Genomic DNA, 144,179 nt, shown 5'->3' on the forward strand with positions numbered 1-144,179 from the left:
GGAATGTATGAATTAACGTGTGAAAAGCTCTTTCCCTTTACTGTCTCCTCACAGAATACTTCCCTTCTGCACTTGCAGTCACCAATGTTCTCCCCCCCACACCAGGCAATCCTGCTCAACCAGCTGGGTGTCCTACGGCTTAATTCTGACACTGCCCAGAGACGGCTCAGATCCCACAGGCTAATGGCTCCTTCCCACGAGAGGGTAGAGGCTGATTCCCCACCCTCTACCTAAGAGGCCAACTGCAAGTCCAACTTGTCACCTGTGCTTCTGACTGACCTGCTATAGATCAGAGGTTCCCCAAATCCCCTCATCGGGTTCACTTCATTTGCTAAAGTGGCTCACAGAACTCAGGGATACATTTCCCTCACTAAATTACAAGGTTATTATAAAAGGATATAACTCAGAATGGCCAGCTGGAAGGGATGTGTAGGGCAAGGAAGGGGCGTGAGGCATCCATGTCCCCTCGAGGTGCACCACTCTCCCCGAATCACCACGTGTTCACCAACCTGAAGCCCTCTGAACCCCATCTTTTTGTTTCCTAATGGAGGTTTCATTACATAGGCCTGGCTGATTAAATCACTGGCCATTAGTGATTAATTCAATCTCCAGCCGCTCTGCCTTCCCCAGAGGGTGGGTGATGTGGCTAAAACTTCCAACCCTCCAATCCAGCGATTTTCAACCGGTGTACTGCGAGAATTTTAAAACATGCAATATCTGACCTCTTTTCCCTTAGATTGTCAAATAAAAAAATGACAACAGCCAACACAGTAGCCGCCTAGTGTAAATGAATCAAAATTATACTTTTTTTTGTCAGATCAGCAAAAAATGTATTTTTTTGGTGTGCTGCAGAATTTTCTTAATTAGTTTATGTGTGCAATGAGATGAAAAGGGTTGAAAATCTGCTGCTCTAATCACATAATTGGTTCCCCTAGCAACCAGCCCCGGCCCTTAGGGACTTTGCAAAAGTCACCTCATTAACATAAACCCAGGTGAGGCAGAAAAGGACTTGTTACGAATAACAAAAAGCACCTTCATATCTCTTATCCCTTAGGAAATTCCAAGGGTTTTAGAGACTGCCAGGGACAGAGAAGAAGGCCAAATAAATATTCCTTAATGCGAATCACAGTGATACAGTTAGGGTTGTACCAAAGTCTCACCCACACTTGGAATTGTCAGCCTTTTCCATTGTGGCCATTCCACTGAGTGACAGATGGTGTCTCACTGTGCTTCTTCCACGCTGGCTGTGATGCTGAGCATTTTTCATGTGCTTACTGGCCCACGTCCTCCAGCTAACGCTGGGTTCTCGCCCAGGAAAGGTGGTCAAAGGTGCCCAATACCGTAGTGTTGCTGTGGGCCGAGCTGGTACAAACTCACACCCATTAAAGACACCTTCCAGGAAAGAGGGGGCAGTGTTGAGGGGCACGGGCTCAACAGTCCCACTGCTTGCATCTCGCTCCTTCCCCTGCAAGAGCTGCCCGGCCTTGGCGAGCGGCACCGCCTCTCCGAACCACAGCATTTGGCACGTAACACCCAGAAGCCGCAGCACTCATGATCACTGTTTTCTTGTTTTTCACGGTATAAGGCACTTGTGTAATATCTTTTAAAAAACAAAAAAGAAAATAAGTGAATGCATTAGTACTTACCCATCGTCAGAATGATACACACTTATTTACAAAAGCATTTCTGAACTTCTCACCACTGGGAATACTGCTGTTTGGTTACTTTAAAAATAGCGAGAATTTCACAGGATTCCCTGTTCTTAGCATATTCTTGCTGTGTTTTGAATCAATTCTTTGACTTATTAGGTTTTTGGGAAGGAGGCTTAGTAAATTTAATTTCCATTGCTTTTCCATATCCTCCCTCGAAACTCAAGTGACACAGCCCAGGGCGTTTGGACATGTGACACCACGAAGGTGGCTCTGTCCGTCCGTCCACTGTGACTAAACTCTTCCCCTTCCTCCCCGTGAGCCCCCGTCTGCCTTTACGATCCGGGTACACGATTGTGGCAGCTAATGCTCAGCGTTACCCCTCCCATGCCTCACACGTGTGGCCATCATGTCGCTTACTGAATCTCCTCTTTCTGAGCTCAGATCCACGCCGGTTATGAAGAAACATGAGCACAAAGCAAGCACGCGGCAAAATCCTAAAACAAGGGCATCCTAATTTTGAAACTTTTTAATTTTCCAGTGCCACGTAACAATGAGCTATGGCGTGCCACCGATCCGTAGCATAATTAACTTTTTGTCTTTTGTTCCTTATGAATTTACATATCCAATTATCTTTCTATTTAATTTCTCATGGTTTTGCTGCGTTGACTAAAACTTTTTAACAAGAAAGTCTTAATGGGTTTTGCAGTTCATTTGTAAGCTGTCGGCTGTTCAAGGCATTTTAGGATGACTGAGTGCTGCTGCGGGATGCTGTGGGGTGTTCCTGCAGGACTGGGGGTGCCTGGTTCCCTGTGCATCGGGACATCGTGGAACAGGCCGCCCGGTGAAACGGCACAGCGGCCCGGAGCTGCGGAGAAGTCCCCGCAAGGCCGACTGCGCGGAAGCAACGCCGATCGCCCCATCCTGGCGCCGCCGGGCTGGTGCAGTTAACCAAAGTCAGCGCCAATTCCCGGAAAGCGGCTGAAAGCAGTTTTTGCCCCACCGAAATTCCTGCTTTGATTCTTTTAATCTTGCATTAATTCCCACTTTTTCCGTCAAAGTTGACACAGTGAAGAGTCTCAGGAACGGAGGGTCATTCCGATTGCAGGAGGCAGCAAACTGTGGAGCTCCCGCAGCGTCTGGTGTGAGGGGAACCCACTCAGAGTGTGCTCCGGGCGCTGCAGGGGGTGCACTTTAGGGCTCTGGTGCTGGTCTCTTGGACGAGGTTTTCACAGATTTTTATAATATGTGTGCAAAGGTGACTTCCGTAGTCCCCGAGAAGGCCAACTTAAGCTCTGACCTGTACCAATGACATCAGCATAGAGGTCTGGACATTTTACATCAAATGCCGGCTACTCTGCTCCTTGTTAAAATGAGGAGACAGTTGTTTTGTTAGGAGGGAAAGGAATGACCTTCGTGTTGCAAGCACCAGAGTCATGACTACAATTTAACATGATCGGATGGGGTTTGTTCAAGGAATTACCAAAGATCGCTCTTGGATATCCAGTTGGGATGGAGGTCCACAGGTAGACATTCACCATAAGAGACAGAAAACAATGTGATTCAAAAGCAGAGAACTTGAGATGGTTGAGAAACACACGATTAGGAGAGTTTATTCAAACACTCATGTAGAGATATTCTAGTATCATTTATTCTTTTATCCCCAGGCTCCAACCCCCACCCCCCTCTCTTTCTTAAAGGGAGGGCAGTTCTATTTCTAATATAATTCAGGATAGGACCCAGCTCTGATTTATGCAAAAGGACATACATTCACAGATCTGCCTGGTATACTTTTATATTCAATAAGTGGTTGTGTGCAGCTGCTGCTTCTGACAAAATTAAAAAATAGTGGGAGTGAAAAGTGAATGGATCATAAACGGCAATCATTTCTTCTTCATCAAATCCATCAGGTCATCTTCTATTCCTTTTTCACTCAGCTCATCCAAACTGTAGTACCGATGAACAATTTTCTCAGCGGTGACCACCACGACTCGGAGCCCATGGGTGTCTTTGCCCAGCTGGCACCCGATGGCAGACGATACCACCACATCAAGGCTCTGGTAGGTGCCCCCTGCATTCCGGTGGTAGTGGCCCGAGAACACAGCTTTGACACCTGCAGGGAAGGGAAAAAACATTAGGGGGCCAAGGATTTCCACTTAGGGAACTTGGGGGCTCCAATGTTTTCTTGTCTGAACAGTGATGTATTATTATATTACACACATAATATTATTCAGTATGTAATAAGTAAGAAGGCAGCACAGTGACACCCGGAACCTTTCCAAGGATCACACAGGTACAGCATGTTACCACGTGTGTCGTAACTGGTACAGGGAAGGGTTAGGGAAGACGAGCAGAAAAGGAACACGGGGTGACTCTGGGGGAGACGAAGGAGGCTGAAGGAAATATTTTGAGAGCAATATGAGCATCCATATGATTGAAGTTATATGTCTATGAAAAATAATGTAGATAGAGTTCTAGCCAAGATAGCACAGCATGTTCAATATTTAATGTACATCCTCCACTCTAAAGTGATGACGCATAAAACATAAAAAAGAAAACCAAAGGATGGAGGCAACCTTAACATCAAAAAAAAATAAAAATAAAAAAATAAATAAGTAAATAAATAAATAAGTAAATAAGTAAATAAACAGTGCCATGGGCCACAAACAAAACAGGAAAGCAGCATAATGAGTGGGGTTGCAATGCTTTGGGGAGTAAAGTTCTGACTGTGAGATATTGAGGCTGAAAGCACTTTCTGTGAGACGACGAAATCGAGCCTGAGCCCCGTTTAAACAGAGGTGGTGTCAGTGGCTCTCTTTATGGAAGGAGGCGGAAGAAAACTGCTGTTACCTGATGCCTGGGCCAGGGCAATGTCGTGCTGGTATGTTAAACAAGTATTCTAGGAAGAAGAAAAGACCTGATTGTAATGTTTCCTAATCTCCATGGTTTCAACTCTTATCATGGCTGATGGCAAATGACGAACACGATGTCACTGAACCAGAGTGGGAAGAGATGCCTGGTAGCTCCCATTACACAGTGTTTCTACCACACAGATACAAATGCTGCAGACCTTGCGCGTGGGTAATAGTAATATGTAGCAAGATAATTAGAAAATGCTAAGTTTTGAGTAATCATTGCCTTGACTGTTAAATATAATTTACATAATGGTGAGTTTGTATAATTTAAATAATGGCTGTTTAACAACCAGCTCACAGAATTCCGTAAAATTTAATAACTGGTTTTTGTGAGCTTGTAGGAGCTGTCTCCAGAACACCGCTGGACTAGGGCTTATGGCAGCCTATGGGTCTAGGAAGGAAGGAAGACACAGGCTCGAGTCTAGAAACCGAAACATGTTTTCCCAATAATGCTGTGGGGCAAGGGCACTGAATCACTATAAAACCTGGTCCTGGATGGTGGCTGGGTGGAAGTAATCAAAACCATAGACAGGGAGAAGTTAGTCAAGAGAGAAAGTAAGAAAATAACAAAAACAAAAAATATTCTAAATAAATGATTTCACGATATCAAAAAGTCCTTAGTAAAGGACTAATACCCATAAAAAAACAAACAAACAGCATGTTTTGGAGCAAAACAGGTGTAACTGAATGAGACTAGTTGATAATGATAATTTGGAAATGGTGGACATAAAAGACATTACCATTAAAATTTAAAACAAAAACAACTCTCAACGAGTGGCATAAATTCTAGACTAGGCACTAATCCAAGAGCTCATGTGGCATTTGTGAATTGAAAGGCAGAATTGAGGAAGTGAACCAGAAGACAACACTGAGACCCAGATGCAAGTGATATGATCAAGCAGTTCAAAGAACCCAAAGGATAAAGGTATCAATGGGTGCTCAAGAGAAACTGGAATAGGAGAAAGGAGGAAATAGTAGTAAGACTAATCTGAAGGAATAATAGCTGAGAATTTTCCATATCATAGTAAAACTGTGGAGCATCAAAGAGAAAAAACCTGAGATAACATGGTAAAGTATTACACAGGAATGACAATTAGATAACAGGCATCCCAGCAATAACAGAATCAAGGAGTTATACCTTCAAAATGCTGAGGGCAAGTAACTATACACCTCAAATTTTATACCTAGCTAAACCATCATTCAAGTTTAAGGGTAAAATAAATACATGTTTGGACGTATAAAGACTGAAAGTTTACTACTTCCAAACTTTCACTAAAAGAAGACACAAATAAATGGAATGCTATACCTGCTTGTGGACTGAAAGAATTAATATTGTCAAAATGTCCTTCCTACCTAAAGCAATATATAGATTCAACGCAATCCTATTAAAATACCAATGGTATTCTTCTCAGAATTAGAATAACTAATCCTAAAATTCATATGAAACCACAAAAGACCCCGAATAGCCAAAGACATTTTGAGAAAGAACAAAGTAGGAGGTATGATGCTCCCCGATATCAAATTATACTATGAAGCTATAATAATCAAAGCAGCATGGTACTAGCATAAAAACAGATATACAGATCAATGGAAAAGAATAGAGAACTTAGAGATTAATCCTCACTTATATGGACAATTAATCTATGACAAAGGAGGCAAGAATATTAAATGGGGTAAAGGCAGTCTATTCAATAAGCAATTTTGGGAAAATTAGACAGATACATACCAAAAAAAAAAAAATGAAACTAGATCACCTTCTTACACCATATAAAAAAATAAACACAAAATGAATTAAGGACTTAAATGTAAGACCTGAAACCCTAAAACTCCTAGAAGAAAACAGGCAATAAACTCTTTGACATCACTCTTAGCAATATTATTTTGGATATGTCTCAACAAGCAAGGGACACAAAAGAAAAAATAAACAAATGGGACATCATCAAGCTAAAAAGTTTTGCACAGTGAAGGAAACCATCAACAAAATGAAAAGACAACCCTACTGAATAGAAGAAGATATTTGCCAATGATACATCAGATAAGGGGTTAATATCCAAAATATATAAGGTACTCATACAACTTAACACACAAACACACAAATATCCAATCCAATTAAAAAATGGAAAGTATGCCTGAATAGACATTTCTCCCAAGAGGACATACAGATGGCCAACAAACAAATGAAAAGATGCTCAACATCACTAATCATCAGAGAGATGAAAATTAAAACCACAAGATATCGCCTCACACTGGTTAGAATGGCTATCATCAATTAATCAACAAGCAAGTGTTGGTGAGGATGTGGAGCACACTGTTGGTGGGATTGTAAATTGGTGCAGACACTGTGGAAAACAGTATGGAGATTCCTCAAAAAATTAAAAATAGAGCTGCCATATGATCCAGCAATTCCACTTCTGGGTATTTATCCAAAGAAACAAAAACACCTATTCAAAAAGATATATGCATCCCTATGTTCACTGCTGTATTACTAGTAATAGCCAAGATATGAAAGCAGCTAGATGTCCATCAGTAGGTGAATGGATAAAGAAGATGTGGATATACAATAAAAAGAAATAATCACAAAGGCTTGTGGCCACCATTTAGGGGACAGAAAGCACAGGCTTCCAGAGTGGGATTAAATCTCATCAGAAAGTATCCAGAAATCAGCTAAGATAGGTCTCAAAATGGGCGATTCCCTGCTCCTACCCCCTTTCGTATTAAGTACAGGCTTTAATAATTTCTTCAAAAATTTTTTGTATTTACAGGAAAATATAATATAGATTATTTATAAAAGAAACATACACTTTTTTTTGTATTTACAGGAAAAATTAAAGATTATTCATAAGAGATTACAACTCTTTTAGGAATTATTTGGTTTTGCACATTAAGAGGCCCATACATTCATCGGCTCTTTACAACCTTTATTTCATCACAGTCTGTAACAGTGCATAACAAAACATGCAACTACGGTAAAAATAAAACAGTCTTAAACCCAGTAGGGAAGCAAATGGGATTTATTACTCTGGTTTACCTTGAGGTGTTTTAACTGTGATGTCAGAAGCTTTCATTAGATCAACTAAAATGAAGAGTGAAAGAGAGAATGGGAAGAATTGACCTTGGAGCTTGGAATCTGCTGTGGCCACATCTTTAATTACCTTCTGGTGGCTGGTGGGTAATGTTGGAATGAAAGGCTCTGAAACCTCTGGCCATATTTTGCCCTGCTTTCCCCAGAATTAAGGATTTTGGGAGAACATTAAGAATAAGATTGCAATAGAAAATTGTCACTTTGAATCCTACTGATTATTCAGAAATTCAAGCTGACTTGTGTTTTATCATAAGTAGGATTCTATTTCATGATATAAATCTGTTTCATTCTTCCATTTAATAGTTTCTTTAGGCCTGTGAAATTTCTTCACTACATTTAACAGCTGTCCTATCCCTCCACCCAAATTATTTTTCTTTTGTCACTGGGGCTGAGGAAATAAACATTTTCACACACACACACACACACACACACACACACACACACGCGCGCGCGAAATAACCAAATCAACAAAATGGGCAAAGAATTTGAACAAACATTTCTCCTAAGAAGATATACAAATAACCAATAAGCACATAAAAAGATGTTCAACATCATCAACCATTGGGGAAATGCAAATCATAACCACAATGAGATATCACCTCATCCACTAAAATGGCTAAAATAAAAATGATGGAGAATAACAAGTATTCACAAGGATTTGGAGAAATTGAAATCCTCACACAGTGCTGGTGGGAATATAAAACAGTGCAGCAGTTCTGGAAAAACACTTTGGCAGTTCCTCAAAATGCTAGACATATAGTTACCACGTGACCTAGCAATTTCACTCCTAGGTATATAGTCAAGAGAAACGAAAACATCCATTAATGCAAAAATTGTACACAGGTGTTCATAACAGCATTATTCATAATAGCCTAAAAGGATAAACAATCTAAATGTCCATTAACTGATGAATGGGTAAACAAAATGTGGCACATCCATATAATGGAATACTATTCAGCCATAAAAAGGAACAAAGTACTGACACATGCTACAACAAGGGTTGACCTCAAAAACATCATGCTGAGGGAAAGTCAGATACAATAGGCTACATACTATATGATTCCACTTATATAAAATGTTCAGAAAAGGGAAATCCACAGAGAAAGAAGATTATTGTTTGTTAGGGGCTGGGAGTTGGGGAAAGGTGAATGGAGAGTGACCGCTAATGGGTACAGCATTTCCTTACGGAATGGTAAAATGGTTTGCAATTAGACAGTGAGGATGGGTGCACGACCTTGTGAACATATTAAAACCACTGAATTTTATACTTTAAAAGGGTGAATTTTATGGTGTGTGAATTATATAGCTCAATTTTTTAAAAATGCAAAAAAAAAAAAAAGGTAGGGGAAAGGGAGGAGGCTAGAATGATCCATGTGGTCACAGATTATAGCTGGACACATCAGCATGAACTCATGGTTACATACAGAAATATTTATAGATGTGCAAATACACAGGTTAGTATTCAGAGACACCTTTCCTTGCTCTGTTAGCTGACAGTGTCTGAGAAGCAAGGAAACAGATTAGTAATGAGTATTCCTAGTATCTAGATCTTGGTTTCTCATACCGTTCTCCAACAAGACAAGTTATGGATCCGTGCAGAAACGGCTGACTGAAGGACTGGGCAGGAAATATACTGGAGGAGCTTGGAGCATCTGGCAGAGCCAGGAAGTAAGCAAGTGCTCAAAAACTCACACTGATGGGGACATGGCTAAGGGACACAATAGGTAACTGAAAGAGCTCCCAATAGCCAAAGTGAATTTAAGGAAACAAAACTAGTATTAAATTATAGCTCAAAGTATAAAAAAATCCACGAGTCCAACTAATATAAATGATTAAATAAATACATGGGGGAGAAGACAGAAGTCTCCCATACTGAAGAATAACAAATAATTTCCATAGATATTCCTTCCTCAAGGGCGTGAAGCGTAATTCCCCACCCCCGAGGTGTGTGTGGACTGTGCATGGTGACTGCCTCCCAAGAGTATACATTACAGTGGGAAACTGAACCATCAGCAGTGATGACAAGTCATGTTGATAGATGTGCCCTTGATGTGACTGTGATGAAAACGGCACTTCACCTGTGTGGCCTTCCCCAAATCCATAACCCCAGCATGAGGAAAACACCAGGCAAACCCAAACAGAGACACATTCTACAAATGCTGACTGGTACTTCTCAAAACAATCAAGGTCACAAAAAACAAGGGAAGCCTGAGAAACTGCCACAGCCAAGAGGGGACTAAGGAAGTAGGATAACTAGTTCTAATGCGGTATGTTGGCTGGGATCCTGAGCAGGAAAGGGGTGTTAGGTGAAAAGTACGGGAATCTGGTCATGGACTTCACATACCACACTAGCATGAGATATTAACAGCGTGGGAAAGTGGGTATGGGGTATATAAGAATTCTCTGCATTATATTTGTAATTTTTATGTAAGACTAAAATTGTTCCAAAGTTTTAAAGTTTATTTTTTAAAAAATATATGTATAATTTCCAAAAGAACAGAAATGGGATATATAGCTTTTAATCAGCAAAGAGGGGGCAAAATCACAATAACTACACCAACCAACCAACCAAAAAAATTTAAAAGTGTTACTAACATAAATGCTGGCTCCGGTGCAGAGAAACTGGATTATTCTTGCAGGGCGGAGGGGAATGTAAAGCTGTACAGTCATTTTGGAAAATCATCTAGCAGTTTCTTATAAAACTGAAAGGGCAATTACCATGTGACCTAGCAGCGGGACTCCTGGACACCTGTGCCAGAGCAATGGAAACTTACGTTCACTCAAAAATCTGTACCTAGATATTCATAGCAGCTTGTGTGTACCAGCCAGAAACTGGAAACCACCTAGAGTGGCTGAGTGGTTGAACCACCATACCCACACCATGGAGTACTACTCAGCAACACAAAAGGAAGGAACTACTAATACACACAACAACTGGAATGGATATCAAAGAAGTATCCTGATTAAAGAAAGCCAAAAAGGTTTCATGCTGTGTGATTCCATTTATATCACATTCTTGAAATGGTAAAATTATAGGTACTGTTGCTAGGAGTCAGGAACAGAGATGGAAGGAGTCAAGAGTGGGTGTGGCTACAGGAGGGTGGCAGGAGGGGTCCCTGCGGTGACGGAGCTGTTCTGCATTTGACAATGACTCAAAAAGGCATGAAGGACATATGTTCAAAATGTTTACGGCAGCTTCTGCTGGTTAGTAAGATTCTGGGAGACGTTCGGCAGAGCTCGAGACCACAGCCACAGCACGTGGCAGGAACTGAGACCCACCTGTGGGCAGGTGCGGCTGTGGGCCAGCTGAGGCCCACAACTAGGGATGGAGAGGGAGGTGGCCCAGGTTTCCCCACAGCCAAGGGTGGGGAGAAACATTTCCATTTACTATTATTAGGATGTAAACAGATACACCTCATTTCAGAAGGTAATTAGATGCTATCTTCTCACGTTTTATTGTGCCCTTGATCTGACACTACCACTTCCGTAGAAATTTACCCTTCAGAAATACCCAGTGAAGAGCCCACAGATGCAGGTGTTGCATCTGTGGGCAGAAATTACAGTGCAGTGGTCACTGAGGCACTGTTTATAATGCTCACTGACGGGAGACTGGATAAATTATAGTACGTATGTTAAAAACAAGAGGTAGATTAACATACTGACAGTGAAAGGCACCAAATGGGAAGACGTAAAAAAGTGTTGTGATCCTGTTTTTGTTAAAAAGAATAATGTATGTGTAAGAGGGTGTGTGTGAATGTGTTTGTACCCCCCACTGAATGGGGGAGCAATATACACGCAACCCCTCACGCTGGTGATCTCATGGTGAGGTTGGTTGGGTGGGATTAGCTGGGGGGGCATCACTTCCTACTTTGTTACTACTTCATGTTTGCAGCGATCATGAATTGATCTGGTGATCACGAACAAATCATCAAGGTGAAGTGAACAGTGTAGAGGTGGTGTGACAAATGGACTGGGAAAAAGATGACAGAAGAGATGGAGATGCCACCATCCCAGGGCCTGAGCCGTGTGGTTCAAGAGCTGCAGCTGGAACCACTGGGCTGGGTGCCCACTGGGTCCTCGCTGCAGATGGAGCCATGAGCAGCTCCTGATCACTCAGGTGAGGGACCATGGAAATAACTGCTTCCTCTGCGGCCTTCCCGGGCTTTCCAAGCCTGCGGCCATCAGGGACCCGAATGGGAGCGCGTGCTATTAGTCCCGCCTCGAGGAGCTCCTAATGGCTGGTCGGAAAGCACTTAGCACTACTATTCTGTTGTATGCTAAATCATGTTTATGAAATTTGGCTCTTTATGCCTAATTCATAGTTGCAAACTACACTATTCTGGAAGGAATGTTTGGCAATTTTGAAAGTTGCTCCCATTAGCTGTAATTAGCTGTAAAAACTCATTTACGTTTAAATTTCACACCATATCAACCGGCATTCGCATTCGCAGAGACAGGAGCGCTAATGGGGACTGTTCAAGTGACTGGGAACTTTCGGAGCAGGTCTCCACGGGCAGTGGACAGCTGGGCTTCTTTGCAGTGTGCAGCCCCACCCATCTTCCCACTCCAGGCCCCTAGGGCACATCCATTATTGTTAATGTCCCAAGTCACAGAAAATGTGACCGAACGCGAATTCTTACAGGAGCAAAGATGCCTAAGGAGAGTTAGGAAAGAGGCATCAGTGAGCAGAGGCACTGTGTCCCGAGCCTTCTCCCCTCTGGTGAAAGAGCTCCCCCCCACCCCACTACAATGAGGAACTCGGCATTTTAGAGTCCTGAAGGAGAAGCCACACAACGATCCTGTAATGAATTTACAGAGCGACCGTCAGGCAGGAGGCTCCGTGGGTGCTCTGAGGTCAGAGCCCAAGGTCTCACCTGGTCCTGCAGACTCAGGTTCTGTCTGTTGGGGCCTCTGGCAGGTTATGGAAATTTGTGAACCTTGATTTCCTCATTTGTAAGATGAATAATGACACCTGTCTCATGGGTGGCAGGTTTGGAGGAGAGTTTGGGTGCTGGTAACAGGCACCCAGTAAACAGTAGGTGCTCGTCACCCCCCAAGACCCCTACAGTGCAGGGCAGCTGCTCATCTCTGGAGTAGGGCAGACTCGAAGTGCTGGCTCTTGTCCCAGTTACGGTCCTGCCCCTTTTACACCATCAGGCCACGGGGACTTGTAAGAAGTTTTACCCAGCTCTGCTTTCTATTAGCTTTTGATGGGAAAGCATTGATTCACGACTCAATGGAGGCAGGGAATGTATTAATAAGTCATGGTTTCCCTGACGGGGGATTGATTTTAGCTGTGTTTTCAAGAGTTGTGCAGAATTTCCATTCGGGCTGTTCATCAGTCATCTGGCCAACATGCCTCTGTGGTTCCTTAATTGAGTATTATGTATAGATTGTTTTTGAATTATGAACTGCTGTACGGAGATGACAAGCATCTTCTTAAGTTACCACGAGAAGAATTCCCAGCAAAGAGAGCCCCTGAATCAATAAAGGACGACTTCAGTGGTGTTAGCTTCCTCTTTATTTCTTCACGATATTAAGTCATTAAAGACACTATAAAAGCTATTTTTAAGCTGCCTTGATTCAAATTCATTTCAAATCAATCACAGGATTGGGATGCAATCTCTGTATAATTTAATATTGTAATATCGGAAACCTGCCTTGAATCAATCAGAAAACCGAGATCTACCTTGGGACAATTTTGATAATAAAAATTGGCTTCCTTGCCTGGCCCGTGTGGCTCAGTGGTGAGCATCCTCCTATGCACCGGTAGATTGCCGGTTCAATTCCTGGTCAGGGCACATGCCCGGGTATCAGGCTTGATCCCCAGTAGAGGACATGCAGAACCAGTAGATCAATGACTGTTTCTCTCATTGGTGTTTCCATCTCTCTCCCTCTCTCTGAAATCAATAAAAACATATTTTAAAAAACCAATGTTTAAAATCTGGCTTCCTTACGGCCTTGGTGTGATTTAGTCGTGGACAGCTTCTACGGTCGTCCTGCCTGAGTACACATTTATGAAAACCCCAAGCACCTTCACACTGCCAGCTGAAGATGTGAAAACTCTGTCATAAATCGTTAGTCACACAGAATTTATTCTGTTCCAGTGGTGAGGAATAAAAAGTGACTCATAAAAAAAGAAAGAAAAGTAAAAAAGAAAGGCTGGTGTGAACATATAGAAAGCACATATAAATAACCCTTTCTGCGGGGAAAGAACTGCTCAGCAGGCAGCCAAGAGGCTTCCGCCAGAGGCCTGGGTGCCCAAGCAAAGGGGAGGGCCAGGTGTTCCCTAAGCTGGGAAGGTGCAGCTGCTGCTACGAAGGGGTCAAGGCTCACTCGGCGCGGGGTTCTTCATTATTAAGTTCCTCTCTGAGCCGCCAGTTTGGGAATTCTACATTCCAGCACAGCTACTGTTTCACTGCATGTATCTTTCCAAATGCCCGGAGCCAGGGCTGCAGGGAACGCGGGGAAGAAAAGGCCGTTTCATGTGCTCTGGGGGAGGCAGGATGCTGCTTCTTCGGCCAATTTCAGGCAACAAACATTTGCACCAAACTCTCTCTTGGTGCCAGTGTTGTTGGAGCACAATGGGGCACCCAGATTGACCATTCCTAGCTAGAGCTAAGGCCTGCCTACAGCTGGGCAGTAAAGAGCTATTCACAGTAAAATGCAGGTGACAATGCCTCGGTTTAGCATGTTTTACCTACTGAACACCCCCGCTGCACTGAGCACTTGGGATATGTATCATCTCAGTTAAGCCTCATGAGGACCCCTATGAGGATATTACCCCTCCCCCTACCCCCTTTACAGGTGAGGGAATGAGGCACAGAGAAGTTAAGTAACTTGTCTGGGGTCACACAGCTAGGATGTGTACCTGGATCAGGCTGACTCGAAAGCAGTTGCTCTGTCTACTCCCTAGAGGTACAAAGTGCCAAGGATCATGGCACTGCAGACCCACTAAGAAGGCTTCCTGGAGGGGGTGGATCTGACCTAAACATATCCTTAACTTATTCTAGTTTTTTGCTTGTGTCAGACCTGGGACTTGAAGTAGAATCATGACTATGGTGATAATATTGAGTGATCAAAAGTAACAGTTATGGAGTACTCACTACCTGTCGGACATTGTTCTCAGCACTTTGCATGTTTTTAAGTCACTTAATCCCCACAATTCCCCTCTGAAGAAGGCATGGTTATGATCCCAGTTTTGCAGATGAGAAACAGATGCAGAGACCATAGTTTGCCTACCTCAGCCTGGACGTGGCAGGCTGGGACCTGAACCCAGCGTCAGTGCTCTTAACCAAAGCACCTGCCAAGTGGAGGCAAAATACAAGCACATCACGAATGGGACCTATGAGCAAAAATCGGGAGTCAGGTGTGTTTAGGAAGCAGCAGGAGCTAAACAACAACAACGGGCTCCAACGGCTCCTGCTGACTGGCACCTACAGGCAGCTATTTCCCCTCTAGCCTTTCGAATCCTCACCAGACATCCAACGTGGGAGAAATTCTTGTGTGCATTTTCCAGGGACAAGTGGATGACAGCATCAGGGTTCCCGGTCAGATTCGGGCTCAGGTGGAGGGCAGGGGCGGGCGGCAAGGCCAGAGGGCTTAACCACACTGGCTGAAAGGGAAGTGGACCCACGTTCCAAGCGCAGGTTTGTGCCCTCCTCTCAGCCTCATGGTAGCATCAGAGCATCCCCTCACTTCCACTGGCAGCCTCTCACTGGCTCAGACCCTCCCGTCCCCACTCCCGCTAACGTGAACGGGAACTTAGGGACATTCCCACGGAACTCCTTTGAGGATCACTTTAACCTAATTGACCTGGGGTCTGCAAACCGTTTTCATAAAGGGCCTGGCTGTAAATATTTTAGGGCATGGGAGTCTCTGCTGCACCTCTGCAGCATGGAAGCAGCCACAGAAAGTCTGCAAACACATGGGCGTGACTGTGAGCCAATAAAACTTCATTTACAAAAAAAGGGCGGAGGGCAACCCCTAGTAACTGCAGGAAAACCATAGCATCTAAAAAAACATTTGGGAGAAAATTCAGTCATGATTTCTTGATTCTTCAAAAATTAGAAGCTACTGTGCTTCTCAAAAATAAAGAAAACAACAAAGAAAACATAACTTACAGTTTAGTTTATAAAACTGCCATTCCGGCCAGAAAACACACGAAGCATGCAACTGACCCTCAGATCAGGAAAAAATATGTATTTGCAATATCTCTCACAAGTAATAATAATTTTAAAAAAGCAATTGGGGTAAAATGGGAGGTAAACCTGAGTAAAGGGCATATAGATAGGTGTTCTTTTTACTTGTAGCTTTTCTGTGAGCTTAATAATATTCCTGAATAAAAGGTTAAAAGATAAATGCAATGCCTGCTTGCTTAAAAATAAAATCCAATGTAAAAATATAGATCATAAAGGAAGAGAGAAATCTCTTGAAATCGCTTCCCATTTTAGGAGTTCAGTGTGTATTACCCAGATAACTTAAATGTCTGTATGAATAACAGATATTAGATATACCTATAGAAATACACATATGTTCAAATACATATAATCTCACAAAAATGAGATATGCTATCTATGGATTTGCAATTTGCTTGGATCATTTAACTGTTCCACTCAGGACATACAGCTCTATCTCAGAGCCACCTTATAAAAGTCCTGAAAACTATTACTGATATGTAAACTCAAAGCTATCAGATGGTCATTTTATAGCTTAAACTGGGAGGTCAGATGGGTTCGGGGAATTTCAGCCCTTCAGGGACTGCTCAGGTAGACGGGGACACTTAGAGTTAGTGTAGCATCTGAGAAAGCCCTGGGACCTGGGGCAGAGACACTCTCAGGCGAGGAGCCACCAGTTCCTGTTTGCTGCAGGATCCTCAGCACAAGAAGAGACTCAGGTAATGGAGCACCTGAGTCAAGGAGCCCTGCCTCTCTGTGTCGTGACCTGGGGTGGGGGTGGGGATGGTGGTGGTGGGGTGTTATCCCATACGGGAGCTGAGTCCCTGTCTTCTGAAGGGCATGAGCGGCCACAGAAGGCAGGTGAGGGCTTCACTGCCACGGGACCAGGTGGCCCTGGGCTGCGTCCCTGCCTCTCCTCCTGTGGGTGCAAATACACCAGCATCTGGTCACCTCAGGCATTTGTTCAGATGCCTGGTCCGTGTGAGGTGAAACATCTGGCTTGTGTTAAGGATTCACAGCCACCTCTTGAGACTCCTTCTCTTCCTCTGTATTTTTCTTTCCTTTTTTAAATGCTTTGCCTGGGTAGGAAGTAATGGCTCACTTGTTGAAATGACTGACCTAGACCCAAGGCCAGATGATATTCTATACCCAGAAGAGATTTTTTTCTTTTTAAAAAATGATTCCCCCAATTTTATCCCTTAAAAAAAAAAAAAAAAAAAAAGCCATGTAAGTTACACCTTTCTTGCCTCACCTAAATAATAAGCAATAAAAATTATATTCTTCCCTTTCAAGGCTCCTGTTCACGGAAACTACAGGAAGGTGGGAGAGGGAATGAGGCTGTAACTCACGATGGCAGAGAAGTGGACGGAAGAGGTTCTGTGGCTAAAGCCCCACAGGAGAGGTGGGGAGAGACTCACTGGTCAGCGTCATCACACCGACACCCAGAGGCAGCCAGAGAGGCCCAGTTTCTGCTTGCCAGGCGCCGTTTCCACTTCACCACTGCACCCTCCAACTGCACGGGGCCCCAGCCTGCCCCACTCTGGAGTCGGAAGCTCCCTCCAGGGCCTGCAGGGCCCGTGACTGCGGCCCAGCGTAGCTTCCCGCCAGGCACTCAGGACTAATTATGCCCCGCAACCTTCTCTCGCTCCCCCTTATTCTTCTCTACGTGGGAGGCTATGCTCAACTTTCACATTTAATTCTCCCCCTTCATGATGACTTGGAAATTCAAAACCTGTGTGTGTGTGCCGGAGGAGGGCTGCATTTTATTAGGTCAGTATTTGGCTGCCAGAAAAGCAGTGGCAGGTTAGGCTGGGGTCAGGTGACATGAGCTCGGAACTCAGTCTGCCCCTGCCAAGCTGTGTGAGTGTGGCACGTCCATCAGCCTCTCTGAGACTCCCTTTCCTCTTTTGGAAGAAGGGAGAACATCAGCCACCCCGAGAGGTCACTGAGACGTCCCCAAGGTCACACAGCAGAGAGCTGCATGTGCCGGCTCGGGCAGCACTCAGTAATTATACCTTCCTTTCACCCTTTTCTAAGTATCTAAGAGATCTTTTCTTCATTTGCACAAGTTATATCTTTTTTGCTATTCATAATATCCTCTTTAGGGATAGAATGTGAAGCACATATTAAGGTTTCCATCCAGAATGGACAATTTTCTAGATTTCCATTACCCGTTTCCCATGGCCTATGTTAAACACAGCTGTCAGGACAAGAGGCTCATTAAAAAGATTGTTTTGACTGATGGCATGTTCATGTATCAAATTGGAAATCCGTCCAAAAATACTTGAGGGAGGTGGACAGGGGTGGCGGCAAGTCACGGAAGGGAGAGTTTTGCAGTGCTAAAGATGAAATTTACTAGGGAAAAAGGGATCTAGGTGGGACTTGAGCCAGGGAGGTCTCAGGAGGGAGTGCTGCAGACCAAGAAATGGGAAAGTCAGTTGCATTCTAATAACTGGGGAAAGAAAGACTCTAAGCAGGCAGAGGTTCCTTAAAGAGCATGGTGTTCGCCAAATGGACCTGCTTTTCCACGGCCCTTAGAAGGTGGCCTTCCCTGCTCACTGGGTGACCACAGCCTCCCTTTGTCATAACCGCAGCCACCCCACCTGCCCACGATTCCGAACGCTTTCCCAGCCAGGCTTAGTTCTCGGACGGCTTCGAGGACCCGACATCCCTCAAACATTGATTGCTCACCCACTCCTTTCGCCCCAGTGCCTGCTCTCCTCTTGCAGGCTCCCTGGGCCAGCAGGCAGCCACCAGGGATGCAGGAGTCACTCTGGACTCCCTTCCTCCTCCTGGGCTGCGCGTCCTGTTGGTTTTTCTGCCTGAGGCACTCAGCCCGCTCCGCTCTCCATCCTCGGGGCAGTCTTTGTTGCTGCCTGGTCTCTTCATCTCCTGCCTTCTAGTCTGCCCTCCTTCCTTTCCCCAGACGTGTCAGGACATTCACCCGACTGGCTTAAAGCAGTAAAGGGTGTGCTTGTGTTCGTGATTGCTGCTCCATCCCACAGAAAGAGAGGGGGCGAGCAGCCAAGGTGGATGCAGCTGTGTGAGGATTTCACTAAGAATACAGCCGCCTTCTGGTCTCTGCTCCGCCATCCTCAGCTTGCGGTGCTGTCCTCAAGACTGCAAGATGGCTGCAAGGCTTCCAGACATTGTGTCCAAGTTCCAAGCAGAAAGAAGAGGAAAGGGTCAATAAAGAGCTTTCCCAGTAGCCCTGCTTGCTTAATCCCAGGCCTGGGTCACGTAGCCGCATGTAGCTGTAACTGTGTCTGCAGAGAAGGGCTTTCGGCCTGTCATGCTGGTGCCCTAAACAAAACCAGGGAGGAAGGGAGAGAAAATGCATCCTGGACAGACTGAGCAAGGTTGTCTTTCTAAAACGCAAAACCTGATCCTGCCACTTACCCAAGAGAAACTTTTTGATGCTTCCCCTTAACCTTAGGCTCCTGTTCTTTGTCATCAAGAGCCCCACTTTTAGTCACTGAGTAGCTTCAGTGCCAGCTCAGGACACGCTGGGCTGCTCTGTGGGTCTCAGCCCACACTCTGCCCTGTGTCTCGAATGCCCTCTTCCTGCCCACATCTACGTGATGAACTCTTATTTATCCTTCAAGACCCTGCATGTTCCTCTCCTCAGGGAAAACATCCCTGGCCAACCTGGGCCAAACTGATTGTCCTTCCTCCAGATCCTTGAGCATCTCTCTACTTTTGTCCTACGATTTCTTGTTCCCCCTTGGTGCCTCCTCCTGGTCTGTGATGGCAGACACCAGTTCCATTTAACTGAATATCCATCTCCAGAATCAACAGAATAGAGCTGCTACTCTAAGAGTGACTGTGGGAAAAATGCAGGGACATACGAAACTTGTGGCAACTCATAAGGTACATTTTTAGTAGGTGTCCTCGAGGACAAACTCAATCTCTCTTCTTTGCCAATGTGACTGAAGGAACAGGAAAATTCCAGTATTTTCTGATATGGCGAAAGAATTACCGTGTTCCTTAGGTGTTACCCTCTCGTGAGCAACATCAGGCCTCCTGGCGGGAAGTCAGAGCAGAATGAGCACTGACTTTGAATCCTGTCTGTTTCTCAGATGCTCCATGACAACTACTTCACCACCTTGAACACCCCCTTCCTCGGTTTTAGAAAGGGTCTGGCAACAGATCCCTCTTGGCGCTGCTGTGAGTCTCAGAGACGTTGTGCTAACCCCCAGCACAGGCTCACCGTTGCCATGGGGGCACAATGCTTTCCAGCACTGGTTTTGACATAAGGTGTGAACATGGGGTCCTTTCTTCCCTGTCATGGGAGACATGCAGGTTGCCTCCTGGTATCACACCTTTTTTCTCTTTGCTAAAAGAATCCTGATTTTGTTCTGGGAAAGGTCCTGCTCCAGGTCTTGGGCTTCATCCCCAGAACCAGGACTGAAGCAGCTGTGGCCATTCTCTTCCTGTGGCCACGCAAGGGCCTGCAAAGGGGCTGTGGCCCAGGTCTGAACAGGGATCTGTGGGAGGGCGCCTGCTGGGGGTCCTGAGACAGGTTCTGTTTCTGCCTCTGGGGGTGATAAGTCTGACGTGAAGTCCAGAGCTGTGGCGGTCACCTGAGAAGGGCAACCTAAGGAAACGGCCATAAGGGGAGGGGAAGCAAAAACAAGGCGAGATCCTGATCCCTGAGTTAAGCCCATCTGAGAGCATGAACCAGCCCAGCCTTCTATTTATGTGAGCTGATAAACTTGCTTATTCTCTGAGCTGGGTGAGCTGGAGCACAGCCGAAAGGAAGTAATACTACCCTGTACATTTTAGAACAGTAGCTCCTTATGGGTGGCCATTAATCTGTTTTTGAAAACTCTGTAAGCCGGCCTTTGGAAGCTCTTTCAAATAACAGAGTTGCCTGCTTTCCGAAAGGTCCCAAGACATCTCCTTGACAGGGTGGGATTCAGCAGGGCTCTGTGGAAGTGCTGTTTGGTCAATGATCTTCTGAACAATCTTTCTGCTGCTTGTGAACATCATGTGTTCAAGAGGACCAAGGCACGGGTCCGAGGCAGTGCTGAGGCACAGAGAGGGAAGGTGGCTCAGGACCTCAGGCCACGTCCATATGACAACTCGGAGGCAATTTGGAAGTGAGAAACAACACACTTCGGAGGCAAAGTGTGAGTTATTAAAACACCTAAAACACGGTCACCAGAAAGAAAAGAAAATATTTTTCTCCCTCTGGTTCTAGCCTTTCACTTGTGGCTGGATGAAATTAAGTGTGGAAAGTGCTAAATGACATACATTTTTGAAAACTGATGGCTCTTTAACTGTAACCCTTAAACATGAGTGTAAACAATGACTGATCTTAAGTGCCTAGACCAGGGCTCAGCATACCACAGCCCATTGTCTGTTTGTTTTTAAGGAATGTGAGCTAAGAATGTTTCTTATATTATTAAATCGCTAAATTTAGTTTCACACAAGTACCAATGTAATATCCTCAATTCTCTGGCCCACAAAGTCTTAAATACTTACTATGTGGCCCTTTGCAGAAGCAATCTGCTAACCCCTGACCTAGACCTCAATAAAGGGATTCTTTTCACCATTCTTTTTTCATTTTTTGAGAAACTTAGAAGATTCAGATGAGTCCAAAAAGTAATAGAACATTTATATTCCCACCACCCACAGATAACAAATATTAACATCTTGTAAGATCTGCTTTCACAGTTTTTAAGAAAAAATTATACTTATATATAATTTTCATATAATTACAAAGTCCCTTTGACCACCTCCTGCTGTCCCAGAGGCAGTCGGCTTTACCTTTATAAGCAATGGGCACTTCTGGCCAGAGGCAGTGACCTTGACAAGGCTGAGAATGGCTATTCCATAACTCTGATCTGAAAACAGGAAACGAGGGCACTAATCACAATGCTTCCATGTTCTGATGAATCAATCACTTAAAAGAGATTTCTTTCCTTGAAAGTGGCCTTGCCTTGATACATGGGCTTGGCACAGAATAGGCAACTCCAAATCTACTGAATGAATTGAATGGGTGCCCCCAAAGCACACATTTGACGTTGTGACTTCATGCAGACACAATCATGAAGTAAAGATTGTTATGGATTAAAGTAAAGGAAGGAAGAAAAGAAATAGTGGAGGAAGCAGAAATAATGGAGGGATGAAATGTCCTGGATGTATGTGGGGGCCATCTGTGGCAACAGGTCGGACAGTATTCACACATTCTTGAGGGAAACCACACCCCTATCCAAAAGGTAGCTAGCCAAGTAATTGCACATCTTCAAATGTGATTTATAGAGAGGAATTTAAATATTTAAAACACTCTCTAAAGTGTCCTGAAGTCTCATGCTAAGACTTCTACATTGATAGGAAGTCTCTGGTTCCTTTCCCGACATTTCCCCCTAGACACTGAGCTTCTTGAGGGCAGGACCGATGACCGCTTGTTGTTGTTCCCCAGTTCCAAGTGCAGAGAGCAGCCCAGTTAAGTGTTCAGGAGTGCATGCGTGAATGGGACAATAAGCACAGTACCCCATCCCTGCAGCAAGAGCACCAATAACTTCCAATGAAAATACAGAAACTCTTCCACAAAACATGATTCTCGTCACATTGGGCCTTACCAAGACCATTTCAGGCATTCATTTTATACAGTTAAGATGTACAAGCACGTTTATTTTAAGATTTGGGCTTGTTTGTGCATGAAGAAGTTCATGACAGTAGTCTTTATCACAGAAAAAAAGTAGGAACAGCTGAAATGTCCAATAATGTAGAGTTCAATGAACATGGTATGTCTCCGTAGTACAAAGTACGTGTGGTTGGTTTGTGGTTAAAATGACAAGAGATAATACTATATAGGATATAATCTTATGCCTCTACAATGCTTGTATGATACGATTTCAGCTGTATGAAAAGGAACTTCTTAATAACAAGAAAACGTTCATGAATGGATTGCTTATAAACCAAGCTGCCTGCTCAGAACACCCCAACCTGTGCAACCAGGCAGATGACATCATTGTGTTGAATCACAAATCTTACTGAAGACGCAGGATTTCATAATGCCAAAAAGTGATGCTGGGGAGCTGTGGAATTATGGGGAGTCCCTGACAAATAAAGCTCTGGCAGGGTAAACACACGTGCTAGTTAGGAGCTGGGCAGTAATCAGATTACTGATGGAGTCAGAAAGAGGCCCTCAGGAAAACTGATGAACCTGCAAATAGTCTTTTCTCTTACAAAAATGATCCTCAATGCTGTTGCCAGTGCCACATGTAAAGTACAGGATGCTGTCAATCATTTTAGACAACATCAACCAAGGAAACCAAGCCAATATGTGGCTTATTCTTTGTTCATTCTAAGAGTTGGTGCATTTGCAGTGACAACCAATGCTTTATCAAGTGGACGTAGAGTGGGTGCCATAATTCCTCTCTTTTATCAAGATGTCTTGTATCAACCTTTATTTTCATTTTACCACTATTTTCAATAAGCTACGGCCCCCCCTTTTTAAGTGAGCTTTTGCAGGGGCCCATAATCCTCAGATAAGAGCCAAACTGAATTTGTCCCCCTGAGGAGCCCTTCAGAGAGTCTGTAGGTAAACAACAAAAACAGCATCTTTGTCCATAGAAGGTACAATTCACACACTCTAGGTGAAAGAATGAGCTCAGAGGCTGACTCTGAAAGGAAAACTGCTGCTTGCCGAGGCCAGAGGGGAATTCCATACCCAGTGGACTCCCTGAACCCTCACTCTACAGACCCCGCCAGACTCTCCCATTTTGAGCCTCTGTGTCTGGCTGGGCCAGCTCCTTCTGAGACAGCCCCTTAAGAAGGGCAGGTGGAAAGTGGATGTTGTGGGTGAGCAGACAGGACCTGACCTACACCAGCTGGTATGGCTCCTCTTATCTTGCTGTCAACACCCAAACCCAGGACACACTCTGCTCATTACCCCGTGGTTAAGAGGCCAGGCCCCAGGGTCAGAGCCCTCAATCTGAGCCCAGCTCTGGCTCTCCCCAGCTGTGTGAATCTGGGTAAGCTGATTGGTCTCTCTGTGCCTCAGTTTCCTTGTGTATAAAATCACGATACTCCCTGTAGTATAGTATTTAATAAGTGGTAATTCTTATTATATTAATAGAATGTTGTGTTTTAAGTGGTGGTTACCCTGTGGTTTTTAGCACCCACTGGTGGTACACATAGGGCTGTCTCTGGGACATGGCACCAAGTGTGGTAGGCAGAAGAGTGTAGAAAACACAGTCACCAAGACTTGGATCCCAATTCTGGCAACACTCCAGCAACCCAGCAGTGGGTTAGAGGAAAACTCATGGAAAAAGAAAAAGTATGTTTCTTACACATCAATTTATCTAATGTTGTCATTTAAATATTTCTATAATGATAACAGTAAGATGGAAATATTAACAGCACTACCAACACTGTGTTGAGGTGTTGGATTATCTCATTGGATCCCCATAAAAACCCAAGTTACTGCTACCCCTGCTTCACAGCTGTGTGACCTGAACAGGTGATTCCACCTCTAGGACCTGCGTTTCTGGTCATAAAAGTGCAGAGAATGCCAACCTCCTGTGGGGTTGCTGTGCAGGCTGTGGTGAATGGGGACAGCCAATGACAATAATGTAATAATAAGACTGAACATTAGCCAGGGCTCACAGAAGCTTATTAATTGTTCGCCTTTTTTCAGGAGAAAAACTGCTCTGTTAGTTATCTGCCTTCAGGGGTACCACAGGGGAAGTGAGGTTACGGTCCCCTGAGGGAGACAGGAATAAAGACCCCCACCCAGGCAGGTGGCCCACACATGGCTAAGGCTGCACCACATTTGCTACAGACAAGGCCCCTCCTACCTGGGAGTGTTATTGCCGAGAACTCACCTGGACTCCCGATGGTGCCTACGTAAAGGAGACGTTTAAGAAAAATTCTTTTCCTTCCTCTGTGTGTCTATAATTTCAACTGAAGATGGGCTCAGGAGCCAGGGAGCCTCTGTTCCTTCCTACTGCGTGCTCTGTGTCCTCACTTATACTGCAGACACGGTCAAAATATCCTCAGGGCTGTGATGAGGGGGCATGAAGAGCCACGTTTGTACCAGGAGGCTTGACCCAAAAACGGAGGATATACTATTTTGACTTGATAAACAGACACAGCTATTTCCCATGCATGTTTGGTTCCTTTTTGAAGTGTTACAATGGGATTTTTCAACAAGGTTTTTAATCTTTAGTGTAAGAGTGACCTACAATACAGGAGAAGGACCACTGTCTGTTTTGTTCATTCCTGTCCTCATTGCCTAGCACTGGGCCCCAGCTATCTGTTGAATGAATGAATGAATGTTGACTTAACTTTGGGAACCAGCAGCAGCACACATTTACACATGCCAGATTCTCAATTTATAAATATTTACCATCAGGACTTGATTTTAGCTTTAATTAGCCCAACTGTTAAGGGTACCTCCAAAGTGAGAAATGTAATCCATCACTTCACACCAGATGTAGCTTCGGCAGTTGGTCCTTTATCTAGTTTTATATGAAACACAGACTTCAAATGACTAAAGCATGATGTTTTATGGTGAATTGGCTGGGAAAATAAACTTAAGACCAAATCATAAAAAATAAAGAGGATAAATTCCTGAAGCTGATATGCTCCCAGAAACCCCTGATTCTACACGTGCTTTAAAAAAGAACTGTTGTCCAGCCTGTGTAGCTCAGTGGTTGAGCACCAACCCATGAACGAAGAGGTCAAAGTTTGATTCCTGATCAGGGTACATGCCCAGGTTGTGGGCTCGATCCCTAGTAGGAAGCGTGCAAGAGGCAGCCAATCAATGACTCTCTCTCATCATCGATGTTTCTCTCTCTCTCCCTCTCTCTTCCTCTCTGAAATCAATAAAAAAAAAATCCCTTTTTTAAAAAAGAACTGTTTGTGAGTTCTCACTTGAAAGTTGGTTAAAAATGCATTTAAAATACAGCACATAAGATGATTGCCATTTCCTTGTGAACACACTTGCTAGACTCAGAAAAATGACTATGAAGTTATACATGGAAAGGCGTGTTTACTAACACATTAATTGGCGAGGCATGTGCTTTAAAAAAGTAAACAAAGAGTCCAATTCTATCATTAAATTCCATAGGGGCTTTCCACCTAGGTCAGTGCTTTCCAACCTTTTAAATTAACACACCCTTTAGATAAAACTAAAGATAGCATGCATTCCTCATCTATCCTGAAAAACCTCAGATTTCCAGTGACTCTTTCCTCCTAGGAGCCAAGAGGTTTTTGTCTAGTTTCACTTACTGTGGTTTGTATTACGAAGAGTTGCTAATTCCTTCCTTTCTCAATTTATAAAGTTATGCTAGCACACTGCTCCCCAAACATGCCTGTTTTTGCCTGGAGATTCTCATGTGCACCCATAAGAAGATCCTGCCCCTCCTGCCTGCCCCAGAGGGGTGAGGAGCCCTGCTCTAACTGAAGAACAAAGCCAGACCCCACCAAAGCAAAGTGCCTGCTAAGGGCTCACAACAAGTTACGTATAACAACAGACAACCCTTTATCAAGCAGGTACTGTGTTCCAGGTGCGGTGCCAGTGCTTTGACATAGGCCACGCTCCATTTGATTGTCACATCAAACCCTACAAGGTTGGGATGATACCCCCATTTAGCAAGTGAGAAATCAAGGTAGGAAGACGTTCAGCAGCTCATGTGGAGCCACTTACCTGGGGAGCAGCACTGAAGGATCTGAATCTAGGGCTGTCCAAAGTCAAAGCCCATCTGCTCACCCTGGTGTTATATGGCGTCACCCATCCCACCGACGTGGACATGTCACCCTGCACCACCTTCACAATCTCTGCCTTACCTGCATACTACCCATAATATTATTACCTAGTATTTTTCTTTAAATTGATGAGCTAGTTCTGCTTTTCTAACACGTTAAAATAAACACTCAAGTGTTAGATTTTAAGTGTCCCACGTACCCTCCCCACCTCCACCCCTACCTCCAATTACATCACAGGCCTCCATGAAACCTGCCTCACTCGGGTGCACCCCCCGCCCAGAGGAACACCAGGGCCTAGTTCTGGGCAGTGAGTCAGGCAGCTATCTCAGTGAAGTCACCTGAAGCATCCTGGAATTGGACACATGCACAGTGCACACAAGGTCCCAGGGAGAGAAGGAGCGACACACTGTAATGGGAATGTTTCTCTAAGCCCGGGGTGGGAAAATCATGGCCTATAAGCCCACCCATTTGCTTAGGGTGAAAGCACCCTCTGTGGATGCTTTCATGCTACAAAGGCAGAGCTGAGTAGTCACTACAGAGATTGTAGTCCAAAATTTCTGACCCTCTGCAGAAAATGTCTGCAAGTCCGCCAGCCCCTGCTCTAGGTAACGCATTTCCCATCAAAAAGTCAGCTGGTAAACACCAATCCACGGGTAACATGGACATTACCTATGAGTCTGCTAATATATAGGTTTGAATCAAGTTTAAATCAATTCCATTTAACCAATATTTATTCATTGAGGAGCTACTATGGGACAGCCTTGGCCAGGGGCTGGGCAGACAAAGGGGAACAAGGCTGGGATCCTACTTCCTGAAAAAATCAGGGCGTAAAAAGATTTCAGCACAGTGCAGTGAGATGCTAGAATATGATTTGGTGTTTTATTTTTCCTATAAAGTGAACCCTGGAAACCTAACCTTTTGTTCTTCAAAACTCTGAAATTCTAAGACCATAACCTTAGGCTGAGAGCTCTCTTTCTCTAGTTTGTCTGTTTGTTTTTTAAGCATAAATACTAGAGATGAAACTACAATTCATGAAATTACTCATTAACTTTTGCAGGAAAGATCAACTTACCCGGTTTTTTCATAATTGCCAAATTTACTCTTACATAGTCCTAATCTCTCTGCTGAGCGTGGGGAAAAAAGGTATCGAGACATCAAAGCAAAGAGTTAAAGAGTTAGGATTTCATTTTTTAAGATCGCGTTTTTAAGTTGAAATCCATATTAGCTGGGTCACACATTAACCCTCTGCTGGAAAAGGCACAGGGATGGAGAGACAATGGCCAGGTTCTGCCAAGATTTCATTATCGACTACCTATCTCTGCAACTCCAACTAGGTTTCCGGTGAATTAAGGAGAAAACTAATCTCGCTAGCTCATGGATGTGATGAAACTGATTATCCTCAGGCAGAGCAAGAAGACGACAGAAACTAACGGGAGCCGCTGCACATCTGTGCATCTGTCCTGCCCTGATAACTGTTTATTTGTACTGGCTATTGACAACGTTTTTTATCATACAAAGAAGGTTTTTTATTGAGCTTCAAAAAGAAAAACAGAATGCACCTGTTTCTAGGGAAACCTGAGCTGGGAAGCTCGTGGGCTTGGATTCAGAGATCGCATCCCTACACACGGTGGCCCACTGTATAGTAACACCCTCCTCCTCCTCTACCTGGTCCCATTTAGAGATTACTGCAACAATGTGAGATGATTGCTGATGCTCGTTATTAAATCATTTATTCATCCCACACAATGATTCAGAATTATTCATTAAGCCTCCTGGAAGGAAGCTGGGTTTTACCTCCAGGGTGGTTGGAGGAGGGATGTGCTCTTTAAAGGATATTTTATAACAACACAATTATCATAATTAAAAGCTACCCTGGATATTCTGATGAGCTTTTGACATATTTTTGAGTAGTGGCATTTTAATGCAGGAGATTTTAATGAGACTGAAATAGGATTAGGGATAATATTGCTGTGGGGGGAAGCTGAGGCAGTATTAAATACCATCTGCCATCACCACCCCCAATTTCATCATGGTCCTTTAGTTAACTGATTTTCCAAAATGTCACTTGAACTTCTGGCTTTCCAAAATGAGTTCAAATTACATTGCTGTGACCGAGCCATCTCCTGCATTACTGAGTCACAGTGCAGACACTGCCAGGGGAGCCCACCTACCTGAGCTTCCCCACCAGGCAGGTCACTCAGCCTGCTAGAGCTGTGTCCACACCTGATCTGATCTCTTCCTGACGTTGCCTGTGGTTTGTTCTGTGTTTGAAAGGCCATTAAGCAAAGGGCCTGGTTTGGTTAAGCCACGAAAACTGACGGGACTGCTGCAAGGGCATCCATCTCTCTGGTTTTCACCACAAGCAGGTCTAGGCGAAGATCCTGAGGCCAGTAGCCATGAGGACTCCTTCTCACACATGAAGGTGGTGCCTGGTGGGAAGACTGAGGGGCCACTTGTGAAGAGAGAAACTGACTGCTTAGTGAACTGGAGAGCCAGCATGTGAGTCAGAGAAGAAAATGCACACGACCAAAGGACTTGGAGGCCCTGTGATGGGTACTGACACTTGGAACACCCCACGGGAAGACTGTGCCCGGAGCTCTGTGCCCAGCATACAGTGGTGCTAAACAAAGACACAGGCTCTTGTCAGTTGGTCACGGAGGGAAGGGGTGTGAGTCGGTTATAGTCCTTCATTCATCCCCCAATACTGATGAGGCATTTATTATGAGCTGAGACCTGAGCCAGGCCTCCTGAGTGCAGAGGTGACTATAACAGTGGCTCTGTGTTCAAGGAGCTGAGCCCAGTAGGGGATTCAGACAAGTCAACACATGCAAATCTGCTGGGACCAAGGAAAGCTGAGGAGTGGGATGGGGCCGGGGGCACCTCACACTGAAGGTGTCACAGTAAAGTAGGCGTTGGCCAGCTGAAATGGATGAGGAGGACATGAGGGGGAAGGGTGAGGAGCTGGCCTTACCCTGGGGGTGAGGGGGCCTCAGATGGGTGGAGGCTGTGGAGCCACCTGCCCTTCTGGCTGCTAGGTGGAGATGGACTGGAGTAAGGAAGAGCGGGGCAGGGGCACCAGGTCAGGGCTGTTGCTATGACCCAGATGAGAGACAATGGTGGCCTAAAGAAGTGGACGGGTTGGAGGGGTATCAAGGAGGCAGACTTCAAGGCATATGATATATGAGTCTTCCTGGGCCAGGAGGCTCTGCTGGAGATGGTCCATCAGGGTGCCAGAGCCCGATGCCACTCAGAGAGGAATAAGAAACTAGCTCCCTGCTCTGTCCCCAGTTTAGCAAACAATCTCCTGACTATAACTTAGAGCCCCATGTCGCTCTACCTTTGGGAAGAGACTGTGCTGTTGGGGGTTTCAGTCTTGCCCTAAATTACTTAACTGGCATTCTGGTGGTAGTTTCTGTGAGCCGGGGCATGGGGAGCCCACCTCTGAGACACAGGCCAGCTCTGGTGTGCCAACAAATCCTTCCTGTGCTTGCAGGGCTGCAGGCCTGACAGGGGAGGTGGCCGGGGCAGCCCAGATACAATGCCACCCTCTGGGGTTCCCGGTGGGTGGGCAGCAGGCTCCCCCAAGGATGCCCTGTTAGAGCTGTAGGCTCTCGCTTTATAAATATGTACAGATCTCAATATCTGGGGGTGCTGGTGATCACATCTGCTCCATCCTACGATGGGAAAGCCCTAGCCACATGCCACTCAAGACTGTGGTTGACAACAACAGAGAACAAAGAGCAGCCAGGGGGACGGCATTTGCATCATTTAACATTTGATATGAAAGGAATCATTTGAGTGGCATTAAATGTTCTCTCTGACATTATTCTGTTACAAAACAGTCTCCATGGTGGTGCCGATGCCATCTTGACACTTATTTCCTTGTCATCGAAACGGTTTTCTACACCAACTCAAGCATGGCACAAATTTCAAAGACCTTAATAGAAGTTTTCTTACTTCATCTCCATGAAACAGTTGGAAAATGTCTTCAATTATGCAAGCTTTTTATAAAATGCCTCAAAAATACAGCAGGGCCTATTGTACTTTTCACAAGTGAATGTGAACTCATTTAATACTCCAAGATGAAAAGAAGAGTGTTGGGATTTTTTTTTTATCCTAATGAATGATTGCTACTTGGTTAGGCCACCTCCCTCTCCTTATACCCTAACCAATAAATTTAAATTTTAGGAAAGTCTGACAAAGTATACTCTGGAAAGATCTAAACAGAGGCATTAGGAACAAACAAGAGACGCAACAGCTGTCAAAACCGTTTTTATGAGCGGAAGACTGCAGGTGGCACCAGGAGGAGAAGTGAGTTGCGTGAGTCAGTGCCACACAGAGGGCCACAGAAACCAAGATCTCTACAAAGGGAGCATCTTCATGTGTGTGTGTGTCAAATGCACGATCAGTTAAAAATGTACAGCAGACTAAACACGTTTAATGTGAGATCACACCATGTATGCTTCTCCCCTGGTCTGGAGGAGAAGTTGGTCCTCTCCAAAGGAAAACCAGTGAGGCCCAGGGCCTGCCTGTCCATTGCAGTCCCCACCCCCAGGGTCTCCCAGGATACACCTGAAGGGGGGTGAAACTTGGTTCTTAAAGATCACCTGCCCTTGGGCAAGTTCCCGCTCCTCAGAGAAATGAGAAAAGTTGCCCCTGGTATCTTCCCTTTTCAGGGGCACATACAGTCACACTCAGACCCTGCCCCCAGTGACCTCCTACCTGTAGGCCCCCCGTCTCAGCATCCTCAGCTGTGAGTAGCTCCCACAACTTTAGTTCTCATAGCTAGGGGCTACTCTAATGCTTTACAGCCTCTTTTCATTTAACCCCTCACAGCTGGCCTATGAGAGCTACTTCTGCTATTCCTATTTTACAGGTGAGGAAACTGAGGCTTGGAAGGGCTAGGTAGCTCGTCCAAGGCCTCACGGCCAGTGAGTGACAGAGCTGAGATTCAAAGCTGGTTCTGCCTGAAGCCCCATCCTCTCTCCCCAGGCTGCAGAGGGGCAGAAGGATATGGAAACCACGTCTTCAGACCACCCTTCCATCCAGACATCAGGTGCTGCTGTTACCTGCTCTGGCGAACTTGTCTGCCATCTCCTTCCGCACGGTCCTGGTGAGGCTGAAGTAGTCATCGTCCTCGTCAATGCTCTGCAGGAACAGCGGGATGTGCTGGAAGACGATGGCGTGCTGGCACTTCTGCTGCCCCGCGACACTCAGCTGCTGGTCCAGCCACTGGTCCTGCGCCTGCTTCAAGGCAGGGCACCTGGAGGCATCGTACAGGAGCTGGGAGTTGAGAACGAGGAACAGGACGCCCCCGACCCAGAAGCTGAAGTAGTCGTCTCCCCATGTGTGCTGGAACTCGGCGATGGTCTCAGCGGTGGGGACATTGCCCACATCGTGGTTGCCGCTGACCAGGACCAGCGGGATCTCGCTGTCCACGGTCCTGAGCACCCGCTGCAGGTCCTCCGTCTGCTCCTTCCGCCACGGCATGCCTGGAAGAGCGAGGGTCACATTCTGAAATGGCCCGGGTTGAGTTTGCAGTAACTAACACAAAATAAGAGGGAGTAACCTAGAAATCCATTCAACTGGGCACACAGAAACTGCAAAAGTAATCCTATGCTAAAAGCAAATCAACAAGTGAGCTGGAAATCGTTACCCCCTGGGTTGAACTGTCCTTCCCTCAGGATGCCTTGCAATTCCATGACTAAGTGTCCACCTGACCCCTGTTGCTGACTGAATGGTGGTGGTCATTGTAATAGTAAATGTTAGTGAAGCTTGATTTCTATCTTTTATCTAGATGAAAAATAAATAGAAATAGTTGTAACTGTCTTGCCCCATCTCAGTGGGTTGTGATGTGCACCCCTGTGGTGTATAGTCCCAAACCGAATTTTTCACACTGTACACATGGCCTTGCAGACTCTGTGAGCACCTTTATGGGAAAATTCTTAGAACCTGAGTGGCTTCATCAACAGGCACATGCTTCTTGCCAAATGCTCCCCATACAGAGAAAGAGACATTTTATATTCCATTAGAGGTGTGTAAAAGCGCAAGGGCTCAACATCTTAATGTTAAGCGTATCCCCACTGGCACAGGACTCAGTATGGAGATGATTATTTAGCTAGAGAGCTGGAAAGTGTGTGGGGACCTGCCTCCCTCAGGTTCCTGGCTTCCACACTTGCTATAATAATGCATTATTAAAACTTTAGTAAATGGGTTTTTAAATGACCAATTCAAATCCACACCTGTTTTTTGAGCCACTATGTGCTCATTTATTCAACAAATATTTACTGAGTGTAGACTATAAATCAGGCACTGATTTAGTTCCTGGGAGCGAGCTATGAGCCAAAGACACACAAATTCTTCCCTTCAAACTGGGGAGTCAGGTAACTTGTCAGGTACATGATAGATGTGCACCCATCTGTTTCAAATGCTATGAAGCATCACTGAGAAAGCAAAGTGGGGAGAGGACCTCCTTCCTGCACCACGTTAGTCCTGACGAATGTGCTCGCCATCGTGTGAAGACAGCACAGGAAAAATGATGAAAAGAGCAGCCCAGCTCCCAAGGGACGAGGCACACTCACCTGGAAAAGGCTGCCACGGCCGGTGAAAATGACACCCAACAGTTCATTTCCATCATGAATTAAAAAGAAAGCAAAAAGTCTTTATGAAGCAATTACAGCTCAGAAAGACCATAAAGCAGAAATGAAGGAATTCATCTAGACGATCATAAAACAGGCAGAGGTGAAACAGGAACTGGGAGAAACAACCCAGGAAGGAAACAGAGGGAAGCAAAGCCGTCTCAGAAATTATCGCCACGGAGAGAAGCGGCAGTGAGATTTCCTTTACAGCCAAGTATACGCTGGTTTCTCTAACTATCCCGTGTAAGCTCATGAAGAAGGTGCATTCTCTATTGTTGAGTGTGAAGTTCCTCGTATTTCCACTCAACCACCTGTCGATGGTGTGATGCAGATCCCATGTCATTAGTCTCTGCTTTCGGCCTGTTGATCTGCATCAGTTTCTGAAAGACTTGGTTAAGTCACCACTGTAATTGGATTGATCCATTTCTCCTCAAAATTCTGCCAACTTCCGTGTTCATTTACTCTTAGCTACATTGCCAGATGCCTAAGAGTTGAAAATTTCCATCTCACCAAAATGCCTTTATATTTAACCCTAATAAAATAAATTAGTAAAAAGAAAAGACATAGAGCCACTCTCTTGCATGTGGCTATCCAGTTGTCCCAGCACCATCTGTTATAAAGACTGTCCTTTCCCCACTGAATTGTCTTGGCAACCTGGTCAGAAATCAACTGACCCTAAATATGAGGGTTTATTTCTGGGCTCTCATTTCTAGTCCATTGATCTATATGTCTATCCTTATGCCAGTACCATAGTGTTTTGATTACTGTAGCTTTCTAGTGAGTTTAAAATCAGGAATTGTGAGTCCTCCAACATTCTTCTTCTTTTTGCAACGGTCCCTGAAGTTCCATGCGAATTTCAGGATCAGCTTTTGGTCACTGGAATCCAGGAGAGCTAAGCTCAAGGTCTACCACACCAGAAGCGTGTAGTTTTCCAGGAAGACATGTTTGGTTTCTGCTACTGCAGACACACTGACGGCCTAGCTGTTCTGGGACTAGCCCGTGACCCAGCAGGGTGGGCCCATGCCCAGATTAAAGGTGATTTGTACTTCGGAAAGTAATGTCTCAACCACCTGTGCGCCTGCACTACACAAGAGGGAGGCGGCGAGGGTGTGGGAGCCCTGATGTGTTCTGAGAGAGGGGTCACGTTAGGAGGACTCTGTCTTCATAAAGATTCATTGGCCAAAGGCAGACAGGATGGCTTGGGAAGTGAATGGAGAGGGACTGGCAGAGCAGTGATTTTATGGTTTTCATGCAGGAGGTAATAAAAACTAGAACAGGGCTGTGATACCAGAAATGGAAAATAAAAAGACCATGTAAATATGTGTAAGCTTTGTCCTGTTTGCGTAAGAAAACAGAGAAAATGTGTAAATGTCCGTCATTATCTGAACTTGTCACTGTTGGCCAAGGTCATCCACAAATCATGTCTCCCTCCCCCAAAGTGATCATCTCTTTAGTGTTTATGATCTTCAGAGCCAACCCTGGTGCTACTATAAAATGTGTACATGAATCATGATGGAATGCTCAATTTAACAGAGTACTGCCAGGCACTTGGTACATGGAAGACATTACTCATGGCTGAGGCTGGCAAGAGACATGCAATGTCCAGGGACAAAGCTCCAGGACAGTTATAAGCAGACTCACCTTTGGATCTGGCATGTCCCTTCAGGAAAAGGAAAGACCACAGTTCACTTCTGTTTAGAGCTGCTGGGGGTCAGATATGTGGAAAGGTTTTATATAGAATGACTGCCTCTTTTTACTTTAAGATTCCACTTTATAATCTGAACTCTGACACCAGTGGCTATGCCCCTAAATCTTCAGTCTCATTTGGCATTTTAAATATACAACATAATGAAAAATTAATACAAGGTCCATAGTTAAACTCCAAATACAGTCACTGCTCTTTCCAAGCCAGAGGCAAAATCTACAATACCCGAGTTATCATAGGGCTAGAAGAACAGAAATTATTTGTCTTCAGCTAGGCATTTATTCAACACACCTGCTGTCCTACTGTGTGCTAGGTCATGGCCACACCAGCATAAGGAAGTGAATTATCTTTGTTCCCATGAAGCTCAAAGTCTAGAAGGGGAACCAGACATGGAAAAAGGTGATGACCATGTGGCATCACACGAGCTGTGAAAGTTACATGACAGGAGCATTGGGCCCTGGAAGCACAGAGTGGGGGTGATCTACACAGCTGCGAGGTACGAAGAGCCTTCCCAGAGAAAGCCACATTCCAACCAACAACGAAAGGCTTAGGAGGAATTAGGGCCTGCTGAAAAAAGAAGGAAGCCTTCTGGGGCAAAAAAAGAGCAGGATGAAGCACAGAGGTCAGAAAGAGGACCTGGCAGCCTTGGGAAGTGGGCAGTGCACAGTGTACAGCCAGAGTAATAAAAAGAGCTCACATTGTGGTGTACCTATTGTGCTCCCAGCACTGAGCTAAGTGCTTCACACAGATGGTCTCATTGGCTCCTACAAGAACTGATGCAGAATAACACAAATGGGGAAACTGAGGCACAGGTGAGGCCCTCATTCAAGATCACAAAGTTTATAAGATGCTTGCTGGATTTTAACCCAGATAGGGCTGCTAGATAAAATACAAGATGTCCAGTTACATGGAATTTCAAAGGGGTAATATTTTAACATTAATATGCAATATTTGTATTCCTGTATTTTAATTTGTGAAATCTGGCAGCCCTAAATTCAGGCCCTATCTGGGTTAACCTAGCCTGACTCCAAAGCTGGTGTTCTAAGCTATGAATGGAAATGGGTACACACACCCCATCTCCTGGTCAGAGCCAAGAGCAGATGCAGGGTGAACACTATGGGGAAGAGAGGGCACTGCAGGCAACCTCATGAGTTTCTACATTGAGATGCAAGACTATGCTTTCAGTCCCAATCTTTTAAATAGTTATCTTGGCCACATGTTTCTTGATGTGTTACCTATCCAACTGGCAATAGTCAAAAAGTGTTGCTAATACAATTTGTTGATCAGGGTATGGGGAAAGAAGGTAGTCTCTTATAAAGTGTTGGTTGGAGTGTAAAAGTTTCCTTCACTCAAATTAAAAAACCCACATACACTTTGACCCCAATATTTTAACATCTGGAAAATTTCCCAATATGCGTGAGAAAAAATGTACAAGCAATAATTATCATTGCAGCCTGTTTGTAAGAGCAGAGCGGGGCTAGGAGTAGGATAAGGGGAGAAGGTGGAAGATTTAAGAGGCCCCCACTCTCAGGTTTGTGCTAGTGCCTCCTTAAATTCTTCTCCTTAGATGCCTCACTTGCTTCCTCCTACCCTAGTCCTGTAGCATATCATAATGGACAACCTAAGAGAACACGGATCACAGGATGGGTAAATAAGTTATGGTCTAGTCAACCAGTGAAATAGCACGTAGCCACAAAAAGGAATGAGGAAGACCGTCTGTACTCAGGGAAAAAAGCAAGATCGCTACAGGCATACTTCAGAGATGCTGCAGGTCTGGTTCCAGCCGCTGCAATACAGCAAGTATTGCACTTAGGTGAGTGGCAATCTTTTTGCTGGTGGAGGGTCTTCCCTTCAATTTGTTAAAAAAACGTGTAAGTGCTATAAAAACTAGGTCTGCCTGTACACTGTGCATAATTTGCTGCCTTTCATGTGAAGAAAAAAAAAGGAGAATGGCACATAATATGTGCACGACTATTATGGGAGGATGCCTTAAACACTGGGTCTATGTGCCACCTTGAGGGAGAGAAACTGGGTTAGGAGGAAACAGTTTATACACTCTTTATACTCTTTCTTAACTTTGGAAAGTTGGGCCATGTAAATAGATTCTCCATTAAAAATGTAAATAAACAAAATTATGAAAATAAAATATAAGGAAAAAATATGCAACTATGCTTAGAAATATATCTAGGAGAGAGACACAAGAACCTGGTAGTTTTCTCTGGCAGAAAACTGGCATCTGGGGTGGGGGGAGGGGACTGATTTACCAACTGCTTACCCATATACAGAATTTGATTTTACCTTAAAAATTAAAGACATATAACTAACTACATGAATATTAATTACACACACACACATCACACTGTATGCACACGCGCGCACGCGCACACACACACGTTATCAGACCACTTAGAACTGAACAAAACTGGACGACGGTATATAATCCCGGACAAGCCCAGCCCAGAGCTCGGATGCCTTTGCACAGCCCATCAGCTTCAGGGGATCTGATCTTGGTTTGGCATGTGGAATCACTTCCCCCCCAGGGGTGGCACCCCAGGGAGACTCATCAGAGCCACGCGGGGCCAGGCCTTTCTCACTTGCGGCTTTGTCCCCTGTGCTGAAGGAGTCCTTTGCCCTAACACATGGGAATGTCAGCTTCTCCGAGTGTTCTGAGCTGTGCCTGAAATCAGACACCCATCTGTGGCTTGGCTTCAGTCCTAGCAAGCGTTTCTCAGGGAGGTGTTCTGTTTCCCAGTGCTCGGCGCTCTCTCCCAGGGATTTGTGTTAGGAACCTCCTTCTTTTACACACCTTTGACAGTAACAAGGGTTTCGATTTCATACAGGATGCAGCTCAACACGATTGAACAAAATCACATGTTGTTATTAGAATAAAATCCCTCTGCCTGGTTCATTTATTCCACAATTAAACTCTTTGGGGCATATTCAAAGAAAATATCAGAGCAAACCTGGGACGGCTGTTCATGGAATATTGCCACAGTATTTCAGAAGCAGGGGTATAAGGCCCTCGGAAGGATGAGGTGAGTCTTGGCCTTGCAGCCTTTCTTAGGATTTTAATGCACTACGATTTATTGTTTATTGAACACCCAGGCAGGTTACTTCATTTCTAAGAACACGGGTGTCCAGGTTATCACCATTTCCCTCCCAGCTTAGGGCTCCATCTTCTGAAGGGAAAATAGCCACTAAGCCTCCCTTAAAGTACATCCCAACCAGAAGTGCAGGCAGACACCAGAGAAATTTAGTGCTCCCCTGCCATGCACAAAACACTGTGATAATACACATTTTGTTTTCCCTTTTGGGGGTAAAGGAGGAAGGAAGCTATTGCAAAGTACTGGAGAATGCAACCTGGTCACAGAACACATGGAACAGGGAATGAACAGCGCACCCATGGGTTTCCTCTCCTCTTAACCATCCCCACGCTGGCCAGCAATACGCAGTGACGGCAAAATCCCACCAGCACACCACTGTTACAAACCACCCACCTGCACAACTTCAAAATATTTTCTCTTTCCTATGGAGGTTGTCTAAACAACAGGTACTGCAAATAGATTTCAAGTGTTTTGAATCTATTTACTGTTTTAGTAAGAAGTTTTCCTTCTTTTTTCAACAAGATCAATGTTCTCTGTAGCAACAGGACATGAAAGAATGTTGCTTAAAGAAAATAAGACGTCTCTGTTCCCTAGTCCCTGTAGGCACAAGAACGCTAACGAGAATTGATGCTGATACATTCAACCCCTGTCAGGAATATTTAAATTAAATAGCAGGACAATCTCAGTAAGAGAGATGCAGTCAGGGGATGCAACAAGCTGCCCATTTGAGGGGATATAGAGTGGACTTCCAAGTTCAATACATTTAGCAGCTTAAAGAACAGCAAAATCAATATGGCCCTCGAGTAAGCACACTCTGAGCAGTTACTTGCAAGCCCGATGATTTCTCCAGCTGAGGCCGGTGAAGGGGAGGCAGATAACTCAGCCCAGGATGGGTTAGAATTTCCTGTCCTAAAAACTGCTGCTGTACTTTGTCAGATCCCTTCACACCGATAGTCTTCTGGGCCTGCCAAGCTCTCAGGGCTTTCTTCTGCCAGGATTTCACAGGGACACTGGCTTCACGAACGCCCCCCACCCCAAAGCCAGGCTTGGCAGCGATGAGCAGGCTCCAGCAGGATCTTCTTTGCACAATGAAGATGCTTGGTAGATGTGTGTGGATTTGGTATAATTTGGGATCAGCTAAGTGCAGAAATTAACAGGAAGACATTAGGATACACACTGAAATACCCACCTCTAGTTCCTCCTTCCCTGATTTCATAGTGGGCTATCCGCTAGGCCGTGCAGGACCTCTCCTCCTCACTCCAGACTTTCTGATAAAAACAAAAGGTTCAGCAGCTTCTCCACCAGCTCCAATCCAGCTTCTACACACACGCACATACACATACACACACCACCACCACCACCACCACCACCACCACCACCCCTCCTGTTTCTAAAGTCTCTTCCCCTAAGTTAGCTGTGGCCAGTCTTTAGGCAGTTAAAGGTACCACTTGTGGCTTATTTCGGTCTGTGAAACAATAGGCAGTAGCATCTGCCTGTTAGGAACTGAATCCCCTCCCTCTAATCATATACTGAAATTCTAACCCCCAGTAACTGTATACAGTATTTAAGCCTTTCCCCAAGAGAGCTGATCCTCTGTCCTTCCCTTCAATTCCTCTCTACCCCCCTCTCTGCATCGCGGAACTTCAGGACCACGTGCCCTCCCCCTGGTTATAGCTTACTGCCTGCAGGACTGCAATAACCTCTTACCGGCCCCTCAGCTGGTCTCCACACAGCCACCGGCACGAGCTTTCTCAGTGTCACCAGCCTGTCACACCACTCACCTCTCAACCACAATTCAAAGTTACACATCCTTAATCTCATCTTCTTAGATTTTCTCCCATCATCTTCATATTATCGCTCTGACGGCGCCAAGGATGGCCTTTGGCATCTTACGGAAAAGGTACCACCTGAAAACCCTGCCCACTTCAAAACTTGCATGTTTCACGACTCCTCCTGACACAGAATGGTTTGCGATGAGCTGAAGTGTCCCTGCCATTTTGCAAGAGCACAAAGAGGATTCTGCATTTACTCAACATCAGCTTCGCCAGCTCTAAGATGACATGACTCTTGACAAAGGTTTAATTTTAAAAAATCTGTACCACTGCAAAGCTAAAGTATAAACAAAGGCTTTTCGGGGGAGGGGGATCATGCTATTTTGGGTTCACATAGCATCAACCCCTATTCTATCACCACCCTTTACAGATGAGCAAACCAAGGCTTCACTGCAGTCACAGCGGGAGGGAAGAGGGCATGAAGACTCAGAGCCATGCTACACAGGGCCCAGGGCTCAGCCATGGAGGGCAGCCTGGCAACTGGCTCATCACTGGGTCACAGGTGGGGACCGGGGGAGTGGGGAGACCCGGCATTTTAAGTCTCACTGTGTGACCCACTAGCTGTGCTCTCTTTGGCACCAATCAATTATAAACATGCCCTTCACTGTCATTAGTAAGTGCTTCTCTCTGCCAGGGCATCGAGGTAAGCATTTCATACATTATTTCATTGTGATGACAGTCCATCACCATGACATCTCCTACCTGTGTGTTGCCTTAATTTCTCCAGATATAAAGCAGTCATAGTAAACTTGCTATATCTATTTTCAACTAACAGGGAAAAAACAAAAACAAAACAATGATCTTGAGGCAGGATAGTAAGAAGCTAGGAAAATTCCTGGGCAAGTGGAATAGGACACTGAGACAGATAATTAAACAAGGCCAAACAGTTTGACCAATTTACTAGCCAGCTAGTGAATCGCAAGACCTTATCTTCCCTAACCAAGGACAGTGAGAGCGAATGGTTTATACCTCTCCTCCCTAACCAGAGAATGAAGAGCTTAAATCACCCTGGTCTGGGAGATAGATAACAGAGACCCAATTAGTGCCATCTGTGCCAGCCAAACCCAAGAACAGATGAAGTCAGGGGAACAAATAACAAAAAATCTGACTAGAGCCAGACAGACCCAAGATAAAAATAAAGCAGTAAAGTGAACCAGAGAATAATCCCAAACTCCCCTACACACTCATTTTGATGCATCAGCATATTTAAAAAAAAAACGCACCTAGAAAGCTGATGACAAATGATGCCCATGCGGGCTCGCTCTTGAACACACCCATGCCTGTTCTCAGGCATAAACTTCTGACTTTCCTTCTTCTAAACTTTAAATGTCCCCACAAGACATGCAACCAGGGGAGCAGCTGGCAGTGGCAGCTTGTCCTGGGCTTACCCCTTGAACTTGTCTCCAATGCCCCCCTTTTCTCTGACTTCCCAGAGAGCTGACAGCAGCCCCGCCTTGGCTCACTTCTTTCCTGTACCGTTCTGGGGAGCCAAAGCAGAGCCCCGCCTAGGCTCTCTCCTGCTGCTTCTTCCTTTGTTTAAGCCCTTTTTTGTTTCACTGTCTCCAGCTCTAATAAACGCACTCTCAAAATCACCTGTGCTCGTGCTGTGAAATCTTTCCTGCAGGAATACTGGCTGGCTCTAGGCCCGGGCCCTGTCTGGTGACAACGTAGTGTATGGACTAGGTGCCCGGGAGAGTGTGATGACTGAGGACATTCCTTTCCCAACGAAGCTTAGAATGTGAACACAAGGCTATGTCGGAGATGTAGGGAGGAAGGACACTTCCACTCGAGGTTAAGGACCGTCCTCAAAGCACCGGTCAGTGAACCACTGACTAAGTGACCATAAAGAACAAATCACCCTCACAGGCTGTCAACAATGAACAACTTGACCCTGGGTTTACAAGGTACAGTTAGTACAACCAAATGTGTGTCGAATATAGTGGAGTTCTAGACTTGCTGAAATGTAGCCAATTTAATCACTGAGCCGGGCATTCTAGCTAGTGGTAGCAGGGAACACACAGCAACAAAACCCTTTGACCAAACTGTCAAATCTGCCAAAGTGTCAGGGAGGTCACTGGAAATGCAGGGGAAATTCTGGATATCAAAGCCATTTTTATAGCACTCCATTCTGACAGAGTAACTTCAAGTAAAGAACCTCAGAGTAACCTTAAATGAAGACAAGGCTTTAGAATTTCTGAATTCATTATAATTCTGCACTTAACAATACTGTAATACGGGTTTACTAACTTGAAAAGGTTTGTTGCTTTGTAAATAATCCCCTTGTAGCATCCAGAAATATTAAAAGAAAGGGGAAAGACACTGCAATTATAAAATTTTCTTAACCTCTTAGAGTGGTGTTTATTTTATAAATGTATTATGTGCAAAAGTTTGTTCATGAATGGGCTGCTGGGAATGCATCAGGGCTCGTCAGAGAAACAACATTTTTACGGGTGAATAGATCTCAGGCTAACCCACAAGCACCTAGCTACTCCACCACACAGACGAATGCACTGATTCAACCACCAAAGAGGCAAAATCAGGCTTCTTTCCCGCTGCAGTGTTTACTTGCCCAGCAAAACATTTGAGATCTATTGCTGTTGCCATATTTGGTGTCTTTTTATCCTTTCAAAAATGCTCTTACCAGCCAGCATAGGAACCTAACCACTATTTACACCCATAGGTAACAACGACCATAAAGGAATTTAATATACTGGAGATCAATGTTATTAAATAAAGTAATACATATATTAAATACATCTGATTAGAGGGGCAGTAAAGGTATAATTTTGTGGTTATCTATACTTAGATATATTATTTGTTACATCAATAGAAGTAAAATGTACTTTATTAGTGGTTTTAGGATAATACATCTCTAATACGTAAAGAAGCAGGGGAGATAAAATTAAAGGGTTTGCAGGTTGATTATATTCTTGAGGCCCCAAAGAAAGAGTAAGGTGACCCAAGGTCACCGTTGGAGTTTGACCAAATGAAGCAAATGACTCTCCTGGGTTACTCAGAAGCTCCCTGTGTAAGAAGAAGAAATATGATGGCAGCTGTGCTTCATGAAACCCTTACCATGTGCTGAGCACCTGAACTACTGCATCCTGACAAGCCTGTACTATCCTACAACATGCTACATGCTTGGCTGATCAGGTGACGGGGGTGTCTCCTCATGGCAATATTATTCAAAGGAGTAAAAACCACATGGAATGAAGTGGACTGTAACCATGGAAGAAGACACATGCAACACAGGAAGGATGGGCAAAGAGGAATGTAAGTAAAGGACAAAGTCAGCTCTCCTGGGAAAGGGCCCAAGAGGTAAATGGGTGGCATGTGCGGAGTCTGGGAGCTCCAGAGCATCTCGGGCACTGAGTGTGCCTGTCTCATCTGCGGACATAGTCGCCACCACTGTAAGCGGAGAAGGTGTCTGGGACTCCTCCTTGCCATCCCTGCCCTGCCTGTCGCCTTCTCTGCAAAGGAAGGAGGCCCCAGAGGGAGCCCAGGTGGGGGGTAGAGGTCAACACACACCATTGGTTCTTTGGGGAAACATGACCTGACTTCCAGTTCAGGGCTCTAGAAGTCCCAGCCTGCCCCCTAGCCCCAAACCAAAGGGGTGGAGAGGTTCCAGGGGTGAGGGGAACACCTGGGACACACACATGGGATATAACAAGGTTAAGTGCTGGGATTTTACAAGGTTAAATGTTAGCGTATTCACATTGGCCTAGACTTGAATATCATTTGATCAGCTTGAATATCCTAAATATAATAGTATACTCAGGGTTTTGCAAACTCAGGGGGAAAATTTAAGGGAAGGAATTCTACAAACTATAACTTCAGTCTGTGTTCTGTATTAATCTTTATCTGATAAAGACCTGGGTCAGAATTATCTTGTCATTTTGTTGACAATACATAACATAGAAAACAATGTTTGGATAGCTGTGAAAGGCTGAGAGCAATAAAATCTTGTTTTTATAAAACCATTAGGCAGAAGTGCCCGGCCGGGCGTGGCTCAGTGGTTGAACATCGACCTGGGATCCAGGTGATCGGGGTTCGATTCCTGGTCAGGGCACATGCCTGGGTTGCAAGCTCGATCAATGACTCTCTCCTCATTGATGTTTCCATCTCTCTCTCTCCCTCTCCTTTCCTCTCTCTGAAATCAATAAAGATATATTTAAACAAACAAACAAACAAAAAAACCATTAGGCAGAAGTGATTCAGAGAAAACACAGGGTAAGTATGTTCTGTGAGACAGAGCTAAAAGCCACCTTAAAATCATAATAGAAGCTTCCAGTTAAAGATGGTGTGTAAAAGGGACACAGCCCATTGAGGAACTGAAAAGCAGGGGCATGGTTAGAGGCCAGAGAGGCCCGGGGAGAGTGACAGGAGCCGCAGCAGGCAGGCCGGATCTGGCAGAGCCTGTGGCCCGCCATGGGAACATGTCTGGATTCTAAGAGCAATGGCAGCCCCTGGAGGGTTTTAAGTAGGGATGGGCATGTTCAGGACTGAGGTTTCAAATCATCTCTGGCTGCAATGTTTTTATTGCCCACACTATTTTTAAAGAATGAAAAGTTAACAGAGGGTTTAAGGGCTTACCTTTGCTTACTAAAGAATTCTATTATTCATGTGAGGCTATAGAGGCCAGAGGGGCCGGCTAAGCCATGAGAAGAAAAGACACTGGAGCAAGCAACAAAGGGGTGTGAGATCAGCAGGGCGGTGGCCAGCTGGAGGGAACATGTGAGTAATTTTCTGTCTTCTTGATGTTCACCCTCTTAGTGTCAGGGGACATGACACACACCTACAAGACTAAAGGATCTGGTTATTTTCTAAAATAAAAAATCATAGCATTTTGTTCTATCAAGGAAAAGTCACCAGGACAGTAGAGCGATGCTTGTTGATAGTAATTTGTTTGCTGCAGGTAGAGGGCCTGCTGGCAGATGTATCAGAATTTGGGTTATCCTCCCCTAGAAAATGTGGGAAATTCAAGGCCCACATCATAACATCCACAAGGTATTCTAAATGCCCAGCAATAACAGGTGGCGTGATCTTTTGGGGGGGTTGTTCTTTAAGCCATGGACATGGAATGGCACCCTTCCATTATAAGTAATTTTCCATGGAGAGCCAAGTATGGAGCTAAAGGCAGGAATAAAGGAATGTGCAACTCAAAGTTGTGCTCCCGCTCAGTAAAGACAGCCACGGGCTCTTCCACGCTCGCCATCAAACCACCCTCTGCAGCACCCGCAGCCCTACCTCCACAACCTCCTCCACAGGACAGGAGAGGAATGCAAGGCTGGTTGGTAGTCACAGCATTCTCTTGTCCAGACCAGCCTCTTGAAGAGCCTGGGCATCCCCACACAGCAGAGGAAACAGGAAAGCATCCTGAAGTTCCTGCCAAGGCTTTGTTAGTACTGGGCTTGAGGACAGGACTCCCATGCACAAAGCCAGGATAAGACTGGCAGGCTTTCTGTTAATGGACATGTGAGTTGTCTGCAGAGAAATCCTTAGACTGAAGTCTCTATAATGCAGCAACTATTTCTGTGCTGGGAACGGCCATCTGCAAACTCCACATGCACTTTAGGCTGTTGGACAGTAGTGATGCTATCATGTGCAGGTTAGCATAGGTAGAGAAAGAAAATGAAAGGTCAAAGGCAAGGGCTTGGCGCTGGAAGGAGAACACAGGTGCCAGTTCTTAACTCTTTTTCGTAACACAGAGTTGGAATACACTCTGCAGGTTGCTAATAAGTCACTCTTTAAATTACACATTTGACATAGAAGGGTGTGATGTCTTTTGAAGGAAACATCTTTATCTAAAATTTTCTTTTTAAATCTCTCCTCTAATAAATTCTCGTATTTGTAGTATGTATCACACCACAGAGTAGAATACATTATTTTCCAGGTCTTGAACCACAAAGATAAAAGAAACACAACAAAAACATATTTTCTCCATGTTAGCTTTAGGATCAGCCTCAGCCACAGAAGAAATTTCATAAGTCTCTTCCCCAAAATGTGCTGCAGTTACTCAGAGCTCCAGTGGAGCTCTGCAGCTTCCGAGGGCCCGGGTCCAGAGGCTTGTGAGCCACTCTACTTGGAGGCCATCTGAGCATCAGGGCTGGGAACAGGAAAGGAGGAATGAGGATGGCTGAGTGGGAGACGTGCCTTCGCCTTGCTGTCTTGATAAACCTGGACTTGACGTCAGCACCCTAGTGCTTGCTGGGCAGGAGGAAATCGAGACTTAGAAGACGAGCCAGGGAAAGAGGAACCAATCACGGTGAACCATAAAATGAGGAAGACGCTGCCCACTTAGAAAGGGAACAAGCATTGCTGAAGTAAAGGAGAGAGTGGTAGAGAGGGGAGTGTACCTTGGTATGTAGCCCTATAAAACACATTTACAGTCTTCTTAATAGTAAGAGGCAGATGCTGAAGCATACCTACCAAGGAAATGTTTCCAAGAAAAAAAGAAAAGAAAATGTTTCTATCTTAAAGTCTGTAAAATAACACTGAAAATATTTTTAGGTGAGGTGCTGTGTCACTGTTTTGTTTCAGTGAGCATTTCAGAATTGTGAAGGATGCTGAGCTCCTAATGAAGGGACAACAGTGGCCATCACAGCGATGCTGTAACAACAGGAGGCTTGTTTATGTAACATAAAGAATCACAGCACACAAAGCTGCAAATGATTTATTAACTCGGCTATGCAAAAAATGTGGTGTTTTTAAAGATTAGGAAGGAAATGTGCCAAAAGTGTTACTAGTTATTACCTTTGGGTGGTATAGAATTACGAGTGATTTTTCTCATTTTTCCATAATTTTTTTCAATTAAACATCTATTACTTTTATAATCACAAAAACCCCCCACACACATTAAAAAAACAAAAACATGGTGCAGAAATAAAGGATCTCCGAAGGTTTTAGTTCACAAATACCTAACTGTAAGCTGTGGACATGAATGCAGATGATTGCTGTTTCATTTACTCTGAAGCAAGAACGAATGCTGGGATTTTCTGGAAAATAAAGGGCAAAAGCTCCTGGCAAAGTGCTTTACCTACTTAAACAGGAAAAGATTATGCAAATTATTTAGAGTGCTAAGAGTATGGACTAACCACTGGGTAAATACTTATTAAGTAGCCTACCATACAGGGCCCTGGACTAAAAATTATAACCCTGTTCATAAAACAAATGCCACCTTATTAGAGCCCAAATACAAAACTACCCCAAATTACAGTTGCAGGTATTATTAGCAAACTGTTCTTGCCAACATGTCTAAGGGAGAAGCTAAATTCTGGCAGGCTAATAATTACTGCCCCCTGGCAGAGAAACGTCAAACGCAGGAGCTTCCCGGGGATCAGATATAATCGTTCCAGGAGGCAGAGAAGCATTGTGGAGGGCAGGAGGGCTGCAGAGGGAGGGGGGTTTGGGTCTGAGTAATGGCTCTGTCCCTCCCATAGCTGTGTAACCTTAGGCAAGCTGTTTATTGTCCCCAACAGTCCATTTCTTATCCCAAATAAGCATAACATCTAACTTGCCAGGATTGTCATGAGAATAGGTAAGGGTGTGTATGTGTAGCGAGCCTGGTTCAAACCAGACAACGAATGAGTGAATGAACAAATAATCAAAGCAGGGAGCTAGCTTTTCGTCCTTTACGGTACCGTCTGATTCCAAAGCACTTGTTCAGTAAGTGCTGGAGCAACAAGGGTGAGGTGGGGCAGACCACTCCTGGTGGGCTAGCCCAGCTCCCATTTCCTCCCTTTCCCCGCCCAGCTCACCTCCAGTGTAGAGGCTGGAAAAGCTACACACATGGTTTCCAGACTTCTTTCTAGCTAAAGCTGACACAAGCAGGAACTAGCTGGGGGAATTCTGGGGAAACTCCTGCTACTTTGAAAAAGGAGTCAGATGTCACTGGTATTTTCTCCCAACCTTCCTTTTTCTTCTCTTAAAGGTAGAGGAGATGGCTAGGCTACAGCAGCCATCCTGCAACCAGGAGTTAATTAAAAAAATAAAAAAGAAAGAAAGAAAAACATGGCAGAGACACTGATTATGACAGCGCTAAGCAACTTACTCAATGCTATGAGCTGCCTACATTTAGACTTGTTACCATGAAAGAAAAATAAGCCCCTCTTTATTTAAGCTACTTTTTGTTTAAAACTGGAGCCAAAACATTCTGAAAGAATACAAATCGTGACAATAATTAGGTCTCACGGAACTTATTGTCGCCTGAGGATAAGAACAATAAAATGGGCTCACGAATAAATGTAAGATTATAATGTGCTGTTAGTGTTCTGAGGAAGGGGTACCTGAAATCCTCCCCTTCACATGTCAGGGGTCTCGAGCCAGCTGCGGGGGCCAGGGAAAGCTCCCTGAGGGGTCACAGTGATTCTGGGGAAGGCGGAGGTGAAGGGGGATTCTCAGCAGAGTGGACAGCAGGTGCAAGGCCCTGCTGCAGAAGAGAGGAGCATGAAGTGTGAGATCTTAAGACTGACAGCAGCTGCTTCACAGAGCAGGACGAAGAATAACACAAGATCAGACCATGGGAGGTGGGCAGGGGCAGACCTCTTTCCACCTTGTATTTATTTTAAGTATTTAGTTGTTATACCCCTGGTCCCCCAGAACAAGGGAAAGCAATAAAAGTGAGTTTAGCAAAGAGGTGATGTTTTCATTTTGGATTCTGGTGGTTATTTATCTCTGTGGGTGTGGTGTGGTGTATAAGAGAGAGAGAGACTGAGAATATGTATCTGTGGCCAACACTGCCAATCATGTCCCCAATATCCATTCTCCCTTCTTCCTTGCCACTGGAAACCAAATTTTGTTTGGGGCAGCAATGTGCCACGCCCAGCTAAAGGATTATGATTGGCCCAAGCCAATAAGCACATTCCTCTTCCATTTTTTTCAAGAATCCCTGGAATCCAGGAATGGTCATGTGACCTGGATCTGATAGATGGGACCTTGGAAGAAGTCCAGCTGGTGGAGGGGGTAGGGGCAAAGGTGCTTACAGAGGGCACAATCTTAGGGAAGTGTTTGTTTTCCTGATAAAAGGGGACCCATATGTGGTCAATACAGCCACCCTGAGACCACAAGGCCACAGGCAGGAAGATGAACGCAAGCATGCTAAGAATGACAGTGCTTTGAGTCAGGAAGACCCTGGGTCCCTGCAGGCAATGCTGGGCTGATGAACTGAGGACCCCTATTTGTTTGAGCTACCAATACTTGGGTGGCCAGTCAATTGCAGCCAAACACTTTCGTAAGTGATGTGCAGTGTTTTCTCACCTGATCAAAGGAGAAGAGGTTAAGGGTCCACAAGTATTCAACATGCCTGGTGAGGAATGTGCTCGACAGCTCGAAGGAGCCGGCAGTGCACTAGGTAACATTCCCATTTTGGAACCAGGAGAATTGCCTGACACAGCAATAGAATGGGAACCAATTATGAAAAAATATGACTGTAACTTCAGGCCAACTGGCTGGATGGTACTTATAATGGAATGGGCAGGACACCAGACAAGGTAAATCATCAGAAAGAGCAGTTCTACCTCGAAGATGGCGCCAGAGACACTCAGAATGGTTTTTTATCAGACTTTTTAAAAAACGGGCAGAAAAAAATCAGTGCTCCTTCGGAAGCTTTTCTGTAGAATAAGAGAACTGAGATGAGCCTGTGTATGGAAAGCTCCGGAGAACCACATGTGAGCAGGAGAGAGGGCAGTTGCTAAGAGTGATAAAGGGGCTCCATTCCCCACGGCTGCGCGTCAAGGTATTTTGGGTGTGAGTTAAGGTATTTTAAGTTCAGTTCAGAGCAGTTTTGAAATGGGCGTGATTACCTGCATCCCTTCATCAGGGGAGGAAATTAGTTGGACACTACTGATCTGTTCACAAAGCCACCAGAAAAAAATCACTATCGAAGAGCAGGTCGGGCATGTGAATTTCTACAGCACAAGAGACACTAAATGGCCAAATAAGATGCCTTGTTGGAATTCTTTGACAGGGTTCACAGTTAATAGTGCTAGGACTTAAAATTTCTAGTATATAATGCCAACCACTGTAGGTGTGCTAACCTCCTACCTCTGGTCAAAGTCAACAGTATTTAAAACAAGACAAAATAGAGACATTCTTATAAACACATAAATAAAGAAATATGTAAAAATGACCATAATACTTTAGGAAATATATTTTAAATAACTGCAGACATGCCTTTCAAAATATTTTAATAAAACCTTAGTTTAAGTAATGATGAACTACTGCCTAAAGAAACATTGTGTGAATAAAAGCAACTGGCTGAAGAGCTGGCTTGCTACGTTGGAAACCATAGAGTGACATGCTTCGGTCAGCTCACACTGCTCCAACTCAGTGCCGCAGGCTGGGTGGCTTTAAACAACAGACATGGATCTCACAGGAGGCTGGAAGTCTGAGATCAGGGTGCTGGCGTGCGGGTCTGCTGAGGATCTCTTTCAAGTGGCAGAGGGTTGACTTCTCGCTGTGTCCTCCCATGATGGGAAGAGGGGTGAGAGAGCTTTCTGGAGTCCCTTTTATAAGGGCACTAATCCCAATCATGAGGGCTCTACCCCCACGATCTAATCACCTCCCAAAGACCCCACCTCCTGATGCCATCACATGGGAGTTACAATTTCAACACAGGAATTTGGGGGGAATACAAATGTTCAGTCCATAGCATGACACAAAGGGAGGAACGTGGAGCATATTAAATAACCTCAGGATTTTAAATTCTCAGACAAGATTAGGAAGACCAAAAAATTCCTAACTAAGGATACTAAACGAACTATAAATGACGATTAAAAAAAAAAGTCATGATTACCAACCTCAAATAGATATGGGTAAATTTATTTCATTGCAGTGCATTTACAAAAACATAAAATACACCTGCCTGAAATATTTACTGCTAAATATTTAACTTTCCTCCAAATGACCACAGGACTTTACCTAGTCCTTTCTTGTGGTTATTCATTATCATTCATTGAGTGATAAAGAGTATGTGACAGGCAGCAGATGAAACACCGAAAGGGAAGGGAGCTTAGACGTTTCAATGAAGAAACTCAGTTAAGAGTAGTTAGGAACTCTGTCCAGTATCTGTATCTCAGGATTACTTTGATATCAGCAGGGAAAGAATAGTGTGTTGAGGTCCCCAAGACCACCCCCAGGTTTGATGACTCATTAGGAGGACTCATAGGACTCAGCACATGTTACTCATGGTTTGATTTATCCCAGCAAAGGGCACAGACCAAGATCAGCAAACAGACCAAGATTAGCAAAGGGGTCGGGTGCATGAGGCAAAGTACACAGAAAACCAGGTGCCAGCTTCTGAGGGTCCTCTCCGAGTGGAGGCACACAGGATGTGCTCAACTGCTCCAGCAAGGAGCTGTGACAACACAGGGGACATGTTGTCTGCCAGGGGAGCTCACCAGAGACCCCCCTCTCAGGCTTTTTATTGGGGGCTTGTCACAGAGGCAGCCTCTGCCTGGCACACAGCACCTTTCCAGACTTGCAGAAGGAAAGAGGCGCTCAGCAAAAACCATCTGTGTGTGCAGTTCAGGTACAGTGAGCCCTTCTTACCAGCCCCGGGAATGGTAGCTCCCAGGGGCCAGCCAAGGGCTGACCCTGTGCCCAGGCCTCTCAGGGGGGACTCTCGGGCCCGCCATGCTGACTCCTTACTGCACAGGCTATTCATTAAATGGTGCTAGGAAACTGGCTAACCCAACAGGAACATAAAACAGAATAAAACTGGGTTTCTATTGCTACCACACACAAAAGTCAGTTCCAAACAAGTTATAGATCTAAGTATAAAAAGCCTTTTAAGCTTTTAGAAGAAAATAGAGTATCTTAATAACCTCAGGGTAAAGAATGATTTCTTAAATAGAACAAAACAAATAATGCACTGAGCACAAAGGAAATTGGACTACATTAAAACTTCTGTTCATCAAAGATAAAATATTTTTAAAAAGAAGAATTAGTTAAATCTAAGAAAAGTTGGCAACAACCAATATAAGCTGACAAGAGAGTAATCTGTAAAATACATAAAGAACTACTCTAAGTTACTAGGAAAAGGCATCTATATCCCAATGGAAAAAACAGGGCAAGATGAACAGATAATTTGGAGAGGAGGTCATCCACGAGGTCAGATGACTCCACATGTGAAAAGCTGCTAAACCTCTGGTGGTTACAAAAGGGGAAATTGAAACCACAGTGAGGACTTACTCCTGCTTCCAGCTGAGGAGGAGCATACATTGGACTTACCTTTCTACCTGGAATGATTAAAAAACTGGACAAACTATATAAACAGAAAGCACCCAAGACACTGCCCAGGAGGCCATGGTAGTTAGAGACCAGCAGAGACAGGAAACCAGTGAGGTGAGCCCTACACTGCCCAGATACTGTGTGGGGGAGTTTCGAGGCCCAGGCAGAGCCTAGAGGTTCTCCCCGAGATAAGAACACGAAGCTGGGAGTCCAGGCATCAAGGAGTAGAGAGTCTGGGGACAGGGAATGAGAGAAGAGAGAGCTGCACTGATGGAGAACTCCAGATACCTGCTGAGTGTCCCCCTCCAGTCTAGAGTAGGCACTGACCAACACGGGAGAGGAAACTACCCCAGCCAAGGAAAGAAACACTTGAAAAAACTAGTGGGAACCGTCCCCAGTGCTCACACAGGGCCAGGAACAATCCCCGCACCCACCTGTCAGAGAGGAATACTACCGGGTAGGATACCCAGGGGGTGCTGCAGGAGTGGGGCAAAATTAGCCCGAAGCCAAACTCTGCTCTGGTCCTGCCCAACGAACTTAAAAGCAAGGCTGAAAGGATTAGCTGTTTCCACGTAACTTAACTGTGTCCCAGAATAGCTAAAAAGTATTTAGAGGAAAAGAAAAAAAAACTAGCATGCAACCAGGTGTAATTCAGTACGTTTGGAATCCAACCAAAAATAAGAGAGCAACACCCACAAGGAGAAAAATCAATCAATTGATCAATGGAACAGAAGAGGGTGGATATAGTAGCAGAAACCTGAAGACATCCTACAAGTCCAACACCCCCACAATGGGTAAGCAATTGTAGTAGTGTAATATACTGGAACACTCTCCCCGCTGAAAAGAAATGAGCTAGAAGGCGCCAGGTGAATGCAGACCCTAATGCACAGCAGAGTGAAGGAAAAAGCAGGTTGTGGGAAAAACGTATCTAGGGTATGATATCATTTACATGAAGTTTAAGCACATGTGAAATATGCTTCTATATTTCTAAGGGATACATACACATATCGAAAAATACAAAGATGCAATTTTTTAAAAACAATCAATTCTTAATTTAGGTCAGTGTTTAGCTGTCAAGGAGAAGCTGCTAGCTGCCTACCTCATTACCCGTCTCCTCTTCCTTACTAACAGGACCTACCTTTGGATGGCAGCAAAAATGGTCTCTGCTCATAACTACATTATCCAGTACAATTCTGGTCTCTGGAATGGAAGTTACTAAATGAGCCTTTCCTTCTTCATGGAACTCGGATGTGATGGCTGCAGCTCCAGCAGCCATTTTGTAACCATGAGAACAAGGGCCACACACTAACAATGAAGGAGCACAAAGCCTGGGTCCCAGGAATACTTATCTCCACACCCTCTATTGCCTGAGAGGAGTAAAATATATATGCCACTGTTATTTGGATTTTCTGTCACATGCCCTTAATGCCTGACTGAAACCGGCACACAGGAGGCTTCAACAGTATTGTTAATGTTTTATTTTGTAAGCTGGCTGTGTACTCATTTTATTAATCTTTAGACTATTTTTGGCGTTCTTTACATTTTTCAGTTTTTTAAAATGCTGAAACATTTAAAACTTTTAAAATATGTAGCTTAATACCTAATCTTCAGTAAGATTTTGAAGACTCAATGGTAAAATGTATGAGAAATGCCTATGGTAAGCAACTCAATAAATAAGCTGAATTGGAAATAATAAGAAAACTTCCTAGAGTCTCTAAGCTAATAGAAAGTAGTGCCAGAATTTAAACCCAGCTTTGTCCGACCTCCAGGTCCAAGCGTTTCCCAATACACCCAAAATTAACAAGTAGATAAACAGGTTTGCATTGGAAGATAAAGGTTTCTCATAATAAACTAGTTCTACTTTATCAAATCAAACACACAGGAATAGAGCAGAGGTTAAAGTATTATTTTAAAATAAAAGGGCTCATTTCCTCTTTAAGGAAATCTATTAAAAGAACATCACAGATTGTAACTGAAGTTTGATGAAAAATATCCTTTGGATCTTAAAAGGCCTATCTGATGTTAGTTTATAACGAAAACGTGTACCTGAATCACTGTTCGGGTGTTACCGAGTTGCCACGCTGGATAAGAAATGCTCATGTTACCTATTACTCTTCCATACAAACAGGGGAGCTTTGTCTCATCTTGACAGCTCCCACTTAATTCTCCCTAACTGCCTTCTGTTCAACCACAGTTGTCTTCAGATTGGTGGGGAGAAATCGATTTGTGTCAGTTTTGAGTAGAACAAATTTATTAAAGTCTGAAAATCAGTTACTTGAGGGCTATCCTGACAGGCAAATAAATGAATAAAGAGAGAAATTGTAATAACAGTATGAAAGGAATATGTGTGTGTGTGTGTGTGTGTATCTTTTATTCTGCATGTATGTCAATACAAACTCCAAACTCTATTGCCTTTTAGATTTACAAGCTAAAGACAAATAGCAAAATGAAGTTAAAGCAAATTCAGCTAGCCTGCACCATCATAAATTCAGTACAGTGTGAGTTTATGTTAAAATTTTTTCTTGCTATCCTATTACTATATCAACCACCAAAAATATTTCTTTGAAAAATTATTGAATTTTTTAACACGCTATGGACTAATGTTTATGTCCCTTTCCCCAATTCATATATTCAAATCCTAACCCCCCAATTTGGTGTTATTAAGAAGTTCTGGTCCTTGGGGGTGATTAGATCGTAAGGGTGGGCCCCTCATCAATGGGATTAGTTAGTGCCCATATGAGAACAGACCCAAGAGAGCTTGTTTCCTCTCTCAGCTTTCCACCATGTGGGGATACAAGAAGGCAGCTGTCTGCAAACCAGGATGAGAGCTCTCACCAGATACTGGATCTGCTGGCACCTTTATCTTGGACTTCCAGCCTTCAGAATTGTGAGGAATAAATTTTTGTTGTTTAAGCCACCCAGTCTATGGTAATCTGTTGTAGCAGCATAAACAGACTAATACACATATTAGAAATGAAATGCATTCAAAAATGATACCAGACACCTGGCTGTCCTCAGGGCTTTCCTGCCTCTATCTTGTTTCACATGGCTCTCTGTGTGGCAGGATCTGTCGATCCATTCTGCATTCATTTCTCCCTCACCGGGGTTCTCTCACAGCCTTCCTCTATGGCTGCCAGTACTTTTAGGCTCCGATTCTTTATCTCTCTGTGTGGCACAGCTTTGTATGGTAGAAGAAAACAGATATTTGGTCCTCAAATTGCACCTCAGTAATGAAGCACTGCACTCAGGAACACTGTGGCCTTTGAACCCACCCATTCGAGGTTTCAGTCTCTGTCTGATGACAAATGAAAAAATAAATATTGGTTTTAAAACCGTCATTGTCTCTAGATCACCTGACAGGATGTTTTCGAGTGAAACCAAAACCAGATGAAGCCCTCAGAGCTCAAGGCAACTATGAGAAGCACCTAACTACCTGTTGGTTTTGGATCTGCTGTGGTGTGTATGTTGCACCCACAAACACGGGCCACGCCCCCTCCTATGAGAGGGACCCCCACACTGACAGCAGTCATAGTCAATATACTGGGGGGAGGGGGGTGCACAATGTCTAAACCTGAACTACACAAATCTAATTAAATTGCGATGAGTGCACAGTACAAGTTCATTCTTCGCCTTACAAAAGGATGAGCTGCAGACCCTCTAACATCCTCTGCCACATTCTATTTATAAAAATTCAATTTTCACAGGAACTTCTCTACTGCTTAGACAAAGAGGCCAAGGGAGAAAACACCACTTTTTTTTTTTTTTTACCTTACAGTGAACCAACATCAAGAAAATTTTAAAGTGCAGCAGGAAAAGGTGGGGTCAGACTACTGCAAACTTCTACACACAAGAAGTTGCAGGGCAGGTGGCATATTCAAGACTCAGAAGAACAGTGCTCTCTCTCTAGGGTGTGAGATGGCAGAAGTTGCATCAAACCGTCTCTGATGAGTGTCTACTGGCACTGGAATTGCATCATTTCAATGATTACTATCATAGTGACCCCCAGGGACTAACCACCGAAATTCTCTCAGGGTGGCCTTCTTACAAGCATTTCAATATATATCTTTATATATTTACTAGCTACGATGTCAGATCATTTTGCAACAGATACTTTTGAGAAGGCTTATATCCATGTAATAAAATTAATTTACTGTCTGTTGCTTCATCCTATGAAAACAGCTAGACACATCCAATAAATTTGGAAGGCATGTTTGGACAGAATGATGTAAAATCAAGTTAAGTGGCATGTTTAAAATTTGTACTGGGGAGCTCAGTAAGGCACCTCGAAGCAGAAGTCAGTTCAGCCACACAGCTCCTGGGACAGGTACAGTGCGATGTCCATGGGGTGGGCGAATGGGAAAGCATGCTGTCCACAGTACCTGAGGCTGGGAACATAGCCATGGTGTTAAATAAGAGTCCACCCAGAAAGTCAAGAGGGCAAATGCTGCAAATTAGAGGAGTGATTTGCGAGAGAGCTGCCTCTCACACGGGCAGTTCCGTGCAAATTGCTCCAGGGGAAGTAGCAGCAGAGGCACATTTACTTAACAGTTAGTGATTCTCTTGAGAAATGCCAGGAAAAATGATAAATCAGACAAAAGTAAGCAACTGAAGGGTGTTAGGAAGTTTAAGGAATAACTTTAACCCCTGAGGTCAAAATTATACACCTCAACTATGGTGTTCCCCAAATATATCCCCAATGGATTATTTCCTCAAGTGGTGAACATTTATATTAAATGCATGTATCAACCACTTTCCATGTCTCACTTGTAAAATTTTTAGTTACAATGCCCGGAAAAATGTTTATCTTCACAAACTACAATCTGAGTGTTGGAGAAGCCCATTATAGCATAGTGAGTGACCAACCATCCAGTTGCCCACTACTAAGGGGTTTCCAAGGATGTGAGAATTTTTGGTGCTGAAACTGGGACAGTCCTCAGCAAACCAGACTGGCTGGCTGCCCTCATCCTGAGTAATACAGAGCTCCAAAGTATAACTACAAACATTACCCCCGATGCTAAGAGCTCCATATAATGCCATCTGCCCACAGGGTTGCCCAACCTAAACGGTACAGAAGGTCCTTAACACACTTGAAAATAAAAACCCATAAATAAGTCCTGGAAATGTAATATACAGCATGGTGACCATAGCTAATAATACTGTATTGCATATTTGGAAGTACTAAGAGAACAGACCTTAAAAGTTCTCATCACAAGAAAAAAAAAATCTGTAACCATGTATGGCGACAGATGTTAACTAGACTTTCTGTGCTGATCATTTCACAATATATACAAGTACTGAATCATTATTGTACAGTTGAAACCAACATACTATTATGTCAATTATACCTCAAAAAAAAAAAAAGATTCAAAAATAAAAAACTTAAAAAAAAATGAAAACCCCACATGATCGAAATGCCTTGACTGGTCTCCCTTCGAGCACCTGAGGCTCTGTCTATTTTTTAGACAGAGCCTCTGACCCAGGCATTGACATCCTCCACGGGGGTCCAGGCAGCGGAGGTGTCGTGAGTAACAGTTTGTATCCACGGCAGGCTTCACTCCTCTAGGATGACCTAGCAAACCAGCTCTAACGCAACCTTTTCAAAGAGGTAACAGGTCCTCCCGGCATGCTGTGAGAGGATGCCAGAATCCAACACTGCGTTTTATTTACAGGAGATGATGGTATGTCAGAGCATTTGGCTGAAAAAATCATGTTTCCAAATAAATTTGGTAGATAGCTAGGACTGCTCTAAAACAGAGCAAAATATATGGCAATGAAAGGCAGAAGAGGAACTAGTCATTTAGGCAAATCATGTAATCAAACATCCACTTCTCTTCATAGAGCTCTTGGCTGCTGCTGATTTTCTGTGCAAGCTTTTGGAATATTTTGAATAAGAGCTGGAAAGTCAAAGAAAGAAAGAAAACAAGGCCCCTCTCTGGTTCCTTACATTCCTGCTTCCTACAAGAAGGGAGACCTTACTACTACATGGTCCAGCATGGTGTTGCATGATGAACGGAACAAGCCAGGCCATCACTCCACTACACCACCACCGAAGTCTGTCACAGGCGCTGTAATTTATGATCCTGTTTAATTCTCCAAATATCCCAGGAACATGGATATCACTCCCTCCATGGCTTCCAGATAAGGTACTCAGTGAGGTTGAGGACCTTGCCCAGGGTCAACAGCCCCTAAATGACACTTAGTTTTGGAGAGGTCTGCCTCTCTCCAAAAGCTTATATGAGGACCTATGCTTTGAGCACCTACTATGTGTCAGATGCTGTGGTAGGTTCTGGGATACTAATGGGTAAGTGGCAGAGAACATGTCTCAAGAGGTTCATAAATTGAGAGAAAATACAAGAAGTAACACCAGTAATAATTATTATAATTACAAAGTGCTTATCAGGTGGCAGATACCACGCAAAATGTTTCCCAGTCCGTATTTCAGTGAATCCTCCACTACCTATTGATACAGCTGTTATTCCCCATGTTTTATAGGCCCTTAAGCTTGGAGAAGTCAAGCAACTAGACCAAAGTCACAAGGTTAAGTAGTCACACATTCTGACTCTAAAACCCAGAGTCTTTAACTAGACTTACACCAGGAAAATGCGGCAGATGACAGCCTGAGTTCAGCATCACGTTAATGAAGTAGATGGGCTGCTGAGTTTACAAGTAGAAGGAATCACTAAAAACTGGTACTTTTGGAGAAGTTTTCAAGCAGATAGGAAATGGTGCTGAACTGCAAAGGAAGGTGTGGCGATGATGATGATACAATGAAAACAGCAACAACAGACAGTGACGGAGGGGAGGACGGCTCAGCCACCATTTATTCAACGCTTATTTTGTGCCAGCCCTTTTACGTTCATCACCTTGTCCCATCCCACAACAAGCCTGCGACAGGGACCATTATTAGCCTCACTACATAGAGGAGGGGCTGAAAGCCACACGGCCGTGAGAGGGTGGAGCTGGGACTCGAACCCCCGCAGACAACACAGATGCTATGGCCCATGCTTTTAATGACCACCGCATACTGCCCCTTTGCTCAGGCAGTGGAAGAAGCACAAGGAAAATGGGTAGAGCTGCAAAGTCGTGCTGCAGGGTGGGAACACAGGGAGGGGTATATGACCACGGCCATTTTGTAAGAAGACCACCACAGGGGCGAGGAGCCAAGCACGTGACACGGTGAAGATGCAGCACGTGGACAAGGGAAGGGACAATGTGATGAGGAGCCGCCCTGTACGCAGAAAGCTCAATAAGGGGGCAGCTGCAAAAGTCCTGGCCTGAGTGTCTAGGGCTAACAAGGCAGAAGGGAGTCAGGGCTCAGGGAGGGGGGGCAGAACTGGGCAGGAAGTGGTTGGGAAGGAAAGATGGCTCAAGAATGAATCCAAAAAGTTCATATCCTTATGACCGAAGGAAAAATAACATACCACCAAACGAAAAGGAAGCTCCACAAAGAGAGTGAATTTAGTTTTCACAAAATGAAATCGCAAAGTAAGTTGAACAACCAGGCAGATGTATCCAGGGAGAAGCACAGAGCAAAATCTGGTAATTTCGGAAGCAACTAGACGAAGTAGTTGTGGAGGCTTCCATCAGTCAGGTTCTTTGTTTCAAAAGAACTCTGGTAGTTTAAGAAGGAAAGCAATTTATTAAAGGGTATCAGGTAGCTGTGAGTTTTAAAGAAAGTTGGAAAATCAGGATTTGATAATGAGATGGCAGAAGCCACACCTCAAATCACATGCAAAAATGCTTCTAGGGAGAAACACTGGCGTAAGCACAGACTACCCCACCCCCAGCCTGCCCACTGACACTGCTGATGGTGATGCTGGATGCTCATGATGCTGGGACCCTGACCACTGCTGCCCTGAAGGGTGGATGTAGCTGCCAACTCCCTCACCAGGACGAATCCTGCCTCCTCTCTGTCAAAAGCTGAAGACTCAAAATCTGCTTCAAGTGAGTCTGTGTGGTTAAGATCAGGTCACATGCCTGAGTCCTAGCTGCAAGGGAAGCTCAAAAGAACATCAGGGTATCTAGCTTCAATCACAGCAGGTAGTTTCTGCCCCCCTCCAAGATACATATGGAAGGGAAAGTGGAGTTCAAAGGTACTGGGAGGTCAAGAAGGATAAATGTCCACTGCAAGTATCCAGTTTCATCTTTTCTAAATATTAGATTGTTAAATTTTACATGTCTCAGAATGAACAAATAGTTTAAGATAGCAATGCTAAGATTTTAGGCAAGGTGGTCACATTCATCCTTAGTGGAGTCCAGAAGCTACTATAATGATAAAGTCTATTTTTCATGCTGTGGGGGACCCAGTGGTCCCAGGGTAGGCTGTCAGCAGGCCTGCTCACTGAGAAAAACAAAACTGTCTTTTATTCAGAAGTGCTTTGAATCTCCTACACCAAGTGCCAAGTGTGGAACTCTGGGGACCATTTTTAATTTACAGAGAAGTGAAATTTTAAAATGTGACATCTTTGAGTACTGCTGCCCAGATCTATTAAACAAAGAGAAGCCATTCCCATGACAATATTATCCAATTAACTTAACCTGATAATGCTGATGGGGCCCAGGGCTGGCAGGATGGCCTAGATTGCACCTAAACAGCACCTGTTTCCACTTACAGAAACGTGGCTTCACCCTTACACTGATACAGAGACAGATCATTTTGTATTTTGTAGGTTCAGATCCAAAAGCACACCTAGGACAGGCTGTCATCAAATTCCAGTAGGGAACCTTGTGCTCCCCTTCAGCACCCTCTCTCCTTAGTTTCTATGCAGCCTCGGCCCCTCAGAGGGCAGCAGATAAATGGATTCACCCTAGGAAGGCTGTCCTCTCCTACGGTGAGTCAAAGGAGTCCTTGCTCTGAGTTACTGAGCCAGGCTCAGCTATAGCATCACCTCACCAGTGGGGGGGGTTGGGCAAGTTGTCAGACCTGACAGTTTGCTCATCCAGAAAAGGGGATTAAAAACACTATAATTTCATCATAATACAGCTACCTTGGTCGCTCCACAGTACCATGAGTGCTACTTTTTATAGTAATGAATTCTGCCCAATTTCTGGTGGCCACTTACATTACCTAATGATAAGGAATCCAGGAAGACTGTTTTTTAGAGTGATTACTTAAAAGAAACCAAAGAAGGCTGTGGATACCAGCTATTCAACTAAACTTAGTAAACTTGCTGTTTATTTTCCAAAAGTTTGGGTTTCAATTCAGATAAAATATCTTTAATAAAAACAGTGAAAAATGAAGAGTCAGAGTCATACAAAAAAAAGGCATGCAGCTGTTTGAGACGGCAAACTGGGGTTTGCCTGAAGGCAGGGAGATGAGCCACTTTGCAACCCTTCCCTCTACCAGGTGCCTTGGGACTTAATTTCTATGTTAAAAACACCCTCACTTTTCTTTTTACCTTTTTTTTTTACTATCTTCTTTTTTACAAAGAAGATAGTAATCTGATTTGGGGGCCCCTGGGGATATTATTTAGTAATGGAGTAAAATGATTAAAAAATACTAGTTGTACCATATGTTAGGACAAAAGCCTAATTTTCACTTTCCTTAAAATTACCACTTGATTGAATCTAACAATTTATCTCACTGAATAACAAAAAATAAAATGGAAAATTATTCAGATATAAAGGAAATGAAGTACTGATACACGCTACAATACGGATGCACCCCAACAACATGATGCTCAGTGAAAGACGCCAGTCACAAAGGACCACGCAGCGTACAGCTCCATTTATATGACACATCCAGAAAAGGTGAATCCATAAAGACAAAAAGCAAATTAGTGGTTGCCTAGGGCTGGGGATATGGAGGAGGTTGGGGGGAATTGGAGAGTGACTGGTAATGGGTATGAGGCTTCTTTTTGGGTTGAAAATGTTCTAAAATTGGTGGCGATTACACAACTCTAATTATACTAAAATCACTGAATTGTACACTTTAAATGGGTGAATTATACAGGGTGGGGCAAAAGTAGGTTTACAGTAGTTTGTATGGAAAATAATAATTAATAAATAATAATACAAGAATAAACTCTGTTTTGTGTACTCACAACTATAAACCTACTTTTGCCTAACCCTGTATGATATGGGAATTATCTCTCAATAAAGCTTTTATTGAAAAACAACTAGTAGAAATAATTGTATTTATTGGATGGTATTAAATATGAGCCAGTGTTCTAAGCATTTTTTTAAAGTTTTATGAGGAGCCTACAAAGTAGGTACCATTACTGCCTGCATTTTACAGATAAGAACACTCAGCTAGGAAGAGATGAGATAACCTGCCCAAGGTGACAGGGTCCAGGATTTGAATGTCAGCTGCCTGACTTCACAGCCATGTTCTTAACAGCTACACATGTACACAGAGGTGCTGGCTCAGTCAGGGCCCCGCGGCACTTGTCAGAACAGAACATGGGACACACATAAATGTCCACCAGTTGGGAACCGTGCAAACACATTCCTGTCCACTGAACAGAGTGAGGATATGTATATGTGCTGCTGTGGAGAGACGCCAGAAACAACGGAAACAGATGATGTGTCATTCCTGCTCCCATTTGTGCTTTTACAAAACACTATCTGTACAAGTGCACGAGAGAAGGACAATTTTGTTATCTCTCATGGAAAACTACTAATTGCTTTTCTCTGAGCAGTAGGTCGGTGGTGACAGAAAGCCTGACGTTTTCCACATACCTTTTGGTACCGTTTGACCTGACTCGTTTTTCCAAACCCTGAGCACAGCAATTCTACTCCAACTTCAAGGAAGCCTTCTCTAACCCCCCAGACCACAATCAGGGCTGCACACTGCCCCTCCTCAAGCACCCCTCGCCACACTGGTGTCACTCGGTCCCGGTATCACTCACCAAGGCTACCATTCTATTTCATTAGCATGGCTCTGCCCTCCTCTCTCTCTCACCAGCCTATATGCTGCCTGAAGACAGGCACTGGGCTGCTTTCTTGCCAAGCAGTGCCCGGCACATAAGCAGACCCTCCATAACTACTTGCTGTTCTCCATCAGACAAACGAGCAAATGGATTAAGGTAAAAGTACCTGACTTCAACTGCCAAAAGTCCAGGGCACAAGCAGTGATTGGTGGGATACGAGGGCACTAGGGCTGGGGACAGCAGCACAAGCAGCCCTGAGTGGAACTTAAGAAAATGCTTTATTACTTCAATTAGAAACATCTGCTTTCACCTTGGCCAGTGTGGCTCAGCTGGTTGGGAGTCATCCCGAGCACCAAAACAAAAGGTTGCGGGTTCAATTTCCTGCCAGGGCACACGCAGGGGTTTTGGGTTCAATGCCCCGTACAGGGCATGCAGGAGGCAGTCAATCGATGTTTCTCTCTCTCTTTCTCTCTCCCCCTTCCTCTCGCTCTAAAAAATCAATTTTAAAAAAATAGCCTCAGGTGAGGATTGAAAAACAAAAACAAAAAACTTCTACTTAAAAAAAATTTTATTTTCATCTAGTTCCAGAGAATTTATGGAGCCATAATCCTTTCCATCTCAAACCCTTTCCATTATCTTTTCCTAATTAATTGAGGTATGTAAATTCATCGATCTGAAACTTTGCAAACATAAACATTTACTCATGTAGTGATCCAGCCCCACATGGCTAGCAGGTCAAGCTTAATCAGGTTCTACCAGTTTTTAAATTACACATGTTATTAGATAAGATTCATTTAATTTTGCACCTACCAGCTACAGCTTACTACATTGGCTGCTCCCAGATATATATAGCAATTTGCTGTTGAATCTGTACTATGAACGAACTTAGTCAGGATGCAAGTAATAAAATAAACTTTTTGACACAATAGGGGGCCTTGGTATACTTGAATGTGTCTTGGGAAAAAATATTAAGGAAAGTATATTATCCAAGTGAAATTTCTAAAGATCCTACCTTACATATCAATATAAAATTTCTTCATAAGAATATTTATGGATTCTAACAGCAGTATTTCACACAAATAATGTATCAAAATAAGAAAGTAGTGAATTTTTTACACAACCCAAATAATATATATTGAAAAGAACCTACCACGGTTTTCCAATAAACTATTTAGGAACTGGAGGGAAAAATAAAGAATTCCAAACATGTGGTGAGTTTCTAAATTCTGGGAATTGCACAATGGGTGTCCTCAGCAGTCTGGGTATTTAAATGTGCTCCGTTTTCCAACCTCTCATTGCTTTTTTCATTTCACATTCTGATCACTTGACCAATTACTTGATAATTAAACTCCTTTGGGATCATGCTCCTTTTTAGCATTTTGTTAGTTGCAGAAAATAGGCCGATCAAAGAGGTGAAATGTTCCAATTCTAGAAAATGAATGTTCAAAGAAAAAACAATGAAAGGAAAGATGTAAATATTCCAGTCAGCTAAGCAGAAGCTGGAAAGACACTAGTTTTGTCCACACCATATCTGTTTGCCAGGGGATCTACAAGCTTCCACAGCATCCACCCCCCATCTCCAGAAAACCCCTAAGGAAGGGTGGACGGTGGGAGCGGGCTCTAGGGCTGTTGCTCAGAGGGCTGGCCCAGCATCCCTAAGCAGACTGTCACAGGTTCTCTGCCAATGGCGTTGCAGTCCCGGTCTGCTCCGAGGGAAAGCATCCTCAGATGGGAGCTGAAAACAAGAGCGCTGAGATCATAAATGATTTTTGTTCTTGGCTCCTCATCCTTCTTCTGAGTCCAGAGCCCGTAAAGGACCTGGTGGAAGCTACAGGCTTCATCCCACTCCACTTCCCAAAGCGTCTCTGCAAATACACTGAACTGTGGCCAGCTTTATGGCTCTCACTGGCCAGATGAAGCCTATTCACAGACCTGGAACCCAGGTTATGAAACCTGCATCTAGAATTCCCCACTGGATACTATATTACCTAGTGCACCCAGAAGGGAACCCTCATAAAAAGTTTCTTTTATTTCTAAGGTTTTCTATGAAAATCTGTCTCTCTTAGATGTGGACAGGATTTTGTTTCTTTGACAACTCTCCCCTCTCTGGATAAACTTCCATCTTAGCCACAATGGCCGTTTGAGTATGCTTCCCTCCCTGTGGTCTTGGCTTCCTACACGAGCTTACATTTTATTTAGTGCCGATTGGGCAATTCTTATACTTTTCCATTGTGTGTTTCTGTTCATTTTAAGCCTTCTCAAATGCTTCATGGAACAAAAAAAATAATACAAGGATCTCTCAATTTTCAGTTTTTGATCCAAACACTAGAAACCAAAGAGAAAGAATATGGAAGGTGTTGTTTTTCTTAATCAAAAGGCAATTTAATTAACGAGCTACTGTTAAGCATCTCCAGTCATTTATCTTCATTGATAACCAAACACCCACGTTTTCCTAACTACAATCAAGAAGCCTTTAGCCTTTAACTAAAGGTAGACTTTCTGACATTGAGTTTATACTTGGTCAGTTATAATATCCACATACTGACGATGAAGAGACAGCTCCAACTAGTCAAATAAGAGTGTGTCCATATGTGCACATGGAGAAGGGCTCCTAACCTGGGATCATGGGGATCTGTGAACCTGGGTGGGGAAAAAAATCTCATGTTCACTAACCTTTAGCTGATACTTAGCATTTTCTTCTACTCTAAAGTCGGGCATAAAATCATAGAGGTATTAATGTTCCTGTGACTTTGTGACCAACAGAAAGCACAAGGATTTTTCCTATCCTGTTACAGGCTGTTGTAAATATCTCGCAATATCATTTAAGCTCAGCACCACTATGGAATTATCACAGTTATGAGCCCTGCTGTTAGACTGTGTTATATAACAGATCAACAAAGAAGCATCTATATCACTGTATCAAATAATTTTTAAAATAATTTGATAACTCTATTTCAATATAATTGGTTTCCTTTGAAATCCCATGCATTTTATTTTAAGCATTTAAAAACATTATTCTCAGAGGTAGTCCAGAAGTGTCACCAGTCTGCCAAGGGGATCCAAGATGCCCCACTGGGAATAAAGAGTTGACACAGCCAGCAGTGAGCGCAGCCCCTTGGCAGTGATGCCATGTGACAAATGCTGGCAGGGAGGGACGATGATCGCTGCTGCCAACAATGCTGCTTCTGATAGCCCACCTAATCACAAACAAGTTTTCAAGTAATGCTCCAAGCTCCCTAATTAGCAATATTAGGTAAATTAGCTCAAACCACTTTCAATCAGCCTCAGCAGAAGGGAGGCAGTGTCGCTGATTGCCTGGCTGCTTTAACTGCGCTTATAATGGATGTGAAGGAGCCAGGGAGCCACAGGGCTGGCTGATTGCTCCGGTAACACTGCTCAGCATTTGCCCGCACAACCTGCTGGAGGAGTCAAGGTGGACAGCCTCCTCCCATTCCAGTGCCTGGTGGTGTTGCAACCCAGGCGAGTCACTTTCTGGCACTCATGTAATCTGCGCCCCCTTTTATGTTTCTGTATATTAAACTGTACAGCAAATTGTCTTTAATCTTGGTATTTCTTGGAGCCTAGAATAGGCACTTGAAAATAAAAACTCAAGGCTAATTGTACAGCTGAGGAAATGAACCTGAGTTAACTAAGCTTTTAAAAATAACAAATCCTGCTAGAGACAAAGGTTTCTGTTCAATGGAAACTCTCTGAGCACCTACAGTGTGGAAGGCAGTGCAGGCACTTATCACTTGTATGATAGGGGCTGAGACCCCGGCTGCACAAAAGACGTAACATGGGAGGAAAGTGCCGGTCAGTCCCGAGAGATGTCCTTCAGGGAACTATGTAGCAAACTAGCTAGTGTTCACTCAAGGCAAGTGCTAGACAGAGCAGATCCCAAGCCTAGCCAATCCATTTGACTTCAAGCCTGAAGAAGAACCTGGAGACACTAGAAGAATGTCTGATAGCAGCATGGTTTCGATCAGCTCCCACACGGGGAGATTATCGTGCCCAGTTCTGCCTAGAAGAGAGGATTAGCCAATTCTGAGATTCCAATCCATGGAATGCAATTCCATTATTAAAAGCCTGAGATAAACCTCTATGTATCAACACAAAAGGATTTTCCGGGCAGATGGAAAGGGAAAAGTAAGTCACAGAACAATGTGTACAGAATGACGACACACATGAAACAAGTTGCTTATTTACATACTTTTAACCATAGTGGCCCTAAGGGAAGGACTTGGGGGGAGAGGGTACACAGTTTATTCTAGATATAGATTTTAAATCTTTACAAAGAGAATGTATTCACATATTACTTGTATAATTTTTAAAATCTAATAAAATCACAATAAAACATGTATCCAACCGAGTTTAAATCCTACCAAAGATTAGAATGAACAGAATCTCACATTTTCATGTGTCCACATTCCTTATCTCTACGTCAAACACAGATTTTCTCTGTTTTATTTACCGATGTAGCAGAAACATCTAGAACAGTGCCTGGCACAAAGTGAGTGCTCAATAAAGACTTGTTAAAGAAGTGAATTATGCCCGGCTGGGCGTAGCTCAGTGGTTGAGCATCGACCTAGGATCAGGAGATCGGGGTTCGATTTCTGGTCAGGGCACATGCCTGGGTTGCAGGCTAGGCAGCCAATCAGTGACTCTCTCATCATTGATGTTTCTATCTCTCTCTCTCTCCCCCTCCTTTCCTCTCTCTGAAATCAATAAAGACATGTGTGTGTTTTTTAAAAAAGAAGTGAATTAATCATTCATTTAATCCAGAAACTGTGCTGAGCGCCTACCATGTGCTAGCTCCTTGCTAAGGATTATGGGAAACATGTAATGACTTCTTTGACCTGCATTCACTGAATGCCTTTTACATGCCCACAGTGTTGGGTACTAGATGAACATACACACTGATACAGACGCGCACCCCCACAGACTGCCCTTTAGGATTTAGAGTTAAGCTGGGGGGAGGTGATCTTGTAGAGGGTTGGAGGAATGAGATAAGGCCTTTTCCTAGTCAGAGCCTTAATCCTGGCTTTGGTTTTCAAAATTATGACTCTGAGGTTTTGCTTATCTTGGTCTGTCTTGTACCAGAATTACGTTCATGCATCTGTGCCTGCCTCACCAGGGGAAGATGAATACCAACCCTTCTGGACTGCGAACAAGCAAAGGACAATGGCTTATTCTCTGCCAGAAGCCCAGGGCACCGAAGCGTTCCATCTTCGCTCCATGGCTTTATTCCCCAATTCTATCCACTCACCACAGAATTAGAAACCTCCAAGTGGGGAAGGGATCCTGATGTTCCTTTGGCCATGGCTACTCTTCTCTGGACCTTGACCCAGCCATTCACATCTAATTTAAGTTGAGGGGCTGCCAAACTAGATGAACTAGAACTTTCCAGGTCTCATTTGAGTCTTCTCTGAAAACCACACTTGCATTTATCAGTAATTCCACTTGACAATCCCATAGCGTCTCCCATTCCTAACCACCACTCAGTTGATTCCTTTTACTCTCCAGCCCTTGCAACCATATTTGCAAAAGCGCAGTCCTCCTCTACCTGGGAGTTAAGACTTTCCACCTAAGTGGATTATTCTGCTTTTATCTATAGCAATCACCTCCGTGCCAATGTTTCAGGATCATTTCTGCATTGAAGTCCATTTTCACATTCAGTCCCTTTGGTCCCATCAGAAATGGCCCCCAAGATCCAAATAGAAGACGCCCTAGATCATTTTTCTTCAAAACTAAAATGGATTACTGGGCCAAGGATGGAGAGAGGTAACTTGGGGAGCAACACTAAATGAGATTGAGGGTAAAGCGCTCCGCTTCCAGTGATGAGAGGCTTCTTCATCGATAAACCCAAGTTACCAATACTGAAGATTCATGTTCTTACACAGAACCCTCTCTGGGCCAGATAGCATTTGAAATCTGGACTTTTTCAAACTTTAAAAGACCAATACTGGGCATAAGGCAAATATTAAATAACCTGGGTCTTGAGTATTATTTCGCTAGCAAAATAAGTGAACGTATGAATATTCTAAGTAGGATAAATAGACTATAAATAGCCTCATGTGAGTTCTGGTCAGTTTTGCTGCTAACTGAATTAGTTTCAAAGTGAAGAAAAACCTCTTAGTTTTCAGAGCTTTCTGAATTTTGGAATGGGAGGTAAGGGATTATGCATAAATATATAACCCAAATCAAAGAACCAGGTCTAGGTCTCCCAACCATTTCTCATAAAGATCCTTTTATTTATTTATTCATTTATTCATTTATTTATTTATTTTAATTTATCTTTATTGTTGTGAGTATTACAGATATCCCCTTCACCCCCCACCCCGTTGATCCCCTCCACCCTACTCCCACCCCTTCCCCAGGCTTTTAAAACATATGTGTGTGGCTGTCTTCCTGGATATTTTGGTCAAGTTCTGTTTTGGAAGCCTTGAATGGCAGAGGTAATAGAAGAAATAAGCTCAGGAAACAAGTTACAGAAACAAAAGAAGGGCCCCTGGAGCTTAGGAGAAAGAGAGAGTCAAGGAAATGGCACCTGGGGGAGCTAGGTGGGGAATGGCGCTGGAGTGCTCCATAGAAAGAGCCTGGCTGGATCCGCCGTCTTGAGGGTATTCATCTGGAGCTCTCAGGGGAAGATCCCAATAGAACATTCATCAGTTTTCCAGGTGTGTCATTTCAGGGTTGTGGTCTACAGTGATTGGTCGGCACCAGGACAGGGGGTCATTAGTCATTGCTGCTGGTCCTGAGGCAGCCAGTGTCACTTGTCTGGTTTTGCTGCTTTTCTGGGCCTGGAGCTGAAACACAACTGAGGCCTAGATGTATTTGATGCAGGTCAGAACCTCCTTGTCCTGGGGCTTAATGCCTAAGGGCTATTCTCTGACCCCCTTGTTTGTCCTCTAAGGGGCTCTAACCCACATGACCAGCAACATGCCAGGGGAGGAAAGGTCAGGAGAGGGTCTAAACCCCAGGATCAGCAATATGAAAGGTCAGGGGGTCTAAACCACATGACCAGCAATATGCTAGGGGAGGAAAGGTTACCCTGGGGGTGAGGCACTGGTTTTCCCAATTTTGCCTACTGCTAGGCCCCTGGGGCTTTCAGCCCTGGTGATCTTCTGTACCTGGCCCACTGTTCTTGCTCTGCTCATGTCTGTCCAACTGCCTACCACACATTAAAAAGCAAAAAAACGCAGGGCCCTGTGCATGTTAGTTTAGTAAGTGCTTCTCAACCTTGACTGTCCATAAGGTTTACCTGGGATCTTGTACTACTGACTGTCCCACTGGGTTGGGGGGGAGGCAGAGATTCTACATTTCATTCCCGGCTGCTCTCTGGGTACCACTCTTCTTGTAGAAAGGCTGCTGTGGAAGTGCATGAAGTTTGGAAATATGTGGACCTGAGTTAAATCTTAACTCCATCACTGACAAGATGAGTGACCCTGGGATAAGTACTTAACTGCTCTGATCCAATTTCCACCATCAGGAAAAATGGAAACAACAATGATACCTCCTTTTGCTGACTATAATGAGTAAGTGAGCCAGCAACAGTTTCTGGCAGATTAACAGACCCTGAATTCCATCTCGTGCCATCAGTGGCCAGCTACATAATGGCCCCCCAAAGATGTCCACATCTCAATCCCCAGAATTTGTGACTACGTTACCTTGCATGACAAAAGGGGAATATGCACAGGAGATAAATTAAACATCTTGAGATGGAGAGATTATCCTGGGTTATCTGAATGGGCCAATGTAATCACAAGGGTTTTTATAAAAGTAGAGCAGGAGGGTAGGAGTAACAGGGAGAGTATGAAAGAATCAGAGGTCAGAGAGAAGATGCTGTTTCTGGCTTTGGAGATGGAGGAAGGGGCCTAGCTCCAAGAAGTGTGGGCAGTCTCCAGAAGTAGAAACCTTTAGAAGGAAGGCTTCTCTGAAGGTCCATGTTAGACTCCTGACCTCCGGAATGTTAAGAGGATAAATGTGGGTTGTGTTAACCCACTAAGTTTGTATTAATTTGTTACAGCAGCCCTCGGAAATGAACATACCATTAGCAGGAATAATGCTAATGCAGGCTTGCCTTACATTACATACGAGAGGATTTCCCGAGGCTGAATCATCATCAACTGAAAGGAAATCAGGTAAGAGTTGCCCAGGGAAGGTCAATACATGAAGAATTCTTCAAGGAGAATTTATATCAAGGGAAGAATTCCTCCCGCATTTTCTGCTGTGATTGGTTATGGCAATTTTTAATAAGCAGGGCTGGACATGTGTGTTAATAACAAACTATGCTAAAGGCAGAAAGGAATCTCGTGCACTCTTAATTGTATCATCACGTTCCCAGTTGTCAACTTCTCACGTAATTGCTGAAATCTGACAAGGCTCCTGGGGACAGTACCAGTGGGTCAATGCCTCAATGTCAGGAGGACCCAAGAAAGTAACACTGGGCTTAAGAGTGAAGGACTGAAAATCAATGGTCGCCACATTTGTACAAATCTTCATTTGCTATTTATAATGTGGCTTCTCCCACACAGAAGCTTTATGAAAATAAAAAAAATACCAAGATAACAAAAAAGATGCCTGCAGAATGAAATATGTTTCAAAACTAAATGGGTTTTGTCCTGCATCCTTCAGCTCCAACAGCTCCTCTTACCATCTCTCATTTTGTATTTCCCTTACCAGGCTCTGAGCTTCATGGAAGGATTCGGGTATCTTATTTCCAACTATCACATCCACAGCATCTAGCACTGCTACTGGCACTTAGTTTACACACAATAAATATTTGTTCATGAACAATTATTATGATAGATATTTACAATGGAAAAGCATATTATGACTTTCATTAGGAAAAGAATTACCCATAAAGTTCTTTTTCTCCAGCTTGAACTTAAAACTACTTGGCCTAAGATATTACTTACAGTAGAATTAAAAGTAGGCTTTCTGATTTTATTTGCCTATTAATATATGCATTTGATAATTAACAATGTGCTAAGTAGTCAAAGCAAATAATTACTTTTCTAGTGTCTGCCCCTGAATAAAAACTAAATGAGGAGGAAGCCACTAATTGCATATTAAAAATGATAACTAGGGATTCCAAGATGGTAGCAGAGTAACTGGAAGCTACAGTGACACTCTCCCAGGACCAAACTGGGATTACAACTAAAATATAGAAAAACCATCCTGAACAATCAACTGAAGACTAGCTGAAGAAAACCCTTATAACCAAGGATGTACATAAAGTGGAGACTGCATAGAAACTGGTAGAAGTGCGGAGGCGTGAGAGGGCTGGTTGGGCTCCCACAGGCAGCAGCTGAAGGTCCGGGGGGATACCTCAGCTATGGGGGGTTCCCACTGAGAAATTGGGTCTAAACCCCAAGCTGGACTCCCTAGCCCAGAGCACAAATCTGAGAAAGGTGCCCACATAACAACTGGCAGTGAAATGCAGCAGAGTTTCTGTCTGCTAGGGAGAGACAGCTGGGAATGCAGGTAGCCTCGTAAAGGGCTGATGCACAAAATTTCATGTGTAGCCACTCACCTTGGGCTCTGGCAGAGGGAGGGCAGAGTGGACTACAACTATGTGAGGAAAATCTAAGGGTGTTGGCTCTGGGGATAGAGCTCAGAGGGTGGTCATTTGGATTCCTGTGCTGAGTCATTCCCCCATACTGCAAGGGACATATTTCTTAGGTAGACCTTTACCACCCAGGCAGCTTTTGCCTGGGGGGAAGCAATTGCCTCACAGGTTGGAAAACCTCTTGCCCCACCCTGTGGAATTTGTGCCTTGCTGTGATCTACAGCCTGAGGCTCATTAAGAGACTGAGAATAACAAGCAGCCTGCAGGCAGAGGTGGAACTCTAGGTGCTTTGAGCCTTTGCCTGATCTGCTTGTAGACCCAGGGCTTGGAAAAGGAGACCTTGGTGTGCATTTTGGTCCTTTCCAAATGCACCCAGCCCCAGTAGAGGTAGCCACAAGCTGTGGATCACTGATAGCTCCAAATAGGGTACCCAAGGCCAGTCACAAACAGAGTCTGACATTGGCCCGCATTAGAGACCCTCCAAAAAGATTGGAAATCCTAGCAGATCTACCTAATACATAGAAACAAACCCAAACAGGCAGCCAAAATGGGGAGACAAAAAAAGTCCCAAATGAAAGAACAAGAGAATTCTCCAGAAAAAGAGCTAAATGAAATGGAGATAAGCAATCTATCAGAAATACAGTTCAGAATACTGATTGTCAGGATGCTCAACAGCATAAGAAAAGGCATGGAAACTATGAAAAATGACCAGTCAGAAATGAAAAATGACATAGCAATAACAAAGAACACATTGGAAGAGATAAACAGCAGATTAGTGGAAGGTGAGGATCAGATCAGTGAATTATAAAACAAAGTAGAAAAAAGCACTCAATTAGAGATCCAAAAAGAAAAAACAATTAAAAAACAGGACAGTCTAAGGGAGCTTTGGGACAACATGAAACACAAAAATATTCACATCATAGGAATGCCAGAAGGCAAAGAAAGTGACCAAGTGATAGAGAACCTGTTTGAAGAAATAATGGCAGAAACCTTCCCTAACCTGGTCAAGGAAAAAGTTACACGAGTTCAGGAGGCACAGAGAGTCCCAAGCAAGAAGAACCCAAAGAGGCCCATGCCCAGACACATCACAATTAAAATGCCAAAAATTTAAGACAAAAAGAGACTCTTAAAGGCAGCAAGAGAAAAGCAATTTGTTACCTACAAAGGAACTCTCATAAGGCTGTCAGCTGATTTCTTATCAGAAACTCTACAGGCCAGAAGGGAATGGCATGAAGTAAGTATTCAAGGTAATGAAAAGCAAGGATCTGAAACCAAGATTACTCTATCCAGTAAGACTAGCATTCAAAACAGATGGTGAAATAAAGAGCTTCCCAGACAAAAAAGGGCTAAAGGAATTTATCACCACCAAACCAGCACTGCAAGAAATGTTAAAGGGACTGTTGTAATGAGAAGTAGAATGCTTGGTGGGACTCCTCTGTGGGGCTGTCTGGACCAGGGCTTTTGTTTGCTGGGAGTTTTTTTTATTGCTACTTCGATTTCATCAGTTGTTATTAGCCTGTTCAGGTTTTCTAATTCTTCCTGATTCAGTTTTATATGATCTCACTCATATGTGGAATCTAATGAACAAAATAAACTGATGAAAAAAACAGAACCAGAGACACAGAAGCATGGAATAGACTGACAAATCTCAGAGGGAAGGTGGGGGTGGGGAGAGATTAATCAAAGAACTTATATGCACATAAGCATAACCCATGAACACAGACAGTAGTATGGAGAAGGCCTGGGGGGGGCACGGATGTGGGGTGAGGGGGATCAAAGGGGGGAAAAGGGGATTTCTATAATACTTTCAACAATAAAGATAAATTGGGGAAAAAAAGATTACTAGTTTTAAAACATTCTGTTTAATCTCAAACCACAGCATTCAAAACAGTCACAGTCCTTTCACTGGCTCAGTTACAACCCCACAAAACAGTCCAAATCTTCAGAGCAGATGTAAATTCTGCTTGGGTCGCACTGAATATAAAATACATATTCAAAAGTTTGCCAGTTCACATTTATGAGGTCTTCTGACCAACTGATAAGGCTGGTCATAAAACTTTACCTTTTAATTTACTTATGTTCAGTATATGTTAATTAAGAAGCAATGTAATCTCATGGAAAGTTATTTTATCTTATTTTGAAATATTGAAGCAGGATATTAAGAAGCTAGGAAAATTCCTTGGCAAGTAGAATGGGGAAACTGAGACAGATACTTAAACAGCTAAGCAATTTACAGCCAGATAATAAATAGCAAGGTCTTATCTTCCTTAACCAAGGACACTTACGAGCAAATGGTTTACACATTCCAGATCATGCAGGAGCAGACCCCTGGGTCCTGGTCTCTCTTTGGTGACATTCTTTGAAACTGATCACAGAATGACCCTGACCCTATTTGCCCATTTTGATGAATCAGCATATTAAAGAACACACCTGGAAAGCTGATGAATATTCTGTTGAGATCCTCCTCCAGACCTCCCCTAAAAATCCCGCTTTTAGAAAACAGATAAAAACCCTTACGACAAAGGACCCAGTATGCGCTTTCTGGCGCACAGCTGTGCCTTCCCCCACTTCTTTCCTCAGGTGTATATTTGCTCTCTTTCTCCTAAGCTCTAAGGGTTCCCACAAGACTTGCAAACAGGTGAGCAGCAGGCAGAGGCAGCTAGTCCTGGGCTAACCCACTGAACCTGTCTCCAAGGGCCCGCCTTTTGCCTCTGTAACTTGTTTCCCAAGTTCACACAGCCCAGCTGGCTCACTTCTTCTGCCTTTGTGACTTTCTTTCTAAAGGGCCAAGGCAGCCTTGCCTAGGTTCAACTCTTCCAAAGGGCCAAGGCAGCTCCATCTAGGCTCAAAACACTGTATCTTTTAATTTACTTGTGTTCAATATATTTTGGTCATAAAAACTATATCTTTTAATTGACTTATGTTACTTAATCCTGTTGCTATGATCTTGCTTCTTGTATCTTAAGCCCTTCCTTTGTTTCACTTTCCCCAACTTTAATAAACATACTCTCAAAATCACCTGGGCTAGTATTGTGAAATCTTTCCTGCATGAAGTCAAGAAACCATATATTTCAGACCATGCTGGGGCAGACCTGCCTAGGTCCCCCTCCCTTTCCGGTGACAATATGACTGAATACATTAATTCTGAACAAGTCAGTAAAGATCATCAAAAACATGTTACATAATTCTGGTGAGTCCCATAATACTCTATTTTCAAAGAAAAGAAACCACCAGACAGAAAAATGTCAAATTCAGAATCTGATTTTCAAGTGTCCAATAAAAACAGAAATTGGTTCACTGTGTGGTCCAGAATGAGAGCTCTAGCTGAAGCTACAGTGCTTATTGGGCCAAATGATTCCAAAAACCCAAGCTAATTGCAAATCAGACCATTTGGAAGTAGTGTTAATCTGTCTGGTCAACTAATATCTTATCTTGGTTTACTTCAAGTCCTGCTATGACTTCTAACTCCTTTAGAAACTGAGCACTCTGTGGTCATGTTAGCACTGTACAATATCAGCACCCAGGAACTCTTGGCCAAGAGTCACCAAGGGTGGCCAAGTTCACAGGCAACTAAAATTTTACCTCTCTATAAAACAAAACTCAGCACCTTCCTGTGTTTCTGTACCAAGCTGCCAAGATGTTCAGCACCTGAATGGAAGTATAGAGTCATGTGCCACTGCACTATACAGCCTGAATGTTGAGGTTTTAAATTCTTGATGCCATCAATGGGCTCTTGGCTCAGAAACCCAGGCCTTAAGAAGGTAAGGAGGGTGTCCAAGTTTACCCAGTGCATCAGGAACAGATGTCATCCTAGCCACCTGAGCCCAAGTTCAGGTCTTTCTCCACTAGTTTATTTCCTTCTTTTATGTCCTGCCACCTTTACAGAGGCCCAATAGCAGGACAGGCTGCTTCTCCAGAGATTATATCACTGGGTTCTACCTGGTAGGAGTCGATGATAAGGAATGAGCACATTCAAGAGTTTGTGTAAAGTACTAGTAAACAGATGAGGGAAGGTCTGAGGGTTCTCCCTGCTAATTACATTGCCTGGACTTTGGGGAGAGCAATTCTTGGTAGCCCTTTTTCCATTCTTACACCTTCCTTCTGGAATTGTTCTGGATAGGTAGGCTGTCAGACAAGTGAGCCTTGATGGGGAGGAATTAATGCACTTCTGCTTACTGCAAAGAGCCTCAGCTTCTAAAGGCAGTGGACATCATCGCAGGACTCAAGAGTATTGGTTTACAACATCAGATAAAAACAAACATCTATGGCCACTGCAGTGTTTTCTGCAATGGTCCTCGGGTCACTGCTATTCCACTAGGCAGAGACCAGGACCAGATAAGAGTGGCCATGGGTGCCTGCTCTGCCTCCCTGAGGGGCAGAGCAGTTTCTACTTGTTTATATTTGGGCTATTAGAGAAGGATATCAGAGTAGGGGAGGAAAAAAAAAAAGAAGTGAGTTCTAGAAGGCATCTATTATTTTCACATTCCCAGCATCAAACTCTTCTTTGAGGGAAACATCCTGTTCTTCAGACCACATGGCTGCAGTGGAGCTGATCCCATACCCTGGCTTCAGGGAGCCATATGAGCTTGATGGATGTAGGTGTGGGACTTTGATTGTACCACCAAGAATAAGGTACTTTCTGCTGTGCTTTCTGTAAGAAGGATGTAGACCTAGAGCCCCCAGGAACCACCACCTAGAGAATAAAGAGCCTACATGAGAATGAAGTCAACCCACAGGAAATCAGGGCTGAGCACTGGAGGGTCCAAGTCCCGAAACAACTTCTGAGTCCCTGGATCCAGCCGTACCTAAAACCCAACTCTATCTCTGATATTTACAGTCCCATAAGGTAACACATACCTTTAAAAAAAAAAATTAATCCAGTTTAAGATAGATTCCTGTCACCTAAAACTAAAAAAAAGCTAACAAATATAGGAGAAATAAAAGTGTTAGAAGATGGGGAGTGAGAAGAAACAATTACATTTATGGATATAGTTATCTGGAAGCAGTTCAAGTTTGTCCCCTGGAAATAAAGCAAGGTGACACATGGGAACCTGTTCCATTTTTCATATTAAGCTCAGGACATCAGGACTGTAGCTCTGCCTAATTACTGTGATTAATCTCGCCAAATTCTAAATATAAAATGAGAGTGCATTTTTTGATGTTCGATGATACTGCAACGGTCATGAAGAGAAGAAATGAGCCATTACCGAATAAAGACATCTTTTAAAGAAATCATTTTTTTCTGCCCAAATGCAGCCATTAGTGGGTAAAGGAGAATAGATCACAGCAACAACCCGGATCTTACCTGGCATGGCATGGATGAGGTCCCCACACAGAACAAAGAATCTAGGCTTGGGGTTCAGCTTGTTGATGGCCTGAACAGCTTGCTCAGTTAGACGAATCTCCTGCCCCCACTCGTCTCCACCATTGTCACAGTCCCCAGTGGACCAGGCCTTCATCAATCCAAACTGTGGGTCTGCACCCTGGATGAAGTAGAATGGGCCTTTCCATTCCTTTTCCTTTTCTTAAAAAAAAGGAGAGGGGAGAAATATTATGAAGTCTGTCAGGGAAAGCATCCAGGTTACTGTGCTAGTGGATACAATATTTTTCTTAAATTAAGTAGGTCATTTTAATAAGCTGCTGTTCAAACATACCATTTTCCTGTCATAGTCTAGAGCATGTTGATTTATACTAATTACGCCTGGGACCTGGTGTTTCCCAAAGGCCAGGACAAACCACGTGGGCCTCAACAGCCATGCAACAAGCTGTTTGTTTAAAAGCTAGCTGGCCAAAATGGAGCTCAGAGGCACAACAGCACACTATAGAGAGGATATTAATGTTCAATAATAGGTTTTTAATTAGAATTAAAAATACCCCAAATAGAAAGCTGCCAGAAGTATTATATTTAAATTACTAGGTGAAGTGCTCTCAAATCTTTTATGCCAGGCTTAATGGCACAATTTGCACTGTTTCGGGGGATGTGACAGAATTTTAATTATAAAACTTGGAGCTCAGCAGCTCTGGCTATCTGGTGGGACATGCCGTGCCAGAAATGAAATCTTGAAATGAGTTAATCAATGTGGGGAAAAAAAATCGATGCTAACATTTCAAAGGCAGCATGATGTGGGCATAAGCGAGGTGTGATGCTGGGGGGGATGGGAAGAGGGGATTCTTGGAAAGAGAGCTCAGTCACATGCACCAAATTTATCAGGCTTGTCCTTCCTATTGGTTCTACTGGCCCAAAGCTTCGCCAGTCACAGAACCACAACCTGTGCCTGCTTCTGCAGAGCTGAATTGGCCATTCATGAGCAGGGAAGAAATCCTGGGGATTTCAAACTTTTTTTTTTCCACAGAGTCCTCTCTTCAACCAAACCTCACATGGTAGACCAATACTGAAAACACAGAGCTGCCCCTACCCAACTGGGATCTGGGGATGGCACAGTCAGAAGACCCCTGATCTACAGCCCGAGTGTTTAGCCTCCAAGGAAACTGAAGCCCAGAGAAGTGACCTGACTTGCCTAATGGCCCAGCAGCAATCAGTGACAGGGACAAAACTACTCCACACTCTTGAAACTGTTTTTTTTTAAAAAAAATAATGTATTTTACATGTTAACTGAGTAAGTGGCATTTCCTTTGGAAGTCATGAAAATATAATTTCCAAAAGCTCCTTGGAATAACCTCAGGTCTCCGGGTTCAATTCATTCGTTTACTCAGTAAGTACTTACTGAGAGCCTAGTTTCCCAGGCCCCATTCAGGGTGCTGACCATACAGGGGTGGACCAAGACAGGTGAGGTCCCTGTTCTCCTGGGCTTAGTTCTCATGGGGGAAATTGACAAGGACATAGCAGAGAATTGAGCCAGAGGGTGCCACGGGCTATGCGAGGATGAGAGGGAAGCGATGGCTAATTTAAATTGGATGCTGACACCTTGACCTAACCCTGTGGGAGACCGTAGGTGTGCTGCACTCAGATTCCTGACAGGAACCATGAGATAACACATGTGAGTTGTCTGAAGCTGCCAACTTTCAGGGTCATTTGTTACACAGTAATAGATACCTATGGGTCAGGCATTAAAAATAAAGGGTCAGGAAGGAGTCATGGAAAAAACTGAGATTCTGATTTGTGTTTAAAGTTCATTGTTAGCATCACCTATTTATTTTACTTGAATAGTAACTGTTTTGAATCAATGAATGCATTTAGCTAGGTTTCTGTTTCTGAGGCAGTCTGCAGAGCTGTTTAAACCAGATAAACTAATCAGAACCAGATCAGGGAGGTGATGGTCACCTCATGGTTGAAGCATAAATCTGTGTTCTACAACAGGATTTATAAACAGTTTTCTACAACAAATATTTTAACAAATATAGTTTCCTACAACAGTGATTTTCAACCAGCATGCCACAAGAATTTTTAAAACATGCAATACCTGACTATTTTGTCAGGGGCACTGACCTCTTTTCCCTTAGATTGTCAAATTTAAAAAATGACAACAACCAACACAATAGCTGACAGGTGTGAATGAATCAAAATTTTACCTACTTTTTTTTTGTCAGATTAGCAAAAAATATACTTTTTGGTGTGCTGCAGAATTTTAGTAATTAGTTTATGTGTGCTATGAGATGAAAAAGGTTGAAAATTGCTAGTCGTGGTCTCAGAAAGTCAAATAGTTCTTGAAGGGTACTAAAATAAAATTTTATTACCTGTTTATTTAGTAAAATCTTAGCTACAATCTCAATTTTATGATTATGAGGTACAAAATAAATAGATTTGACCTGAAATGAATGACAGCTCATATTTTACTATTCCATCTGCCTTATCTACCTAACAAAGGCAATTTGTTGACACAGGGCTCTACAGTCTCAAAAGCACCTGGATGCTCCTAAGATTCCTGCTACAAAGGCTTGTGGTCTTCGGTCTCATCTTAACTTTAATAAAGGCTGAATTAAATACATGTGAAGTCTGTAATGCTTAGTTCTAGAAGGAAGAATCTTTTGTATACATTTATACCTCCCCCAACCCCTCAGAAAGGCATATTTTTATATTATGAGAATAAATTACCATTTACATTAAATTATCTCACCAAAGTCCAGAGTTACCCACAGAGCAGGGCATAGGTATTAGCTGACACCTAAGAGAGCCAGGGGAAAGCTTGTGATGCCATCCCTTCCAGGGCAGAGCATGTGTCTGGCCCCTGACAGAGCCCAATTCTCTCTTTAGATTCCCTGAAAGCATTGCTCTGGCAGTTCAAACCACGGAAGTTTGGATACACTGAGGTCCATTCCTAAAGCACCCTGATACACCATCAGAGCATTAGAAAAGACACTTAAGGATCCAGTATGTGTGTGGGCCGGGGGGGGGGGGGGGGGGGGGGGGCGGTTCCTAGTCATTAACTTAAATATGAGACCGCCTGGATAAAGAGTAAAGGATTCACAATCCCAATTAAGCAGCAGGATTGCCTGGAAATGGAGGCTGAGGCAGAGAGAGAAGGCGAGGATGACAGTAACAGGGAAGCAGGCTGCACTGGGGCTCAGAGGGCAGGACTGGGCCCACACCTCAGTCCTCCAGGGGTGGCCAGTGGACCACCAGCAGCATAGCCTCCTGGGAGTTTGTTGTAAAAGCAGAATCCTAAACCCACCGGCTCAAAATCTGCATTGTAACAAATCCCCAGATGATCTGTATGCTAATCCAAGTTTGAGAAGCACTGGATGGCAACTAATCAAGGAACTGCTTTAATACGTTTTATAAGAAACAGATGCAAAGTGATTTTTGTTTCCCTAAATTGAAATAATGACTTGGAGGATTTGGGTGTTGTTATTAGTGGTGGTGTTTTTATGGTTTTGCGTTGTTTTGTATATTTTTGTATTCATTTTTAGGTCCCTGTTTGTGCCCAGCTCAGGTTTTTGGTCCTAAACATTTCTTGCTATTACCCATTACTATCTAATCATCATCCTTTAAATTACCTGTGCTGGGCTGAGTGAGCCCGTTCATTGCAGCCCATCCTAGGAGGCCAAAGGCTTACCTTACAGAAGCCCACCTTTTCCCAGTGAAGAACTAGAAATTGTCAGTGATGGAAGGGTTCCCAAAGTTACTTTAACCAACCCTCTCATTTAACTAAGCGGGAATATTGAGGGCTGGCTAGGGACCTTAGTCATGGCTCAAGTTCAAAGTCACACAGTTAATACGCAGCAGCTCCTACTGTTTGGAATCCCAGTGTGGCCAGGCAGGTCTGAAGAGGAGAGAGCCACAAAGAAAATGGACTGTGCCTGAGCTGCCTGAGGGTTGTCCACCTCCCCAAGGACACTTTTGTCTCCCAAAAGTCTCCTTAGAATGAAACATTTTGGTAAATAAGAAGACTGGACACAAAGATAATGCTGGCAAGGCCCCGAACTTTTGCCCAGTAGGCTGTGATGCTCACAGTCCCTGCCAACAGCACAGGGCTGGTGCGGGGTACAGGCTGGGGGCCACCACATTCATCTTCTGTGGGATGCTACTGGTGATTTCTCCAGAGATTGCAAACTCCAGATCTTTAGATATGGTTTGGCTAGCAGATGTGCTCTATTTCGCTCATACAGGGTTTATAAAATTTCAAATTTGTTGCCAATGTTTTTAATCATGAGTTTCATACATATACCTGGCTTTGTGATTTCTCGTGGAAAATTTGGTCATAACAGGCCCCAGTGGGGTGTGCCAATGATTGGCTGGGGCTGAGCAGGTGATGAGATCTATGGTAATCCTTCCATTTTGCTCAGTGGTGGGGAAGAGAAAACCAAGCAAGGTCACAGGTAAAGAACTTGATCGAGATCAACAAGGGGTGAGAGGCAGAACCAGGCCTATTAGGATCCAGAGCCCCAACTTCAGGGCAGGTGATCAAGGTGAGATTATAGAGAACTATACAGCTAGAAATGCTGAAGTCTGTCCAAATGACAAGCCAGAAAAAAACAAGCTGAGTTGCCATCCATAAATTACCATAATTTATTGTTACCATTGCCTAAATCAAATACTTAACATAGCCTAAATCAAAATTTTAAACTAATTTAAAATTAGGGAAAGAACTTTCATTCATCCATTGTATAAATAACAAGATTTGGCCACTTAACTGATAAAGATTGTCATAGTAACCATCTTTCAAAATTGAGGGATAAAAAGACTGGATTTGGGGTGGCAAAACTATGGACAGGAAAGGCCTATGAGTCTTCTTTAAGCATTATCAAGTACAAAGCAACTGCATACAGAGAAAAGTCTTAAAAACCTTTAAAAACTCACACAATGCCTTACCATTAATGCTTCCTATGAGACTGTTTATGTGCCAATATCCTGTCCAATTGCAATAACTCTTTACATTTGCACTTTTAATATCACGAACTAAATGTTTTCTTGAATTTGTCTCTGCCAATATATTTCCTCTCATTTTTATTATACCTTTTGGGCATATTTGTCCATTGTTCATGAAAGCTGACTTTTTAATATATACCAAGAATTAGAAATTTCATTGATCCTTTCGCTATTACCAGTTAATCAATGACTATAATAAATGTACTCCCAAAATGAATCACTGCTTTCATCACCCAACTGGGAAAAGGCCTATGGGAGTCAGCTCTGTCATTAATTCCTAATACTGTAATAATTTATGCTCTCATGATGCGCTAAACCTGTTACTTTATAGGGAACCTCAAATAATTCAAGGTGAATACAATGATAATTTAATTTTTATAAAGAAAGGCCTCATTTCTGCATCTAGTTTGTCCTCTGGAAGACAGAGTTAAAATCGTAAGATACTGGTTAAGAAGTCTGATTAGCATTCAGTCTGATTAACAAGGTTGCTGGTATTACAAGACCACATCATTACACTGTAAGAATATTTTAAAAGTCAATGTTTTGGCTCCTGTTAACTTATCTGACTCAAAATAATACATGAATTGGGTCTACAGGGGCCACACTTCTCCATTTGACTAGAAAGCCACAGAATTAACAAAAAAGTGAGTAGAAAGCAGTTTTTTGTTTTTCTGAGACTGGGATAAATGGGAATATAAGGTGGGATATATCATACCAGGACATGAGGGCTTGGGGAAGGGCTTAGCACCCCTGTACCACTTTGGGCCTCCATCTCCCAAAGCCCTAACTTGGTCCCAGTGTGGCCCAGACTCTGAGGCTTAAGTGACAGGTTCAAGTCCCATTTCCATCCTTTACCAACTATGTGACATGATGCACAGTCCTTAACCTCTCTGGACCCCAGTTTCTTTATCTGCCTCAAAAGGGTGATAAAATAATGAGTTAACAAATGTAAAGCACTTAGACTTGGCACACAATAAGCAATCAAGTATGAGCTTCTGTTTCCATGACTATTACTCATGGGAACTCCTACCCTTGTCTTCCCAGAGACAGAGCTATCAAATCTTACCCATTTCTTTGTTCCCCATCGCACATAGTGGAGTTCAGAAGACATCTGATGATACAGCTACATACATATGTACAAAAGGTAGGACAAAAGTAGGTTTGCAGTTGTGAGTACACGAAACACAGTTTAGTTTTGTGCTATTTATTGATTATTGTATTATTTTCCATACAAACAACCGTAAGCCTACTTTTGCCCCACCCAGTACACACACACACACACACACACACACACACTTAACATGCTTTGGCCTTCACATCTTTTCCTTCACATATTGTGGATATTGCTTTGGTTATAAAACGGCAAAGATGAGTAGCCTGGAGGCTTTCTGGCTAAAGAACAAATGCCAACAGAATGCAATTTTTGCAGTTTCTCATAGTAGCAATCTGCGCAGTGAATCACTATCTAAATGTCTTCGGCAATACCCCTCATCCTCATCTTCTCTGGGGACTAACCTTACTTTAGTGGTAAACAAAACAAAAAACAGTAGCAAAACAATCCTTCACTACTTTGGGACTCTTTCTGGTTTAACCACCCAAATGTCCCAACTGTAAAATTGCCAGAACTCAATGCAACAGTTAATAGCATCTTTTAATCGTGGTTGCCTAGGGCTGGGAGGGAGTGAGGGAGGGGGGGTGACCACTAAGGAGTGTGAAGTTTCTTTTGGGGTGGTGAAAATGTTCTAATACTGACTGGGGTGATGGTTGCACAACTCCGTTAACAGACTAAAAGCCATTGAGTGGTTCACTTTAAAAAGGTAAACTGGCCCTGGCTGGTGTGGCTCAGTTGGTTGGGTGTTGTCCCATGCACTAGGAGGTTGCCGGTTCAATTCCCAGTCAGTGCACATGCCCAGGCTGCAGGCCTGATCTCGGGTTGGGGGCATGTAGGAGGCAGCCAATCAATGTTCTGCTCTCACAGAGATGTTTCTCTCTCCCTCTCTCTTCCTTTCTAAAAATCAATAAACTATTTTTTTTAAAAAAAGGGTAAACTGTATGGTATGTGAAGCTGTTAAAAAAAACTGGTATTCTCCAGGACTACCTCCTTCCCAAAAATAATTAACTGTGATAACAATATCCTCAGAGTCTCCAAATTATATTTCCTAAGTACCAAGTAAATTTACCTAACTTCTCTTCTCTTGGCCTAAATGCATCCAAAAGGTAGTATTTGAGATATACAAAAGCTTCTGAGTCATGGCTTGGCTGCCACACTTGCCATTTGGGAAGGAAGGACCTGCCAAAATCTTATCTGCAGCCCTTCAGAGACATAAGAAAGCAGATGGGCCAGGACAACTTAGCCAGCCACTTTCAGCATCACTGGCTTTGGCCAATGCTAGTCTAGATAACAGTTAAAGGAGTGGGGAGGGGGAGGCATTTCCCGAACCTCTCTCTCTTTTCAGAAGCAGAAGTCCACTTGGGGTCTGCCTGACTTGGGTGGTTGGTGGCTATGCCTTTTTCCCACCATTCCCGTGTTCCCCGGGCTGCTGGCCCAGGTGGTGCTTCAGAGAGAATGGAAGAAGGCGCTCTCCCTGGGCAGAGGCAGCCCTGTAGACACAAGGGTGGGAAAGCAGAGGCCCCTGACGTCAAGGGAAGACAACCCTTCCCCGGGTCAGATGCAGCTCCCTGCGAGGGCACCCACCTGGTTACAAGAACCTCCTCCAGCAGCTGTCTTTGAGTAATTCACAAACTGCAGAGCCCCGGGGGGGTTGCAAGGGTCCTACTGATTGGTTCAATACCCTGTTTCCTGTTTTGTTTTGTTCAGAGAATACAAGTGTGTACTAGCAATGGGACAGGTGAATACACACATGTGATCCAGAGGTAGTGGATTCACTCACTCATAACCATTTGTTTATTCACATAACAAATGTCCAGAGTCTCCACTACTGCTAACACCACCCGAGGGCCAGGCCTCCTGCCCTCCAAGAATTTATAGTCTAGAGGCAGGAAAAGACATCAAAGTCACTGAAGTAAATGCACAACTCTAAGTTGTACTAAGTGTCCTAAGGGAAGAGAATGAGTGAAGATGAGTGTCAGGGGACCTACTTTAGAAAGGGCGAATCGGCACAGGCTTCTTCTAAACTGTGGCCTAAGAATGAGAAGGCAGAGAGAACAGACGAGAGGGACAGAGAAAAGCCATGGAAAGGGGTGATGGACCCAATTGTTGTTTCAAAGAGATGACTCCAAACGCTGCACAGGGAATGGGTTGGAGGGGCAAGAGTGGACGGAGGCAGCTTGCAGAATGGTCCAGGTGAGAGGTGGGGTGGTTGGGGTCACAGTGGTAGGGGCTGGGAAGGAGGTGGGCAAAGCCACGGTGAGCTCTAGAGGTTGGCCAGGCAGGATGTGGACGGCTGGGACATGGAGAGGAGGGGAGAAGGTAAGGTCAGGAATGAGCTCTGGGGCTTCTGGTGGAACAGGTGAGCTGGGGGAAGACTGGAAAGGTGCAGGTTGGGGAGGAGTAGGAAGATGAAGAGCTCTGTCCTGTTCCAGGATGTTCTGGTGGCAAAGCCAAAGGGTTGGGAGCCAGAGGGCTGCGTTCTTTTCCTGGCCCGCCAGCTCACTAGTCTGGGCCCTGAAATCAGCAGAGCGCCACAGTGCCTCCCACAGATGTAGTCAATACGTACCATCAACACAGCTGCACCGTAACGCTGACCTAGCCAACACTCCACCTTCGTTTTACAGATGACCTGTGGCACTAGCACAGCCAGGTTTCTTTCTTTTCCTTTTAAACAAGGCTAAATGGGGAGTTTGAGCATTCTTTCACTCAACAAATGTTTCCTGAGTGACTACACATCAGATGAGGTTCTGAGAGTGGCCGGCAGTTCTGGGGCTCCTGGAGCCCCCTGGTGTACTGGCACCATGTTACTGCCCCTTCCTCGTTGAAGAGTTTGGCAGTTAAAAATCAAATACTGCACAAATGCAAATAGTTGTCTGTTAGTCCTCTCTGTGAAGACGACGCTCTCTGAACAGAGCTCCACTAGACCTATGTGAAGGATTTACCAACACTCCCCATGTCCTCTATAGAGGTGCTGGCAGTCGCTGGGGACAAGCTGAGCCCTCCCAGGCTCTATGTCCCTCTGCCCTGCCCCTCAAGAAGTTTGCTCATTACCTGTTCATCGGTTGTCCCCAAATCTGTTTATGCTAAGACTTTGATTAAACATGTAAGCCAGAGAAATAGGAATGTATAAAGGGTTGTTTCTAATAAAACCAAGAAGGATTCTTTGGGAAGGCTTAATAAAGGTAAGCTGGTGAAAATAAAATACTACAGAATTAGATGTTAGGGAGACAAGTGTAAAAGATTTGAAGAAAAAGAAAGTATGAACCTAGAAGCATTCTTCTTTTTTGTTTTTGTTTTTAATCCTCACCTGAGTATATATTTTCCATTGCTTTTCAGAGAGAGAGGGAGGGAGGGAGGGAGGGAGGGAGGGAGGGAGGGAGGGAGGGAGGGACATTGATGTGAGAGACACACATCAATTGGTTGCCTCCTGCACGTGCCCCAACCATGGCCAGGGATCGAGCCAGCAACCAAGGTATGTGCCCATGGCTAGAATCCAACCTGGGACCCTTTAGTCTACAGGCCGACACTTTAACCACTGAGCAAATCGGCTAGGGCCCTGGAAGCATTCTTGATTCAGAGTGCTCTCCAAATGATTTTTTCACTGACTACTCCACTGGAAAAAACCCAAACTGGAAAAGATTCATTATGGGTGTTTATGCAAGAAAGGCTACATGGCAGCCCTGGCTACAAACCCACACTCCAAGACACCCTTGGCTCAACCTCAAAGATCGGTAAGTAAATGTACATTTATAGTTTACATTAAAATGAAATGGTAAAAGAATGTGTGGTATTTTTATGACTGCCCTCTTGAACTAATTTTTTCTACTCATTGGCTAAATACCAGACATCGACCGTCTGAGACTACAGACATCTACTGTAGTTTTTAAAAAACTACCATACATAAAAATTAACTCAATATAGACCTAGACCTAAATGTAAGAGCTTAAATTACAATACTCTTAAGAAAACAGAGTAGTACAATTTGGAGTTAGGCAAATATTTCTTATATGTGACATCAAAAGCACAAGTGATACAAGAAAAAGATGATACTATGAACCTCATTAGAATTAAAAACTTTGCCCGGCCGGGCGTGGCTCAGCCGTTGAGCGTCGACCTAGGATCCAGGCAATCGGGGTTCGATTCCCAGTCAGGGCACATGCCCGGGTTGCGGGCTGCAGCCGATCAATGACTCTCCTCTCATCATTGATGTGTCTATCTCTCTCTCGCTCCCTCTCCCTTCTTCTCTCTGAAATCAATAGATATATTTAAAAAAAAAAAAAGAATTAAAAACTTTGGTGCTGCAAATGATATCAAGAAAGTAAAAGACAATAAAGAATGGGAGAAGATACATTTGCAAATCATATACTTGATAAGGGTTTTATATCCAGAATATATAAAGAACTCTTACAACTCAATAATAAAAACACAAATAACCTTACTAAAAACCTGGCAAAGGATCTGAATAGACATTTCCACAAAGATTACAAATGGCCAATAAGCACATAAAAAGGTGTTCAAATCATTAGCCATTAGGAAAATGTAAATCAAAATCACAAGTTAATTCCACTTCATACCCATGTGGCTGGTTATAATAAAAAAGGCAGACACTGATATGTTAGAATTTTTAAAACCACAGTATTTTCAAACCCATTTAGACTTGCATAAACAGGTCTACTGTTTCTAGAAAAGCTCTTGGGTGAAACCTGAAAGAAATAAAGTTTTGTTTGTTTGTTTGTTTTTAATATAGACTCTATTTATTCTCTGCATGTGGGAGGGTTTCCAGAGGGGACCAAGAAACATTCAGGATTAAATATAACTGGCTCCTCCGAATCAGCTGCTGAGGTTTCAGATTCAAGGGAAGTAACCTTTTAAAGAAAACCACAAACCTTTTTAAGAAAACCCTGTTCTCTAAGGGGGAAATAGTTTGGCAGTAAAATGAACTGGGAAAACAGTCTAGGACCAGAAAACAATTAAATATAGGTAATTTCAAAACATATTTTACCTTGATATTTCTCCCTTTGAGAATGTCTTCAAACAGGTGTAGTAAACTTTTCAGACAGATGGTGATTTGCTAGGAGAAAGTGGTCTTAATGAGGATATGTGTCAAGGAAATATAACTACCAATTTACCTGATTAAAATGAATATTTGAGCATGCCTGAGGAACGTGAGCCTTCTCAGGTGAGACATGTACCTCTTGCTGTTTGTAAACACCTGTCGGCAGAGCCTAGCAGATGATGTTAACAGGGAATGGATGACTGACCCAAGCTTCACCTGTAACACTGCAGGAAGAAATGCCTGGGGATAGTGTTACTCATATAAATCACCAGAGGGAAATGGTCTTAGAGTAGTGCTTGCCAGGGGGTGAATGTCTGTGTCCCCCTCTCCCAAATTCTTAGGTTGAAACCTAGCCCCAAATGAGATGGTATTTGGAGGTGGGGGCCTTTGGAGGTGATTAGGTTTTAATGGCTTAGTAATGAGATTAGTGCCCTTATAAAAGATGCCCCAGAGCACCCTCACCCTTCAGTCCTGTGAGGACAATCGAGAAGACAGCCCTCTGTGAACCAGGAAGAGGGTTCTCACCAGACACTGAATCTGCAGGTGCTTGATCTTGGACTCTCAGCCTCCAGACCAGTGAAAAGTAATTTCTGCTGTTTATAAACCACCCCTTCTGTGGTATTTTGGTACAGCAGCCCAAACAGACTAAGACAGTGCTCTTTCATTTACTTGTCAGACTTCACTTGAGAGACCAACTGTTTAACTGGCTAATTCTGGAAGGGGCTTCTAGTAGTGAGTGTGAGAGTCATCCGGGATGTGATGTTAGGCACTGTTGCTTTATCAAGTTAACTGACTGACCTCTTTGACAGGCTGTATTTGGGCAACAGACAGAAAAGCGAGTTCCTTCCCTTTCTCTTCCAGCCCTGCCCTTGGGGAAACTCTACCAGCTCACGGTTCTACCTTCCTGAAGAGCCTCGACTGACTCTGGACCTTAAAGGCATCTCTCAAAGTCACCAGCACTGCTAGAACTAGAACCCAGGGGAACGTCAGTGACAGTGACAAAGGTGGCTTAGGAGTAGACTAGGGATTCAGCACCTAGTGAAGTAAACCAACAAGACTCAGATTCTAAACCTAAGCGTTTAAGGACGAGCCTCTAAAAGCCCTATGCTTTATGATCCATACAGGGCATGCTCACCAGGGCTGCTCAGCCCCAGAGGAGACCAAGTGTAGGCCCCACTTCTAGAGAAGTCCAGGGTCATTTTCCCTCATCCTATCTCATCAATATATCTTTTATCTATATATCTCTCTCCATCCCACCCCACCTCCATTCTTTTCCAGGTGAACAACTCTCTGTTCGCTGGTCTTACTGGCAGCCCTGTGGCAGCTCCAAAGGGCTAGGGAGCTTCAACACCTCAGCACCCCCACCACCTCCACTGAAGCCCCCGCCATCATGACCACATGCACCTCCAGTTACTTAAAATAAACAACGTGGTGCTATGAAAATGATGTTTCAAGACAAGTTCCTGAGCTCCAGCTTCCAATCAGATTGTGCCCCAAGTTTCTTGTAAGCAGAAATTCTTTTGTTGTCTATGCTGCAGCCAGACCAGTCTTTTCAAAATAGATATCTGATTACGTGTCCCTGTTTGTTCACACACGCAGCTTAAAACCCTTTCGTGCTTTTAAGTAAGGACAAACTCAACTCCCCCCACCCCATTCTCCAGTGCCCTCCCGTACCACATTGCTCCAGACTCATGGCTTTCTTCCCTCATCCTTCCCTCTCCAGTACCACCATGCCAGACTTCCACACTTGCTCTGCCCTTGGTCCACAATGGTCTGCCCTCCCTTCAAGGCCCAGTAAACGCCTTCCTAATCATCCTTCAGCAATCAGATGACACACCCCTTCCTCAAGAAAGCCCTGCCTGAATGCCCTTATTAATGCTCCAATGAGAGGCTCTCCTGGAACCAATCCCTCATGTCTCTGGCATTTGCCACAACTGCAGTTTACACTGTTTTGTGAGACTGGCAGTTAACGTCAGGCTTTCCAAGTAGCTACGTGCTAGAGGTGCAGAATCACATCTGTTTTTCACTCATCATCGCACTCTGGCATCCAGAACCATGGCTGGGACAAGGCCAAGTGCTAGGTGCATTTGATGAGTGGGCAAATGAATGAACCGATAGATGGACAGACGCATGAGACATGGGCATATGATGGACAGAATGGTGGACAGATGGCCTGGTAGATGGATGGATAAACAAACAGTTGAATAGATAGATGGACAGAAGGGTGGAGAGATGGCCAAAGAGTACATTTGATCCCAGAGTCAACCCCTCTTCCGAGCCCTTGATCCCATCTTTCTCCATCTCCACAGATAACTCTCTCCAACAGTTATCCTGCATTTTGCATTTTCAACCCCAGAGCCATCTCATACCAGTCATGAGACCTTGGGCAAGCTGCCTAGTTTTTTTTAGCTTGATTTTTTTTTCCATCATAAAAGAGGATAATCATAATAGGTACCTCAACAGGACTGTTTTGGAGATTACATGGCATAATCCACATACAACCCAGAGAATAGTGCCTGACTGCCACAAACACCTGATAAATGTTAGCTGCTCCTGTTATCATCATTACTATTTCAAACCTTCAGCCTTCCTTCAGCATTGCTCCTCCCTTAAGAGGACACTGACCCATGTCTTCCTTACATCACCAAATGGCTCCAACCAGAATCCTATCCTTGCTGATCTCACATCCTCACTCTCGGCCATTCCTCAAACACTGTGCCAGGCATCCCCCTGCAACTCTACTGAAATTGTTCTCCGCAAGGTGACATAACAATCAGCCTGTGCCATCCTCTGCTCAGCTAACATTCACCTAGACGTCTGCAACATCTATCCTGTATACCACCCTGCCTTAAGCCCCCCTCTCCAACTTTGGTGCAAAGGTCAGCTCCTCGTTTTATCATCCAAAATTTCTGATTGTTTTCTGCTTGGAGCCCTTCAGTTTGTCTTTTTCTTCTTCCTGCCCCCTACACATTGGCATATTCTAAGGTTACACACACACAGACACACATGGTCCACTACTCCACACTTATTCTCGTTAGCAATGTCACTCACTCCTACAGCAATACTATCTACTCTCCTCTCTGTGGGTGAAACCACACCTCCATCCCCAGCTGTGCACTACACCCCACAAGCTGCATCATATTTCCTGATGGTACCTCAAAGCCATTACTTCCCAAATCAACCCCATCAAACCTGACCCTACTCCTTACTCCGTGATTTCAGTTAACAAACCCACCATCACCCAGGACCAATGCTTAACATCCCGACTCCTCCCACCATAGTGTAGTGGCCTACAAGTACACCAGTTATCCTGCCTTTTGCATTTAGTATCTCCACAAGATACTAAAGAATGTAATAGAAACCTAATAAATACACCCTGAACTGAAAAGGGATGCTTCAGAGAGTATCTTAACATCCAGACTCTTCCCACTGCAGTGGCCAACAAGTCCACCAGTTGACAAGAATTATTTTTTGTGCCATAGTTCTGTGCCTAGATTATGAACCCCTGAGGGCATGTAACCTGCCTTCCTTCTTCCCCTCATCTCCATGGATATCTCTCTCCAATAATTATCCTGCCTTTTGCATTTAACAGTTCCATAAGATATTAAAGAATGCAATAGGATACTGCAATAAATATATCTTGAACTGAAAAGAGATACCACAGAGAGTAACAAGGAACTGTTATTCACCACTGGTGGGTGTATAAATCAGTGCCAGGGCTTTGGAAGGCGATTTAACAAGGTCTGGTAAAGCTGGGGATGATTATGCCTTACAACCCAGAACTTTGCTCCTGGGTATATGCCCTGGAGAAATTTCCCTGTGTCCACAAGAAGACTTGTACAAAAATGTTCATAACAGCACTGCTACCAAGAGTGAAAAACAGAAACAACTCAATGTCCATTATATCAGGAAATAGCTGGCACACTCAAAATTAGGGTAATTAAAGGAGGGTTTAAAAATAGATTATTTGGGATGAGTTGAGCATAGAAAAACTACAAAAGAGAGTTTAGTAGTCCAAAGATAGAAAAGCAGAGCTGTTGCCACTCCTACATCTGAAAGGAGGGAGGGAGCGAGTGGCTACCCAAATCTGAAAAGGAAGTCCCAAAGGAAAGGCTATCTTGAAAGCAGTGACCTTCAGGTCAGGAATATAACCAGCCCAAGGCAAGCCCATAGGGAGTAAACTGGGGAAATAAACACCCTTTTCCCCTGTTCTCCAGTCAGGATTCCCCACTGGCTGAACCCAATGGAAAGCCAGAAGCTGAGCCCAGTGGAGCCCATAGAGGTCAACCTCCTGGAAAACGGTGGAGAAGGGAGACTAATTCGGAGAGACAAAGGGAAGATTCTCAGGATATCCAGCAACAGAATGCCTAAAGTATATATTCATACAATGGAACATTGCCCAGCAGGAAAATGAGTGAACTAGAGCTACTAATATCAATATGGATAAATCTCAAAAATCTCATGTTGGGCAAAAAGGGCCTATTAAAATATTTAGAGAATGAGCATTACAGCAAACTGTATTTCCCCAAATCCACCCAGCTATACTTTTGGCCCCCATAGTCTCCACCAGGAGCTGCAAAAAAAGAAGAGAACAAGGTTTTAGGACAGAATTACAGGGGAAACCTACTTTAGATAGAGTAGCCAGGGAAAACCTGTCTGAGAAGTGACTTAACTTTAAACAAGATGTGAAGACTAAGAAAGAGCCAGGCCCCCAGCCCAGCTCTTAGCCATGGGAGCCAGGAAAGGCAAGTGCCAGGTTCTGAGGAGAAAGACACTGCAGTTGGTCCTCTTAAATGCAGTTCAAGAATTAATATCAATAAAATGTCCATACTACCCAAAGCAATTTATAAATTCAATGCAATTCCTATTAAAATACCAACAGCATATTTCACAGATCTAGAACAAACATTTCAAAAATTTATATGGAACCCAAAAAGACCCCAAATAGCTGCAGCCATCTTGAGAAAAAACAACAGAGTGGGAGAGATCACTTTACCAGATATCAAACTGTACTACAAAGCCACTGTAATCAAAACAGCCTGGTATTGGTATAACAACAGACATATAGATCAATGGAACAGAACAAGGACCCCAGAAATAGATGCACGCCATTACGGTCAGTTAATATTTGACAAAGGAGGCAAGACCATACAATGAAGTAAAGACAGTCTCTCAATAAGTGGTGCTGGGAAAATTGGACATGTACATGCAAAAAAATGAAACTAGACCACCAACTTTCACCATACACAAAAATAAACTCAAAATGGATAAAAGACTTAAATGTAAGTCACAAAACTATAAAAATCCTGGAAGAAAACATAGGCAGTAAAGTCACAGACATCCCACATAGTGGAATTTTCACTGATACATCTCTCCTAGAGCAAGAGAAACAAAAGAAAAAATAAACATATGGGACTACATCAAACTAAAAAGCTTCTGCACACCAAAAGAAAACAGCCTCAAAATACAAAGGAACCCCACGGTCTGGGAAAACATATTTGCCAAGGATGTATCTGATAAGGGGCTAATTTCCAAAGTGTACAAAGAACTCATACAACTCAACAAGAGGAAGACAAACAACTCAATTAAAAATGGGCAAAGGACCTGAATAGATACCTTTCCAAAGAGGACATACAGATGGCCAAGAGGCATATGGAAACATGTGCAATGTCACTAATCATCAGAGAGATACAAATTAAAACCACAATGAGGTATCACTTCACACCTGTAAGAATGGCTGCCATCAACAAATCAATAAATGACATGTGCTGGCAAGGGTGTGGAGAAAGGGGAGCCCTAGTACACTGCCGGTAGGAATGCAGACTGGGGCAGCCACTATGGAAAGCAGTATGGAGGTTCCTCAAAAAATTAAAAATGCAGCTGCCTTTTGACCCAGTGATCCCACTTCTAGGAATATATTCTAAGAATCCTGAAACATTAATCAAAAAGAACATACGCACCTCTATGTTCAAAGCAGCACAGTTTACAATGGCTAGGATCTGGAAACAGCCCAAGTGCCCATCAGTAGATGAGTGGATAAAAAAGCTGTGGGCCATTTACACCATGGAATACTACGCAGGTGTAAAGAAAAAAATCTTGTACCATTTGGGGCAGTATGGATGGATCTGGAGAATATTATGCTAAGTGAAATAAGCCAGGCAGAGAAAGACAAGTATCACATGATCTCACTTATATGTGGAATCTAAAGAGCTTAATAAGCTGATGAACAAAATAGATTCAATGACATGGAAGCATGGATCAGATTGACGAATGTCAGAGAGATGGAGGAGGGCGGGTGAGTGGAGGAGAGATTAACCAAAAAATTTATATGCATATATGCACAACCCAAGGACACGGACAATAGTATGGAGAGGGACTGGGGAGGGGAGTGGGCCGGGTGGAGTGGGTCATTGGGGAGAAAAAGGGACATCTGTAATATTTTAAACAAAAAAATAAAAATTAAACAAAAATAAATAAATAAAATTAATGCAGTTCAAGAAAACCAGTGTGGGCGGAGAACTGGGCAAGGGAAAGGATGGAGCATGAAGCAAGAAAGGTGAGCACAAGGAAGATCCAGCAGGGCATCAGTGACTTTCCTTGGGTTACAAAACTGGTGAGTGCAAGGGAGGGAATTTGACTCCAGGCAGCAAAAAAGCCACAGAGAGAACCAAGGAACCAGGAACAGATTTCCCTCCAGACTTACAGCTCTAGGGCTAACATTCACTCAGGCCCTAGTCTGTGTCAGGAGCTGGGTTTTAAAACCAGTTTCAAAAGAACTGTTAAAAGAGTAATCTGGTTAATCTGTCACCTATGAGAATCTTAACAAACCCATTTTTACAACGAGACAGATTGTCTAAATCCAAAGTCCAAGCACTTAACTCTACCACGCCTCTTGACTGCCTTGCCTCTCTCCTGTTCTGAAGGGCACTGCTAACGTTTTGGTGGGTGGCTCATATTATAGTAAATAACTGTGATGACGGTGTATAAAATACATAGTGGTTGAACGACCGTAATAAAAATAACGACCTCTAACGTGCACCAGTCGCTTAAGGAGTGCCACACAGATCCTCTGTTATTATTCCCGTTTTACAGATGAGCAAACTGAGGCCACGACTCGCTGAGTAGCGTGTCGTAGGCAAGGCGCGGAAACCAAACTCGACTGCAGAGCCCACGCTCCTATGAACTGCTTGGCTGCCTTACTCTTCTCTCGGGGAGGTTAGGTGGAGGCCAGCGAGGCTCCACGAGCGACAGGACTCCCCGCACCGACACTCTGGTCTCCATGGCGCCCGAGGAAGCCCTTCCGCGCGGGCTGTGCAGACGTTATTTTAGTCCCAGGCACCGTCTGCGGCCCCGATGGGGTCCGGCTGGAGCGCGCGCTCCCAGACGGAAGGTTCCCCCGGCGGAAGGTTCCGCAGCCCTGAAGTCACCCGTCCCCGAGTACCTGCGGGAAACGCGTCCAGGGTCCTGCCCCGGGCTCTGTGGAAAACACCCCCCGCCTCCGCCGCGGCCATGGCGAGCGAGTTTCTCGCCCCGCCTCAGGACACTGCGTGGGAGGGAGCGGCGCAACGCCGCACCGCCCAGCTGCCCGCTCCTTCCGCTCGGGGCGGGCGGGGCGGGGCCGCTCGGGGCGCCGCTAGTGTGGCCTGGGCCGGCGGACGCCCGAGCGACCCCTCCGCGCTCGACTGGCGCGCCTGGCGAGGGGAGCCCCCGCTCGGGGCCCGCGTGCGGGGCGGCGTCCCTGCGCTCCGCGGGGCGCGCGCTTCCCTGCAGGCTGTCAGGTTTCACCAGGAAAAATGCAGAACGTCCAGAGAGGCCCCGAAGGACCGCTGCGGTGTAAGCACGTCCCCAGGCACTGTTTGGGAGACGCTGATGCTAAAGTTTTCTCCGTCGTCTGAAATTCCAGTTTAACTGGGCGCCTGTACTTTATTGGGGGAGCCCCACCCTAAGGCCAAAAGGGCCGAGCCTGTCTCAGGACGGTCCCCGTGCACCGGCTGTGACCTGTCCCTGCCGTCATCACCATCCTGTGGTTGTCATCGCGCACTACCTGTCCGACGCCGCCTTAAGCTCCTGGGGGGCGGCTCGCTTAATCCGCGCAGCAGCCCCGGGAGATGGTGCTGCACCGCGACCCTCGTCTGTCCCGGGGGGGGGGGGCTGACACTCAGGTGAAGCAGCTTGCACCAGGTGACACATCTAGAAAAGTAGCAGAGCTGCTGCCGACCCAAACAAGGATCTGTCCAGCAAAAACCGAACTGAAGTGCAAGCCGGTGTTTGTCAAGCTTGTTAAAAGTACAAATTCCAGGGTGGGCCTACTGAAGCAAAATCTTCAGGAGAAGGGTCTGTTTTTAACTCCTCCAAGAGTTCTGTTCGGCCAGCTTTGGGAAATTCTCTTCTTAACGAGCTGCCTACATCTTGAAGCACTGTTTAGGTGGCTAAAATGATCAGGAAGACTGTCCTCTCCTCTTAGGCAAGAAGTAGTAAATCATAGTGGTTAATGTAGGGGTTCAGAGGAGGCACCCCAAGACGTGTCTCTATGGTATGCAGATTGTTTTGAGCTAAAGGCAACCAAGACCCTGTGGGCTCAAGAGAAATTTCTTCCCGCCTTTTCCCCCTTAACTACCTAGAAGAATTTGAATTAGGGGCCTTGCCCACAATAAGAGATGATCAGACAGGACCTTTTCATGACCTATCTATAGGGCAGGGCAAACTTCTAATTACTGGATATCTGCTCTCTTACCACCCTGCAATGACCTTCCTCCCCTCTGAAGCTCCAAAGTGATCCTTAGCTCCGAATGTCATATAACCTCATCTTCCCTTGCTGTTTTTGAATCTCTCATGTATGAGGGGTTCCCGTACTTATATATGTGATTAAATTTGGTCATTTTCTCTTGCTAACCTGTCTCATGTTTATTTGATTAATTACACCAGACAAAAGAACCTTGAGGGGGGAGGAAAGTTTCTTCCTCCTGTGGATGGAAAAAAAGGGAGGGAGGGGGTGTTCTATGGAAAGTAACCTGATGCAGTGATCTGATGATAAATTCCCAAATGGTCCAGTCATGGTGGGTAGTCATGCCCAAGGCATGTATATATACATATATATACTTTTTTGTTAACTATTCGGTAATCCAATCCCGGCCTTGCTTTCTCCCACTTCCATGTAATCTTCCCTGTGTCCCTGCCTTAATTTCAAATGCACAAAAGAAGCTGCAAAGCCATTGCTCTCCGGAGCACTTGAGATCTTGCTACCTGGAATATGTCATCAGTTAGGCTCAAATAAACTCCTCGAAAAATTCTCTACACGTTTGTTTTTTACATCTACATTCTCCCTCATTAAGAATACTAAGTGCCTAGGAGTTCTGGAGCCAGACTACCTGTTACCACTCCGTGGTACTTTGATCTTGAAAATTACTTAGTTTCTAACTAAAGTTATTGAACTTCTAACCTCCCAGCATAGGGTTGCCGGGAGGCGTAAATGATTTGGCTCATCAAAGTGCTTAAGACCATCACAATATTAGTCACTATACCCCTATTCCCTGAGTATGGTCTCGCCCAGTGGAGGATTCTCAGAAAATGTTTAAGGAGTAAATGAACAAATGAGAATCAAAAGTCCTAACGATGGCCTCAAGGCCCTGCAAGATCCAGCCCACTCCCACCTCTCACCCACTAACTTTGCAGCCACATAGGCTCTTTCAGTTCTTTAAACATGCAAATCTATTTGCGTCTTTGCATATGTGGTTCCTTCTGCTGAGACAGTACCTGCTCATTTGAACATCAGTGCCTCTGCTTCAGTCACACTTGCTTGAAAGTCCTTCACGTACACCCTTGGCACACTCTTCTGGTCTAAACTAAGTCTCCCTCATTCTTTTCATAGTGCCCTGCTCTTGTCCCTCAGCCCTTTGCACAGTTGGTAATGATATGTACGGGTGAAAAAGGGGATTCTATGGAAGTAATCTCACCGGGTGATCTGATCGTAAATTCCTTACTGGGCAGGTCATGCTGGGTAGTCCTGCCCAGGCATACAGTTTCTTTAGTAAATGGTTTTAAGCCAGTCCTGTCCATTGTTCTTCTGCATCTAGGTTAACACACCTCTGAAGACCAGAAGTAATACCCCTCAAGAGAGCACATAATCTTGTTTGCTATCCTGTAATCCAATCTCCCCCTTGCTTTCTCCCACCTCCGTGTAATCTTCCTTAATTTCAAATACATAAAAGAAACTGCAAAACTGTTATTCTCTGGGGCATTTGAGACCTTGCTCCCCAACGTACGTCATCAGTTTTTGGCTCAAATAAACTCTTATAAAAATTCTCTACAGGTCTGGACATTTCATGCGTTGACAGTAGTAATGGCTGCAACTACACCTTGTCCGCTATAGTGTCCGGCGGCCTCTGAACAACACTGCCTGCCCTGTTTGCTCCTCATCACTGCACATCAGTGGTTCCACTCTTCTCTGGCCATGATCTTTCAGCCCATAGACTCTTCAGCTGTCTGCCTGAAAGGTTAGAGGGGCAGACAGGCAGCATGAAAGAACATATTCCTGAACATCAGACTGACCTGTTCCATTCACTTCCTAGCTGTGTGACCATGGGCAAGTCCCTTAATCTTTCTGAGCTTCATCTCAAAGAACTCATATGGTTTTTGTGAAGAGTAAATGAAGCTGTAGGCAGAGTTTCTGGAGCGTACTAAGTGCTTGATACATTTTTGCTATAGTCGATATTGTTATTAATATTGCTATCATTGCTGTTGTTGAAATACCCTTCAAACTCATTCTTTTCTGGTCAAAATTCTACTCTTCTTTCAAGATTCTGTTCACCTATTATATCAGCCAGTATCACTTCATTGCAATTAACTAAAAATCAGTTCAAATTGGCTTAATAAAAAAAAAAAAAAAAAGGAATCCATTGGCAATTAAAACCCCAAAGCAGCTTCAGGTGAGGTTTGATCCAGCTGTTCATGTGATGTTATAAGAGTCCAACTTCTCTCCATTTATCCTCTCTGCCTTTTGTAATTTTGGCTTCATCTTTAATCTCCACAGAGGACTCCCTCTCATCACTTGGACGCTCCAGGCTGCAGCAGTACTAGGCCACATCCTCATGAGGCACCACTTAGTAGGAAGACAAAGGAAATCTTTGTTTCTCGGTGGCCCCAGCAGCCATTGTCGTGCATCACTACAGTGCCAGTTTGGATACGTGCTCCTCTCTAAAGCAAGGTCAAAGGGCAAATGGCATGTTTAGATCTGCTTAAGCTATAGGGCCACCCTTGGGGGAGTGCTATCAATCTCACCCAAACTACATGCTTGAGGATAGAATGCATAGATCTTTTAAATTTTTTAAAATATATCTTTATTGATTTCAGAGAGAGGAAAGGAGAGGGAGAGAGAGAGATAGAAACATCAATGATGAGAGAGTCATTGATCAAGCCAGCAACCCGGGCATGTGCCCTGACGGGGAATCAAACCCCGATCGCCTGGATCCCAGGTCGATGCTCAACCGCTGAGCCACGCCCGGCCGGGCTAGATCTTTTAAAATGAGATCAGGATACCACTGTCCTGAGAAAGGGGGGTAATAACTAATTAAAAAAAATAAAAAAGTGCCAACAGATAATCCACTACATTCCGCATATACAAGTAGGCATTTGAGGGAAGGGAGAGCATATCCACTAGTGACTATCACGCCCCCTCTGCCACCCATTAAAAACTGCCCTTCCTCTTTCATCCCATCCCTGCAATAGCTAATCCAACTGTGCCGTTATTTAGAGACCCAGGTATATTATTAAGAACATCAGTTGCTGTGCTGGGCTGTATTATAGCCTCACTCCATGAAGCAACCAGAATAATTTGTCTTAACATTCACAGGCCCTAGGCAGCTGAGCTTTTATAGTTCTGCCTACTTTTTATAGATCTTCTGTCTCCTCCTCACTGGGAGGCTGTGAGCTGTCCCTTCTCACTGTTTCTGGCATCTGCCTCTAGCAAGCACTCACTCTCTACCTCCTTCCCTCATTTGTCATCTGCCCAGATTTGTGAAACTAGATGACAAAGGTTGTTAGACTTATGAGCCAGGTTGTCTTATGAATTTGAGCCAGGAGGCTTGGTCTAAGAGCCTGAAGCCTCATTTAGGGTAAATTGCTTGGACTTTACTTTAATGGGCATAGTCATTCCTGGTTAGAATGTGTGATATGTAATTTTATGTGTCTGGGCCCTGGTACCCAGATGTTTGGTCAAACATTATTCTGGATGCTTCTGTATGTTCTTTGGATGAGATTTACATTTAAATGAGTGGACAGTCAGTAAAGCAGATTGCCCTCCGTAAGGTGGTAGGCCTGGTCCAATCAGTTGAAGGTCTGACTAGAACAAAAGAATGGCCTCCCTATAATGAGAGAGAATTTAGCCAGCAGATGGCCTTTGGACTTGAAATGCAGCATTGGCTCTTCCTGGATCTCCAAACTTCTGGCTCGCCGTGAAGATTTTGGACATGCCATCTTCGATAATTGTCATGAGCCAATTGTTTAAAATAAATCTCTTTCTGTATATCTACACATCCTATTGTTTCTGCCCCTTTGGAGAACCTTGACAGATACAGACTGTCAGGTCCTCATTGGCATTGTTAGAGTCCCAGAGTTGGGCTCATAATTTGGGTTGGTATCATCATTGCGCAGTGAAGGATGGTGCTCTGACACAGCCCACTTGAGATACATGGACATGTGAAAGCACAGCGTAATTAATAAGCAATGTGGGCACCGATGCCATTCACCTTTACCCAGTCCTGACCTGGACTTCTTCAGGGGGGACGTAGGAATGATGGACTAGGGGCTGGGATGGTGTCACAAGAGTGTCAGTTTTACACATTTGATCGCTTTTTAAAAAGTGGAAATAAATAGATTCGACCAGGTCAAAATGCCATGTGTACTTCAGACCCCCCAAATGAGTGATGTTTACTTTTTTAATTACTGATTTTACAATATCGTCACAGGCTTGGTATTAACAAGACTTTCACAGTTCCCCCCTTTTCAAGATGCTAAAGAGATTTCTGCAATGTCTCAGGTATACTTATGTTCTCCAACATGAAAGTTAAATCATCTCCTTGACACCTTTTAGACATCACTGCAACTCTCTTAGGTGAGTTTATAGCGTATAAATTTTGTTTTCATTATTAGAAAAATAAAACTACTATGTATGTTATCACACATAATTATTCCTTATGAGTGTCTGCCAAGGCATTTCACACATATTCTCTCCTTTTATTCTCCAAACAAAACGAAGGTTCACCTCATTTTCCAAATGAGATCCTAGAGCCTCAGTAACTCGGCTGGATTCATCCCACCAATTACCAAAAGTTGCAAAGCCAAGATTTCTCTTTCCATTCTCTTCCTGCCTCTTGTGGTCAATTTCTACGGCCATTTGGTGCTCTTTGAACTCTGCCAATCTTCCTTGTTGCCTACCATTTGGCTTTAAGAGCTTCTTAAGTCTTGGCTTTGAAAATTTGTGTCCAGAGGACATGATCACTTTAGAGGCTAGGCTGGTCAGTCTAATGACCCGAATTTAATCTCCTCTATTCTACATACTAGCTCTGTGCACTTAGGCAAGTCACTTAACCTCTCTGAGCTTTGTTCTCATCACCCATAAAGTGGGGATAATGTTTACCTATAGATTTTTACCTACAAAGCTGTTGGCAGGATTCAGTGTCACAGAATATTTAAAGTATGTGTCAAAGTGCATAATACTTGCTCAATACATTTCTTATTATTATTGCAGTTGTTATGATTTCAGATAAGCCACTGAAGACCTCCCAACATGACAGCACACTCAAGCTTCTTGTGTGCTGAGGCAGGTCTTCCTGACATTCAGAACCTGGAAAGTCTGAGTTTAAAAACCACCCCTGATGAAATCTCACACTGGCAGAAGTCCTTTCACATACCCTGTTTCTTCAGATCAAGTTGACTAGCCAATAAGGTAGCCACTTGCTACATGTGGCTACTAAACTAATCAAAATTGAATAAAATTAAAATGACAGTTTTTCAGTCACACTAGGCATATTTTTGCGTGCTCAATAGCCACATGTGGCTAGGGTGACCAAAGTTAGGGAGAAAAAAATACAGGACAGTTAAATGTGAATTTCAGATGAAGTATGTTCCAGCATACTGATATGAAAAAATCATTTGACCCTGGCCAGGTAGCTCAGTTGGTTGATGTGCCAAGGTGTCGGATTCGATCCCTGGTCAGGGCAAATACAAGAAGCAACCAATGAATGCATAAAAAAATCAATGTCTCTCTCTCTCTTTCCCTCTCTCTCTCTCCAATCAATCAATAAAATTTTTTAAAAATCCATTTGTTATCTATCTGAAATTCAAATGTAACTGGGCATCCACATTTTTGTCTGGCCAGTGGCTACCACACTGGGGGTCACAGAGGCGGAACATCCCCATCACTGCGGAAACGTCTGTCTGGACAGCACAGCCTGAGAACCACAGGAAGCGACTAGGAGCTAATGCCCCTGGCCTGTTACTTCTGTCCTTCTGTCCAGTGGCACATGATTGGCATAGGACCATGAATAACCAAAAGGATCCCTCGCTACTACAATAAAGTTCATAACCTTTGAAGCAGATTATCCTAATTATGCCGATTCTTTTTCATCCAGAAACCTGAATTTAATTTCCTCACCCGGGCTTTTGTTCATCCGTTTATTTTGTTTTCTACCTCGCCTCCATTGCTTCACACCCCTTGTAACTAATCTCCTGGTGTGAGTGTAGGGGTTCACTTGGACTTTATAATCTTCATTTTCTTCATCTAAGTAGTGAGCTCAGCCTGCCAAAGCATTTAAATATTCGCAGTTACTCGGTTTGGGTTGTGAAAAATCATTTTTTCCCTTTCTCAACAAGAATAAGGGTTTTTCCTTAAAGCTCCGACCATCTCAACCCAATTGTATATTCAGTGTACAGTTTAAGCTCCTTGCAGAGATGTAAGCTCCTCAAGATAAAGATAGACAGATAGACAGACAGACAGATACATAGATAGATAGATAGATAGATAGATAGATAGATATAGATATTGGTTTCCTCGTGTGTATCTCTCTCTCCACTGGCATATACCAAGTATCTAGAATAGGATCTGATACACGGGAAGCTCTCAATCACTACATGGTGAATTGAATTGAATTTGCTTCTCAATTAAACTTACTCACTAGTGTTGAGAGCCTTGGGGGCAGATTTCAAATTCTGTTCAGCTTCCCCATATGCCCCAGTATTGGATCAGTTTGCAATGAGTGGGGACAACACAACCCGACATACCTCGATGCCTGCCTCTGGCCTCATGCTTTTCTTTACCCTGTCATATGTCCATGCAGAGGGAGTGCAGTTGATTCCTGGCCCTCTCTGGATAACATTTCAGCCATTGGAGGCTCAGGACCAAAGTGAAAGCCATTGGTTTTGTTGGCAAACACTATAGACACACTCAGCCCGCCCTCTGCTTTTATTTTATTTTCCCATCTTCTTCACACCGGGCACTGTTTGGTTGAAAGCAAATCCTGTTTGCTAACATCCTAACGATGCCTGGTTTTGCAAAAAAAGACTGACTACACACGAGTCTGAATCTGACAAGACTTACTGGTATTTACCTTGCCAAAGCACTAGCCCGATTTTTTACTGAGCTAATGTTCCAGAGAAAGAGGGCTGCGTCCGAAGGCACTCCAACACACGAGTCTGAGTCTGGATTTCATCCCTTGGGACTCTGGCCCTATTAGTCTCAATGAGTGGTTCTCAACCCCAACTGAGGTTTAGATCAATCACCTGGGAGTTTTTTAAGCATATGCATTCCCAGACTTCACCCTGGAGCTTCTGATTGGATACGTCTTGGGTCTTAAAAATGCCCCAAGTGATACTGATATGCAGCTGGGGAGGAGAATTGCTTGTTTAGACTTTAAGATGAGGCCAACTACCTGAGTCAGGAGAACAGCAAGTGAACACGACAGCCTATTGTTGCAGGTGATGAGAGAAGCACAGGAGCATTTCCTGAGTCCCTGGGCACTGGGATTTGTGCCTTTTAATACAGGTTCCTATTTAAGTTTTACCACAATCTTGAAAGGTTGTACACTGGATTGAATGGTGTCCACTGCAACCTATAAATTTGAACTTATTTTGGAAATAAGGTCTTTGCAGATGTGATCAAGTTAATATGAAATCATGTTGGATTGGGTGGGCCCTAAATCCAGTGACTGGTGTCCATATAAGAAGCAGAGAGGACACACAGACACACAGAGAAGAAGGCTATGTGATGACAGATACAGAGGCTGGAGTGATACAGCTACAAGCCAAGGAACACGAGGGATTGCCAGAGACCACCAGGAGCTAGGAAAGCAACAAGGAAGGATTCTTCCCTGGAGCCTTTGGAGGAAGCTGGTCCTGCTGACACCTTGATTTTGGATTTCTGGCTTCCAGAGCTGAGAGAAAGTCTATTTCTGTTGTTTTAAGCTACCCAGTTTGGCAGCCCTAGGAAATGAATACAGATTTTTATTACTGCATTCGAGAGATGAGAAACTGAGGCAGTATGAAAGATACAAAGCAGTTAGACATGGCCCCCGCCACCAGAAATTACACTGGGGCTATAGGAAAGCATCCAGTGTGGATTGAGAATTTGGCCTTAGAGGGGACAGACCTGGGTAAGCATCTCAGCTCCATCACCTATTAACCACATGACCTCAGGCAAGTCCCCAAGTCTCTCTGAGGCACAGTGTTCTCATCTTCAAAACAGAACACTGCATAGACTTTTGGGGAGAAGTCAATGAGAAACTGCAGGAAAATCACCTTTACTTGCACATGATCAGCTCTCAAAAATGGTGCCTGTTATAGTTGTCGTTATTGTTAGTATTACCAATAGACAAATCTGGTTAATGCTTTCAAGAGGAAAGAAAATCATAATTTACTTCTAATTTTGTATAAAAGCTTCACGCCTTAATGTGGCCCAATTGTCTTTGGTCACCAGTCAACTAGAGGTAAGGGAGAAGGGTTCTGAGCTCCCCCTAGAGGTGAGCATGGGTAACAAACTACGTGAGCAGACAAAGGAAGGGAAGGAACAAAATACATCTGTGGGAAGACAAGGAAATAAGACTGGTTAGGTGGGGCCAGGTGGAAAAAATTGATTTAAGATAGACCATCATTCTGGTTGGAAGGAATTGGACACGAAGTGAGCAACAGAAACCTGAACTGGCTAAGTGTAAGGCTCTGGCGGTCAGAATGGAAAAGAAAAGATGCAAGAACGAGGGGCTATGAAAGAGAGGACCTGGTGACAAAATGAACACAGGGACTCTGCGACAGGAATCGAAGGCTTGGGCGTCTAGCCTGAGAACATAGAAGAAAAATTGGATCGGCTCTCAGAAGCAGGTGAGTTGAAAGGGAGAGCCAGTTTGGGAAAGAAAAAAAAAAGAGTTAGTTTTGAACAAGTAGAATATAAGGGAATTTGGAGTGAGGAAATTCTGGATTCTGGTCGTGACTGAGCTGTTAACAATGAATCCTCATATACCCCTTCTGGGGCCCAGTCACTGGTCTTTTAAAATTGAGGACATTGCATTAAACCAAAGTAGGCAAACTGGTGGCAGATGTGGTTTGTTTATCCAACACAGGGTTTTACATTTTAATTAGCTACTGAAGTTTCAAAATTGGGAGATTTTTACACACAAAGCCCAGATTTCTGCCTCCAGCAGTTGGCTAAAATGGAGCATCTGCTGCTCCCTTTAAAGTGGACATGGCTGTGTGGTCCCCAGTTTTCCCATAGCCTCTACCATGCCCTCTAGCCTTCCCGACACTGAGGCTGAATATCAGTTGCTGTTGGGCATCTATACCCAGCCTACTTCACATGTAAGTTACCTTCCCCGTCTCCCCACACTTGCCAAACTAACTGCTAAGCTGTGGGTAGACCAGTTCCCTTTTATCAAGTACCTCTGCACTCCTCTTTCTGACAGATTTCTCTGTGGAACTTTTGTACCCAGTTGCCTCCCTTTGGAGTCTTCTTTTCTCCGGCATAGAGACGCACAACTGACCCCAAAACCCTCCTGGCAGAGGAATCAGGGGGAAGAAACATGAACTAGGCTTTCTCTCATGTCAACTGTAACAGAATTTCCTGAAACATGATTTCTCAAAAACATTGGCTTATATATTTAAATCTCCTGTACATCGTATTAATGAACTTCTGAGATTGGTGTACACTGTGAATACAGAATGCTATGAATAAAATAAAGATAAGCATACAAGGGGCCAGCTACAGTGTTAAGCATTTAGCTTATTGGATCCTCACAGCCACCCTGAGAGGTGGGTATTGGAATCCTCATTATACAGAGGTGGAACTTGAGCTCAGAGAGGTTTAGTGGCTTGCCCAAGGTGGCACAGCGCCTGTATTAGCTCTCTATTGCTACATAACAAATTATCCCATACTTAGCAGCTTAAAACAACAAGTATTCAGTATTTTACAGTGTCTGTGGGTCAGGAGTTCGGGTAGAGTTTTAGCTAGGTCCTCTGCTCATGGGCTCTCACAGACTGTGATCGAGACGGCAGCCAGGGCTGGGGGTGGGGGGTGGGGGTCTCATCTGAAGACTCGAATGGGGAACAATCAGCTTCCAAGCTCCCTTACATGGTCAGTTTTTGGAAGGACTCATATCCTTGAGGGGTGTTGGTCCGAGAGCCTCAGATCCCCACTGGCTGCCCTCAGTTCCCTGGCACGAGTCCTTTCCAACGCTGCAGCTCACAACATGGGGAGAGAATCTTCCAGTGAGACAGAACTCACATCTGACATACCCTCATCACAGAAGTGGCATCCCGTCACTTTTGCCAGACTGTTGGTTAGAAGCAAGTCACCAGGCCAGCCCACACTCTCAGTGAGAGGCTTACATCAGGACACAAACACCAGGAGGTGAGAATCCTTGGAGGACAACATAGGCCCTGTCTGCCACAGCAATTAAAAGGCAGGGCTAAGATTTGGATCAGTCCTTTCTCAAACCCCGAAGTTCCCCACAGTTAACCACTATGCTCTACTGCCTTCCCAGACAAATGAACTTGATTATTTCTCAGAAAGATTAATCTGGTTTTTCTAATGTGGATTCTAGTATGTTTTCAAATGTAATACCCTTTTAAATGTAATCTCCCAAGTGGGAAGCTGAAAGATCCACCCAGGGTGGGTGAATTAAGTAGCTCCGTGAATTTTATTGAGGGGGTAACTTTAGAAAGTAAGACTAATGACCTCAAGACTTCCAAATCGTAGCTAAGTCCTGACCCTTTGATATTACACTTAAGCCTTCTCATATGCTTTTTAGGCCATTGGACCAATTTGCATAAGGATAAATACAAACGGGGCAAATGATTAGATTCAAAGCAGATAAAGAAAAACTTCCCTGGGGGGGAAGAATTTATATTATTCATCCAGTCCTTTTACCCCTCCCATTTGGTGTCTTGAATCTATAACTAAATTCAGAATTGTAATAACCAGCTTTAATAAACATCTTCAGACTTAGCCATACATCTGTGTGTAATTTGGTTTGGGGAGAACAGAAGAACTGGTTCATGGGGGCATCCTTGTGGGCAGGGAAATATCTTCACTTACTGAAATGTTCCTAGCAACAGAAGTTGTTTTCTTTATTTTCGCCCCCAAATCCTCAAAGCAGAAACAGGCAAAATGATAAGAAATTTAGAAAATTGTAGATGTATTTTAGGATTTTTATTGTTTTTAAATTAAAAAAAAAATTTTTTTGAGTACAATTGTGTTGTTAAGATATCTCATTGCATTTGCCTCATAAAGTCAAGTTTTTAAAAATTTTAATGACAAACATGGGCTAATGTGAATTTTTTTCCAGAAGCTAACTTATACAACAGCAGGTAAATGCTATCATATTAGACTGCTCTGAGATGCTTTGGCATTTTAATTGCATTTCTCTTGCATAATGATTTTCCATTGGCTGTTTTCATATTATCCAACTCTGTGTGCATTCAGAACCTAGTCAGCCTAATTCCTTCTGGGAAGTGAAAACAATAATAACAGTTATTGATAAATTTTATCGATCACTTACAGTGTTTCTTACTACGCCTCGCATTTTCCATGCATTTTCATAATAATCCTAAAAAGTAGCCACTTATCCCAGTTTTACAGACAAGGAAAATGAGACTTGAGACTCAGAGAAGTTAAGCAACGTGCCCAAGGCCACACAGCTAGTAATTGGTGGAGCAGGATTTGAGACCATACATTTTAGACTATGCTGTACTGTGTTTGGGCATAAGCAATGAATGAACAAAGAATGACCAATGAGCTCAATGACAGCAGGTATTACCTCTGATTGTACGAGCAAAGCATATGTTTGCAACTCTCCCACCCTCCCTTGGCAACAAGTGCTGCATAATAAACTCTCAGGCTTAAGGTGAAGAGCATAAACCTTGAAGTCAAACAGAGCTTCATTCCAATGCAGGCTTGCATATTTTTGGCTCTGTGACCATGACCAACATATACAACCTTGCGAAGGCTCAGCTTGCTCCTCACAGTTGATATGAGGGTTTTAAGAGGGTATGCAAGTCAGGTGCTTAGCACAGTGCCCAACATTACAGATAAATGTTTACTCATTGGTAGTTAACTTTACTATCACGAGGAATTATGGAGAGCTGGATTCCAGTCTTGGTTCTTTCACTTGTTAAACTGTATGAAATGGGCATCACAATATCTCACTGTCACAAGATTTTTTTTTTAAAGGTTGTATGGCAGTGGTTCTCCAGTGTCCCCACGGGGACATTTGGTAATGCCTGGAGACATTTGGGTGGTCATAACTGACGGGGGATGCTACCGGCATCTAGTGGGTAGCAGCCAGGGATGCTACTAAAACATCTTACAGGCCTGGCTGGTTTGCTCAGTGGTTAGAGCATCAGCCCAAGGACCGAAGGGTCCCAGGTTCAATTCCCAGTCAAGGGCACATATCTTGGTTGTAGGATGAAACCAAAGGTGAAGATTAAAAGCCAAGCCAAAACAAACCAAAAAAATCTTACAATGCACAGGACAGCCCCCACAACAGAGAATTGTTTGGCCTTAACTGTTAACAGCTTCAAGGTTGATAATCCCTGTTGCATGGGCACTTCACAAAAGACCTCGTGCCCCATAAAAGCTAGCTATTATTATTTCCTGTCTCTTTGAGCTTCCACCTCAATCTGTGTGTTATGTCTAAGAGCCTTTTCAGCTTTAACACTCTCTGATTGAACATAATGTGAGACTTAGATAGGACTGCATATAGGAGACAAGTAGGATATGAACATTGTTTCTGAGTGTTCTTATCAAGATCGGCTGAAAACAATGATCTATTTTGGTAAAATGGAAAATCCATTTCTTTTGGTTATATGAAGTTCTGTAGAAATCTTACTTTAGATTAGTAGTTGAAAATAGGCCGTATAAAAGCTAGTTTTCCCCCTTATTTTATATTAAAAGAGAGGAACTGTTTGTGCTATCATCTCATCCCCATTTACAGGGGTTTTACAAAACTCAAGGTTTTCTGAGAAAAGAAATGTCCATTTATTACTGACTATTTTGTTCTGAAAAGTTACAGTTATGGGGATATTTGTCTATTTATGTTTTAAGAGTTAAAATGGTTTCTGGTCACAATGGCAGGGTAGGTAAATGCAGTACTTGCATCCTCCCACGAACACATAAAAATTACAACTAAACTAGAGACCAGCCATCATTCAGAACTGCCTGAAATCTAGCTGAACAGAAGTCCTTCCAGACTGGTAGGAGGGGCAGAGACACTGAATGAGCTGGGCCCAAGCCCACAGATAGTGGATAAAAATTTGCAGGGATATCTCGGCTGCAAAAGTTCCCTCTGAAGGGTGAAGGGTGCGAGTCACACATCAGACCCTCCAGCCCAGGGTTCCAGTGCCAGGAAGAGAAGCCCCCATAACTTTTGGCTATAAAAACCAGCAGGGACTGTGGCTGAGTGAGACAAAGGACAGCTGGAGCCCCGGGCATTCCTCTTTTTTTTTTAAATCTTTACCCAAGGATATTTTTCCACTAATTTTTTAGAGACAGTGGAAGGGAAAGAGAAGAGAGAGCGGGACAGAGAAAGAGAGAGAAGGAGAGAGAAAAAAACATTGATGTGACAGACATATCGATTGGTTGCCTCCTGCACGTGCCTGGACCAGGCCAGGGATTGAGCCTGCAACCAAAGTACATGCCCTTAATCAGAAATTGAACCTGCGACCTTTCAGTCTGCAGCTCTAACCACTGAGCCCAGGGCAGCCGGGGCCAGGCATGCCTCCTAAAAGGCCCATGCATAGACTTACTCGGACTCACCCTTTCTGAGCTCCAGTGCTGGGGCAGCACCTCTAAAGGCACCAGGGAGCATATGGGGAGGAACTGAAGCGTCTGGCATCAGGGTGAGAGCTGGAGGGACAGCTTTCTGCCAGACAGAAGTGCTGACAGAAGCCATTGTTCCTTTGCTGAGCTCTCATCCCATAGAGCTGGCAGGTGGCTGCTATATCTGAGTCTCCATTAACCTGACTCACACTGTTCGCCCTGTCCTGGTAATTTCCTGAGACCCTGCCACACCCAACTTTTGGGCCCACCCAAGCTGTTTCCAGTGGCTTTTCCATACGAATGGCTTGTATTGGCTCATGCTTCAGATTTTCCTAAAATCTCAAACAAGCAGCAGCAAGCCACATACCTCCCACTAAGTGGCTCCAGACCTGGCACTAGTGGCAGCCGGCCTTGGTTCAGAGCTTGGCCTCGCCTGGGCACCTCCAAGCCCTGCACAATCAGCAGCCATCTGCAGATCACTTTGTTTGTAACTCATGAGGGGTGGCTCTGGATAGAACGCAGGTGGTGGCTGACCTTTACCTGCACCTCCTGGGAGGATAAGGCACCCAGTGGACAGCTTCAGACCACAGTGAAGAACCACCCAACCACCTCCAAAAGCAACGCACACAAGGAGTGAAGTCAGAGGGCACCAGAGCCCCACTGAAATAAGTCCTGCTCTGTGGGGTGGGCCCTGCACAGCTGATCCTCCACTGTGGTCAAAGCAAGTTCTTGCAGCCCAGTGGCCTAGGAGTAAACCCTTCCCTTTGATGTGCCAACAGCAATCAAGGCTCAACTACAACAGAAGGGTGTATACAGCCCACATGGGGCACACCTGGAATACCCAGCTTGCGTTGTCAGGGAGCCTGCACCACTGGACCCTACCGACACCTACTACATCAGGCCTCTCTACCAAGACTGGGAGATGCAGCAGCTAAACCTAATACACAGAAACACACACAGGGAGGCAGAAAAATGAGGAGACAGAGAAACGTGTCCCAAATGAAAGAACAGAACAAAACTCCAGGAAAATAACTAAACCAAATGGAGACAGGCAATCTACTAGATGCAGAGTTCAAAACACTGGTTACAAGGATGCTCAGTGAACTTAGTGAGAACTTCAACAAAGAGATAGGAAACATAAAAACAGACATAAAAACATAAAAAAGAACCAGCCAAAGACTAAATTAACTGAAATGAAGATTATATTACAGGGAACCAACAGTGGAGTAGAGGAAGCAGAGGGTCAAATCAAAGATTTGGAACATACGGAAGCAGAAAACACCCAATCAGAACAGCAAAAAAATTAATTAATTAATAATTAATTTTTTTAAAAAATGAGGATAGTATAAGGAGCCTCTGTGACAACTTCAAGAGCACCAACATTTGCATCACGGGGGTGCCAGAAGAGAGAGCAAGAAATTGAAATCCTAAGTGAAAAAATGACAGCTATCTTCCCCTACCTGGTGAAAGAAATAGACTTACAAGTCCAGGAAGCACAGAGAGTCCCAAGCAAGAGGAACCCAAAGAGGCACACACCAAGACACATCATAATTAAAATGCCAAAGGTTAAAGACAAAGAGAGAATCTTTTTTTTTTTTTTTTTTTGGTTAATCCTTACCAGAGGATATTTTTCCATTAATTTTTAGAGAGAGTAGAAGGGAGGGAGGGAGTAGAATTTTGGGGAGAGAGGGAGAGAGAGAGAGAGAGAGAGAAACATCGATGTGAGAGAGACACATCGATTGATTGCCTCTTGCTTGCTCCCCGACTAGTGCCAGGGATCGAACTTGCAACCCAGGTATGTACCCTTGACTGGGAATCAAACCCAGAATCCTCCGGTGTTTGGGCTGATGCTCTAACCACTGAACAACACTAGCTAGGGCAAAGAGAGAATCTTAAAAGCAGGAAGAGAAAAGCAGTTAGTTACCTACAAGGGAGCTTCCATAGGACTATCAGCTGATTTCCCAAAAGAAACTTTTCAGGTCAGAAGGAATTGGCAAGAAATATTCAAAGTGATGAAAAGCAAGGACCTACAATCAAGATTACACCACCCAGCAAAGCTGTCATTTAGAATCAAAGGACAAATAAAAAGCTCCCCAGACAAGAAAAAAGCTATATGAGTTCATCACCACCAAACCAGTATGACATGAAATGTTGAAGGAGAAGAAGGCAGAGGAGGAGAAAAAATAAGAATAATAAAATGGCAATAAAATACATATCTATCGATGGTTGAACCTAAAAACCAAGTAAACGAGCAGAACAGAAACAGAAACCGAGAACATTTTGATGGTTGCTGATAGTAGGGGAGTTGGGGGCATACATGAAAAAGGTGCAGGGATTAAAAAGTACAAATTGGCAGTTACAGAATAGTCAGAGGGCTGTAAAGTACAGCATAGGTTCCTGGCTGGTGTGGCCCAGTGGTTGATCATTTACCCATGAACCAGGCGGTCACTGGTTCGATTCCCAGTCAGGGTAAATGCCTGGGTTGTGGGCTCAATCCCCATAGGGGGTGTGCAGAATGCAGCCCACTAGTGTTTCTCTCTCATCGATGTTTCTATCACTCTCTCCCTCTCCCTTCCTTTCTCTCTAAAATCAATACAAATGTATTTAAAAAAATTTTTTTGAGTAAAGCACAGGGAATATAATCAATAATACTGTAATAACTATGTATGGTGTCAGATGTGTACTAATTTTATTGGGATGATCACTTAGTAAGTTACAATCACTGGGGTGTACACCTGAAACTAATATAATATTGTATGTCAACTGTAATTGAAAAATAAAAATTACAAAAAGAGTTAAAATGGACATATCAAGCTATCATTCCCCTGGAGATTAGCATTTTAAAGAATATATATACATATTAGCAACACTTAATTATTGTGGAAAACTACTATTTTGGCACATTTCTTCCTAATATTCCTTCTCTAAGCATTCTTTAGACCATTGAAATGATACTATGTAAAGAACTTTTATCTTACCTTTCCCACTTAACATCACAACATAAAAGCTTCTCCATGTTATAAAAATACAGTGGTACCTCCGTTTTTTTAATGTAATCCATTCCAGAAGACCATTCAAGTTCGGAAATATTCGAAAACCGAGGGATCAGCAGCTGACAGCTAGGCCTCAGGATCTTGCCCTCAGTGGAAGCCGTGTGGCATGTTGGACTTCTGAGGCGTGTTCGAAAACCGAAGCATTTACTCCGGGTTTACAGTGTTCATAACCCAAATGGTCATCAACGGAGACGTTCGAAAACCGAGGTACCACTGTACTTTCTAGACATTTCTAGGGCTGTAGAATATTTCATTATATTAAAATATACTTTTAGAAACACTTCTCAAAACATTTTATTACACAATAAATTAGTTGCAAAATGTCAGAAATACATAAGTGTACAAAATAAATATTAAAAATTAACTTCTCACCCCTCCTCAAATTCTTTCTCCAGTTGTAATTATTTTTAATAATTCCACGTGTATCTTACAATGTGGTTTTGTGGTAGTCAGTAGTGTTGTTTGCCAAATATTTCCAGTTCTACATCTTCCAGGTACATACTATGATTGCAATTGAAGGCTAGTTAATTTTTTTGGTTAGATCATGTGACTAGTTCTGGCCAATGAGTTGCGAATATTTAATTGCTGCTGCAAGACCCTCAGGGCTCTTATTCCTTCTGCCATGACAACTGGCAATGCTCTAATCAGTAGCTGCTTCATCAGCCAAGTTCCAGAGAGAAGGTGACACAGAGCAGAGTTCCCAGGCTACTCATGATGGACATGTAGATCCAGTGAGAAATAAAATATTGTTTTATTTAGGGGTTGTCTGTTATAGCAGTATAACCTATCTTATCCTTACTAATAGAATAGTATATGTGTGTATACATATAAGCACATGCGTAACACACATGCAGACAAACATAAATTGACTGCAGTGTCTAAATTCTTTCGTAGCCTGTTTTTCCTTTTTGCTAAGAAATATAATTATTACTCAAAAGTTGTTTATGGAGCATCTACTCTGTCTTGCTACACTTTGAGATGTTGGTACTATCTATGTCAGTAAACAAAACAAACAAAAAAGTTTAGCCTCAATGGAATTTATTTACATGGATATCTTTCCATGTTTGTACATATATATCTACAGTTGCCTATTATATTTCCAGTTGCCTATTACATTATATGGATATATCACAATCTATTTAACCATAGTTCTATTTTTGAATATTTAGGCTTTTCCCAATTTGTCTTTTGTTGAAAAACGAAGCTATAGTAAATATCTGCACAGGCACAGTTGGAGCCCTGTGTATCACAGGTGCACTTGTGGATATATCCTAGTTTACTTCAACATTCTCCTATAATGGGGCACAGGTACAATTTCTGATTTTTTCCTAATATCCATGTACTGGTTTTATAGTTAACATCTATTTGTTTGAAGCTTTTGGGGGTAGTTGGGATTATTTCTTTATGATAGTGATTCCAAAATGTTACTACTGGGTCAAAGGATTCTGGCATTTTTAAGGCTGTCGATGCATATTGGCTTGCATGACTCTCTTTGATAGATCTCCTACCTTAGCAGGGATCGTCCTGGCTTCTCCAGTTGTTTTTCACATAGGGAATAAGGGGATCTGAATTGCCCACCATCAGCTCTTCTTCCTCAAGACCATCTGAGGAACCAAGAAAAATCCAGCGAGGCATGAAAAAGCTTAGTTAATACTGGTGCAGAGACTAATTTTTTGTTAGTAGCCAGCATTTTGCTTTTTTTCTTTAGTTTTCTTTCCTAGGAATTGATGTATTTGTTTGCTTTTAAAAGAAACAATGGTCACTTTACATATATGACTTTGCTCTTGAACTGGCCTTGAGTCCAGGAGGGCACACCTACTGGGATCTACTGGGCTTCCCTGGTGAGTTCTCTTTCCTGCTCTCCAAGAAAATAGTTCATACCTTCTCTCATTTTCCCACTCCCACCTTCCCTCTCCCTCCCTCCAGTGATAACGGGGAGACTGACAGTGATACCCACAGAAGAGGCCCCTTGTCTTGTGCACTGCATCCCATCCCCTCTTACCTGCTCGATAGGTAGAAGTTCTCCCTCTTGCTCCTCTGTCATTCACTTCAGCAAGCAATGGTGGATAGATTTTTGTTATAACAGAAGTTTACCCACTAAAGGACCTGTTTTTTCTCTCTGGAATGGGAATAAACAAAGATGCAAAGGGGAACATCTTGTCAGATTTTGTAACCAAACCAGGACTCTTCTGATGTGATTTGGGGACAGCTGTCATCCTGGAAGGTTTGCTTGTGGGACAGACCAGCTGCTGCCCGCATTGCAGAACACCCCACACAAGCTGTGCATCTTTAACTGTTCATGGTTACTCTATTTCCAGACCCAGAGTTGTCGGTGTGACATTTAGGATCCCCAGCTTGCGTGCAGCCAGCGGAGCAAAGTAACTGAAAAACTGAAATGCTATTGTCTCATAGTGCGTGAAGGCCTGGGGAGAGGGGGGAGCGGGATGGAGGGGGTCAATGGGGGAAAGGGGAGGGACATCTATAATACTTTCAACAATAAAGATAAATTTTAAAAAAGAAATGCTATTGTCTCACTCTTTATACAGTATTGTTGTAGGCTTTCTCAGTTAAACAAATAAATATGCAGAACTCTTGTTTGGGACATTCATTAATTTGTTCTACAAACATTTATTGTGTGTCTACTTTGTGCCAGGCTTGGGGTACATGGGTAAATAGAACAAAGATATCTATCTTCATGGAGCTTACGTTCTGGGAGGGGAATTCAGAAAACTCATATACTAGATAGACGATATAGTGTGTGATCAGGGATGATATTTGTGCTATGGAAAAAAGAGAAAGTAGAACAGGGCAAAGGGGACTGGGCACTCCAGGGCAGAAGAGAAGGTGGTTTGCATAATTAAATAGGGTGGTCAGAGCAGCCCTCATTGCGAAGGTCAAGTTTCAGCAATGATCAGAAGGGTGTGAGGGAATTAGCCAAGTAGGTACCTGGAGGAAGAGTGTCACAGCAGACAGAAGACCTAGAGCAAAGGCATCAAGGGGGGGGAAGGGGTGCCTGGAACGTTAAGGGGCAGCAAGGACACCAGTGATCCTGAGCAGATGAGTCAGAGGAGAGAAGCAGGCACAGCGGTGCAGGGAGCACCTCACATGAAGTCCTTTGATGTCATCGTGAGAGCTTTGGCTTCACTTTGAGTGAAATGGGGAGCCACTGCAAGGTTCTAAGCAAAGGTGTGACATGCTCCCACATACACTTTTAAGGGCTCACTTGGTCTGCTGTGTTGAGAATTGACTACAGGGAAGGAGAGAAGCTGGGAGTCCTCCTAAGGGGCTATTACAATAATCCAGCTAAGAGCCGATGCTGTCCTGAAACAGGATGCAAAAGGAGGTGGAGGTGGTGGGACTCTGAAAGTGTTTTGAGAAGAGTCAGTGTGATTTCTGAGAGCTTGGGTGCCAAGAGAAGGCAAGACCACTTCCGAGATTTAATCCCGAGCTACTGGAAGGATGGAGTTGTTGCGACATGAGATGGGAACAACGGTGGGAGAAGCAGTTTTCTGGGGGAAGATCAGGATTCAGTCTGGGGCATGTTGAGTTTGAGATGCCTGCTGGACATCCAAGTGGAGGTGTTAATAGGCAGTTGGATGGATGAATATAGAATATAGGAAAGTGTGTGTATGAGATCTACAAAGTGCTCACCTTTATTCTTATATTTTTTTAATGAGTCAACATTTCTGAGGGTTTTGTTTTTGTTTTTGTTTATAAGTACTTCCATGTATCCATCATCAATAATAATTAATGTTCTGAACACTGAACACAAGACCCATCTGATCCTCAAATACCTTTGATTCATCAGTGAAATAATATAATCAGGTTAGAAGGACCTTGCTTTTTAGTTTATATTTGACAGTTGCTGATCCCTTCGCGGCATGTATGGTGGCACCCAGAGAATTTAATGCATCAGTCCCTCTCTAATCCTGTCAGAGAGAGAGGAGAATGTGGAATGAGTGAAACAGTTTAGGCCAAACAGACCTGAGCTAGATCCTTCATGCTGGAACTTTTCTGCCGTGAAGAGTACATAAAATTTTATGGATCCCCAAATCTTCACTCTAAAATGTGACTAACTCCTGTTGGAGGGATATTGGGGAAAATGTTATGCTTGATCCTTTATAATGGTTTGCTTTGTAATTTATAGCTTGCTCATTAGGTGGGTGCTCAGTAAATCTTTTTATTCCCTCAAGTCCTCCGCCAACCACTCACAGAACGCCTAGTACATAGTAGGTGTTCAATAAATGCTAACGGATTCATCACTCACACTATCCTCCCCCAGGGGGGGACTCATTTCTCTCTTCACTCTGCTACTATTTACTTGATTGTTTCCATAGTGCAGTCACTGTGTGGCAGGACAGGATATGTTTATCTGTTTATCGTCTGCCTCCTCCATGAAATGTAAGCTTCAAGAAGATAAGAACTTGCATTTATTCAACCCCTATATCTCTAGTGCCTAGGACTCTGTCTGGTAAATTGCAGGGTCTCAATAAATATTTATGGAATAAATTAGGAAATAAATAAAGAATATAAGCAAACAAACAACTCTATTATTTTAATTTTATTTATTTATTGATTTTAGAGAGAGAAAGGAAGGGAGAGAGAGAGAAACACCGATTTGCTGCTCCACTTATTTATGCATTCATCGGCTACTTCTTGTATGTGCCCTGATCAGGGATTGAACCTGCAACCTTGGTGTATTGGGATGACGCTTTAACCAACTGAGCCACCTGGCCAGGGCCTAACTCTATTATTTTATATGCAAATTGAAACTTCGAAGACCACCTTGAAAAATCTGCTGCTTGAACACAGCTCAGAGCTGGATGGAGGGAAGAGGCAAGAACAGGAACAACTGGGCACTTACTTTCCCTACCAGTCCTCTCTGTAAGTTTTTCCATTGCTTTGAACTGTTTGTTAATACATGACACAAGCCATTTCCTTATTTAGATAGTTCCACTGGGAATTCCACACCATCACCCCCCTCCTGAGGTAAATAAAAAATGTCAGCTTTCAAGATCTTATACTTGGGTTTCAGAATGAAATTACCTTACTGCCTCCAGTAGGACGGCACCATGGCCTGTTCCTACCTGTGTGCTCCAGGCACTGTGAGGCCCATAGCGTCGGGTGTGGAAGCAGCAACATCCAGGCAATTTGCAGCTGGCTTGGGTGGCAAACTTCTCAGTATCCAGAGCAACCCAGGGTTGACTGAAGACTGGGAGCCAGGAGTTTCAGGTTCCTTCCATAGACAATTAGCTCTCCCTTGCCTACAGAGAGAAAACTGGTCTTAGTCCTGGATATAACAAGCAGTTGCAAATTGCTCTCCTAAACAATGGAGTAAGATAAAATCGCCTAGGATCCAATGCTCAGGTTTTCATGGAAGTGAAAAAGATACGAGGGAGTCCGGAAGGAGAAAGGGAAGCCGTCACATGAACAAGGCAGGTTCCCACTGCCTATGAAATTAGGTGTCCATGTAAAAGCCAAAATATGCCTGGAAATGGTCATTCTGTCTTCTTTGAAGCCCAGATGTGAGGCCTTTTAACTAACCTGATGGCTACAATGCTGTAGAGTGAAGAGAAAGCATTGCTCCGCTGCCAGCAAACACAGGAACTTTTAGAGTTTCCTTTCTAATTGTAACCAAGACTGAACCCTACAGAATGACTATCCTTTCACAGAAAAAAACAATTCAGCATAGTTCAAATGCATCAAAGAGCATAAAACATTCCTTTGACTCTGGCAGCATTTCCAAAACTATTTTTGTAAATAGCCAAGCACAGTCTCTCTATCTCCAAAACATGACTTTTTCAAAAAGCAGTAGACCCCCCTGCCCTGGCCTGTGTGGCTCAGCTGGTTGGCATTGTCCCGTGCACCAGAAGGTTGCTAGTTCAATTCCTGGTCAGGGCACATGCCCAGGTTGCAGGCATGATCCCCGTTGTGGGGTGTGCAGGAGGCGGCCAATGGGTGTTTCACTCTCACATCACTGTTCCTCTCTCTCTTTCCCTCTCCCTTACTCTCTCTAAAAAAATCAATTAAAAAATCCTAAAAAAAAAAAAAAAAGACAGTAGATCCCCAAGGTCCAGATTTTGGGAGAAGTCAATCTAACCTCATTGAGGTTGCCAGTCCTCTCCCTGATGCAAACCTGGCTTTCCTGTCCCTCCGTGGCCCGCTCGCCCATAGGTGCTAGTGTTTGGATGCAGAGACAGAAGAACCGGATCCACCCCGACTCTGACCGTATAGTTTTTCACTTGTCTCACAGTGCAGGCGAGCAGCTTCCGACTCCATTACTATGCCTGAGGGGTGGATTCACAATGAAGTCAAGCGATTCTTTAGTCTTACTTTGGTTTTACAGAAAAATAGTATTGAAGGTTTTTAAAGCGAGAAATCATGAGCATCACATGATCATAATCACTCGGAGTCTAGGTTCCCAGGTGGAGCCACTGCTGGATGTTCATAGTCGGTGGAACAGGTATTCGGGGTTCTAGAAAAATCTCAATGCGGCCTGTTCCACTCTGCCCTGGATTCCCAGGCTGCTGACCCTGTTAGGCCTGTGTAGGCCTCCTGCCCCAAGAACTGGAAGCCCAGGGTCTTTGCTGCATTTTGCCACTGCCTGGGGTGGATGATCCAAGGCGAAGTCAGGGAACTATGGTGCAGCTGGAATTTGGGACAACTACTCGCCTCTCTGCTTGCTGTTCCTTCTAGTTGGCCAGGCCCTGGTCACTCTCTCTTGCCTTCAGCCCACCCTGGCTCACGTTTCCTAAGAAATAGCAGGCCTGCCGTGGTCTCTGGACCATGACTAGACTTCTCTACTGGATGGCTTCTCTCTGGGGGGGAGTCTCCAGCCTCCCAAGGATCAGACCCGTAATTGTTGAGAATAAAATAAAATTGTTGCTGAAATATCAGCAAACTGGAGAACGAAAGAAAGAAAAACAGAGAAGAAGAAAGGAAGGAAGGGAGGGAAAGAGAGAAGGAGGAAGAAAGATCTGCTGCCCCAGAAAGGACAAACTTAACATTATTTTCAACACTAAGGTTCTACAAATTAATTGATTTTTCTGACTCATTTAGTGTGGGTTTAAACCATTTATCTGAAAGCACCCTAATATATTCTTAGGATTACTCTAACAATAAGAGACGCGAAAGCTGAAACAGTAAGTTAACACTTCCTCGAGCCATCTCTGTTAACCCCTCGCGTATATTGCCTCTCAGCATCACTTCCGCAGTGCCAGCTTCAGTGCACATCTGGCTCTTCTGGGGACCGATTTGATGAGCCCAGCATGTGCGAGAAAACTACAGACCTGCCCTTTGGTGACATCACCTACTCTCCGATCACGAGCCTTTGTCAGAGGCCTGCCAGATCTTCCAAATAAAGCCGGTGCCTTTCCCAGCCCTGGTGTGCCACCCACCCCTGCGGCGGCAATATTTAATAACACAGAGAATACAAAGCCTGGCTGGATGAGTCACTGTTGTGAGTGACCAGCCAAATTGAAATCTCCTTTTTAACAAAAAGGCCTTGAACTGCCGGGGTAAAAACACACTCCTTTAATTTCCAGTTTTAATGAGCGTGCTATACATTTCCAGGGCCAACACCTGCGTTTTCCTCTTCCTGTGGGATTTCATAAAACACCTCTGAATGGGAGTTAGGTTCAAAGGTTTTTTTAACCCAGTGTTCTGCAAACGTGAAGCATTTGCATACCATCGCATCTGACTTTCTTTGCCCTGTCTGCATACCACCTGTATTATTATTTACTTCCTAGTTTTCTTTACTACAACTCAAGTTTGTTACTTAAATACCTTTGTTTAAAAGGAAAAAAATTGACCTGGCCAGGTGGCTCAGTTGATAGAAGGGTCATCCTGTACACCAAAAGGCTGTGTGTTCGATCCCTGGTCAGCCCGCATACAGGATGAAACCAATCGATATTTCTTTCTCTCTGTCTTCCTTCCTCTCTCTCTAAAATTGGTTAAAAAAAAAAGTACTAAGTTCTTATGTTTTAAAATAAATAAATGAAAAGAAAAAAATTGTCTCACTCCTTACAATTCTGGTAAACCAGTATCTCCTGTCACAAATAGACATGTAAAATCAGAGGGGAAACCCTAATAATATCAATACCTGTTAGGCCATTTCGGCTGTTTGCTGAGGGCTCTGGGCTGGGATTTGTGGTGTCTATCAGAGAGGGAGAGTGGAAAATGTTAGGTGTTAAAGGAATTGTGAATGCAGGTGAAGATCTTCTCCTTGAAGTCATGAAATGAATCGAGAAGGTGTACAGAAGAGGGTGCTCCTTTCTGGAGGTAAAATCTAGTAAGAAGATGCATGTGTCAGACTTCAAAACCCTCAAGGGTAGTGTGTAATATTACAAGAAGCATATAGCATTGTGGTCAGGATCTTAGGCCCAGGGTCCCATCGGAAGCAAGTGGATCTCCAATTCGCTCTATATTGGGCAACAGTCTTAATCTCTCAGAGCCTACATTTCTTTGGTTGGAAAATGAGGATAATAAGAGTATGACACTTATATCACAGGGATTGTAAGCAGATTGTATGGAACAATTCAGGCAAAGCACTTAGCATACTACGGTGCGTAAGTGCTCAATAATTATTTGTCTTATCTTCTTTGTCATCTTTTTCCTCTTATTACCCCTCTTCTTATTATTATTATCATCACCAACGTGGGTTGATTGTGCCCGCCAAAATGATATATTCAAGTCCTAACCCCTGGTACCTGAGAATGTGACCTTATTTGGAAACGAGGTCTTTGCAGATGTAACTGAGTTAGGACGAGGTCATACTGAATTGGGGCAGACCCTAATCCATCGAGTTGTGTCTTTAGAAGAGGAATATTTGAGAAAGAGACTCAGAGGAGACACAGAGGGGAAAAGGCTATCTGAAGTTGGAGGCAGAGGTCGGAGTTCTGCTGTTCAAGCCAAGGATTGTCAGCAGCACTAGAAGCTAGAAGAGGCAAGGAAGAATTCTCCTTTAGAGCCTTCAGAGAGAGAGTGTGGCCCTGAAAACACATTGATTTTAGACTTCTAACCTTCAAAACTGTGAAAGAATAAACTTCTCTTATTTTAAGCCATCCAGCTGGTGGTAACTAGTTATCACAAACCTAGGAAACTCATAGAATTTGGTACTGGGAAGTGGAGTATTTCTATAACAATGTTGAAGTGGTTTGAAACTGGGGAATGGGTAGAGCTGGAAGAATTTTGAGGTACTTGAGAAAAGGCCTAGATTGCCTTGAAGAGACCCTTGGTAGTAATATGGACACTAAAAGAGATACTAGTGAGGGCTCAGAAGGAAGGGAAGAGAATAGTAGTGAAAGCTTCTATTGTCTTAGAGAATATGTATATTGTTGCAAACAGCATGTTAGTAGAAATATGAGTGTTAAAGGTACTTCTGGTGAAGACTCAGAGGGACTCGAGGAAATCAAGAAAATTTTTGGACACTGGAGGAACGGCGATTGTTATAAAGAGGCAGAAAACTTGCTTGAATTGGGTTCTGGTGTTGGGGGGAAAGTAGAACTTATAAGTGGCGAACTTGGAATTTAGCTAAAGAAATTTTTCAACAATGTGTTGAAGGTGTGGCTTGGTTTTTCCTTGCTCTTTATAGTAAAATGCAAGAAGAAAGAGATAAGTTGAGGGAGAAACTACCAAGCAAAAGGGAACCAGAATGTGATCATGTAGTAAGTTCTCAGCCTATCTATAATGCAAAAGATGCCAAAGCATGCTCTTGAGAGAATGTCACAAGTGTGGCTGGACAACCATTTGCTGAGGAGACTGGATGTGTGACTAAAGCATATAAACAATTATCTCAGCAGAAGGTAGGAACACACAGGAGGTTATCCAGATCTATAGAGAACCTTCTTGTCTGATGATGTGAAACCCATGAAATGCACAGGAGACCAACAAGGTTTCTGAGAGTGTTGTACCAGTACAAACATTGCCATCCTGGACTAAAAGGGACAAGGACACGTAGGAAAGCTTTTAGACTTCCAAAATTCCACAGGAAGGACACAAGCTGATAGAGGCATTAAGCTGCCAACGTGTGTGATTCTTCAAAAAAGAAGAATGATTCCAAAGGCAGTGCTGAGGTGCAGGGCCTCCATGGGCCCCCAAGAGCAGAGCAGCAAGCCACTAGGGGTTATTCTCAGGCCTTGAGACCTTATGGAATTTTCCCTGCTGGGTTTCAAACTTGCTGGGGACATATGATCCCATAATTCTCCATTTTCTCCCTATGGGAATGAGAATGGGAGTGTCTATGCCAGCAATGTATGTTAGATACAAATAACTTGTTTTCTGGGTTCACAAGTCCACATATGGAGAGGGTTTTTGCCTCAGGATGGAACATACCTTAAATCTCACTCATACCTGATTTAAATGATAACATTTGGGAGTTCTTGATTTGATACTTGCATGAGATTTTTGACTTAGAATTGATGCTGGAATAGGGTGAATATATTTTGCACGTGGGAATGATGTGAATTTTTGAGGGGTGAGAGAATACATTGTAGTGGGCTGACTTTTATCACCACAAAAGATAGATTCAAGTCCTAACTCCCAGTACTTTTAAATCAGAAATAGGGTCTTTGTAGATGTAATCAAGTTTAAGTAAATCATATGGGATTGGGGTGGCCCCTAATCCCCTGAATGATGTCCTTATAAGAGAAAGAGGGAGATTTGGAATTACAGACAGAGAGGAATAACACTGGAAGGCCATGTGAAGACAGTTGCCAAGCTAAGGAACACCAAGGATTGCCAGAGATCACTAGAAGCTAGAAGAGGGGAGGAAGGGCTCTTCCCTGGAGCCTTCAGAGGGAGCATGGCCCTGCTGATGCCTTGATTTCAGGCTTCTAGCCTCTACAACTATGATACAATAACCCTCTGTGTCTTAAAGCCACCTCCTACCCCCAGTTCGTGGTAATTTGTTAAGGTAGCCCTAGGAAACTAACACAGTCATCATTATTATCTGATCAATTTTTAAAAAAAATATATCTTTATTGATTTCATAGAGAGGAAAGGAGAGGGGTAGAGAGATAGAAACATCAATGATGAGAGAGTCATTGATCGAGCCCGCAACCGGGGCATGTGCCCTGAAGCAGAATTGAACCCTGATCGCCTGGATCCCAGGTCGACGCTCAACCGCTGAGCCACGCCAGGCAGGGCCCAAGGCTAACTTTATCTCATTTCAAACTAAGAACAAGTGAGAATATTTCATTTTCTCTAAGTCATAGAGTGAAAATAATGTCATATCTGAAATTATAACTCACGTTTCCTTTCTACAACTCCAATTTAATAGCAACAAAAATAATAATCATTGAGCAGTGGAATTTTATCTGTCAGGACTTCAGAGCTCATCTAGTCCAAATCCTTCTTGAGAAAACAGAGGCCCAAAGAGAAAGGAGTTCCCAAAATCACAAAGCAAGCTGCTGCACTTTTCCTGCATGTCCAAAATTTACACCCAAATTACCCAGTAATCAGTGTAAAATAATAGATGATGCTGCCCCTAGCGGCAGAACTCTGCAATACAAACCATCATAGCCCAGATATTTTTATTATTATTTTTTATTTTTATTTATCTTTACTGTTGAGAGTATTACAGGTGTCCCATCCCCCCCCAAGTGACCCCCTCCACTTCACTCCCACCCTCTCCCCAGGCCTTCACCCCATTATTAACTGTGTCCATGGGTTATACATATATGCATATAACTTCTTTGGTTAATCTCTTCCCACCCTCCACCCCCCTTCCCTCTTTCCTCTGAAATATGACTGTCTGTTGCATGTGTCAATGTCTCTGGATCTATTTAATTCATCAGATTCTTTTGTTCATTAGCTTCTTCTTAAAGAAGACCCTTCAACTTTTCCTGTAGTGCTGGTCTGGTGGTGATGAACTCCTTTAGCTTTTTCTTATCTGTGAAGCTCTTTATCTGACCTCCAATTCTAAATGATAGCTTTCCTGGGTAGAGCAATCTTGGTTGTAGTTCCATGTTTTTCATCACTTTGAATATTTCTTGCCACTCCCTTCTGGCCTGCAAGGTTTCTGTTGAGAAATCAGCTGACAGTCGTATGGGTGCTCCCTTGTAGGTAACTAACTGCTTTTCTCTTGCTGCTTTTAAGATTCTCTCTTTATCTTTAACCTTTGGCATTTTAATTATGATTGTCTTGCTGTGGGCCTCTTTGGGTTCCTCTTGTTTGGGACCCTCTGTGCTTCCTCGACTTGTAAGTCTATTTCTTTCCCCAGGTAGGGGAAGTTTTCTGTCATTATTTTTTCAAATAGGTTTTCAATTTCTTGGTCTCTTCCTTCCCCTTCTGGCACCCAAATAATATGAATGTTGGTCCTCTTGAAGTTGTCCCAGAGGCTCCTTATACTATTTTCATATTTCTGGATTCTTTTTTCTTTTTGCTCTTCTGGTTGGGTGTTTTTTGTTTCCTCATGTTCCAAAGTGCTGATTTGATTCTCAGCGTCCTCTACTCTGCTGTTGATTCCCTGTAAATTATTCTTCATTTCAGTTTGTGTAGCCTTCATTTCAAATTGGTACTTGATTATGTTATCGATTTTCTCAGTTATTTCCCTAATAGTATGCTTAAACATCCTTATAAACAAAATTCTGAACTCTGTATCTGTTAGCTTGCTTGGATCTATTTCATTTAGTTCCTCTTCTAGAGATTTCTTCTGTTCTTTCCATTGTGACATGTTTCTTTGCCTCCACATTTTGGCTACTTCCAGGTGTTTGTTTCTATGTATTAGGTAGAGCTGCTATGTCTCCTGGAATTTGTAGAGTGGCTTTGTGTAGTAGGTGTCCTGTAGGGCCCAGGGGCTCAGCCTCCCCAGTCACCTGAGCTGGGCCTTCTAGGTGCTCCCCTGGGTGGGCTGTGTGCACTGTACTCTTGTAGTTGAGCCTTGGTTGCTGTTGGTGTCACTGGGAGGAATTGACCCCCTGGGGAATCAGCCGTGAGGACCAGCTGCAGCTACAGCCAAAGAGCTGCTGTGCTGGAGACACCCCTATGGAGTAGGATTTACTTCAGTGGAGCTTCGGTGTTCACCCAGTGCACCCCTTGAGTGTCACTCGTGGATGTGGTAGGGTTGTAATCCAGTGTGGTCGAGTGCACCAGGTGCACTGTCTCAGGGGCCTCCGGGGAGGTGCAAAGTCAGCCTGTGCCAGTGCCTTGCCCAGGGCCACCCAGAATGAGCTGCACAGCAAACTGTAGTTGGCTGCTACTTGTGCTGGGCTTGGCGGTGTCCAGGAGATGCCAAGCTATGAGCCAATGCAGCTGCCGCTAGTGCCAGGCCTGGGACCGTTTATCAAGCTGTACTGGGCCCGCTGCTGCTTGTTTGAGAGATTATAGGAAAGTCCTAAGCATGAGGCTCGAGAGGCCACTTGCATAGAAAAGCCACTGGAAATGGCCTGGCTGAGCCTGCAGGTGGGGAGGGCGGGGCCTCCGGGAATCACGGGGCGGGGCCAAAGGTGTGAGTCAGGTGCTGGCGATTCAAACATGGCGCCTGCCTGCCGGCTGTGTGCGGGGAGGACTCGCCAGAGGAGCCATGGCCTCCGACAGCTCTTCTGCCTGGGAGGAAGCCGCCCTCCACCTCTCGCCTGGATTTCAGGCAGGTTAGTTCCTCCCTGAGTGTCCCAGGTCCTTTCTGGCTGCTGCCCGGCGCTGGGCTCAGAGGGAGCGCGTCCGAGTGAGTCCGTGCCGGGCCCTTTGATAGGAAAGCCAGGGGCTCCCACAGCCTCCGCAACCCTCAGGGACAGTCCCTTCTGGTTTCACAGCCCAGAGTTGTGGGGGGGGGGGGGGAACGTCTCTTCCCGGCCCTGGAGCCCTGGACTGGGGGCCTGCTATGGGGCCTGGAACCCTCGCTCCTCCGGGAAACCTCCGCAGCCGAGATGTCCTCCCAGGTTTACCCCGCGGCACCGGGTGTGGGCCCGAGGCCGCGTCTCTGGGACTCCTCCCCGATCCGCCCGCGTCTCCGCCCCTCCTACCAGTTTCAATGCTCCTTCAGCTCCCTGGTTGTGGGGCCTCTGTTCAGCTGGATCTCAGGAGGCTCTGAGTGACGGTGGTTCTGTATTTTAGTTGTAATTTTGATGTGGTTGCGGGAGGCGGCGGGTGCAGCTGTTACCTACGCCGCCATCTTGTTCTACCCCCTAGCCGAGATATTTTTAAATTTCTTAATTAAAAAAAGGCACTGACCACAAATCCTATCAGAAGTAAAGTAAGGTTAATTATTAGATTTAAGTTTACGATTACTCTTTGCTATGTATAGAACATAAAACATTGATACCAAAATATTACTTTTAGCTAATTTTGTCTATTTTTTGCTGTATTAGTAAAATATTATTGCACATATAGAGCTAATAAATTTCTGTTGGATTTTTTTTTAATCCTCACCTGAGGATATGTTTATTGATTTGAGAGAGAGAGGGAGAGAGAGAGGTGAGAGAGAAACATCAATGGGTTGTCTCCTGTATGTGTGTCCTGTCTGGGACCAAACTTGCAACCTGGGTATGTGCCCTGACCAAGAACTGAACCTGCAAACTTTCAGTGACACTGTAACCAACTGAGCCACCCAGTCAGGTCTGATAGGTTTTAATACATAGTAAAATATACTTAAATCAACCAAAAGTAATGTGTTTTCTCCAACACAAATTACTGTAAAATCACTTTCATGCATGTACAATGAAAAAATATTTATATTTTCCCCGAAAAATATAATGCATAATTAAGATATATATATCATATACACCCGCATGGCTTATGTGCCAGCAAAAATGGTAGTAACAAAGAAAAGCTGTTTTTAAAAAATTTATGTCTCATTGGAGAATCTTTGTTTGTTTTTTTCTTTTAAATCATCCTGTTCTTAGCTTCCAAGTCAATGCATATATTAATTTCAACAAAAGGGTACTGGGCAAACGAGGTGCTTAACCCCCCCCCCCCCCGGACCCATATGAGGAGTTAATCCAAACATACCTGCATGTGGTCTGCTTTTTGAGGATGGCAGAAATAGAACAGTTCTGAGGGGTTGCTTTTCTGGAAAGATCAGAAAGTGTTCATTGTCTCAGGTTCTTCAACTGTAGACAGGGTGAACCAAGACTAGTTCATCACATATTTGGCAAATAACATCACAAATGAACACAGCTCTTCAGAATATAGTAACAATGTTATTGGGCCAAAGGGAAGAAAAGAACCAGTTCATGTTGACGCTGCCTCGTGTATCTTCCTCTGAGAAGAGGAACGTTGAAGGAAACCAAAATTTTTATGCCAGACAATCATTTTAATATTTCATCTTTTCAAATCCTAACAGTCAGTACATATGAGAAAAACGCCAATCCAATTTTGTCAGTGAGGAACCTAAAGCTCAAAGAGGCTCATTTGTTCTTGGTGCTATGTTGTCAACTAGCATTTATTGGGTATTAACTATGTGCCAGGATCTGTAGAATTTGTGTGAGCATATTCTTTCCTTTAATCTTCAAAATTTGTGTGGCATGATCCATATTTCTCAGAGGAGGAAGTTGAGACAAAAAAATGCAGACACTTTTATAGTATTAGGGAACTGTAAAATCTTAGGTAAGGTTTCCTGGAACAAACTGAGAAATAAGAGGCTGGAGTCAGAAACATGCAAGCAAAACACCTTGTGGAAAACCAGAGGCCTGGAGGTCTCCTCCCAACATCTCACATGTCCAAGATCATAGCTCATAAGCAGAGAAGATGGGATTCGAACTCTGATCTGAGTGGCTCAAAGCCCAGACTCTTATCTACCACACTGTCCTGTCCCTATTCTTTCTCTTTTTCAGAGAAATAATAGAGTAACAAGGACATCCTACAAAACCAAGTTTCATCCTTTCAAATCTTGGTTCACTATAGGGGATTTTAACTACTGCCATTAACTGGTTAATTAAGAGTTCAATTATTTTCATTCTAATCCTTGGAAATGAAAAATCTATTGAAAAGTGGTCCTCGGCCTGATTTAGCAAGTGACAAGAGCACAACTGTAACCAACTTGAGCAAAAGGATACATTTATTGAAAGGACACTTGAGGGTCACACAAAGAAGACGAAGGTTGAATCCAATGGGGAGAAAGCAGAGATGCTTTTGAGCTTCCATTTGAGGTTGACAAGAAGCAAGATCTGCTGGAAAGACTGTCCTGCCTTCTCCAGCAGCAAGGGAGTGTATTAGTATCCTATTGCTGCTGTAACAAGTGCCACAAACTTAGTGGCTTAAAACCACATAAATTATTATCTTATAGCTCTGGAGATCAGAAGTCTGACATTGGTCTCTCTGAGCTGAAATCAAGATGTTAACAGGACTGTGTTACTTTCTAGAGGCTCTTGGGGAGATCCAGTCCTTGCCTTTCCCAGTTTCTAGAGGACACCTGATTTCCTTGGCTCATGGATCCCTTCCTCTATCAACACTTGCAGTGCTGCATCTCTCCCTGAATGTTCTCCTGTTTCTCACATCTTCCTCTGACCCCCCCTCTTCTGCCTCCCTCTTCCTTCTTAAGTACCTTTATGATTGATCACACTATCCACCTTCCCTGTAATCCAGGATCATCTCCCTATTTTAAGGTTGGCTGATCAGCAACCTTAATTCCATCTTCAACCTTAATTCCCCTTTGCCACATATAATAATATATTCATGGGTTCTCAGGGTCAGGGAATGGACATCTTTGGGTAACAATCATTATTCTGCTTAGCATAAGAGAGATATACCTGGATTAACAGCCAGCAATTCTGAACACAATGAGTGAGAGTAACTTTCTAAAAGGAAATTGGAGTTTAGGGAAGGGAGAAATGACTGATAAATGGCCCAAAGTGACACAAGTCTTCAACTGTTGGGGAAGTCAGTCATTTCAGAAGAAGGAAGGGCTGCTGAGTGGACATCGCCCTAGTTATCTACCATAGAGCAAAATCACAGTTAAATCTCTCTTTGATGATTTATGCTCTCTTAATGTCTTAAGATCATTATTATGACTACCAACTGGACATAGTACTAACAGGAAATACAAGTCAAAGTGGATTTGTATTGGCTTGTAAAATACTCTGAACTTTTAAAAAGAATTCCTGCCTAAGTTCTTTTCTTGTTGCTTGTCCTTTTCTTATAAAAATGGAGCCCAGCCAGGCATGGCTCATGGGTTGAGCATGAACCTAGGATCCAGGAGGTCCTGGTTTGATTCCCAGTCGGGGCACATGCCTGGGTTGTGGGTTGGATCCCCAGTTGGGGGTGTGTGGGAGACAGCCAATCAATGACGACTCTCTCATCATTGATGTTTCTCTTTCTCCCTCTCTCTCTCTCTCTCTCTCTCTCTCTCTCTCTCTCTCTCTCTCTCTCTCTCCCTTCCTCTCTGTGAAATCAATAAAGATATATTTTAAAAAATAAAATAAAATTCACCTTATTAAAAAAAAAGTGGAATGTAGAATAATGTAAAAATGATTATGTGAGGGTATCAATGCTTTGAAATTTTATTCTGCTGTGTTTAAGAAAATAAAATCTTAAAAATAAATGGTAGTAAGACCTTTTTTTCATTTTAAGGCATTAAACTTGTTTTCATACTTACTAAGATAGAACCCAAACTTAGTAAATTTTCATGGCCAGCAAAAACCTTTGTTTAAATTCTGGGCTGCTGTGGAATCCTCCTGTTTCATTCCATTTCTAATAGGTAACTACAATTTAGTTTGGTGTGTGTATTGTTGGCCTATTTCTACCTAGGGAAGATCTATATACACCTATCTCTTGTATAATGATTTTAATTCATTTCTGAAAACCCTGCTGCTAAGTAAAAGGCCATTAAATGGGAAAAAATATTTCCATTACTTTTTAATGGGAAAATTATGATGCACTCCATAGATAATTTTCTATGCACTTGTATCTAGAAACATACTGTAAAAAATTTCACTTGATTTTTTTTCTTTCTTATGTTACATTGCTCTTTAGAAAACATGGTAGGTCAGGCCCTATAGCTCTACCTGTTCTTTGAAATAGATCACTGTACGATCTTGTGTATGTTTTGAGACAAGCTTTGGATATTTATAGGTAAAGTTTCAATATTATAAAAGTTGGCAACTAGTTTAAAAATGTGAAGAACAGTGTGAAGTTTTAACTGAGCACTCCTGTGGGTTTGATTTATCCTGTAAATGGCTAGCCTGAGACCTCTGAATGAATGTGCTCTTCCATGCAGCCCCAACTGCATGGTTTTGGTACAATCTGCCAAGGTCTGGAAGTAAGGATAAAGAATGACAGCAGACTCAGAGAGTCGAGGCTAAGATGACTATTGTTTGCCAGTATAAGAGAACTGCACTTCTCAGTTTCCTTGACATTCAGCAAGGCTGGGTGACTAGTTCTGGTCAATGGGTCATGGGGAGAAGAAACGTGTGTCACTGCCAGGCTGCTGTGAAACCCTCACTCTGCTTTCCCCCAGCAATCACGGAGGCACATCCTAAAAAGAAATCTCCAGCATCTTGGGTCCCTGAGTGACTATTTTAAGAGGAGACTTTCTAATGACCCACATCAGATATTTATATAATAAGAAATAAACCTTGGTTGATTCTGAGACTTGTTTTTAAAGTAATTTTTAACTGCAGTATGACTTGGTTTATCCTGACTGATATGGGATATATTTGTTTTCTATTGCTGTATAACAAATTGCCATAAATTTAGCAGCTTAAAACAACCTTATTTTGTTTGGTAGTAAGACCTTTTTTCATTTTAAGGCATTAAACTTGTTCTCATATCTACTAAGATAGTAGATCACTAAGATGTCTGTAGATCACTGACCTACAGAACAGTAGGTCAGAAGTCTGACACAGTGTGTCTGGATTTACTGCTAAAGATGCCACAGGCAGAAATCAAGGTGTACATTGGGCTGCGTTCATTGGGAGGTTCTACTAGGGAAAGTTCCACTTCCAAGCTCCATTGGGTCATTGGCAGAACTCATGTCCTTGTGGTTGTAGGACTGAGGTTCCTATTGTCTTGCTAGTTGTTGGACTGAGACAATTCTGAGCTTCTTAAAGCTGATCTCAGGTTCTTGTCATGTGGCTCCCTCCATCTCAGAAACCAAGAACCTCCCTCAGATCAAACCCCTCTCAGGCTTTGAGTCTCTGTGACTTTCTACAACCAGTCAGAGAAAACTTTCTGCACTTCAAAGGCTAATGCTGTTTGATCAGTCCCACTTGGATAATCTCCTTATCTTACGGTCAACTGTGTCAGGTAACAATCTAGTCATGGACATAAAATCCATCACCTTTTTAGTCTTAGGGATTATGTAGGGCAGTTTAAATTAGAGGGGCAGAAAATCTTGGGGTCTATATTAAGATTCTGTTGAACGCATGGGAGAAAGTAAGAAAGAGTAAGTGAGTGAGAACGATTATTTGTTGGCCTATTTCTGCCAGAATCTATACACCTGTCTCTTGTTTAATGACTTTAATTCATTCCTGAAAACTCTGCTGTTAAGTAAAAAGCCATTAAGTAGAAAAAAAATATTTCCATTACTTTTAATGGGAAAATTATGATGCTTTCCATCTCAATCTAAAATATCCGCACAATTTTCAAAGACAGGAAAACATATCAATTTTACAATGAAAACACATTTATATAAGTAATACGTTTAAAATGTAAAGTAAGTAAATATAGTTTGCACATGAGATATAATGCAAAGGTTTATTGCACTTGCCAAAGGAAGAAGGTAAGACTTAAGTGTGGAGGAGGTGTGCAAGGTAATCATTCTTTGAATGGCGCATTTTTCTTTGTGCATCATTTTCTTTGGTAATTTCTGAACCATTTGGGTCTGATGGGTTGGTTATCTTGCACTCAAACTGCACGCACACACAAACATAACAGCAGACCTCAGATAAACACCTTTAGGACAAAATAAGCCTAAATATGAGAATGCTCATGGAAATAATACACATACAAAACACACTGGAGTACTATAGAAGACACTGCCTATTAATGCCTTTCTCTTGGTGTTACATATGCAGAGAAAAATTGGGGGGATCATCCAAACATGGCTTCCCATTCAAATTTGTCCCACTTGATATTTTCTGATTTGAGACTGTTGTGTTTGGTAAATTGGAGAGCGTGTCTTTGCCTGAAGCCATAGTGTCAAACTTTCGCTTCTTATAGTATATTCAGTTAATGTGTTTTTGGGCAAAAACATTGATATTCAAAAAAAAGAGTGGTTGTCCAAAAAGTGGCATAACTTTGCAAAAGCCCTGATGACAAAAATTGACTGAACAACTATAATGTGATCTAGTATTTACCTCTAGTCCTAGGGTACGCGGTTTATGGACCCTCTGAAATACATAGGTCCATAGTTGGTTTCTATCTGCTAACTGTTGTTGAAAATTGCCCTTCTTTTCCATAGTTACATTGCAATTGAATGAGTCAAGTATTATAAAGGAAAAAAAATGAGATTATGTTAAGCCAAAATGACCCATTTGGAGGTCATCACTAGTTAGGATTTGCCAGAAGAACCATGTTTAAGAAATGAATGTAGAGCTTAAAGTAGATAGTTATTGGCTTTTATAAACCTTTTAATGTAATTTAAAAAAAGGGAAATTTCAAACCTAAATGTTAATTTCATATTTCAGAGTGCTATTTCCTGTATCATAAAACATGATAATGATAATATAGTTTTTTTTAAAAATCAGCATGAAAGCAATAATAATGAAATTCTGTATCTTTCTGTAAAACATTTTAGTAGAAACAGTCCACTTATGATACAGTATTATATCTCTGTTTTCTAAATACCATATAAGGTACTTGTTTAAGGTTTTGAATGAGGTAGAAAGGCTGTAAGCCTTAGCTTTTCTCTTGGTGTTTTTTCAAGTTAACCTTACTTTAAAAATTCCTGGGTATAGTTTATCTTGACCTAAAATGAACAAAAGAATATTTTTAGTAAAGTTCCTTGATGGTTCAAACAGAGAAAATAAAGTTTTAAGTAAATACTATGTAGAATATAATACATTTAAAATAGTGTTTATAAAAGATGTTTCGAGTATGTCCTCAATACATTTATGATCCAAAACTATTTACTTTGCTTCAATTCCCACATTTCTTAATAGGCTTATTAAGAACTAGCCCCCACACTGCACTTGTGAAGAAGTAGGCAGAGCACTTTCTCTTGACCTGTCTTCTCCACGTTCCATTTTAGCTTATTGCTTTGAGCATGAATGTTAAGCAAAGTGAAGGGAAAGTCAATATTTGATTTTTGTGAGCACTGAATCTCAGTGTTTACCACAAACAGAGATCAGCACCAATTGTTTCAGGAAGAATTCCATTATTTATTCCCTTTGAACTCGCTATAGTTATGGGTGTTGCCTTATGCACCCTGATCCTTGCCACCCCCCCCCCCGATATTTTGAGGTGAAATTGCTATGGATCATAGTTTTAGGACTTCTGATGACAGATTGAAGGCTCTGTGTTATAACAGTATGATAAGACCAAGTTATGCTGCAATGAAATCCTAATATTAACTTAAACAATAGAAACGTATTTCTTTTTCATGTAAATGAAGTCTAGAGACAGGCAGTCTGGGGCTGGTTGTGGCAGCTCCATAGTTCTCAGGGACTCATGCTCTCTCTGTATTCAACACATGACTCTGACCTCATTACCCAACAGAGCTGCTGGTGCTCCAGCCAGCAGGGAGAAAAAAGGGAGGGAGAAGGGGCAGAAACTCCTCGGCAGAAATCCCCCAGGAATGTTTCCTAGGAGCTGCTAAAGATTACACCCTGGAAGTTAGTTACATGGCCACACCCAGCTACAGGTGAGGCTGGGATGTGTAACCCGTATTCTGGGTGGCTCTTTGCCTGGGTAAAAAATTGGGATTTTATTGTCATAACAAAAGGGCTCTAGGAGAAAGAGTATGGTCTCCCAAACAAGAAAAACTAAAGGAGTTTGTCCCCGCCAAAACAGTATTACAAGAAATGTTAAAGGGATTTCTTTAAGAAGAAAAAGATATTAAAAATATGAATAATAAAATGGCAATAACTACATATCTATCAATAATTACTTTAAACGTAAATGAGCTGAATGCTCCACTCAAAAGACATAATAAGGTGGTTGAATGGATAAGAAAACATGACCTTACATACGCTGTCTGCAAGAGACTCACTTCAGATCCAAAGACACACACACACAGAAAGTAAAAGGATGGAAAAAAGATATTTCATGGGAAAAAAAAAAAAAAAGCTGGGGTAGCAATACTTATACCAGACAAAACAGACTTTAAAAGGCTATAACAAGGGACAAAGAAGGACCCAGAGATTCCACTTCTGGATATTTACCTGAGAAACTCCAAACACTAAATCAAAAAGACATATGCATCCATGTGTTCATTGCGGCATTATTTACAACAGCCACGAGATGGAAGCAACCTAAGTGTCCATCAGTAGATGAATGGATATAGAAGTGGTGCATGTACACAATGGATTATGACTCAGCCATGAAAAAAAGAATGAAATCTTGCCACCTGCAATGACTTGGAGGGGCCTAGAGAATAACTGAAATAAGTCAGACAGAGAGAAACAAATGCCATAATTTCACTTATATGTGAAATCTAAAAAACAAAACAAACAAACAAAACAAAACAAAAAACCCCTCATAGATACAGAGAACATTTTGATGATCGCCAGATGGGAGGGGGTTGAGGACTTGGTGAAAAGGGGGAAGGGGTTAAGAAGTACAGATTGGTAGTTACAGAGTAGTCACAGGGATGCAAAGCACAGCACAGGGACTATAGTCAATAATATTGTGAAAACTATGTGGTGTCAGGTGGGTACTAGATTTATCAGGGTGATCACTTTGTAAGTTATACAAATGTCTAATCACTACATTGCATATCTGAAACTAGTACAATATTGTACGCTAACTGTAATTGAAAAATTAAAAAATTATTTAAAAAATATTCTGATGCACTAAAAAAAAATAGAGTGTGGTCTTTGAAATCAGGCAGATCTAGATTCAAATGTAGCACTTATTAACCATGTGAAACCTACCCTGAGAAAGTGATTCTATCAGGCCTCCATTTAAAAATTTCAAACAAGGCTGTAAGCCTTAACTTATCATGGTTATTATGGCCTGCCTTCCTAATGTCCTGAAGCACATCTATAAAGTAACAAAACTCTGAATCCCAATATGTGCACTTTATATTGTAACTTCTAACACATTCAAACATCTCCGGAAACAACTCTTTTAAAAATTCCTTTAAAGTCACATAAATCTCATTAAATTAGAATTCAATGCTTGTCACAGGGCATTTGTATAGTAAGTGGACTGAAAGAATAAATACATTTTAAGAATACCCCCATGAATCCTATTATACAATTGTATAATAAATATTGATTGGATGAAACAGTAAAGAAAAATAAATACTCAGATTCTTTCATTCTTTATTTCAACAAAAAGTGTTGAGCAATTGCAGACTCTGGGTTAGCCCTTCCCTGATTCTACCCCCATTGTGAAGAGACGGACATTTTTTTAAATTAATTTTTTGTTATTATAAAAGGGTATTAGAGTTCTGCAGAACCAAAGGCGATAGATGTAGGCATCTCTCTATGTAGATCTATAAATCTATATTTTATCTATGTCTCTATCACTATCTATATCTAGAATGGTATTTATGAAAAGGAATTGGCTCATGTGATTATGGAGGCTGAGAAGTTCCCTGACCTGCGGTCTGCAAGCTGGAGGCTCAGGGAAGGCACTGGTGTAGTTTGAAGGCCTGAGAACTGGAGAGCTGGGGATGGAGATTCCAACCAGGAGTCCCAAGGGTAGGAGAGGATTGATGTCCCAGCTCAGACACTCAGGCAGAGAGAAAACTTCCTCTTTCTCTGCCTTTTTGTTCTACTAAGACTCTTCACGGATTGGATGCTGACTGCTCACCTTGGGGAGGGCGACCCACTTCACTCAATCCATCGATTCAGTTGCTAACCTCTGGAAATACCCTCTCAGATACACCCAGAAATAAAGTTTAACCAGATATCGGGGCACCCCATGTCCCAGTCAAGTTGACACAGGAAATTAACATCATAAAAAAGTAACAAAAACATTGGTCGCAAAAAAATTGGAGTACAGAAAAGTTTAAAATAAAGTACTAAAACCTACCATTATCTTCATTTTTAGTCTCATTCCTCCAAGATAATTGCTGTTTATGGTATGGAATTCTTTCCTTCCTGGTATTTTTTCACTATACATATAAATATAGAGATAATGCCAAACATACTATTAAGCAGCTTTCTTTTTCCTTAACAATACATCTTGACATCAGTTTATAAAGGCCGAGCTCAATCTTTTTAACCGCTGCATACTACTCCATGGTATGGATTTATCACAGATTTCTTAAGTAGTGCCCAAATGTGGATATTTAGGTTATGTCCAGTTTTTCTCTATGACAAACACTGGTGCCGGGAATATCCTTGCACAGATATTTTTGCTTACATCTGTGGGGAAAATTCCTAGACATGAGATCACTCGGCCTAAGGATATGCTCATTTGGCATTGAAACATAGGATGGCAAAATGCCAGAAGGGGGCACTTCCACACCTTTTGTTTGCTATTACCCGATTGGTAGCCGAACTGAAAAGAAATTCCCCATTGGGTAGAGAGATCGATTCTCTCACACTTCCAATGCTCACATCTCACCGTCTCTTTCTCCCAGCAGCCCAGAAGGTTGTTTAACCACTTAATGACCACTAGCATGTCGGCAAAAGTAAAATAAGCCTGTCTAATGTTTTCTGAAAGTACTGGTAGCATTTTTGAAAGCAGGGCTAATGCTTAAAGTAGACTGCTTCCCTTAGGTCAGGGGTCAGCAAACTAGGACCTGTGAGCCAAACCCAGTAACTTTCTCTTTTTGTACAGTGCATCAGCTAAGAATGGTTTTCACATTTTTAAATGTTAGGGGAAAAAACAAAAAGACAAATAATATCTGTGATATGTAGAAATTGTGAGAAATTCAAGTTTTATGTCCTTAAGTGAAGTTTTTTTGAAACATAGCCACACTCACTCATTTACATATTGTCTAAACTGTTTTCTCAAAATGAGAATGGAGCTCAGTAGATGCAGCCAAAACTACATTTATTATTGGGCCTTTCATTAAAAAATATTTTGCAACCATTTTTTTTTTGCATCTGCATGCAGTGTTATTTTTTCCTTCTGTGCTAATCTCATTTTTTTCTTCTATAGATTTTTCTCTATAATTCTGTTATTTATTTTTCCCCCTCAACACTCCTCTAAAGATAATACTGCAAACTAGCAAGGTCCATTTTAATATTGAATTGCATTTTCCTACTTACCAAGTGTCTGAAGGTAAAATATGTTTTAAGAAAAATAAAGAATAATGATTTTGACTTTGGTCTAAAATTAATTTGGGTCGCCATGTTAACATAAAGCTAATGAAATTCAGGACATAGGGAATTAGAGAAATGAATTATAAAACACAGCTCTGAATCATTCTAGTCTTACTCTTCCCTAGAAATACCAATTTAATTTTAAGGTAGGAACTAGAGGAACTGCTACCCCTTCATATTTGGGATATATCAAAACAAAACAAAAAAATATCATTAACTCTTCCTGAACCAGAACTGGACAGAGGCTGGACAGCTGCTAGAGTATCTCTGGAAAACTATTTCTCAGCAGAGGGATTCAGGGAAAGGCTTGGCCTTTTTAGGTTGATTCCCTGGCTGTCTCCTGATTTAAGTTGAGAGAGCAGTATTTAACATCAGGGAAGGGGATGTGAGAAGGAATTCTGGTGACCCCTTCCCAGGTGAAATGGGACCGTGGCTGACAGGTGGCTACTGGGGCCTGACCTTGGAAATGAGATGGTTCCCTGAGAGTTCAACTATTAAATCAAAAGTTCAAAGTGTCTTCCCTGAGGCCAGTTCAGAGGACCTTCCTTTCCTGTGTGCTGCCTCCTTTGTGCTCGAGCATAAGTTTAATAAAATCTGTCTGGAAATTTTTTAAAAATGTGTCCCCAGACCAGTAGCACCGGCATCTCACCTAGGACTTGTTACAAATTTGAGTTGTCAGGCCTCTATCCTAGACCACCGAGTTAGAAATCCTAGAAGTGAGACCTGGCAATTTGTGTTTTAATGGCCTCCAGGTGATGGTGATGCATGCTCAAGTTTTTGAGAACTCGAGAGACAGCGTCTCTGCCAGGACTGCTAAGATTGGATTTTTCTGTGTGTTGGTTGGTTGTTTCTACTAATGATGACTACTATTTATCTAGTGCTTACTGTGTCTCAGGTACTCAGCACATTAAATAATAAAGCTAACATTTTTTGAGTGTTCAATGTGTTCTAAACACTGTTCTAAGTGCTTTATTGTACCATCTCATTTAATTTAGAGAAAAATTAAATGAGGCACGTGCCATCATTACTGCCATACATAGATGAGAAAACTGAGGTATTGAGAAATTAGGTCCTTGGTGGAAAGTCATGATGGTGGCAAAGAGAAGACCCAGGATGTGCACCAGGTGGCCGGGCTCCAGAGCCCTCACTTGTAACCGCTATTCACTGTCATTGGCATTCTGAGATGCATGAACTAATTTAGTGCATCATTTAATCCCTTCCACATCACTTTGAAAGTGAAATCTATTAAACAAATTTTACAGCTGGAGAATCAGAGTCTCTGAGAGGTCAATTAATTTTTCTCAAATCACACAGCTCATTAAAGACTCAGCTGGATTTAGATCCGGGCCTCTGTTCTTCTGTGATGGGCTCTTTGAGTTATGATGTCACGCTCCCTGTTCCTGCCTGTTATAGTGCTGCCAGTCACTGATTCAGATACTCTGAACCTGTTTTGGGGCAACTTGACCCACTCTTTAGTGAATACAAGAAACGACTCCTACCTTCACCCCAAAACTGAACACCACCAGAAAGAACACTCCCAGGAGCCTCCTCGAAGCTTGCTGTCAAAGGCAGAGAAGGCAAGATCTGATTCAAGTACGACTCATTTGAACAGAGTTTTCATTAGCAAATAAAACTGCTTGGGGGGTAGGGGAGACATCGATTAGACTGTGTGGTTGAATAGTCAGAAATGCTCAGAAAGTCCTTGCGCCTGGAGGAAATCAGCGTGTTGCATTAACACTAATTAAGAAACACAGACTATCTTTTCCAGGCTAAATGAGGCTCAAGATTCCAGGATAGGGGGGTGGTGTAGAAGGTTTGTCTGCCTTCAAGTTTGAGCCATCAAGGTATCGAGGCTCAAATCCTTACCACCCTCCTGGACTGGGGAGCAGACTCAGTCTTCAAAGTCCACGGGAGCTATCCTAGGGGCTGGTTCCATTGACCAACCTTTCTGATTCTATCTTGCACGGACTCACTAAGCTCTCGCCATATCGACCGTCTTTCTGCTAAACTGGTCCAAACTCAGGCCCTTTGCCTGCTCCCCCCCCCCCCAGCATACCCCTTCCTCAGATCTTCCTTTTGCCAGATTTGTACCCTTAGAGAGGCCTTCCCGGTCACCCGTCACCGGGATGGCACCATGGCTGCAGGGCCCTGGCTATTGAAACCAGGTGTACTAATCTTTCCTTTTCAGTTTCAGGAAGAAAAACAGCAACAAGGAAGGAGGAGGGATAGAATAGAAAAAGCCGACCGAAGCCTGCCGGAACCGAGGTGGGGCAGAATCTGACCTCAGTGAGACCCTAACCTCATTAAACCCTGGTTATAATACATTAGCATGCTAACTGTCACACCCACTGGCGCCAGGACAGGTCTGACTGGGACCATACAAGGGAAGAAAATGGGTGGCACCCCAATTCTCCGGAAAACGAATGCATATGCCTGCCCCTCATTTTGTTATCCCCACAATAATGACCCCCAGACTTCTCTAGAACAGGAAGCTGATCGTGTGTCTGATTTCCGCCTCTCCATTCTCTGGCCATTGCATACAGTTTGTGCTGCTGAACCTTCAGCTTTGGTTTCATTTTTTTTTGACTCGTGGACAAGGAACAGAGAAAGGACCCTTAGAAGGACAGAGGGTGCTTCCCAGGGACTGGGCTTCCTCCAGTAGCCCCCCGGACGATCGAAACTGATAACACGAATACTCCTCTTCCTTGTCGCCCCCCTCTGGACCAGTCATTAACGCACCATCCTATCTGAAATCATTTTTGCTCATTGGGTTACCTGCCCTCTGTCTCCCCTCCTTGAGAGCGAGGCCTCGCCCACTATGCTCACCCAGCATCCCCAGTGCCCGGTGCAGAGACAGTGAGGCATACCAGTTGCTTCAAGCCTCCCTGGGAGCGAAATTCCAGATTCCTCACATTTCCTCGCCCCCGCCTGCTCCGGTGGAATCAATATGATATCTGACCCTGGGTTTGTACTCAGTGCCCTGCCCCACCTGAGCATTATTCACAGTGCACCCTTGAGTCTGCACAGCCCTGCTGTCCCCCTGGAGAATGGAGGGTGACAGAGCCAGGGTTGCCAGCTCAAAGGGCTGCCTTGCTCCGGGCTTTCCGGGAACTGGCAACTGAGCTCACCTTCCCAGCCTAGAGGCCTGTTTGGTTCTGATGGTGGTTATTTGAATGAGGCACTTTTAACTGCACAGTCTGACAAGGGCTTCTTGGCAGGGGACCCATTAACACTGGCCTAAATGGGAGTCACCTGGAGGGAGAGAAGCCCCAGGGACCTTTCTGAAAGCTTTAGCGGAGCATAAAGCCTCCCCCCATCGCGGTGGTTTCCCCAGGCAATTAAATGGGCGGCAGACAGCATTGCTCATTTAGCATCTCCAGCCATTGGTCTCAGAGGCTGCAGTGACTGTCTGCCCTGCAGCCTGCAAATCAGCCACCTGCCAACCGGGCTCCCCTCCACCCTCTCTCCAGCTTTCCTTCTTCCCTTCCTCCTTCCCTCTCTCCCTCTCTTTCTTCTTTCCTTCCCCTGCCTTCTTTACGTCCTTCCTTCTCTCCCTCCCTTCCCTAATAAAGTTATAAAAGATCTATGAATCCCTCAGCTCTCCACCTCTTATCCCTGGCTACTGGCGCCACCCACTCCACCCCTTTCTCTTGTGTCTCTCCTGCCTCTAAATCTGAACTATCCGAGGTGACCTACTTTCGTTTTATAAGTGAAGGCCGTGGAGCTGTGGGCTAGATGAATGAGAGAAGTGGGCAGAGATGTCCAGCTGGAGAGAACTGTGGGGCCCCACAGGTTATCTGGTGGGCTGGTGGTGGCTGCTTGCAAGTATAGATTTACAAAGCCTCACACCTTGAGCAGCATTTATACGCCTGGGGTTCTTGGCTTGAAAGCATTTTAGGGAAGCTCTTTTGGTAACAAACTGAACAGAAGCTGAAATTTCTACAGCCAGAGTGCTATGCTGGTCCAGCATTTACTGAATGTTACTATCGCTGTTAAGTATGTGACCCAATTAGGAATCATTGTGAGTGCTTTAGAAGGTAAGCACTTTGCATGTACCATCTCATTTGAATCCTCCCCAAAGCTCTGTGAGATGCAGATGATTTGTGCCCATTTTCCAGATGAGGAAACTGAGGTGTGGGGAAGTTAAGTTGTACTTCTTCTCAATTTACCACATCTCTGTAAGATAATAATTATAATTTCCATCGTATGCATGAAAACCCTGAGCCTCGGGGGTAAAGATCACACAGCCAGTAAGTGGGAAGTCTAGCACTCATCAGCAGTCCCCTGTGCATGCTCTGCCAGATTGCAGTGCACAAATAAACTGAAACCATTTGCAAAATTTAAAAGCTCAGTTGCTCGGAGAATCATTGACTCACTCGATGAGTATTTCCTGCACACCAGTTAGGTATTAGACTCAGTGGTGATGTGGTAGATTGCAAACAGGGCCACACACTACTCCCTTCTCTTTAGCCACACCCCTTCTCAATGTGACTTTGTACTTCTCCCATCAGGAGGTGGAGCCTGTGGC

The 144,179-nt window shown here is 43.5% G+C and overlaps 1 protein-coding gene across 3 annotated transcripts; it reads right to left on the minus strand.

The window, feature by feature from the left end:
* Window positions 1-785: 785 nt before the first annotated feature.
* Window positions 786-96,608, minus strand: CPPED1 (calcineurin like phosphoesterase domain containing 1). 3 transcript variants are annotated; one of them, XR_013998520.1, is made up of 5 exons: window positions 96,430-96,608; window positions 77,800-78,018; window positions 31,615-32,037; window positions 2,070-3,762; window positions 813-1,600 (listed from the first exon to the last, which is right to left on the minus strand). XR_013998520.1 is itself a non-coding variant. In XM_081133207.1 (4 exons), the coding sequence occupies exons 1-4, from the start codon at window positions 96,497-96,499 to the stop codon at window positions 1,431-1,433; spliced, it is 882 nt and encodes a 293-aa protein (XP_080989333.1). In that variant the 5' UTR covers window positions 96,500-96,608; the 3' UTR covers window positions 786-1,430. The 3 variants fall into 3 exon arrangements, 2 of the variants coding, with proteins under 2 accessions (XP_080989333.1, XP_080989332.1); XM_081133207.1 differs by lacking the exon at window positions 2,070-3,762 and having other exon boundaries at window positions 786-1,600; XM_081133206.1 differs by lacking the exon at window positions 813-1,600 and having other exon boundaries at window positions 1,614-3,762.
* Window positions 96,609-144,179: the final 47,571 nt, after the last annotated feature.

This window comes from Miniopterus schreibersii (genome assembly GCF_964146895.1).
Source record: "Miniopterus schreibersii genome assembly, chromosome: 3".
NCBI classification, from domain to species: domain Eukaryota; kingdom Metazoa; phylum Chordata; class Mammalia; order Chiroptera; family Miniopteridae; genus Miniopterus; species Miniopterus schreibersii.

Coding starts and splice junctions, on each gene's coding strand:
- CPPED1 (XM_081133206.1), bottom strand. CDS start 96,499: ATGGCCGCGGCGGAGGCGGGGGGTGTTTTCCACAGAGCCCGGGGCAGG. Junction 32,038..77,799: donor CCTCATCCATGCCATGCCAG/GTAAGATCCGGG, acceptor TCGCTCTTCCAG/GCATGCCGTGGCGGAAGGAG. Junction 3,763..31,614: donor AGACAAGTTCGCCAGAGCAG/GTAACAGCAGCA, acceptor CCTTCCCTGCAG/GTGTCAAAGCTGTGTTCTCG.